At 38.2% G+C, this 144,179-nt stretch overlaps 1 protein-coding gene, 1 long non-coding RNA gene and 1 other non-coding gene across 5 annotated transcripts; 1 reads left to right on the forward strand and 2 right to left on the reverse strand.

Annotated features, from left to right (window-relative positions):
* The first annotated feature begins 785 nt into the window (after positions 1-785).
* Positions 786-70,018, forward strand: Gfpt1 (glutamine--fructose-6-phosphate transaminase 1). Of its 2 annotated transcripts, XM_058575064.1 has the most exons (20): positions 786-986; positions 10,894-11,001; positions 13,360-13,467; positions 17,033-17,158; positions 20,754-20,812; positions 22,092-22,226; positions 23,553-23,614; positions 24,633-24,712; positions 24,917-24,970; positions 28,647-28,752; positions 31,048-31,211; positions 32,151-32,246; positions 36,155-36,252; positions 49,796-49,916; positions 50,283-50,440; positions 58,693-58,807; positions 60,039-60,166; positions 60,751-60,918; positions 62,476-62,637; positions 63,452-70,018. In XM_058575064.1, the coding sequence occupies exons 1-20, from the start codon at positions 980-982 to the stop codon at positions 63,494-63,496; spliced, it is 2,100 nt and encodes a 699-aa protein (XP_058431047.1). In that variant the 5' UTR covers positions 786-979; the 3' UTR covers positions 63,497-70,018. The 2 variants fall into 2 exon arrangements, with proteins under 2 accessions (XP_058431047.1, XP_046288246.1); XM_046432290.2 differs by lacking the exon at positions 24,917-24,970.
* Positions 70,019-91,254: 21,236 nt separating this feature from the next.
* Positions 91,255-91,359, reverse strand: LOC124084952 (U6 spliceosomal RNA). The gene has a single exon (XR_006849299.1). It is a non-coding gene; the product is annotated as a U6 spliceosomal RNA (small nuclear RNA).
* Positions 91,360-92,653: 1,294 nt separating this feature from the next.
* On the reverse strand, positions 92,654-100,061 carry LOC124084913 (uncharacterized). 2 transcript variants are annotated; one of them, XR_006849291.2, is made up of 3 exons: positions 99,777-100,061; positions 98,412-98,672; positions 92,654-96,200 (listed from the first exon to the last, which is right to left on the reverse strand). It is a non-coding gene; the product is annotated as an uncharacterized LOC124084913 (long non-coding RNA). The 2 variants fall into 2 exon arrangements; XR_009225685.1 differs by having other exon boundaries at positions 92,655-96,200; positions 99,857-100,059.
* Positions 100,062-144,179: the final 44,118 nt, after the last annotated feature.

Consider the following 144,179-nt stretch of genomic DNA (forward strand, 5'->3'; position numbering starts at 1 on the left):
TCTCTAATCAAGTCTCTCTTGGCAGGAATGGTGGTATATTAATTTATAGGACTAAAAGTTCATGAGTCAAACGTGCTGACGGCCAGTTTTCAGTCCTCTCAGGTGGGCCAGCAGAGTAAGGCCAGCTCTCTTAAGTCCAGGCGCAGAGTGTTGGATAGTTGAGCCTGCCATTCCTCCTCTCTCCGAAATAAACTGAGGATTAGGGAGGCGATGGATGGGTACGGAGGGCTTTTAGAGGTCAAGCACATTACTCAGATCTTAAGTTGGGAACTGAAAGGTCTGTCACCAGAAAGACTGCCCGAACCTGAATGGCGATTTGCAGTCAAGAATTCTGGTACCTCTCTCTCCTCTCCTCACCTCTTCTAATCATTTGCAGTTTTTCCTCAGCTATTTGTCCTTTACCCACCCTGACTTGTCTGTCTCCCACGATCTCCTTTCCAAGTCTTTTGCTTTCTTTCTCCTCTTTCCTGCCTCGTGGGGTGCCAGTACTCGGAGCTTGGGCAGTTATTTGCTTTGCTAGCATTTCCATCCTCCTCCTTCTATCATTTCTCGCAGGAGCCCAGTCCTCCCCTACCGCCGGGTTGGTCGGGTAGTTAGCCCGGAGGCGGCTCCAGGAACCTGAGGCGGATGCAGCCACGAGTCTGCCACGTCTTCGCTGCCAGCTGTCCAGCGCCTGCGTGGGGTCTGGGGGCGGGGCTGCGCGAGGGGCGGTATCTGCGCGTGAGCGGCGCGTGAGCGGCCCAATGGGGAGTGCCGGCGGCGGCGCGCTGCGCGCCGAGGGGCGGGGCTCGGCGGCGGTTGCTGGCGGAGCCTGGGAGGGCGAGGAGGCTATAGTTACCTCCGCCGTCGCATCCTCGAGGGAGTCGTGTCGCCGCCATCCCCGCCCCCGAGCTTGTCCACCGCCTCTGGAGCTCTTGTGTGCTCCCGGGAATCTCGCTAGCTGTCTGCCCTTGGCCTTGCGGACCGCGCCTCCAGCAGCATGTGTGGTAAGGGGCCGCGGGCGGGGGGCGTGTTGCGGGGCGGTGCTGGGGTGCGGTGCGGGCGCCGCGGAGGCCAGAGACGCCGGGTGGGAGTGGGAGTGCCGAGGGTACGAAGTCTGGGTGATAAGGCAAGGGGATGCCTGAGGTGGCAGCTGCGGCTGTCGCGGGGGCGGGAGTCCCAGTGGTGGTCCGGAGGAGGACACCTGAGAGGCAGGCGGGCGGGCCCAAGAGGCGATCCCAGGAGCCGGAGGGGGAGCCTTTGCGCATAGAAGGAACCAAGAGGAGCGAGAAATACCTATAGGGAAAAAGGAGGAGAGTGCTGAAGGAAAGGCGGGGTGTGAAGGGGGTGTCTGTAAAAGGGTTCACCAGGTGAGGCAACCTGTAGAACATCGAGTGGCATGTGTTGAACTTATCTTGCATTCTTTAAAAACAAAAACAAACCTTAATTTTATTCTCTTTCTTTCAAGCAGGCCCAATAGAAAACAGATACTAAATCTAGCTAGAGCTACAACAATGACATTATATATGGTCTTACTTCCTGCCACTCCCTGTCTCAACATAAGCCATTGCTAATCAATAACTTGATGAAGTAGGCTTAGATCTGATCCCCTGGTGTAAGAGCCCCTGAAATGTCCCTGGTGATAGATCGCACATCATGTTATCACTTGCATGTGCACCCATTTAAAATACTCGCTATGAAAAATTTAACGAGTGTCTTTCCTAGAACAGTTAAAAAGTAAAGTTAGACCCTTTTATTCCATGTTTGGGAGTTGTTTTATTACCCCAAAGTGTTGACATTTCCAGAATGGAATATTTTAAAAAATATTTTTTAGTTGTTGATGTACCTTTATTATTTATTTATTTATTTATATGTGGTGCTGAGGATCGAACTCAGTGCCTCACACATGCCAGGCAAGTGCTCTGCCACTGAGCCAAAACCTCAGCCCCCAGAATGGAATCTTAAATTATGGATGTACTTAAACCATTGTCAATAAAAAGAATTGTATTTTTACTTTTCATTTTGAAATTTACAACAGACTTTAATCCTAGAAGACAGAACACTTTTTAAAGAGCAGTACAATTGTTATAGAATTGAAGCTACTTGGGAAACTTACTCTTTGCAGCCTTTGGCATGAAGGGACTGAGCAGGAGGTGGATTGTACTCACTAGTGTATATTTTTCCTATATTTAACTTTATGTTCATTTCAGCTTCTGAAAATGAGGAGCAGGTTTAAATTTAGAGTTGATTTTAAAAAAACACATAAAAACAAATGCCTATAAATAGCTTACTGAAATTAATAGAGTTGAGCTGATTTCGGAATCAGTTATACTTTTGCTATGTCTATGTGGTTTTTGTAAAACACATAATTAGTTTGGAGTTGTGAAATAGTGAATTTGCAAAGTGGTTAATCCCTGTTGTGCTCATGGCATTTAACTGCTTTTGAATGATGAGTTATATGCCTGGTATTCTGATTGCAGGTCATTTCCTCATCTTGTTCCAGGAAAAAAGGGTGTCAAAGTAATATAAGATTAAAAAAAAAAAGACAGAAAAGATCTGATTTAGGAAAGGTTTATATAAGGGTGAAACTTTCAGGGTGGAGACTAAATATTGACAGTTTTCGCAAAGCCAATATAGAATATCCATTCAGCAGAGTTTTACTGTTGAGAAAACCCATTATAAAGAATAAATAAGCTAGTACAACATTTTAGGCATTTCTGAGGTCCTGTTTATAACCCTGGCCATAGTTTTACATGATTCCAGGTGGGGTCCAGAATTTATTTCCTCTATAATGCAAATTCTGAAAGTTAACTGTTAAGAAGGTGAGAGTTTGCCTTTATTTTGCTTCCATAGCTTAATCACCGAAGTGAAATTTGGTCAGAAAAATTGAGTGGAAATGAGAATAGATGGAAGCATTAGAAGTTTCTAAATATTTGAGGCTGGGTGCAGTAATACACTCCTGTAATCAAGCAACTTAGAAGGCTGAGGCAGGAGGATCACAAGTTTGCCACCCTCTGTAATTAAGCAAGAGTTATGTCTTGTTAAGAATGAAATAAAGAATAGAAAGGACTGGGAATGTAGCTCAGTGATAGAGTGCTCTTGGGTTCAATCCCCAGTAGGGGGGAAAAAAAAGTAATTTACCTTGTGATTACTTGTTGCCTAGTTTAGTTTTTCTAAAAGATTATTTTGTTTCAACCTTATAAAATGTTGAAGCAGAAAAATAAGGATTGGAGTTTCTGTGATATTCTTTTTTCAATCAGATATACTGATAAAACTTAACATGTTTGTAACTTTTTATTGGATTGTTGGAAAAAAAAAAGAGATCCTGTGGTCAGTCAGATTTGAGTAGCAACAGTGTGGCACTTTTTTTGGGGGGGGGGGCTTAGAACCTTTAAGGGGTTAAAAGTAAGGATTGTGAATCTCTCAGAAAATAATAGGGTACCTGTTTTTCAAAATATTTTATCTTTCATTCTTGGTTCTTTGTAATACACTTGATTCTTTTTATTTGTATTACGTTTGGTTTTGCTGAGAGGGTATCAGGTCACTTAAACTGCTACTTAAACCTTTTCATAGGTTTTTGCTGTTTTTAAAAACATGGAATTTTACCCTTCTGATCTGATGCTATATGTAAATTTTGCAAATGAGGTTCTACTCAAAAGCAATGGGGGAATTTGTAATTTAAAAGTATCCTGAGATGTATCAATTTTCTTTTTTTTTTTTTTTGGTAATTGTATCATGTAATAGAGTTGGAAGTAATTGAAGGATTCCGAGACTGGCTGTTAGGATGAGTCATAAAACCAGTACTATTAACATCGTTAGAAATCATACTGGAATACTGGATATAAAGAAGTTCTGAGAGAAAATAATTAATTGCTTAATAAGCATTTCCTCAGTTTTGTTCCTTAGAAAGGGAGAAGTTAATAGGTGCTGATTATGAACAGTAAAAATGGGAAAGGGTCTTGTATGTTACACACCTATTTGGGAAAACTGCTCTTTGAGATTCATGATTAGTAAGATTAAGGATTCTAAAAAGTCCCCAAACCTGTTAGTTTAGTTTAACCCAGTATTCTTAATTACTTTTTTAATAAAACCTCCTCATCCTTTTTTAGTATCCTGCAAAATAGTATTCTGTTTCTGTGGTTTGGAAATTCTTGACTATATTTCAGGTACCTAGAAAGTGTTAGAAGATACTTGAAGATATTTGAAGTGGTATCTTTATACTTGACACTCTGTCCTTTGGAGAGTTGACTAAAGCAAGGGAGTTCAAGTAATTGCTTTCTAGACAGGGGAAGCAAAGTGAATACACATGGAATAGCTGTATGTGATAATCCACAGTCCTTGTTCATTATCATATTATAGACCACAAGAGGAAAGTAGAAATTCAGAGACTCAGAGAGACCTTTTAGGTATCTGTGTTAGACCAGGAGTATTCCTAATGATGGGGCATGATTCTTAGCTTGAGAAATAGTGTTGGCTGGTGGAGAGTGTTCTATGAGAGGTAATCATTGATGGCATCTATTACCGGTCTGTGAATGGAGTCAGAAATAGATTGAGAACCACCGTTGCCAGGGGTGTTGATGGAAGAGATGTAGGTTCCAGGAAAAGAGACCAAAGAAGAGTGGTTAAAGGCAAAAGAGTCCAGATAGTATCTTGCCTTGGGGAGTCTGCAAAAGGAGAAGAAGGTCATTTTGTGTGTGCATGCATGTGGGTTGCTGTGTGTGTGTGTGTGTGTGCGCGCTGCTGGGATAGAATCCAGTGCCTTGAATATACTAGGCAAGTTCTCTACCACTGGGATATCCCCCAGCCAGAAGTCATTCATGATTTTTTAAAAAATATCTTTATTTTACTTATTTATTTTTATGTGGTGCTGAGAATCGAACCCAGGGCCTTACACATGCTAAGCAAATGCTCTACCACTGAGCTACAACCCCAGCCTGTCATTCATGGTTTAATATTCAGACAGAAGTTAATTGGATTTGTTTATAGAGAATCACCAGAGAAGTTGCACATATGAAGGTGGAAGGACCCAAGTTTGTGTTCAATAAAAGGGTGGCCAATACCAATAACAAAGAGGGAATATTTTGGGAATGGGGTCCCTTAGGAATGTTGAAAAGTTGTTTTCTTGAGCTATGGTTCCTGACCTATAAACTGAGAAGTCATTACAGGGTATTCATTGCTTGATTCATACTGTACACAATGTCTGTAAGTTGAATAAAAATTGTTCTAGATCATTGAATAATAAAAATTAGCGCACAAAATGTTCTGTATTTGTAAAGCTGAGGAATCACTCATCAAGAGCTACAAATAGGAGAGGCTAGCTTCAGAGGTTGGTATGGGGGATAATGTCTCTCTCTTGAATGTTTAGGGAAGGATGAGTGGTACATAGCATATTATAGTATTAGAAATGAAGATGAAGGTTTCAATTCTATAGTGAGAATCTACCAAAAATGAGAAAGAAGCTGAGAAGAGAGAAATAGGGATTGGAGAGTAATGTGTATTCTAGACTCTAAAATAATATGTGGGGGAAGTTTGAAAGTTAGGCAAAGGATGAATTAACAGGATTGGTCAACAGTTTGGGAAGGCCCATATAAAAGTGGACTGAAATGAATGGATGAGTTCTGCATGTCTGTCGTAGGTGGATACAGGGTTGGGACTCAGTAATAAGAGCACAGTGGTCCCAAAGGTGCTGACTTGGCAGAATGATAAAAAGTTGTAGTATGATGTGAATAGTCAGAAAGAAATGGGAAGGATAGATGGACTCTTTGAAGACTTGTGAGAGAAAGTAAATGCTTTTATCTTGAGAAAGATGATCACTTAGGCAGACTATGAGGGAGTGTGTTACTAGAAACTTTAGGACTTAACAGTGCTTTGAGCTCCAGAATATTAAATGTGCAAGATAGGTGTCTTGGAGCCCCATCCAGTGCAACACACAGTTTCAACAAGGGAGTGGAGACTTGAACCAGCACCTCCCATCCCCACATTCTGGGGATTGAACCTAGAATCTCAGATGTACTAAGCCTGTGCTCTACTACTGAGCCATACTCCAAGCCAAACCAGAGTTTTGTAAATAGGGGGAAAAAAGATATAAAGCAATTTAAAAACCACAGAAGTAACTGAAATTCTTCACTGTGTTACTCTGTTGTAATTTTTTCTTTGTTTTTAGGATTATTGAAAATGTTAAGCAGGTTGCAGTAGTGCACTTGGGAAGCTGAAGCAGGAGGATCCCAAGTTCTAGGCCAGCCTTGTAAATTTAGCAAGACTTTCTCTCAAAACAAAATGAAAAAGAGCTGGGAATGTAACTCAGTGATAGAGTGTTTGCCTTGAATTAGTGAGGTCCTTAATTCACAGTACTGCAGAAAAGAAAAGAAAAAATATTATCTCAAATAGTACTTCTTTTTTAAAAAGGAATCTCACATGTAGAATGTGACTGCATAATTATAATGCTGAATAGTTTTATGATAAGCATCAGATTGATGTGTATTAGTTTATTTGCATCATTTTAATAGCAAAGACTCAGACAAATCTTAGTAGGGAAGTAGTTATATAAAAAATGATAAATGTACTATATACTAGAATGCAATATTAAGTAGAATGAAGTACATGTTGTACATACATAGAAAGATCACCAACATCTTAAGTTAAAAAAGTACAGAACAATATGTATGCTATCATCACATTCGTGTATTTTTTTTTTTTTTTTAAAAAGCCCTCTACACTGTGTACATCAAGGTTTGTAAATGTAGAAAAGTTCATAGCTAAAGGACAGGCATGATGTGTATGAGAAAGGGATTATTGGAACCTGTGCAGAAGTAGAAATGATTTTCATACTACATTCTATAGCATTTGTACTGTTTAAGTCTTTAATAATATGTAACCTGCATTATAAGAAAAAATAATTTAAAGCTAAGCGGCATTGTAGATGGCTTTTAAGATTCAGAAAGTATTAAATTTAGGGAATGAATTTGAAACTTATCACTAAGAGGTTACAATGTATGGGTCCCAGAATGTTGAAGCTGTCAATGAAAAAGTGACAAAGATCTTTTATTCATAAATACATAAATTGAGCCAGACTTAGCTAATACCTTGACTAGTCAATTAAGTTATATTCAGGTTTAACAGTCTTTATTTGGAACCAGATTGCTTACAACAAGAGTAGGTCTGAGAGTAGGTTGCCTATGAAATTTTTTATGCAGGGTGTTCATAGTGCTTTTATGTCACGTAGTTTTAGTTGCTATTTCTAAAAATGATACCTGTAGGTACAAGAATCTGCTTTAATAAACTATATACTGTTAATAAGAAAACTTACTCTCTGAAAAAGCATGCTGATTTGCAGGTAGAAAATCTCCTATGAGTACAACTACTTTGTGTAGTATTGGATTAATTACCAGAGATTGACCTTTTTAGACTTTGTAGTTTCCTTAATCACAAGTGTTTATTGGGAAGTTTTTGTTTCTTTTCTTGTAGTGGTAGGTATCGAATGCAGGACCTCATGCTTACTGGGGAAATGCTCTGCCACTGAGCTATATCTTCAGTCCTTATTCATTGGTAAATTTGATAAGACAAGTCAAAGGCCTAAAAATAAGGATAATTAGTGATTTTTGTTCTTATTGTTGTTGTTGTTGTTAAAATATATATTTTTTTAGTTGTAGATGGACAAAATGCCTTTATTTTATTTGTTTATTTTTATGTGTTGCTGAGGATCGAACCCACTGTCTCAGGCATACTAGGCAAGTGATCTACAACTGAGCTATAGCCCCAGCCCTAGTGATTTCTGTTCTTATAAGCACCATTTTGAGTATGAATGCCTTCCTGTGAACACATCCTACATGCTTAATTAGCTGGTTATTTGCTATTGTTATATTTTCCGGGCCATCCCAAAATTGCAGATAACTTAGCAAGTGGACTGTCTTGGGCCAGTAGTGCTGTTAAGGGGCAGGTCTGTAAAACTGACAGATTCAACTCCTTAGTTCCCATTTTCCTAACTAGATATGGCTTAGCTAATCCCCTTTCTTCATATACCTTTATTACTTTGATCTTAGAAAATTTCTCTACACATGTCATGGTATCCTTTCATCCTTTTCTTCCTTTCGGTTCCTTCCTAGATAATGTCAGGAAAAACATGTCTTGTTTTTTTTGCTTCCTTTAATCCTCTTCTTTTCTTTTACCAATAGCAAACCAAATAATAAAGATTGAAATGATTATTTGTAAAAGAGGAAACAGGTTTGAGTTGGAACTTGATATATGTGTTTCACTGAACCTAAGATGACACTGATTGGGAAATGCATCATTATCTGAACTGAAAAGAAAGAAAATATGCATATCTCTAAAGCTGGAGAAAGTGTTTTGAATATGCTTTCAAAATAACTAGTTCAGTTATCTGATTGTCTTTACCTTAAACCAGTCATGAATCTTAGTGTTGCTAATAGGGAACCAGCAAACAATATACATATATAGCCCTGGAAACCATTCTGCTCTTGATTGAGTTTTTTTTTAAAATATATTTTTTATGGAGATAGTATCCTTATTTATTTATTTTTATGTGGTACTAAGAAACAAACCCAGTGCCTCACACGTGGGAGGCAAGCACTCTGCCACTGAGCTACAGCCCCAGCCCCTTGATTGAGTTTTTCCTCTAATTCAATTAAGCCTATAGACTTTCCTCCAGGTTACAGGGAATACAAAGGATAGGAGAACTCCTTTATCCAAACTTTGCGGAAACAATTAGATCCATCCTGAACCGTGATACATTCAACAAGAAAATTGGCCCTGCCCTCTTTTGGGGAAAATGGAGCAGTTAGGGAGAGACTATTCCAGATTCAAATGTGAGTTATGATTCTTATTGAATCCTAGAATAAACAACTAGCTGTAAAAGACATATATATGTTTTTGATAATAGGGAAAATTTGGGAAATTGTATTTTTTTGGTACTGGAGACTGGATCCCAGACCTTGAGTTTAACACTACCCATACCTGCTACCACTGTGTCCTATCTCTGAGCTACATCCCAAACCCTTTTTAAATTTTATTTTGGACAGAGTCTTGTTAAGTTTACCAATTTAGGTGATGATGATCTCTTAGGAGTGATAACATTGTGGTTTTATAGAAAAATGTTAATATTTTGTTACTTTGCTATTATTAATCTTTAATAATGTACTGTGAAAATTAATTTGGTAGGTACGATGTATGCAAACAAAATCATGTAAATTATTTAACAAAAAAATGAGGCCCAGAAGAGAAGTATAGTCTGTAGAGATGTTAAAAAGTGTTCAAACTGAAAGCAGGGAATAGTAGGAGGGCGTGCCTGTATTCCAGCAACTCAGGAGACTCAGGAGGAGAAGCACAAGTTCAAGGCCAGCCTTGGCAATTTAACAAGACCCTGTCCAAAATAAAATTTAAAAAAAATTTGGGATGTGGCTCAGAGGTAGGATACAGTGGTAGCAGGTATGGGTAGTGTTAAATTCAAGGCCTGGGGTCCAGCCTCCCGTACCACCAAAAAAAGGGGGGTCTAATGGATCATGAATGTCTCCAAAGCAATCTCAGAAGAAATCTCAGAATATCAAGCTGGATGGGGATTGTAGTTATTATCCTCAAATATCAGAGGTAGGAAATATTAGACCTGATTTACACCCCACATAATAGATGTTGTTAAATCTGTCATGGTTTTCCTTCCTATTCAGGAAATAGGGCCACTGAATCCTTTTCATTGATAGTTTGCAGCCACAACCAGTTAATAATTTGTTGGCATCTGCTGTGAAACCTGTTGGTTACCATTTCAAAGCTGTTCATTTCACAGAAGGGGAAGCTTAGTCAGGGCAGTAGAGTGGAAAACTTTGGGAATACACATGAATTAAAGGAATTAATAGGATTTCTTCAACCCAAGAGTACTTTTTAATGAGGTAACAAATGTTTGGTATGAATTTAATTAGTTTATGAAGTAATTAAAATTTTATAAGTTGGGGGAGGTTGGGTATCAATTTAGAAGATCTTTTTGCTGTTTTTGAAAAATGTACTTAGGATTTTAAGATTCATACATCTAACCAAATTAAACCAATTAAATTGGAGTTAGAAGTAATATCAAAGTAAAAGGCTGCTGTTGAGTTCATGTTTTTAAAACAGTGGATTTAATGCTAGCTACATCACTTTGAATCTTCTTTTTGATAAAATATTGAGTCTGTAACTCACCTTAAAAAGTTTATTTTTAGGGGCTGGGGATGTGGCTCAAGTGGTAGCGCGCTCGCCTGTCCCGGGTTCAATCCTCAGCACCACATACAAACAAAGATGTTGTGTCCACTGAAAACTAAAAGAAAATAAATATTAAAAAATTCTCTCTCTCTCTCTCTTAAAAAAAAAAAAAGTTTATTTTTAGGTGGGAGCAGGGGCACATTCGTGTAGTTCCAGCTACTTGGGAAGCTGAGGCAGGAGGATCACTTGATCCCAGTAGTTTGAGGCCAGTCTGAGCAACATAGTAAGACACCATCTCTTAAAAACAAAAAATCCCAAATCCCCAGTTTGTTTTATATAATTAGCCTTTAAATTATTTTAACAAATTGGTGTTAAATCATTGTATTTCATTTTTAATCTTCAAATGTATTACTTTTTTTGAGGGGGGGACCAGGGATTGAACTCAGGGGCACTCAACCACTGAGCCATATACTCAGCCCTATTTTGTATTTTATTTAGAGTCAGGGTCTCACTGAGTTGCTTAGTGTCTCACAGTTGCTGAGGCTGGCTTTGAACTTGAGATCTTCCTGCTTCAGCCTCTCAAATAGCTAGTATTACAGGTTTCTGGCACTATGCCTGGATGATTTTTTTGAAAACAAAATCTAGCTTAACATTTTTGAACATCCCAGGCATAATTATGTCAATTTTAATTTATTAATCAGAATTTTCCATTAAATATTTGTTTGTTTGCAGGTATATTTGCATACTTAAACTACCATGTTCCTCGCACAAGACGAGAAATATTGGAGACCCTAATCAAAGGCCTTCAGAGATTAGAATACAGAGGATATGATTCTGCAGGTATTTCCTTCTTAAAAAATATGGGTTTTGCATGATTCTTGATCGAAATAGGGTGTTTTTATTATTATTTATTATTTTTATTTATTATTATTTTTTATTATTATTTATATTTATATTTAATGGCTATTTTTAAAAAATTTTATGAATCCAACTCTGAAGAATTTTTATATTTTATCATATTTAAAAGGGTTGTTTATATAATTATTAACAGTGTTTCTATAAAAACAAATCATATGGTACAGCTTCATGGGAACAGAATTGTTGATTTTAATAAAATATTGAGTCTGTAACTCACCTTAAAAAGTTTAAGATTTACTGTATAAATCTTTTCTTTCCTATAACTTTCTTTTTCTCCATGGATCCATGCTTTATCATATAAACTGATCTGAGATTTTTCTATTTTATATACATGGCAAACCAAATAAAGATAACTTTCTGGCAACTTATGTTTGACTTTAGTTCCCCCTTATGTTGAGGGTCCACAAGACCGCCCTCAGATTCCATGCTTCCTTAGGATGGCTCATGGTTGTGATTTATTATAGCAAAAGAATACAAAGCAAAGGGATAAGGTATGTGAGGTGAAGTCTAGAGGAAACCAGACACAACAAGCTTCCAAGAGTTTTATGGTGGAGTCACACAGGATGCCCTTGATTTTTCTAGCAACAATTTGTGACAACACATGTGAAAAGTCTATCAGGGAAGCTCATTAGTGTCCAAGGTTTTTTGTTGGGAGGTGGTCACATAAGCTTCAATTGTCTAATTCTCAACTCCCAGAAGAAAAGCAGATGTTCTGCATAAGCTACATTGTTTGCATGAGTAGTTTAGGCACTGCAAGCCACTCTTACTCCATCAGGTGGCAAGAATCCTGAAATGCACATTCTCAAATGCCAGCCACATGCCACCTTGAGAGCAGGCCTTCCTAAGGATAGCAGGGTTAGACCTCTTTTCTGTACACTTAACATTGCTACATGGGATGGGCATTTATCTTCCTTAACTTCCCTTAGTAATAGAAAGTCAACTCCTTGCTTACTTTATTCTTGAAATCCTCCTTTCTTAGCTTTTCTGACAATGTATCTTTTCATATAGATGCTGATCATTTATTTTCTGTCAGTTTTAGAGACTCCTTCTGTCTATTGCTTAAATATGAATATTCTGTAAGATTCTTCCCTTGGCTCACTGGTGGGTGAGCTCTGATTACATCAACTTCCTGTGTGTTGGTGATTTAGAATCTGCATGTATTTTTAATCCAGGTGTATTTCCCAAGTTGCCAGAAAACCTGTGTTTCCAGCTGCCTCCTAGAAATTTTTTCTGGACAGATGACAGTATTATGAACTTTGTATATTCAGAATTGAACTGAATACATAGCACTTCTCACCCACTCCATTCTGTTCTTTGTCCCTTTTATCAATAATCATTCAAAAAGTTCTTTGAGCCTAAGTGGTGTCCTAGAATTCTCCTTTCTCACCTCATATTCAGGGTATTCTGTTTCTCAGTATCCCTATCATCATTGCCACTATTTAATTCAGGCTCTCTTTATTTTTGCTTTGCTGCAACTGTATCTTCTGGTAGCTGCTTTATCCTTTTTCTCCCTCTCCATCTCATCCTCTACACCATTTCCAGAGAAAATTTATCAAATGTTTTTGCCATATTATTTCCCATTTTTGCCATTATTATTTCTCTGCTTGAAATGAGTGGTTTCCCAGTACCATTAGGGCATTTTTTTTTTCAAATTCCTTAGCAATTTAAGTAGAATCTCTAGAAATGCTTTTTAAAATAATATCTATTTTTTAGTTGTCGTTGGACACAATATCTTTATTTATTTATTTTATGTGGTGCTGAGGATCGAACCCAGGGCCTCGCCTGTGCTAGGCAAGCGCTCTACTGCTGAACCACGACCCCAGCCCCTCTAGAAATGCTTTCTTGACCTTCCCTCCTTATCTGCCTTCTAAGGCATGTGCCCCTCTTCTCCATTTCTCCATTGTGTTCCAATCACAACCTGTAGTACTTTTATTATAACTTAAATACACTGTTTTCCTTATCTATCTTTTTAACAATCTTTGAAGTTTGAGTACAGAAACCGAAGTCATTTTCTTTTGTTTTGATACTGGGAATTGAACCCAGGCCTTGTGTATGCTAGGCAAGCTCTCTACCCCTGAGCTACTACACCTCCAGCCTTGTTTTCATTTTTGTGTCAAGCAGCTATCATGTTATTTGACACCTAATATGTTTTTAGTAAATGTTAAATTGATAAATGAATTATTTGAAAATGTAATAATTTTAAATTAAGAATTTTGCTTCATATTGATAATCTTGGATATAGCCAATGTCTAAATCTTGTTCTGTTTCTTTGTGTCTTAGGTGTGGGTGTTGATGGAGGCAATGACAAAGATTGGGAAGCCAATGCCTGCAAAATTCAACTCATTAAGAAGAAAGGAAAAGTTAAGGCATTGGATGAAGAAGTTCACAGTAATGTACTTAGTTTGATTTTTGCCCCTCTCCCCACTAAATACCGCATATTTTGGAACCCATTTTGAGGATAATGATTCTTAAAGTTGAAGCAAGGGAAGAAAAGTTCTTTTGTTACTATTTGGATTGGCTTTAAGTTGTACATGAGCTTTAAAAATGATCATAACAACTAGGAAAGGAAAGTAGTTACATAGGGTTCAGAGCAAGCTCAGTGTCTTAAAATGAAGTAGCTTCAGAACTGCCATACCTGAGAAAGGAAGGGCTATTTGTAGGACAAAAGCTGTTTTTAGTGGTGCCCTTGTTCATGTGTCTTCACTTGGTGGTTTTCACTTTACTTAATAATGGCCCCAAAACATAAGAGTAATGATGCTGACAATTCAGACATACTAAAGAGAAGCCATGAAATACTTTTTTGATAAAAGATGTTAGTTTTCTCCTTAACAAAAAAAGGAAAGTCGTAAGCAGAGGTTGCTAACATCTATAGTAAGGATGAATCTGTGAAATTATGAAGAAGAAAAGAGAAATTTGTGCCAGTTTTTCTGTCACTCCTCAAACTGCAAAAATTATGGCCATAGTGTATGATAAGTGCTTAGTTAAGATAGAAAAGGTATTAAGTTTGTGTGTCATGTATATATAGGAAAACACATGGTATATATAGGGTTTGGTACTATCTGCAATATCAGCCATCCACAGGGTGGGTGAGATGGGAGGAACACTTGAAATCTATCCCTTATTGACAAAGTGGAACTACTGTATATTTTTCTGCAGAGGTGTAGAGGTGGTGTACCAGGGATTGAACTCAGGAACACTGGACCACTGAGCCACATCCCCAGCCCTATTTTGTATTTTATTTAGAGACAGGGTCTCACTGAGTTGCTTAGTGCCTCACTATGGCTGAGGCTGGCTTTAAACTCATGATCCTCCTGTCTCAGTTTCCTGAGTTGTTGGGATTACAGGCGTGTGCCACCTTGCCTGGCTGTATAATTTAATATAGCTTCTAGCATTTCTACAGCATTATTTTTTAAAATATGTAGTTTTTTTTTAATTAGAGCATTGTAATTATACATAGTATTTTGGTTCATTTTGACAAAATAACACATGTAGGGATTTAATTTCAATTCTTGTTACCCCTTTTCCCCCTCCCCTTTATCCCCCTATTCTCCCTTCTGTGTTGATCTTTCTTTTACTCCTTTATTCATTTATTTTTGATTGGTATATTCTACATATAAAGGTGAAATACCCTTTGAACATTTATATTTGTATATAATATGATTTTCTTAAATTCATTCCATATTTCTTCCTTTTTCCAATTCTTTCCTCCCTCCCTCTTGTTCTCCTTGTGTTCCACTGATCTTCCCCTTATCTTTATGATACCTTGCCCCCTCCCCTACAGCCCCCTCCCCCATTGTCTTCTTTCTCTTATTTTGTTCCAGCTTTCACATGAAAGAAAACACTGGACTCTGATTTTTCTGAGTCTGGCTTATTTCATTTAGCATGACTTTCTCCATTTCCATCCATTTACCGGCAAACACTGTTATTTTATCTTACTTATGGCTGAGTAAAACTCTGTTGTGTATATTATATCATATTTTTGATCGTTCATCTATTGACACACATTGGGGTTGATTCCATAATTAGTGATTGTGAATTATGCTGTTGTAAACATTGAAGTAGCTGTACCTGTATGTTGATTTTAGTTCATTTGGATTAATACCAGAGCGTGGAATAGCTGGATCATATGGTAGTTTCATTCCTAAATTTTTGAGGAATCTCTTTCCATAGTAATTGTACTAATTTGCAGTCCCACCAACAATGTATGAATGTGTTTTTCTCCACATGCTCACCAGAGTTTATTATTTTTTTGTGTTTTTGACAATTGCTACTTTAACTAGATTTTAGTTAAATTTTAGTACCTTTTTTTTTTTTGGTGATGCTGGGGATTGAACACCAGGCCTTATGCCTGTGAGACAGGCACTTTGCCAACTGAATTATGTCCCCAGCCCTTTAGTGTAGTTTTGATGTGCATTTCTCTGATTGCTAGATATGTTAAACATTTTTTTCATATATTTCTATTTGTGTTTCTTCTTTTGAGAAATGCCTGTTTAGTTTTTTTTTGACCATTTATCAATTGGGTTATTTGTGGTTTTTTTTTTTTTTTTTGGCATTGACTTCTTATATACTTTGGATATTAATTGCCTGTCAGAGGAGTAGCTGGCAAAGATTTTTTTCTTGTTCTATAGGTTCTCTATGTTCTTGATCACTTCCTTTGCTATGAAGATGCTATTTAATTTGATGGCCATTCCACTTGTTGCTTCTTGGTTTTATTTCTTGAGCTTTAGGGGTCAAACTTGGAATGGAACCACCATTTGACCCTGTTATCCTACACCTCAATTTATACCTGAAGGACTTAAAATTGACATACTATAGTGATACAGTCACTTCAGTGTTTATGGCAGCTAAGTTCACAATAGCCAAGCCCTCCTAATTGGAATAAGTTATACTTATTCTATGTATGTATAATATTTCAAAATATACTCTACTGTCATGTTTTAAAAAAAAAAGGCTGTCTTTTCTCCAGCATATTTTTTTTGCACCTTTGTCAGATATCAGATAGTTGTAAGTATGTGGGTTTGTCTCTCTGTCTTCTATTCTGTTCCATAGATCTTCACATCTATTTTGATGTCAATACCATGCTGTTTTTACTACTATAACTCTGTAGTATAATTTGAGATTCAGTCTTAGGATACTTCCTACATCACTTTGCTTGTTCAGAATAGCTTTGGCTATTCTGGGTCTCTTATTCTTTCAAATAAATTTAAAGACTATTTTTTATAGTTCTGTGAAGAATATCATTGGTATTTCGATGGGGAGTGTATTGAATCTGTATATTGCTTTTGATAATATGGCCATTTTGACAGTATTAATTCTGCCTATCCAAAAACATGGGAGGTCTTTCCATCTTTTGAGGTAAGGTTTTCTGTGATTTCTTCCTTCAGTGTTTTCATTGTAGAGTTCTTTCACTTCCTTGGTTAGATTAATGCCCAGATTTTTTTTTTCCAGGTTATTGTGAAAGGGATGGTTTTCCCTGATTTCTTTCTCAGCTGAATTACTATTGGAGTATAGAAATGTTACTGATTTATGAGTGTTGATCTTGTATTCTACTACTTTGCTGAATTAATTTATCAGCTCTAGAAGTCTTCTGGTGGATTTTTTGGGGGGTCTTCTAGATATAGGATCATGTTGTCAGCAAACAATTATGGTTTGACTTCTTTTTTCAATTTGAATCCCTTTAGTTTCCTTCTCTTGCCTGATTACTTTGGCTGGAGTTTCGAGAACTCTATTAAATAGGAGTGGTGGGAGTGGACACCATTATCTTATTCCTGATTTTAGAGGAAAACCTTTCAGTTTTCTCTATTCAGTATGATGTTGGCTTTGGGTTTGTCATATATAGCCTTTATAATCTTGAGATATGTTTCCCTTATACCTATTTTCTCCAGTGTTTTTAACATGAATGGTTGTCTGTAGCATTATTTAATACTGGGTTTTTTTATTTTATCTTCTTCAGAACAACAAGATATGGATTTGGATATAGAATTTGATGTACACCTTGGAATAGCTCATACCCGTTGGGCAACACATGGAGAACCCAATCCTGTCAATAGCCACCCCCAGCGCTCTGATAAAAATAATGGTATGAACATATTCTGTGTGCTTTGAATGATTATAGAGGGTCAGTAATGGGAGGAAGAATGAAGGCTCATATGTTTTTGTTATCTTAATTTGGAGAATTTCAGATATATTCAGAAATAGAGAGCATATAAAACCTGATACTTCTATTTCCCAGCTTTAACATTTATGCAGAACATGACCAATTAAGTTTATTTTTTGTTTTGAAAGTCAATAGATATCATATTGTAGTTTGATGACTCTTCAGTATTTATTTTTTGAGGTACTAGATGTTAAACCTAGTGCTTCACACATGCTAGGCAAGTGCTCTACCACTGAACTACATCCCAACTTTTTAAATTTTGTTTTAAGCTGGTCTCATTAAGTTGCCCAGGCTGGCCTTGGATTTGTGGTGCTTTTGCCTCAGCCTCCTTGGTACCTGGGATTACAGGTGTGTACCACTGTCCCTGTAGATAGACACACACACACACACATTTATATTTATATTTATAAATATATATACATTTGCTTTTGATACTGGGGATTGAACCCAGGGGCACAGGGGCACTTTACCACTGTCTTATATCCCTATTCCTTTTTTTTTTTTTAAATTATTTTTATTTGTTTATTTTTATATGGTACTAGGGACCGAACCCAGGGCCTCACGCATGTGAGGCAAGCGCTCTACCACTGAGCTACAACTCTAGCCCCATCCCCATGCCTTTTAATTTTTTATTTTGAGATAGAGTTTACTAAGTTGCTTAGGGCCTTGCTAAGTTGCTGAGGCTGCCCTCGGACTTGCATTTCTCTTCCCACATCATTGGGATTACAGTGACCATGTCTACAGTGCCTGTATATTTTGTATAAATTGGTATGATATTTGTTTTCCTCTGGAGGTACAAAATGTTTTTCTTTTTGTGCTGTTAGCAGCCATTGATGATCATTGCCATAATTAATTTGTGTAAAATTTAAAGATAAAACAGTGTGGTTTTAAATTTCCAATTCAGGTCCAGGGATATAAGGTTTTTTACTGAATCTCCTTGATCTGATATCTGTTTTTCCTTTCAAGCATGCTTAACCACTCTCAACATCTGCAATATCTTTATTTAATTTACCCCCTGGTATTCATAATAACAATAATAATACCAACATGACCATAACAGTATGTTTACTGAAAACTCTTTTTCTTTAAATAATTTTTTAGTTGTCAATGGACTTTATTTTATTTATTTATATGTGGTGATAAGAATTGAACCCAGTGCCTCACACATGCTAGACAAGCACTCTACCACTGAGCCACAACCCCAGTGCTGAAAACTCTTATTTAAAACTTTTAAAATTATTGTTATTATCCTTAGGGATGTATAATTAAATTAGTGTGTTTTAGGGTCACTTGGAACAGTGTCTTTATATGGTTGTGCTACCAGTTGGTTATAGCATTATGTTAATATATTTAATTTAGTTTTTAGGAATTTATTTTCTTAGCTGGGTGCAGTGGTGCATGCCTATAATCACAGCTACTCAGGAGCCTGAGGCAGGAGGACCAGAAGTTTGAGGTCTACATGGGCAGTTCAGCAAGACCCATTCTCAAAATAAAATACAAAGGGCTGTGGACATAGCTTACTAGTAGAGCACTTGCATAGAATGTGCAAGGCCCTGGGTTTGTTTTTATTTCCCCAGTGCTGGAAAAAAAATAATCTTATTAAAATTATTTAATATTTTGAAACCACATCGGTAGAACAAAGCATATTAAAAGAAGTCTAGGGGCTTCTGGAATAGAAAGAATGCATGTTTAATATGTGTGAGGCCTTGGGGTTCAATCCTCGGCACCAAAAAAGAAGTCTTAACTCTATATTGTAATTTTTTTTTTTTTTTTTTGTGATGGTGCTTAGAATAAAACCCAGGACCTTATGCATGCTTGACAAGTGTATATTAGTGAGCAATACACCAGTTCTTTAAACAGTTTTTTTAAGTCTGTTCTTCCCTTTAAAATGTAAGCAAATGCATATAGTTGAGTATGTGTGTGTGTATGTTCTTTTTGATTTTATAATTTAATTTAGAAGCTGCCTATTAAGTTTTCTGTGTCTCAATAATATGGAAATGAATTCTAGTGTTAGCAAACACTCAGATTTTTAACACTGAGAAGACCTTTATAAAAGAGTCCTAAAAAGTTGTATCTAAATTGTGTTTTGAGATTTTGGCTTTAAGTTAAGGCTTTTTGTCAACTACTTATGATTCTATGTTCTAACATTTAATTTTTTCTTACATTTATTTTTATAGTTGATATCATCTACTAAATGTCTAATGAAAGTATTTTTTAGTTTATAATGCATTTTAGTTCAGGTTCATTTACTATCAAACCCAGATGTCAAATCTTTAGGTATATTAAAAACATTATGATGATGTCATAAAAAATTAGATTTGGTCAGAAACCAGTGACCTGCTAGTAGTCACAGCTGATTTAGGGAGACTTGAGTCAGGAGAATCACTTGAGCTCAGGAGTTTGAGACAAACCTCAAAAACATAGTGAGACCCCATCTCAAAAAGGAGGAAAAAAAATTGGATTTAGTAATTTTTCTCCTGACATGTGAACTTTAATAAATCCACATGGGTAGTTTTACATACTCTGCCAGTGGCTACAAATAATGTTATTGACTCTTGATTATTTATTCTGACATTTTTATAAGTTATTTAGTAAGAATAGGTTAAAATGATTCCCAAATCATATTTACTTGCTCTTGGAATGATATTTTGTCAATTTTTATGTGACATTCCAGGAATGATCAGGATCTCAGGCAAGTAAATTTAACTATGAAACTGAATAACTGGGCTGGGGTTGTGGCTCAGTGGTAGAGTGCTTGCTTAGCACGCGGGAAGCCCTGGGTTGATCTTCAGCACCACATAAAAATAACTAAATAAAATAAAGGTATTGTGTCCAACTACAACTAAAATAAATAAATAAACAAATACTTTTAAAAAACCTGAATAACTGTCTGGTTATTCTTGGTGAGTTTCTTAACTTTAGATCTTTTAACTCAGAGTAAATCAGATGATTGTAGTAGTTTTGAAAGGCCTTTTCTTTAAATTTATACTGAGAAAAGAATGAACTGAGAAATGAGAATGAGTTAATTAGTTCAGGGGCTGGGGTTGTGGCTCAGAGGTAGAGCACTTGTGTACCATGAGTGAGACATTGGGTTCGATCCTCAGCACCACATAAAAATAAAATAAAGATATTATGTCCACCTATAACTAAAAAATAAATATTAAAAAAAAGAGTTAATTAGTTCAGCTTTCTCAGTTTACAAATGAGGAAACAGGCCCAGTAAGCTTTCTCCTTTCACCTGGCTGTATGGGATAGTAATTTAGCCACAACTGAAATTAATGTCTTTAGAATTCCAGTTTATTATTGTTTTCTTGCTATATGCACTATCCTAGCACAATATACTCCTGCTAAGCCACATAATACTGCTAATCTACCTGGTGATAATCTAATAATGAGAAATAGATAATACTTGATTCCACCAAGAAGTATAGACTTAAGAAAAATCTGTTCATAATAATAGTTAATTATAGCATTTATCAAACTTTTCATCATCACTGCTTTTATTTATACCTTTTAGAATTTATTGTTATTCATAATGGAATCATCACCAACTACAAGGACTTGAAAAAGTTTTTGGTAAGTAAAGTCACCTCAAAAGACACTGTCTTCTAGAATATCTCTAGATCAGTGAGATTATTTCTTAGGATGTGCAACACCATGTTAGTATGATCAGATAATTTCTAAGACAGTTTCAAGAGTTTGATGGTTTATTGACTGGAACGATTCTGTTTTCCTATATGAGAAGGCAATAATTATTTGACTTTATTATAAGTGACCAAACTTTAAATAAAATTGTAGTTTTGAGGGTTGGTAGCTTAGTGGTAAAGTGTTTGCTTAGCATTCACAAGGTGCTGGGTTTGATCCCTGGCAATGCAAAAATTTTAAAAAAAGTTTTTTTAAAGAGGTTTTTTTCTGGTACATCTTTGCTATGAAAGTCCCTATTTGATATATTTTAAAAAATTCTAGTACATATAACAAGAGCCAGTAAAGATTAAATGAAAGATCCTTGTCCTAACTAGCCATATGTTCTATTATAATGATTCATACTGGTGACCTTCTCAGACTTATCCAATTGAGCTTTCTGTAGTGATGGAAACATTTTTTGTTTTTTCTTTTGCAGTAACCACCACCCACATTAGACTGTTGACCTGGTGCGACTGAGAAATTGAATTTTAAATTTTATTTAAATTTAGATAGCCACATATAGCTCATGACTATTTTATTTTATTATACCATCATCTAAAAAAGAACTGGCATATTCATTATAAAACTGGTGTTTTGGGCTGGGGATGTGGCTCAAGCGGTAACACGCTTGCCTGGCATGCGCTGGGCGCTGGGTTTGATCCTCAGCACCACATAAAATAAAAAATAAAGATGTTGTATCCACCGAAAACTGAAAAATAAATATTAAAAAATTCTCCCTCTCTCTTCTCTCTCTGTCTCTCTCTTTAAAAAAGAAAAAGAAAAACTGGTGTTTTAAGTGTTACATATTTCATTATATTTTAATTATTTAAAATTTATTTTAATTCGTGTGGCATATATTTATATAAATTAAGTTATATGTTCAGTTAATCAGAATACCATTTTATTTTGGATTCATTGTAATCAGATGAGCAATGAAATATGGTGTTAAAAATTGGGTCTGGGATTGTGGCTCAGCGGTAGAGCATGGGTGGGACCCAGGTTCGATCTTTAGCACCACATAAAAATAAAGGCATTGTGTTGTGTTCATCTATACCTAAAAAAAATATTTTAAAAATATTAAAAATTAGATTTTTGAGGAAAAAATTCTGTAGAAAGGATTTGGATATCATATTTTCTTATTAAATGTATTTTTTTTCCCTCCTGCCCTTAGGAAAGCAAAGGCTATGACTTTGAATCTGAAACAGACACAGAAGCAATTGCCAAGCTTGTTAAGTACATGTATGACAACTGGGAAAGTCAAGATATCAGTTTTACTACCTTGGTGGAGAGAGTTATCCAACAATTGGTATTAAACCATACTTTTAAATCTAGTTATCCTAACATTGATCATGAGAAATTATTTAAATCTTATAAACAGGAACTATGCTAATTTATTATTTTTGGCTTTTATTTCCATATGCAAAACAATTCAACTTAAATAATTTTGAGATTGTTGTTTGACTTAGTGATTTGACTGCCTCCCTCAACTCTTAAAATTCTACTTATTTCACTGTAGTTTGGTGTAGTGAGATTGAAGAATAAGTTTGTCTGAAAACAGCATGCATGCACACTTGTACACATGACACATGCATATACACAGCACACATGGTAGAGAATTACCACTCTTTTGCTTCCAACCAATAATTTTAGCACAAGTACCTCCAGCAAAATGCAACCTTATTCTGGGATAACGTCTGCATGTCTCTCAGTCAGCATAATGGATTTTTTTTTTTTTTTTCCTTTTGGGCACTTTTCCTTGGCCCTGTACCTCCATATGAAAGTATTTTCCAGCCTAAGGAAAAAGCACTATTCTTTTGAATCCATCTCAGTTGCCCTAAGTAAAGACATCCAAGAGCCACAAAAGTCTAAGTCCATATTGATGCCTACATATATAACTCTAGCTTTCCCACTTAAAATCCCTTTCCTTCCCTGATATGATCCAACCCTTTCCTCCCACCCAAACTTTATGAAGTCTGTAGCAGAAGGAGTTAGGATGATGGTGAATTTCAAGGTTTGTTCCTTCCCTTTACCCATAGCAGAGTAGTGTGTCTTCTCACCCTTTTCTTCTTTTTACTGTATACTCTAGTTTGTGTTCTATAGTGGTTTTTTTGTTCTTCTACCTCAGGTTCTTCCTTTATCCATTCTTTAGACTCCGTACTTAGGAGGTTGGTTTGACAGGGTACAGTGGTGTGCAAGTTAATAATCATGATTGTATGTATTTACATTACTGATATCAAGGTCAAAAAGAATGAAAGTTAACAGTGGTTTACAATTACTAGGGTAAAGAATGGGTTTTGGATACTGAGCTTAGAATCTTTCCTTATTCTATCCTCCTGCTATTAATTTGTAGCATGGGAGATATGATGTATCTGTTGAGAAATGTTGGCAACGTATACAAAGGTGACTTTTTCGAATGGTCTGTTTTTGGAGCCATTATATATTAAGCATATTTTGAAAGTGGTCTTATTTTTAAAAGTTGGTCTTGTATATACCAAAGCTCAGGACTGTTTGCCTGAAATTCAGGCTTCTTTATAAACTAGTCCTTGTGTGAATGAAAGAAGTCAGAATGTTTCAAGCATTTTGCATTTGGTAATTGATTATAAGTATTACTAATGTATTTTTTTCCCCATAGGAAGGTGCTTTTGCACTTGTATTTAAAAGTGTTCATTTTCCTGGGCAAGCAGTGGGCACAAGGTACATATAAATCTAATAATGACTAATAATAATTGTATGTATTTTGAAATATTTGAGGGACAGGGTTATTTTGTGAAGCCTGTAAGTGACTTTCCTTAGAGGTATTCATGTAAGTGTTTATTTTTCATGTATTCCTCCTTGTTTGTTGTTACATCACTCTCTGATTTAGCAGAATCCCTTAATAAAGTAAATGCATTTTGGCATTTATAATTGGCCTTTTGTCTTTTGGGTAGGTTAACTGTGTTTACTTTGTGAATTTGGATATTTAATATTCTCTAATTTCAGACTCAAAACTTCAGCTTTCTTCATATTTTTTAGAAATATATGTTCCAGATAGATTCCTAGAAAATTGTACCATCACTGCTTTTGCCAGGATATTTAAAACCAATCATGAAGTCTTTTTAAAACAGTGAGGAACCTTAAGATTTGGTGAGAGAGAGAAAGATCGATCTTTAATCTGAAATGAAAGGCAGGATGGCTGAAGAGATCATTATATATTGGTGTTCTGTGTAGAAGCAAAAGAAAAATTTCATTTAACATTAAAAAGAAAAATTTCAAGTATGGTGTTATAGAATAGAAATTGGCAACCTTTTTCTGGATTGGGCCAGACAGTAAATGCTTTAAGCTTTCTGTGTCATGTAGTCTCTTTTGTAGCTTCAGTATCGCGGTACTAGTATGACAGCAGCCGTACATTGTATGTGAAAGAATGGGTATGACTGGGTTCCAGTAACCTCTTATTAATACAATTTTAGTTTGTCAATTAAAAATAACAGAAAGAAATCCTTATTTATAGAAATAGACGAGCATGTCCTGTGGGTCTTAATTTGCAAACCCATTTCATTTCTTATATCTGAAGGGAAAATTAAAACATTTCTTGAAGAATATTGATTCATTAACTTTGAAGATTGCATTATTAATATATTATTATATTACTTATATATATTATTTGTAAAAATATTATTTATATTAGTATATTATTTGTAAAAATGGTTTAATTCTGACTTAACTTGATTTACAGACGAGGTAGCCCCCTGTTGATTGGTGTGCGGAGCGAACATAAGCTTTCTACTGATCACATTCCAATACTTTATAGAACAGGTAAAACTGCTCTTACATCATGCCAATGGGGAAAATGTGTAAATTGAGTGCAGTAAATATAAAGAATTTTTTTCCTTAAATTGGAATAAATGCTTTTTTGCTCAAATTCATATGTACATATATATTTCTGTCTAGATGTAAAAAAGATTTGTTTTTGTGAGTTCTCTGACAAGTAGAATTATTTTTTCTGTTGTATATCCTTAGCTAGAACTCAGATTGGATCAAAATTCACACGGTGGGGATCACAGGGAGAAAGAGGTGGGAAATGCACTGTGCATGGATGGGGAGGAGTCATCCTCTTTTGTTCATTCTTTACTAATTCTTTGTTCTTGGAGTGAATGATTGTGCTGGGCCTCTAAAAATGTGCTTATTTTGTGGGGAACCATTTTGACATTTATTTTTCTAATTTGCAGAATATATTTTGTCTGTTTGCTTTTGGCATTTAGAAAACTGCTTTTAATAATTTGTTTTATTAAAATCTCTGAGATTTGAGAAAACAGCTGAAATCATAAAGTATTTTCTTCTGTTTTTTAAAATCATGTAGGATACCTCCTTATATTAGGGAAAAAAAAACACTGTGTTCTACATTATTATAAATTGAACCTAAGAGTAGTTGTTTGAATAATTTAGCCTAGCTTTTAACTGAAAATACATTTAAGTTGTCTTTATTTTATGCATCAGTTTATTATCTAAAAATAATGTCATTTGATATTTTGATTGGCTTTATTTGAATTTGAAATAATTTTGTGTTTGAGGTTTACTTGAAATTTTTTTTTTGTATTGGGGATTGAAACCAGGGGTACCCTGAGCTGCATCCCCAGCCCCTGAGCTGCATCCTCAGCCCCTTTGTTCCATTAAATTTGAGACAGGGTCTGATTTAGTTGCCCAGGCCTGGCTTAAACTTGTGATCCTCCTGTTATAGCTTCCTGAGTTTTTGAGATTACAGATGTGTGCCACCATACCCATTGAGGTTTTATTTTTTTAATAGGACTTCTACCTATATGAACTCTGAACCATTTTATTGGTACAATTATATATAAAAGTGACAACCACAGTGTGCTGTATTATTGCTAAAAGCTTTCTATGTAAAAGATAGGGAATGGTAGTTTCAGGAAATTGAAATTTATACATTCTTGGTTTCTTGGAAAACATTTAGCAAAGAACTTTAAGCCCTTTTGCCTTTGATGGTGTCTACATTTGTTCTTTTATCTAGAGCAGAAAGTTATTTTCTTAAATGACCTCCCCAGTCTTGAGATGCTAGAAGTTCTTTTCTTCCCCTGCCACTTCCCCATTCCCCCATCCCTGTTCCCACTCCCTAGTCTGTCTTTTTTTTTTTCTTTTTCGGTACTGGGGATTGAACTCAGGGGCACTTAACCACTGAGCCACATCCACAGTCCTTTTTTGTATTTTATTTAGAGACGGTTTCACTGAGTTGCTTAGGGCCTCACTAAGTTGCTGAGCTGGCCTTGAACTCATGTTTCTCCTGCCTCAGTCTTCTGAGATGCAGGGATTACAGGCGTACGCCATTGCACCCCACTCCACTCTCTGGTCTTTCCAGAAGAAAAATATCTGCCAATGAAAATATATAATTTGGACCCAGAGTTCCAGATTTCTGTGAATAATTTTGCTTGTGTATATATATATTCTTTATATATTGTAAGTTGTCTTGGGTTATTTTTAGAAATAATGAAAAACATTGGTTAGTCTTAAGAAATTAGAAGAAAATTTTATAGATTATATTTGAGTAACTATTTCACTAGGTATAGGTAGATAATATGTGGCTTAGTGAGGCCTCTTACTGAAGGGGTTGTGTAAAGAGAGAACTCTGGGCTGCCTTTTAGATTTTCACCATTTTTTCACAGTGTAATTACTGACCATATAAAATTAAAGCCTCCTTTCTCTCTGCAGGACAGGGATGATAATTGTATTCCACTTCTACCAGATGAGATAATCAATACACGGGAAACATTTTGGATATTATAAAAGCTGTATAGGTGTTACATAAATAAAAAATTCTTTTTTAATATTGTGATTAATTGTACTTTTGTACATTATCAATATTTGTAGTGAAGCTCAACCCTATTATGACATTTTATATACAAAGCTAGTTTTATACTTTTTTAAATATAAGTGCTGGAATATCCTATTTATTTTGATTTTTTTTTTCTTTTTGTACTGGGGATTGAACTCAGGAGCACTTTACCATGGAGCTACAGCCCTAGTCCTTTTGTTTTTTATCTTGCCAAGTTGCTGAGGTTCTTGCTAAGTTATTGAATTTGTGATCCTCCTGCCTCAGTCTCCCAAGTTGTTAGGATTAGAGGCATGCACCACTGTGCATGGCTTTTTCTACTTGTCTTTAAGTTCACTTTTCTTTTTCCTTCCCAGGACCTTGTGCATGCTAGGCACACACTCTGTTACTGAGTTTCACTTGCAGTGCTTTCACTTTTCTTTAGATAGAATAATATTCATTTTTTGATGGGCAGTTTCAAGAGTTTGTCAAAGCAAACAGTTGTTTAATCACTACCGTAATCAAGATGTACAACAGTACTCTTCTCTAGAGAGTTCCCTCAAGCTGTACCTTTGAAAACAATGGCAAGTACTGATATGTTACCTTTCCATAATGTTGTCTTTTTTAGGATGTTATATTATGCTTACTTTTTAAAGTTTGATATCTTCTCCTATTCTGAATTTAGGTGGGAGGAACTATTTCATTTTTTTTTAAACCTTTATTTTATTTTTATGTGGTGCTGAGGCTTGAACCCTTGTGCGCTTTGCACGTGCTAGAGGAGCACTCTACCACTGAGCCACAACCCCAACTCCGAACTATTTAATTTTCATGCCTAAAATACACTAAATAATTACAGGTGGTGGAGAACTTTGGATATATGTTTTTAATAACTGTTATTTCCAAGTCTTTATATGTGCATTTTAGAAGATGAGTTTTTATAATCTGGCTATTGTGTCGATAGGTTATGAGGTCTACTATGTCCTGGAGAATGGAGCCTTTTTTTTTTTTTTGGTCTTGAGTGTAATTATAGAGTCTTTAATACATTTTTTTTTCTACATGGGCTAATTTGTCAAACTTTAACCTACTTCCTCATGTTCACTTTAGGTGTAAATAAACAAGAAAAAAAAAAACAACCTTATCTATCACTGACTTGACAAATTAAGTAGAGATGCCAGAATTTTGAAGTGCTAGAATTAAAAAGGTGCTAACATTACAAAGGGGCCATACTCTACCCTGACTTAAAAGAAGTATAAGAAAATACAATTTTAAGACAGGAGAGATTCTTGGTCTGTATTATTTCTTGTGTCTGATAGTAGGTCCCTTGTAGGATGTACCATAGTTAGAGAGATATGTCTTTGTTTTGTTTTAAATCAGAATTAGTATAGACCACAACATGATTTGTTAGCTGATTTGCTATTGAAATCTAGAGAAGTTTGTTATGGGACAATGAAGATTAATTTGCCACTACTTATTATTATTCTATAGTTTTGATATTTTTAATGTAATTTTTGTGATAAATATAGGTCCACAAACTTACATGTATTAAGTCCATCACGTTTAGTGTGAGAAAAAGATTGAGATTAGTCTGTATTTATTTTTGATTTTTAAAAAAGTTGGTGGTATTAATGAATTATTGGATTTGAAAAGAAATATTACATTAAAAATTTTGTAATGTAGTACTATTATCTGCCATGCATTCTTTTATAGTTGCTATTTCACTCTACACTTTTGGTCTGTTCTTATTGCTTATTGCATGGAAATAAGGTATCTATCCGGCATTTAAAAGTTGCTGAAATAATTTTGTGTTGCTATGGTTTTTTTAAATTGTTGTTGTTATGTTGTTGATTTTGTAAAAAATTATGTATTTTTCTATATCAGGCATGATTTTCTACATATTTGCCAATTCACATTAACTGTGTGCTCTAGGCAAAGACAAGAAAGGAGGCTGCAATCTCTCTCGTGTGGACAGCACTACTTGCCTTTTCCCTGTTGAAGAAAAAGCAGTAGAATATTACTTTGCTTCTGATGCAAGGTGAGTTTCCTTAGTTGATTCACAGAGAATTTTTATTAAAACTTCTTATGTAAAGGAAATTCAGGAAGAAGTCATTTTGTAGAAGTCGAGTCACGCTGTATAAGAGAACTTTTTTATTTTTACAGTTCTAGAGGTGGAACCTCATGCATGCTAGGCAAGCACTTCATTGTTTTGCTTGCTTGCTTGCTTCCTTCCTTCCTTCCTTTTTTTTCATTACTGGGGAGTGAACTCTCAAGGCTTTGCTCATGCCAAGCAAGTGCTCTGTCACTGAACTATGTCTCTATGCCCAGGCAAGCACTTTACCAATGAGCTATACCCCATGCCTAAAATTTCCTTGATTAAAGTAGAGGTGACTTTTTTTTAAATCTCACTTCAAACCAGGTAGGTCAGTTTACCAAAAAAAAAAAAAAAAAAAAAAAAAAAAAATATATATATATATATATATATATATATTTGACAAATAATAAAATAATAAAAAAATATATATATATATATATATTTTTTCTTTGAGACTTGTTCCAGTGTATTTACTTTCGAGCACTTGTGTTTTTTTTTTTTTTTTTTTGGTCTTTCTTTCATGAGGCTTATTTAGGTTTTGTAGGGAGGAGAGATCTTAGATTAAAGAGTAGAATTAGCTTAGTTACTATCACAATTAATAGTATAGTTGCTGAACCATTGTATTTTAGTCTTTTTTCCTGCATTTTTTATTGGTGCATTATAGTTGTGCATAATGGTGGGATTTATTGTTACATATTTATACAGGTACACAGTGTAGCAATAGAATTTGGCCAGTATCATTGCCCAGTATTTCCCCATTTTGTAGTTTTCATCTTAATGTGGACACTCATTTTCTTATTTTTTTTTTCATTTGGAATGAACTTGGAGCATAATTATTTCTCTAAAGGATTAGTATTAAACTAAATTATTTTGAAAGAAAATGTGTTGCAATGTTTAGATTCATTTATAAATAAAATACTGTAGTAATGGGGGTAAAATGGAATTACTCAAATTGCCAGTAAGTATGTGATTTAGTCACTGAACCTGAAGATAAGAGGCAATAATAAAAATGAGAAAATGATTCCATGTAGGACGACTTCAGGGAATATGTTATCTTAGTAAGAAAGCAAGCTTCACTGTTTTCTAATTTTTACAAATATGTAAGATGTGTAGTCAGTTGGTTTACTACAGAGTTGACAGTTACTGCTTAAAAAAATTGGAAATTGCAAAAGTATACCATTTTTTTCATTCATTCTTGCATTCTGTTGAACACTCTGAGCAAAGCCATGTGCTAGCCTCAGGAAATATGATAAAAATTAAAGTATTATTTGCCCTTAATGAGTTCTTCCATAATGGAGGAGACAAATTTTAAACACCAATTACACAACCATCAAATTACCACTATGACAAAAGCTACAGAATACTTTTAACAGGGTGATACAGTCCTTTGTGGGTAGATTTTTGTCAAGGGGATGAAGCCTGAATGGAGAGTTAAGGGGAGAATAGGAATTAATTTGGTGAAGGGGTGAAGAAAAGAATGTTCATTCTCTATAGGTGGCTCATCCTATGAGAATTCAGGAGGGATGTGAGTATGGTTGGAATAGAGCATAAGAGGAATCTTGGTGGGAGAAAAGATTGGAGAAGAAGGTGTAGGGCTCATGGTAAGACATTTTGATGTTTTCCTAAGAGCCAGAGGGAAGTCATGAAGTGGTTTGTTGCGGGGGGAAGCATTTTGATCAGAGTTGCCTTTTGATATCAATTATGGCAGAAAAGGAGAACGTGTAGAGGAAGGTAAGAGAGAATGTGGGTGAACTAGTTAGGGTGCTGCAGTGGTAAGAGTAGATGGCAGCTAGTACTTGTTTATGACAATGGACTTGGAAGGAAATTTTGAGAAATGTTTAGAGTTAAAATTGCAGAATTTTCTGATGGGTAGAAAAACGAGGAAATAACCATGCCTTCTGATCTAATCTAATTTAGTTATGTTGCTAGGCAGAGTTTGTTTTATTTTTTGTCTGCAATGACCCTCCCCACCTCCACCAACATTGCCCTGAAAGGGATAGCACTGATAACTAGAAAATTAACAAAAGTATTGCAAGATGGTGGAGTATTTGTTTGTTTATTTTGAAGTACTGAGGATTGAATCCAGGACCTTGCATATGCTAGGCAAGTGTTATACCACTGAGTTGTTTCTCACCCTGGAGTTTGTGCTTAAATTTGATTTGTGTATCCTAATGATAGTTTTGTTTGTAATAATGATCCTTGATTATTGATATTTATATCTCCTTGAACATTTTCTAGTGCTGTCATTGAACACACCAATCGTGTCATCTTTCTAGAAGATGATGACGTTGCAGCAGTTGTGGATGGCCGTCTTTCTATCCATCGAATTAAACGTACTGCAGGAGATCATCCTGCTCGAGCTGTGCAAACCCTCCAAATGGAACTCCAGCAGATCATGAAGGGTGAAAGTTTTTGTCATGTTGTAGCTTGGTGTCCTTAAAAAAAGGAGCTATTCTATTTCTTGTCCTACCAATGAATCTAACGATATTGCTGAGTGATATCTTCCATATGATTAATGAAGGGACGGTCCCAGGAAAAGAGATGATTCTTTAAAGAAATTATCTGCATTTCTTCCAGTAGTTCTTCAAACTAATTCATGGTTGGTTCTAACATTATGAAAAATAGATTGATTAATAGTGCCTGATATTTTCAAGATATTTTATATCTCTTCTGTTTTATATGTGTTCTTTTTCTCATTCTTTTTGTATTCTCCCCATGCTTCAGTTTTTTCATATATAAAATGGTTTTCATAGAACCTACCTCATTAAGGTTGTTTTGAGTACTAAGGGAATTTAATACACTTCAGAATAGTGCCAGACACACTTAGTGAATCCTGAATAATGTTTGTTGTTGGTAGCTATTGTGATAATTATGGTTTTTATTTTTATTCTCCTTTCTGATTGAATTGTGGGAATAAAAGTCAACACTTATTGCATAACTGCTATATGTCATATTCTTTGCTATATTAATCTGTACCACATGTACACAATGCAGTAACTGCTGTTCTTATTTTACAGATTAAGGAATTTCCCCAGTTAAGATAGTAAAGGATAAAACCATGACTTGAACCTAGACCTAGACTGACTCTAAAAATTAGGCTTATATTATTTCCCTTTTTTTGCTCTAACTGTATATCTTGGGTATGAAGTAAACAAAGACTTTTCTTACTTGTTCATATTTTCTCACATAGTGTAAAATATATGCCTTCAGTCCATTAGGCAGTCATGTGTGAATACTGTTTTTATTTAGCAAGATTATGTTAAAGGAGACAGTTGGGTACAAATTTCTTTTTATTGGGCTTATTAATTTTTGTTTTACCTTATATAATTTCTATGACTTAGGCAACTTCAGTTCATTTATGCAAAAGGAAATTTTTGAGCAGCCAGAGTCTGTTGTGAACACGATGAGAGGAAGAGTCAACTTTGATGACTACACTGGTAATGACATAAGCCATTATTGTATTAAAGTCTCTTGTATGTGTTGGGGGGGTGCCATTAGTCATCTGAATATTTATTGTCCTTTGTAGCCTTGGGAAACAACTGTGGCCTCCAGCCATCATGGATGGTTAATCCTTTAGTGTATGAGACTACTTATATGAGGTATCTAGAATAGTAAGATTCATAAGGATAAAAGTAGATTAATGGTTGCCAGGTGCTGGGGAAAGGGTTATTGTTTAAAGTGGGTAGAGTTTCAGTTTGGTATGGTGAAAAGCTTCTGGAGATGGACAATAGTGATAATTATGCAACAATGACTGTAGTTGGTGCTACTTATTTTTTGCTTTAAAATAGTTAAAATGGCAAAGTTTATGTAATGGGAACCTGCTGTGACTGTCAAGGACAGTTCTGGACACTATCCTTGGCACTGAATTCTAAGAACAATATCTGGTCCACCTACTGGGAAGCTTACATGTATCTACCCAGGCTAGATTTTCTCTTTCCAGTTATAAATAAATAAAGATGTAAACTTCCCCAGGGATCTCAGGTAATTCTGATGCCATGTGGTCTAACCTGTACATGTTTAAGGTGGAGGTCAGAGTTCAACATTAGTTTTGTTTGTGGAAATTCTCTTTAGACCATGTATAACAGACACATATGTCTTTGGCCATAGACAATCAGTCTCAAACTCCTCTTATAGATTTGAGTGAATAGGAAAGTGATATCTGATACAGTCTTGACCTTGAGGTATACTAATAATCTAGGGGTGGGGATGAATATATAATTAACTATTTAAATTAAGGCAAAATATGATAGTTGACATTAGAAACTCATTTTAATGTTCAAATGCTTTAAGTTTAATGTTGAATTTAGGGAGGTAGAGAATGAGTCTGTGGAAAGGGGCTTTGGGATCAAGGAAGGCTTCACAAAGTAGAAAGGTGTGGGTTTTCAAGAATTTGGAAGGTTCTATAAGAGAAGATCTGTTGGGGATGTAGGTTGTGTAGAAGAGCATTAGCTAAGGGGAACTAGTGAAAAAAGAATGAGGAAGATATTTATGAAATAGTTTGTAGTCTAGTTTGTCTCCTGGACCTAGTACTTGAAGAGGAGTAAAAAGAAGTCTAGGAAGGAAGGGGAGGGGAACTTCTGTGAGGGCCTTGAATGCATTCTAATGTGGGGACTTGTTGGGGTACCTCTTTTTATAGAAGTTACAGAATTGTCATAGATGAGGAGCCAATGTTGGTGCTCACTATGCTTTCCTGAAGTGGCTGGGTATCACTCTCCACTGTCCCCTGGAGGAGTGAGATGCTGAAATGCAGTTGTCAGCATATTGTTCTGTCTGGGGTACAGGGAAAGGAGAGGGAGGTGGGGACCACAAGAGAAATAGGACCTACATTTAGCTGTGTGAAGGAAGGGGTTGTCAAAGATGGTTGAGTTGAAAGAACTGGGAGAGTAGTAGTAAATACCACTGTGGTATTTTTGAAATTAAGATCAGGAAAAAGATTTGTTTTATAAGGAAAGAAGATAAAATAAACTGTGAGAAGTGTATTGTCCTCTCTACCCCCTGATCCCAGGCCTTGAACATGCTAAGCACATGCTATAACGCTGAGCTCTAGCCTCAGCCCTTAGAAGTTCATGGCTTTTAAAAGCTCTATTATCTCTATTAATGTACATAAAAGTTCTATAATAAAAACAAGATACCTGCAATCTTAGTTGTTAAGATGAGGAAATCAAGGCCTTGTCAGTTTAAATATCTTCGCCCAAGGTTACATTTCTCAGCATTCATGGAGCATTCATGTGTTCAGTGTAGTTCCCTAGTGCTCTGCAGCCTCACCCCTGACCACTAGGCCTAGTTATGGCCTACGTTATCAGAATTAGACTTCTTCAAAAGCATCAGCAATTTGGACCTTGGGGAACTCCTTCCAGAACTATCCTAAGCCCTCTTAACTATGAGGGAATTTGCTAGGACTGATTTTAAGGAAACATGATGGCCAGTCAATTTCATCATTTTACCTCCTTGTCATTCTTGGTCGCCACCTACACTACAGTCTCTGCTTTTATACTAATTCTTCTGATTTGTCGTTGCATACCCTGATCCAATCTTGAACTATTGTTTCCTTTCTTCCCAAACCTTTGCAGTGCATGCTAGGGTCTGTGGAAAAAACTTTAGGTACAGTTAATTTGAACAGGCTTGGCCTAGTGCAGCCATAGTGAGTAGGCTAGTCTGCCTACCAGGGCCTGGATGAGGGGAAGTGCTAGAGATAAAGTCAGATCAAAGTAGGTTATATGCCAGGGGGCGGGGGGGGGGGCTTGAAAGCCACAAGGAGTATGGATTATATTCTAAGTTACTTGGGAAGCCAGTGATACTTTTTGTTGCTTTATTTTTTACTTCACTGACTTCTTTTCATAGAAGAGTACAATACCCTCTGTTATTATTGAAATTTAAAAAGGAGAATATAAAATCATTAAAAATAACACCAAAAGTAAAACATGTACCTTAGTTTGTTAGCATAAGTAAGGTGGAAAAAAGCGTGGGGAAATAAAGAGAGCAGGTTTAGGGCATGACAGCACAGGAGAATGATGCTCATGAGGATGTACATGTTTTCCTCTTCAGCCAGGATCTGAATTGTGTGAGTCTAGAGCTCTGCTAGCCACTCAAGGCCTTGACCAGGATATTCATGTGGTGGGTGCTTAGAGGTATGGGTTGAATAATCAAATGAATGTCAAATGAGAATTTCTCCCAGGTAGAATACTAGTCTGTGTAGAAGGATCTATAGAGAAGACAAATGAAGAACAACACACCAGTAACTATAGAGACAGAAAAAGAAACAGAGGATAGACTTCATTAGAAGGTTTCAAGATCAGATTTATGTTTTTAAAGGATCTTATTTTGGCTGTGTGTGGAGGGCAGATTCCAGGAAGTCAAGAATACAAGAGTGAGTCAGGGAAATGTTTTTTTCTAAGGGAGATGGTGGTACTGGGGGATTGCAGTACAGGGACTGTTGAAGGTGGACATAGGGGAGGGTAGGACCAATCAGGATAATGCTGACATGGAGCAGTTAAGTGGTTGTCAGTGGCATTTACTGAGATAGCAAAGGCTGAGACTCAGTAGGTTTATTTTATATACTGAGCACTATTCTGGGCAGAGGGCAGTGGAAATAAACATAATAAAGATAATTTTTTTCCAGATAGGTTTATAAAAGGATAATAAAATTCACATTCTTAGTATAAAATTCTTTTTTGTTGTTGTTGTTGTTTGTTTTTTGGTGCTGGGGATTGAACCCAGGGCCTTATGCATGCAAGGCAAGCACTCTATCAACTAAACTATATCCCCAGCCCTAAATTTCTGTTTTTAAATTTTGTTTTGAGATGGAATCTCAAATGCTGCCCAAGTTGGGCTTGAGCTACAGGGCTCTAGTGATCCTCCTGCCTCAGCTTCCTGATAATATTCTGAGTTTTGATAAACCTCTGCAGAACAGTCATAATCCTGACTTCTGTAAAGTCAAGATGTGGAACATTTCCATCACTCCATAAATTTCTGTGTCCTTTATTATCAGCTTCTGCCTACCTCCAGTCTTCAGCTTCTTCCTATCTGTTGTTTATGTCCCTTTGCCTCTAAGATAACTTTTACTTCAAAGGGAAAAATGTAAAAATGACTAAACAAATTAGAATGTAAGTACTGTGATTGCATGCCCTTGGACCAGGGTGGTAGGTATAGTTAGTTACGAGTTTGGGGGACAATTAAGTTATGACCTATTAATTTCCTTTTCGTAACTATGGAGAACTATGCTCCCTAAAAGGAATATGAATTCTTTGAAACAGCAGTGTTATTTCTCATATCGTAGTAGACACTTATGAAAGGTCACTTCATGTGGTTTTTCCTAAATAATTGTGTTCTCAAACTTTTATTTCAGTGAATTTGGGTGGTTTGAAGGATCACATTAAGGAGATACAGAGGTGTCGGCGTTTGATTCTTATTGCTTGTGGAACAAGTTACCATGCTGGTGTAGCAGTAAGTGACCTTTTAAAATTCTCATTATGTTATTTTAGATATAAGAGGATATCTGAAGACCAGCAGTGCCTCTACTAACACCTTGTAAAACTCTTGTTCAGATGTGTTACTTTTTCATGACAAATTTCAGGAAGATTTAGGGGATTTTAAAAGTTGGTCGAATTATTTATCAATGGAAGATTTGCTGTAGACAGGTCTTTAGATAACAGAGGGACTACCTGAAGCTGACTTCATGAAGGACCAAGAGGGATGAGTTTGTTCACCATTCCAGGCTTGTAGCCTTGGGAGTATGTCTACTTATATGAGAGCAGTCATTTGGTTTTACTTAGCATTGCTCAATTGCCCCAGACAGGTGACTAGTAATGTGTCAACATCAGCAGGAGTTTACTCCATAGGCCATTACTGTCAAGAAAGGAAGTCTGCTTTTGGTCAGACTTTGTTCTTTAAATTGATATTTTAGAAGCTAAAGTTCTGTATTAAAGATGTTTATTAGCTTTCAGTATAGGAATTATAGAATGTGATGGTCTTTTAGTCCAGTAAATCAGATCTACATGTAGATTCTTCATGAATGAGCCAGATTATGTACTGCTTATCTAAAGAGGATTTTTACATTCAATTTCTGCTTTTAGGATTGATTCCCCAAATTCATGACATAGTAATTTTTTTAAAAAACATTTTTTTCTTCGTTGTAGATGGACACAGTACATTTACTTTATTTATTTTTATGTGGTGCTGAGGATCAAACCCAGTGCCTCACACATGCCAGTCAAGCACTCTATGACTGAGCCACAACCCCAGCCCGACATAGTAATTTTTACTTGCTAGGGCATACATAATTTGTATCTTAAATTTGTGAAACCATCTGATCTCCAGCTGTTACATCCCCAAAACCCCCCCCCAAAATTTATTTGTTCCAAAAAGGAAAGGCTATGCAATATTGAAGGGAAGAGGTCTGGAGTGATTGAGTATGAGAAGAGGAATGAGTTAAAAATATTAGTGTAAATTAAAGAAGGGATGGGCTAACTTACTGGTGCTTTTGGTCATCTACTGCTCTCAATTGGGGACAGAAATGATACACTGTTAGAAATTCTTGTATCATCTCTAAGTATGATATATAATGCAAGGTTTTTTGTGGATGTCAAGATTACTATAGTTGATGGACATTAGAGATCCCCTCTATGGTTTGTCATACAAAATAGTGCCATTTTCCCCCATTAATTTGAATTGTACATGTTTGTTTTTTTGGTGGGTCAAATGTATATGACACATTTTGTATGAATGCTTTTTATGTCCTGTGTATCCTGAACAATAACAACTTACTACACTTAAATCATTCTAAGTATAGCATGCTTTTCAAAATTTTGGTTTTTTTAATATGTGTATTGTGTTTTTTAATATGTGTATTGCTCTGAAGAATTTAATTCCAATGTAATACTTATATTGTAAAGTGGGGGGAAAGTTGGATTTACATTTAAAGGGGAAATGTAGCATTAGCATTTTTTTTTTTTGTAGTTGTTGATACACAGCATGCTTTTATTTTGTTTATTTTTATGTGGTGCTGAGGATCAAACCCAATGCCTCACCAAGATTGAACCTAGTGCAAGGGAAGTGCTCTGCCACTGAGCTATAGCCCCAGTCCTCTTTTTTGCTTTATTTTTTAAAATTTAATAAAATTTGTTCTAAGTAGTTGTGCATGACAGTAAAATGCATTTTGACACATCATACATAAATGGAGTATAACTTCTTATTTTGGTTGTACATGATGTAGAGCTACACAGGTCATGTAATCATATTATGCATATAGGATAATAATGTCCAATTAATTCTATCATTCTTACCCCCATATCCCTTCCCCTCCTTTCACTCCCCTCTGTCTAATCAAAAGTACCTCTATTCTTATATAGACCCCCACCCTCCTCCCCAATTGTGAATTAGCATCTGCATGTCAGAGAGAACATTCAGCCTTTGGTTCTTTGGGATTGGTTTATTTTGCTTAGTGTAATATCCTCCCATTCCATCCATTTACTGGCAAATGCCAAAAATTTCATTCTTTTTTAAGGCTGAGTAATATTCCATTGTGTATATATGCTACAATTTCTTTATCCACTCATCTGTTGAAAGTTCCCTAGCTTAGCTATTGTGAATTGAGCTGCTATAAACATTGATGTGGCCACATCACTGTAGTATGCCGATTTTTAAGGCCTTTGGGTATGAACCTAGGAATGGAATAACTAACTGGGTCAAGTGGTGGATCCATTCTAAGTTTTCTAAGGGATCTCCATACTTCTTTCCAGAGTGTTTGCAACAATTTGCAGTCCTACCAGCAATGTATGAGTATATCTTTTCCCCCCATCTTCACCAACACGTATTATTGCTTGTATTCTTGATAATTCCCATTCTGACAGGAGTGAGATGAAATCTTAGTTTTGATATGCATTTCTCTAATTGCTAGAGATGTTGAACATTTTTTCATATATTTGTTGATCCATTGTGTATCTTCTGGGAAGTATCTGCTCATTTCTCTAGCCCATTTATTGATTGGGTTATTTGATTTTTTTTGGTGTTAAGTTTTTAAAAATTCTTTATATATCCTAGAGGTTAGTGCTCTATTTGAAGCGTATGTAGTAAAGATTTTCTCCCATTCTGTTGACTTGCTCTTCATGTTATTGTTTCCTTTGCTATGAAGAAGCTTTTTAGTTTGAATCCATCCCATTTATTGATTCCTGATTTTGTTTCTTATGCTTTAGGAGTCTTGTCAAGGAAGTCAGTTTTCCATATAGATTTCCAGTTTTCCCAGCACCATTTGTTGAAGAGGCTGTCTTTTCTCCAATGTATGTTTTTTGCGCCTTTGTCTAGTATGAGATAACTGTATTTATGTGTGCCGCAGTCTGGCTGGGCACAATTCAGGAGCCACTTATCAAACAGAAACGAACTTTATTTTTAGAACACACAGGCCACACCACAGGAGCTCTTCAGGAATTCCCTCAGAGCCCAACTGCCACCACCGGCTTCCCACAAGCCTCTCAACCCCCCTCTCCTCCTGCTCTTGCAGCCGATTGGCTGGGTCGCATGGGCGGAGCCAAAAAGTCCCCCAGTGAGCAGCTCCGTGGTCTGAAAGGGCGGGGAAACAGCCCAATGAGCATCACCGCAGAGGAGCCAATCAACTGGCAGCTAGAAGTTTGCTGGGGCTGCTGTGAGCCAATCATCAGGGGGCAGCTGGAAGTTTGCTGGGGCCCCTTCGGCTGTGGCTCTCAACATCTCCCCCTCTCTGTTTAAACAACAAGCATGTGGCTTAGGGACCGTGCCTGCCTTAGATTGTCCAATATTACATATGGTTCTTACCCGTCATCGGATGAGCTGACCTCAAGGCGTCAGCCTCCTGACTTAGGTTGGTACCATTGCAATTGGATCTTACCCATCATTGACTACCGGTCCAGCATACAGCCACACCTGTGGATAGGTCTTTGTACCAGCAGGGGGGTGAGGTTCTTTTCCTCACCTCTGTTGGCCCCCAAATTTTAGCTGAACGACCATCACAAGCAGAAGGGAAGAGGATACACCAAGCCAATTGACTGCTTCTTTTGGAAAAATTGTACCACCGATGACACCATCAGCAAAAATACCCCAACACTACCACAAGTCGCTGCACCAACAGATAGTTCACAATGCATACAAGTGAGTTCACAATGCATACAAGTGATACATAGTCCAGGCAAGTTCTGCAAGCAGTTCAGTGATAGCTATTGTAGAAGCTGTAGATTGGTTTTATCTTTGTCTTCACCGGCACTGGGATGAAGATAGGAATTCTGGCAATAATGGCTAAAGAAAAAATTACGTAACATTCCAGAAGGCACTAAAGAAAAGTTTGCTGGGGCCCCTTCAGCTGTGGCTCTCAACATATGTGGGTTTGTCTCTGTGTCCTTTATTCTGTACCATTGGTCTACATATCTATTTTGGTGCCAATACCATGCTGTTTTTGTTACTATAGCTTTATAATGTAGTATAAAGTCTGATATTGTAATGCCTCTTGCTTCACTCTTCTTGCTAAGGATTGCTTTGGCTATTCTGGGTCTCTTATTTTTCCAGATGAATTTCATGATTGCTTTTCCTATATCTATGAGGGATGTCATTGGTATTTTTATTGGAATTGCATTAAAATTGTATAGTGCTTTTGGTAGTACGGTCATTTTGACAATATTAATTCAGGAACAAGGTAGATCTTTCCATCTTCTAAGGTCTTCTTTAATTTTCTTCTTTAGTTTTCATTGTAGAGGTCTTTCATTTCTTTTGTTAGGTTGATTCCCAAGTATTTTTTTTTCCTGAGGCTACTGTAAATGGGGTAGTTTTCCTAATTTCTCTTTCAGAGGATTCATCAGTAATGTACAGAAATGCATTTGATTTATGGGTATTGATTTCATATCCTGTTACTATGCTGAATTTTTTGGTTCTAGATGTTTTCTCGTGGAATTTTTTGGATCCTCTAAGTGTAGAATCATGTCATTGGCAAACAGTGATAGTTTGAGTTCTTCTTTTCCTATTCATATCTCTAATTTTTTTCATCTGTCTAATCGCTCTGGCTAGAGTTTCAAGGATTATGTTGAATAGAAGTGGTGAAAGAGGGCATCCCTGTCTTGTTCCAGTTTTTAGAGGAGATGCTTTCAGTTTTTCTCCATTTAAGAATGATGTTGGCCTTGGGCTTAGCATAGATATAGCTTTTACAATGTTGAGATATGTTTCTAATATCCCTAGTTGTTCTAGGTTTTGAACATGAAGGGGTGCTGTATTTTGTCGAATGCTTTCTCTACATCTATTGGGATGATTGTATGATTCTTATCTTTAAGTCTATTGATGTGATGAATTACATTTATTGATTTTCATATGTTGAACCAACCTTGCATCCCTGGAATGAACCCCCACTTGATTGTGGTGCAATATCTTTTTTTTTTTTTTTGCTGGTGCTGGGAATTGAACCCAGGAACTTGTGCATGCTAGGCAAGTACTGTATCAACTGAGCTATTTCCCCAGCCTGTACTATCTTTTTAATATCTGTTTTTGTATTTGATTTGCTACAATTTTATTGAGAATTTTTGCATCTAATTTCATTAGAAATATTGGTCTGAAGTTTTCTTTCCTTGCTGTGTCTTTGTCTGGTTTTAGCATCAGAGTGATACTGGCCTCATAGAATGAGTTTAGAAGGATTCCCTCTTTTTCTATTTCATGGAATAATTTGAGTAGTATTGGTATTAGTTCTTCTTTGAAGGTCTTGTACATCTCGGCTGTGAATCTGTCTGGTTCTAAGCTTTTCTTAGTAGGCTTTTTATGGCATCTTCTATTTCATTACTTGAAATGGATCTGTTTTTATATCCTCCTGATTCAGTTTGGGGTAGATCGTATGCCCTAGAAATTTGTCAACGTCTTCAAGATTTTCTGTTTTATTGGAGTGTTAATTTTCAAAATAGTTTTTAATTATCTTCTGTATTTCAGTAAGTATCTGTGTGATATTTTCTTTTTCATCATGAATTTTAGTAATTTGAGTTTTCTCTATCCTTCTTAGCGTGCCTAAGGGTTTATCAGTTTTATTTATTTTTTCAAAGAACCAATGTTGTGTGCTGATCACTCAGAAAACAATCTTGGTCCGAATTTTGTCCAAATTTGAGTGTCTTTATTTAGTTGGCTGGTGACTGCCCCACAGCAAGATGTTGTTCAGGGTACAGTGCCCATCTTAACGTATTCAAGCTTTTTAAAAATAAAAACTACTTTTGCCTTGCGTAGGGGGGTCTACAATTGCACAGAGAAGGCAAGCTCTGTTACAAAGCAAACTCCTTATAGAAGCTAAAATTAATGATTAGCTTGCAAGTGTCTGTAGCAAGGGTTGGGGACTTTTCAGTTAGGGGTGGGGTTGATATTTGCGGTTGGGCAGGGGTTGCAACTATTTAAGTTTCTTATTTAGGTTAACTGCCCACTGTAATCAAGATGATTTCTTTTTAAAATGGAGTTACTTAGGCTAAGTTCTTTAAGTACTACTTATTACCAGAATAGCTTAATATTACTTAGCCTATAATTTTACATTATTTATTGATATCCTACAATCTATAGGGTGCTTACTGACTAAGCTAGGCCATCGCACCAACTTTTTATCAATTTTTTGAATTGTTTCTTTTGTTTTAATTTCATTGATTTCAGTTCTGATTTTAATTATTTCCTGTCCTCTGCTTTTGGTGTTGATTTGTTCTGTTTCTAGGGCTTTGAGATGTAACATTAGGTCATTTATTTGTTCACTTTTTATTCTTTTAAGGAATGGACTCCATGCAATGAACTTTCCTATTAGCACTGCCTTCATAGTGTCCCAGACATTTTGATATGTTGTTATCAGTGTTCTCGTTTACCTCTAAGAATTTTTTAATCTCCTCTCTGATGTCTTCTGCAATCCACTGTTCATTCAATAGCATATTATTTAGTCTCCAGGTGTTGGAGTAGCTTCTGTTTTTTATTTTATCATTGATTTCTAATTTCATGCCATTGTGGTCTGATAGAATGCAGGGTAGTATCTCTGCTTTTTGTTATTTGCTAAGGGTTGCTTTGTGTCATAATATTTGGTCTATTTTAGAGAAGGATCCATGTGCTGCTGAGAAGAAAGTATATTCACTCATTGATGGATGAAATACTCTGTGTATGTCTGTTAAGTCTAAATTTTTTATTGTATTATTTAGTTCTATAGTTTCTTTGTTTAGTTTTTATTTGGAAGATCTACCCAGCAGTGAAAGAGGTGTGTTAAAGTCATCCAGTATTATTGTGTTGCTATCAATTTGATTCTTGAAATTGAGAAGAGTTTGTTTGATGTATGTAGATGCTCCATTGTTTGGGACATATATATTTATGATTGTTATGTCTTGTTGATGTATGGGTCCCTTCAGCAGTATGAAATGTCCTTCTTTATCTCTTTTGACTAACTGTAGCTTGAAGTCTACTTTCTCTGATATACAGATGGAAACCCTTGATTGTTTATGCAGTCCATGTGAGTGGTATGTTTTTTTCCCCAACCATTCATTTTCAATCTGTGGATGTTTTTTCCTTCAAGATGAATTTCTTGAAGGCAGCAAATTGTTGGATTGTTTTTAAAAATCCAGTCTGCCAGTCTGTATCTTTTGAGTGATGAATTTAAGCCATTAATATTCAGGGTTATTATTGAGACATGGTTTGTATTCCCTGTCGTTTGGGTTTATTTTTGGTTTTTAACTTGATTTAGTTTTTCCTTTGATTGGCTTTTTCCCTTAGTGTAGTTCCTCCCTTTGCTGATTTTCATTGTTGTTTTTCATTTCCTCCTCACTAAATATTTTGCTAAGGATGTTCTGTAGTGCAGACTTTCTAGCTGCAGATTCTTTTAAATTTTATCATGGAAGGTATTTTTTCATCATCAAATCAAAAGCTTAAATTTTCTGGATATAAGATTCTTGGTTGGCATCCATTTTCTTTCACAGCTTGGTATATGTTATTTTAGGACCTCCTAGCTTTGAAGATCTTTGTTGAGAAATTTGTTGAGATCCAAATTGGTTTCCATTTATATGTAATCTGATTCCTTTCTCTTTTGGCTTTTAAAATTCTATCTTTATTCTGTATGCTAGTCATTTTCATATAATGTGCCTTGGTGTTGATATGTTATAATTTTGCACATTTGGTGTCCTATAAGCCTCTTGTATTCAATTTTCCAATTCATTCTTCAGGTTTGGAAATTTTCTGATAGTATTTCATTGAATAGATTGTGCATTCCTTTGGTTTGTATCTCTATGCCTTCCTCTATTTTGGTAATTCTTAAATTTGCTCTTCTCATGTTATTCCATAATGTTTGGATGTTCTGCTCATGGTTACTTACCATCTTCACTGTGTAGTCAACTTTATTGTCAAGATTATGTATTTTGTCTTCATTGTCTAAGGTTCTGTCTTCTAAGTGATCTAGTCTGTTGGTGATGTTTTCTATTGAGTTGTTAATTCGGTTTATTGTTTCCATCATTTCAAGGATTTCTGTTTGTTTTCAGAATCTCTCTTTATTGAAGTAATCTTTTGCTTCCTGTATTTGCTCACGTAGCTTTTTATCGAAGCAATCTTTTGTTGCATGTGTTTGCTCTCTTAAATCATCCTTAAGTTTGTGGAACATTTTAATTATGTACATCCTGAACTTCTTCTCTGACATTTCTTCTACTGTACTGTCAATGGATTCTAATAATGTAGTATCTTGGTTTGTCTGGGGCACTTTCTTCCCTTATTTTTTCATGTTGTTCGTGTGTCTTCCCCTCTAGCAGTGCAGATCCGAGATATTACAGTTTCTACACTTATAGACTTATAGTGTCCCTACAGGTTTCCAGTATCTCTCCTTTTAGGGGAGATCAATATTAACAGATCCTAGTGTAAACAATATGCAGCCTTAAATAAATAGCTCCTATTAAGATGTTTACAGTTTTGTTGCAATAAACAAAAATGTTGTATTCCATTATTATCTATAATATAAACAATAGATTTGCAAAAGGGTCCATAGTTTCTAATAATGGACACAGAGAGAATCTAGGGAGGGGGTATAGGATGAGATAGATGTTAAGAAGGTAGGAAATGAGGATATAGAAATATTAGATCTTAGGAAGTGTGAAAGAGGAATGAATAGAAGTTGGCTGGTAGCAGGAGAAAAGAGAGAAAGAGACTCTGGGGAGACAGATTGTAAAGGTTAGGCGAGTGTCGGAGGAAGAGACCACCAAGAGACTGTCTCATGCAACAGCAAAGGGTTTATTGGGGTCCAGCATGCTGGGGCTCAGAGCTCACTTGAATAGAGCAAAGAGCCCTGAGAACAGCTTAAGCAGAGCTTATATACTTTCCTTGGAGAGGGCAGGGAGGGAAGTTCATTGACGGGTCAGGGAGAGTGGGCGGTTTGCCTGCAACCGGCAGTTAGGGACAGCACATTCTGGGAACAAGATTAGCAAACAACATGGGGCTGGGGATATGGCTCAAGCGGTAGCGCGATCGCCTGGCATGCGTGCGACCCGGGTTCAATCCTCAGCACCACATACAAACAAAGATGTTGTGTCCACCAAAAACCAAAATGTAAATAAAATTATTTAAAAAAAAAAAAAGATTAGCAAACAGTTCTCAAGATTATTAACCTTTCAACATAAATGGGAAGAAAATAGAGGGAATACATAAAACAAAACAAAACAAAATTAATAAGAAAGTGAAAAACAAAAGATAAAAGAGTATACAACAAAGTTGTAATATACTATTCAGACAACCCAGTCCTCAGTAGCCTACTACATGAAAAATACTTGGTTTCACAAATGTTGGGGATGTGAGGGTGGGAAAAGAGGGGAAAAAAAACCTTGAAGGAAAATTATACAATTCTTTCTGTTTGAGTTCAGTATCTTTCCTGCTTGCCTTCTCAGTTGATAGTTGGAGTTGGTTGTCTGGTGTTTGCTAGTATCTCCATTCTCAGTATAGTAAAGGTTATTAGGGTGGGAGGATTGGTCTTGGAGGCGGAACTCCTGGAGGTAGGATATAGCATTTGCCGGTCCCTGTTCAAAGACTGTGCTCCAAGGATCTTCTTTGGGGCCCACTTGTGAGATGTGGGTGCCTGGTCTTAGCCCTTTATATCGCCTGTAGACCCCACAGTTCTTGGTCTCTTAATTTATACTCTAAACTGTATCTCTCTTGCCCTCTCCCTTTCTACTTCCCAATCAGGAATCTCTCTCTCTGGTGGTCCTGTGGGCAGAGCACTGGGGCCTGTACCCCTGTCGTGGAGAGCTGTTCTGTATCGGGCAGATCAGGACCAGGCTTTGAGAGCTACGGGCCAGCCATGTAGCTGCAAGCATTGTGGTGCCGGGTTGGTGGCTGGGGAGAGGGGGTTGTTGGGAGACTATAGGGACCTTGATATTGCTTTTAGGCCTCAGCTGGTGTCCCAAGATGGGAGTTGCCCCAACTAAAGATGGCGATGGTAGAGGCAGGGGTAACTCAAGATTGTGGCAAAGGTGTCCCAAGATGGAAGCGACTACTTTCTGAGATCCCCGGGGTAGTGAGGTAGAGTACTGTTGCATCTCTGCCTCTTTATCAAAGTGATTTTTCCCTTCCTGTATATTCTCTCTGATTTCATTCTTTGTGCTGTCCTTTACTTTGCAGATCAGTTTAACTATGTACATTCTAAACTCCTTGTCTGACATTTCTTTTACTGTGATGTCAGTGGATTCTGTTATTTGTTTGTGACAGTTTGTTCCCCTGCTTTTTCATGTTGTTTGTGTGTCTACCCATCTAACAGTATGGATCTAAGGCAGTAGAATTTCTACCCTGTGGACTTAGAGTGTCCCTGAAGTTTTCCAGTACCTTCACTGTTTAGGGGAGATAAATAATAACAACCATTGCAAGCAATATACAACAGTAAACCAGATAATTCCTACTACGACATCTACAGTGTTATTTATGATAATATACAGAAATGATATGATCAGTTATTGCCTACGGTAAAAATAGCAAATTTGCAAAAGGATTTACAGTTTCAAATGGTGGACAGGGAGAGAACAGAAGTGATATAGGATGTGATGATTATGAGAGAGGAGGAGATAAGACAGAAGTGAAAGATCAAAGGAAGAGTGAAAGGGAGAAAATAGAGATTTGCTGTTAGCAGAAGAAAAGAGAATGAAGGGAAACCATAGGAGAAAAACATACACACACATATATATATAAAGTAAAAATTTAAAACAAAAATAAAAATAAAGTACACAAAACGAAACTAAAAAATACTAATCCAACATTCTAATTCACAAAAAAATAATCCATAAAAAATAACTGGCTTCAAAAATGCTAGACATGAGAGAAGAAAACAAAAATGAAAATGTATAAATATCCATGTACCATCAAGGTCACAATTAAATGAGTAAAAGAATAAAAAATTTTTATAAAAGGAAAAAACATCTTGATGAAAAGTTAAAGAATTATTTCTATTATAGTTCAGTATATTCTCAGTTTCTTTTCTCAGCAGTTTTAGGTGGGTGTCATCTGGATCATGATGCTCCACCCTCTGGCTTGCTGCTGTGAGAAAGGTAATCCTGTAGGAGGAATTTCTGGAGACAGGGTTTAGGCTTAGGGGTGGGCTCCAGGCTTTTCACTGAATGCCAGTTGGTCTGGAGATTTAGATCAGTACACCACCAGTGTCCAGTAATTGCTGGTCCATGCTGGAAGAATGTACCCCAGGGCTCTCCCCTGGGTTCCACGCATGTGATGGGAGGCCCCATTCTTAGTCCCCTTTGTCACACTGTGGATACCACGTTTACTGATCTGGGCCTTCAGTCTAGGAACAAATCTCTCCTGGTCCTGCCCTTCTGAGTTCCCAGCCAAATTCACTCCTGCCCTTCCGAGTTCTGGGATTTGTCTCTCCCAGCCAGGCCTGCAAGCAGTCTAGTTGGAGGAAGAAGGGTAGAGCTGGGTGGGTTTCTGAGACCAGTAGTCTCCTATGTAAACCTCTCTGTACGTTTGATTTTCTCCTGGTCACTTAAGCACACTTTGTTGCTCAATGTATGTTTACTGGACCTGTATTTTGGGCCAAACTTGGGTTTGCCAGGAATTGGCTTCCTCAGATGCTGGGGTAGGGGGGCGGCTCACAGCTGGGAAATGGTGCCTTCCTTTGTTCTCTGCACATAGCCTGGAGAGATGGCGGCTTCTTTCCCCACACACAGATATGATGCGGCGCATCTTTTAGGTTTGTTGGGCAATGTCCTTGATCTCTAAAGGCTTCATACCCAGGTACACCTTGGACCTTCCCAAAATGCACCTTGGACCTCCCAAAAATGCGGGTTGCTTTCATTCCCTTATCCCTGTACTGTCCTCACAGAGGAACCACTTTGACTGGTGCTTCTGACCCAGTTATGGCAGCAGCTGTGTCCATGAGGATTTTTTCCTTATTATGTCTAACCTCCTGTGTCCCCATTCTGCTTTAAATGTCCAATTTTAAATTCCGGTAAAGCACCCCCCACCCCCTTTGGTTCACCCACCTTGTGGAGAAGCTCCCTGTCTACTTTCTTGGTTTCACACCACAAAGCAGCCAGGAACACGACCTCCTGTATTCTGCCATCTTGAAAAACTCTAGCATTTTAATGTCAATAACTTATATATAATTAATAAGGAAAATATGTCAGTGGAAAATAATGACAAAAGGAGCATTTCTTTTTTTGGAACCGTGGATTGAACCCAGGGTGCTTAACTATTGAGCTATGTCCCCAGCCCTTTTTTATTTTTTATTTTAAGGCAGAGTCTCATCACTAAGTCTCAGTAAGTTGCTTAGAGACTCACTGAGTTGCTGAGGCTGGCTTTGAAGTTGTGATCCTCCTGCTTCAGCCTCTGAATCACTGGGATTATAGGCTTTTATCACCATGCCTGCAAGAGCATTTTAGTTTTGAAGACTCTGTTCATGGTGTTAAAATATTTCCAAAAAATGCCAAACCCAAGTTATTGGAAATCTAAATAGAACAATCCAGTTCTGTTTCAATTTGTGGACAAGCAAAAGTTGAAGGGCTGTGGAATAAGGACATATTTACAGTCTTTATTACTATGGAGGAGGAATGTAGAGATGAGGTGAAAGATGGGCTTGCTTGGTGAGGGTGTTGGAGGGCTGTCAGGTCAGGGCGTCTCTAGAGTTTGTGTTAAAAGAATCACTATACCGGGCTGGGATGTGGCTCAAGTGGTAGCGCGCTTGCCTGGCATGCGTGCGGCCCGGGTTGGATCCTCAGCACCACATACAAAGACAACGTCTGCCGATAACTAAAAAAAACAAATATTAAAAATTCTTTGTCTCTCTCTCTCTCCCTCTCTTTAAAAAAAAAAGAATCACTATATCTATTCACATCCATAGAGCCTCAAGTTTTTCTGTCTGAACATTTATATTTTCTATTAATTTTATGTTTGGAGAAAATTAAAAAAAATTTAATTAGAATGGAAATTGAGTGAAAGGAAATAAGGTGTCCTTTGAACAGAGACATAAACCACACTCTTATCACCCCTCTTCAATACTCCAAAATTTGAAAATGTGAGCTTTCTTAAAACAGGATTTCTAAAATGTGCTGACTTTTTTGGAAAATGATACTATGTATACATACATTGCATGTTTAAAGTGTTCAGGTTTTCACTGAATACTTGTACATCTGTTGTCTCGTTTGAAATCCCTCAATGAGTATGGTATTATATGAATTTTCATTTTAAAGATTAGGAATTGGGAAGTTTAGAGATAATATACAAGCTGACTCACAACAGTGCTTTTTCTGTTTCTCAAAATGTTTTATGTGTGGGTGTATTTGCATTGGTAGTCGTCTAAAGAGACTTGTTCTGAAATGTTAACAGTGCTTATTTCTTGGGTAGTGGGATCTTATTTTTTATGCTTTAATCTGTATTGTATTTTCTAACTTTATGTATTTATCATTTTTATAATCAGAAAAAGTGAAAACTGTATGTTAAGTCCAAAGAAACCCAGTGGAAAAAAGTATCTGAAGGCAAGTTGTATGATTACATCACCTTTTCTCTGCAGACACGTCAGGTTCTTGAGGAGCTGACTGAATTGCCAGTGATGGTGGAACTAGCCAGTGATTTCCTAGATAGAAACACACCAGTCTTTCGAGATGATGTTTGCTTTTTCATTAGTCAATCAGGTAAGTTCATTTTAAAAACTTGAAGGAAAGTCATTTTTTTTCTAATAATTCTAGCATATCTTGGCAAACAATGGTATTTAAAAATAAATTGGTTTTGCATGACATACAGATTTACTTCCATATTTATGTTCTTTATGAATTAGTAAAAATGAATATCTTTTACTTGCAAAGAGTTGAATTTTCAGACAGGAGGCAAAGGGATCCTAAAAAACCTGTTATTAAAAACTTTTTAAGTTTATTAAAGGCATCTTTTCTGTTTCAAATGTGTGATATTATTAAAAATGTGATCCATTTGTTTTTACATCTAAGAAACAACATATGCTGAAACTATTCCATGTTGTACTTTTGCTGTACTCTTTTATACAGGTGAGACAGCAGATACCCTGATGGGTCTTCGGTACTGTAAGGAGAGAGGAGCTTTAACTGTGGGAATCACAAACACAGTTGGCAGTTCTATATCAAGAGAGACAGATTGTGGTGTTCATATTAATGCCGGTCCTGAGATTGGTGTGGCCAGTACAAAGGTAAATTCTTGAATTCTGTCTCTGATGATTATTAATCATAGTATTGGGTAAAACAGACTAGCATATAGTATAGTCTATATCTTCTTTTTCTTTTTCTTTCTTTTTTTTTTTTTTAGCAGTTATAGAACTCATATATTTTACTTGTCATTGTAATTATTGTAAGACTTAAAGGTCAGTATAGATAAGACTGTCATCTACTCTTCTTCTCTCCAATCTTAGTGTTTAAAAAGGACAAAGTATATATCATAAGTCTACTTTGAAAATGTCTCTGCTGGCTGTCCCTATTCATCACTTGTAATCCTCCTGTGAGGCATAGTGGAATACATAGTACTTATGCATATGGCACCCCTTTCTTTTATTAAATATAGTTAGGAATTAGAAAAGTAATAGATTGGAAATATCCAGTTTAATTAAGGTAGTTTTTTTGACATTTTTATTTATAGATTCCTGGATTCTTATAAATAGGTCAAAATTATGTACTACTTTTGAAGATTTGTAAGGAGTATACATTTGGTATAAATTTGGCAATTTAAAAACTAATATTTTTAAAAAATTAAAAAACAATAGCTAAATTATAGACCCAACCTAAGTGCCCTTCTACAGATAAATAGATAAAGAAAGTGTGGTACATATACAAAATGGAATATTACTCGGCCATAAAGAAGAATAAAATTATGGCATTTGCTGGTAAATGGATGGGACTGAAGAATATCATCCTAAGTAAAATAAGCCAGTCCCCCCAAAACAAAGGCTGAATGTTTTCTCTCATATGCGGATGCTGACTCATAATAATGGGGGTGGGTAGGGAAGAATAGAAGTTCTTTGGATTAGACAAAGGGTAATGAAGGGAAGGGAGGGTGAATGGGAATAGGAAAAATAGTAGAATGAATTGAACATTACTATCCTATGTGCATATATGATTAATTCTGTATCATGTACAACCAGAAGAATGAGAAGTTATACTCTAAATATGTATGTCAAGATAGATTCTATCATGTATAACTAATAAGAACAAATAAAAATACCAAATAAATGAGTATTTTATGAAAATATATATATTTCTAGTTAGATGTTACATTTGTGGAGGTATAAAGGAACTTTCATTTCTTTCTCTCCTTTTTTGGTATGGTGGATAGAACCCACAGGTGCTTTACCACAGAGTTACACCCTCAGTCTTTTTTATTTTTTGAAAGTATCTCACTAAGTTACTGAGGGTCTTACTAAGTTGCTGAGACTAGCCTTGTACTTGAAATCCTTCTGCCTTATCTTCCCAAGTTCCTGGGATTACAATCATGTACCACTACATCTGGCTTCTGCCTTTGCCTTTTAGTTCTTTTTTTTTTTTTTTTAATACTTTATTATTTTTCTTATTGGGTCTTTTTAGTTATACATGACAATAGAATTCATTTTGACATAATTATAAAAGCATAGAATATAATTTGTTCTGATTTAATTCCTAGTTCTCCTTCCCCCATTCCTTTCTCACAACTCTACTGATCTTTCTACTATTTATTTGTAGTTTTAAAAAAATTGTTATGAATGTACACGATGGTGAGATTCACTGTGGTTATATTCATATATGTACATAGGAAGGTTATGTTGTATTCATTTTACAATCTTTCCTTTTCCCATTTCCCCTCCCTTCCCTTCATTTCCCTTAGTCTACCCCACTGAACTTCTATTCTTCCCCGGACTGCTGCTTATTGTGGGTTAGTTTCCACATATCAGAGAAAACATTTGACCTTTGTTTTTTTGTGATTGGCTTATTTTACTTAGCATGATAGTCTCCAGATCCATCTATTTACCAGCAAATGTCATAAAGTCGTTCTTCTTTATGACCAAGTAATACTCCGTTGTGTATGTATGCCATATTTTCTTTATCCATTCATTTGTTGAAGGGCACCTAGATTGGCTCTTTAGTTTGGCTGTTGTGAATTGAGCTTCTATATAAACATTGCTATCGCTGTGTCTCTGTAATATACTGATTTTAAATCCTTTGGATATTTACTGAGAAGTGGGATGGCTGGGTCATATTGTGGTTCCATTCCTAGTTTTTTGAGGAATGTCCATGTTGCTTTCCAGAACAGTTGCACTAATTTGCAGTCCCACTAATAATTTATGAGTGTACCTTTTCCTCTATATCCTTGCCAACATTTATTCTTCTTGTATTCTTGATAATTGCCATTTTGACTGGAGCGAGATGAAAGCTCAGTGTAGTTTTAATTTGCATTTCTCTAATTGCTAGAGATGTTGAATATTTTTTTCATTTATTTGTTAACCATTTGTATTTCTTCTTTTGAGACGTGTTTAGTTCTTTTGCCCATTTATTGATTGGAAGATGATGATGATGATGATGATTTTAGGTGTTAAGTTTTTGAGTTCTTTATGTATCTTGGATATTAATACCCTATCTCAGGAGCAGGTGGCAGAGATTTTCTCCCATTCTGTTGGTTCTCTCTTCACACTCTTTATTGTTTCTTTTGCTGTAAAGAAGCTTTTAAATTTGATTTCGTTCCACTTATTGATGTTTGATTTTACTTCTTGAGCCTTAGGAATCTTTTAAGGAAGTCAGTTCCTGAGCTGACGTATTGGAGTATTGGGCCTACATTTTCTTATAGCAGGTGCAGGGTTTCTGGTCTAATTCCTAGGTCTTTGATCTACTTTGAATTTTGTGGAAGATGAGAGAAGGGGGTTAAATTTCATTCTACTGCATATGAATTTCCAGTTTACCCTGCACCATTTGTTAAAAAGGTTACTTTTTTCCAATGTATGTTTGGTCTAGTATGAGATACCTGTATTCATGTGGGTTTGTCTCTGTGTTTTCTATTCTGTTCCATTGGACTTCATATCTGTTTTGATGCCAATAGTTTGCTATTTTTGTTACTGTAGCTCTGTAGTATATAATTTAGTTCTGGTATTTTGATGCTTCATGCTTCTAAACAATGCCTCCTTTTCTAAACAATTGCTTTGGCTATTCTGAATCTTTTATTTATGCAAATGAATTCCATAACTGCTTTTCTAGTTCTGTGAAGAACATCATTGTAATTTTGATGGGAAATGCATTGAATCTGTATAGTGCTTTTGATAGTATGGCCATTTTGACAGTATTAATTCTGCCTATCCAAAAACATGGGAGATCTTTCCATCTTTTGAGATCTTCTTCAATTTCTTTCTTCAGTGTTCTATAACTTTCATTGTATAGATCCTTTACCTCTTTTGTTAGATTGATTTCCAATTATTTTATTTATTTTTGAAGCTATTTTCAATGGGACAGTTTTCCTAATTCTTTTTTAGTAGATTCATCATTTAGTACAGGAACATGATTTATTTGTGGATGTTGACCTTATATCCTGCTACTTTTCTGAATTTCAGTTCTTTTAAAGGCTTATTAAGACCATGTTGCTCTTTGAAAGTAGGACATGCATAAATTTAATAATAATTTAAAAAAATCAGGACTGGGGTTGTATCTTAGTGGTAGAGTGCTTGTCTAGTGTGTGTGAGGCATTGGGTTTGATTATCAGCACCACATAAAAATAAAATAAAGGTCCACGAACAACTAAAAAAAATATTTTTAAAAAATTAATCTTAGAAAGTTATATAAATGCAGATGACTTATCTCTCCATAGATATTACACTTTATGATTTCCAAATGTTCAATTTCTCATTATCTGTTTTTCTGTTTAAATCTAATATTTTTTGCTGATTATCTAATAAGACACTTTAGTGCTGATGGTTTTGAGTTTAATTAAGGGGTTATGGAAGATGATGGTAATGGATCAATAACCACACTTAACTTTTTTTTCCTCAAAAAGAATCTCATGGAAAATTTTTTTGTGTGTGCAAAATTTGTAATTCTTATGTAAAAACTTTGAGGTTTTAATTTCTTGGGTATTTTGATACTACTAACACTATAATTTATGGATAGCTGAAACTTGAATTTTCTCTGTATGGTAATTAAAATGTAAGTTGTTTGTGCTTGGTTTTCATCCTGTGGCTGAATAAATAACCAGCTGCCCTCAGCAACAGTTAATGGATTTTTAGAGCAGTGTCCAGACAGATGCTTTGATGAGGGTGGCGATTAGAATCCCAGGGCTTCTTTATTCACAACATATCGTGAAACAAGGGCTTTAATGTGGTGTATGTGGAATATAGCACAGTTCATCTTTTATAAGATCTTTCTGGAATTGTGAGCTGCCAAGGGAAATGCTATTTTTAAAATTTTCACTTTTTTTAACGAGTACTTTTTATTATGACAATATTCAAACATGTAGCAGAGTTAAAATAATTTTACATTAACACCCATCAATACTCATCAATTGGATTCTACCATTAACCTTTTTTTCTGCAGTTTTACAGAGAGATCGTTTTCATGATATAACATTCACCAGTTTTAAGTGTGTAGTGTCAGTAAATTTATTTGGCTATGCAACTGTCCCAACAACCCAGTTTTAGACTAAGACTTTAATCACATGCCAAAGTTTCTTTGTACTCCTTGATCGCCAGTTCCCACCCTTAACCTCCAGCCTCATACCCAGCAGCTACTGCTTTCCCTTGCTGTATTTTGTCATTTTTCAGAAATTTCTTATAAATGGGATGGTATAATACTTGTCTTTTATGTCTGGTTTCTTTCATTTAGTATGAAGTTTTTGAGGTTCATTGATACTGTTACTTGTATTAATAGTTCTTTCTGCAAGTCTTTAAAATATTTTTATTTTGAAATAAACATAGATTTAGAGGAAGTTACAAAGTTGTTATTAATCAAGTTCACATATAATGAAATATCTGAGGCAGGTTAACTTATAAAAGAGAAAAGATTTCTTTTGGCTCACATTTCTGGAGTTTCCATTTCCAAATTAGGCAGTCCCATTTTATGCCTCTGGCAGGGATGCTACATCACAGCAGGAGTGCATGGTAGAACAACAGCTGAGCCAGAAAGCTGAGAGAGACTAAGAATCAGGGGTCCCACAGTCTCCTTTGAGGACATATGCCCAGTGACCTGAGGACCTTCCAGTAGGTTCCAGCTCTTAAAGGTCCTACTACCTCCCAGTAGTGCCACCTGGGGAACCAAACCTTTGAGGGGAATACTCCTCTAGACTATAGCACTAGTACAGAGAAGTCCCATGTTTCCTTCACCCAGTTTTCCCCAATCCTTATATCTTCTGAAATAAGCATATATGTTTTTAATACCTTCATTTTATTTATTTGTTTGTTTATTTACTATGTGGTGCTGAGGATCGAACCCAGTGCCTCACACATGCTAGGTGAGTGCTCTACCACTAATCCAGAACCCCAACACTGAAATAAGCATCTTTTTATAGTACATACTTAAATTTCTTGGCTGGGTGCAGTGACGCACGTGTGTAATCCCAGTGCTTCAGGAGCTGAGACAGGAAGATTGCAAGTTCAAAGCCAGCCTCAGCAAAAGCGAGGTGCTAAGCAACTCAGTGAGACCCTATCTCTACATGAAATACAAAATAGGGCTAGGAATGTGGCTCAGTGGTCGAGTGCCCCTGAGTTTAATTCCAGGTACCCTCACTCTCCAAAACAAAAGGAAAAAAAAACTTGTCTTAAAAAATTTGACAATATGGCAATATGGCGATTTGGTGTTACTTTAATTTTTTTCTTGGATTTCAAAGTAATTTTTTCTTCAACTGTCTTAGATATTCTGGGCTGGAGTTATTTAAAATAAGTGTTGGAATATTTAGTCATAGACCATTTCTGAATGGTAAATGTGTATGTTAATGGGTAATCAAAAGAGTTGATCATTGACCCTGTTACTTAAGCTCAATGATCCAGCGTATGAATTCCCAGCTTTGCCTGAAAAAACTATTAGGATTACAGGGATATTATTTCCCATAATGTCAGACCATAGACAATTTGATATTTCTGTAGGAATTGATGGATATAAATGTGCAGGTTCAGCCATTTTTGTATGTTATTGCAGGTGTTTAAAATTTCACCACAGTGCTGACTTTAGAAATATACTCATCTGACTTTGTTTTTGGCTGAATAAAAAGAAAAACCAAGTTTAAAAGTTCAGAGTCAACATTTTCCTGGTTAATTCTTTCAAACCTCAGTAGATTCTAAATGTGTGGTGTTGCTTAATTTTCTTACAGTTGTTTTCCTTGTATATATTGATAAAATAAAAAATATGGGGACTGGGAGTATAGTTCAGTCGTAGAGTATTTGCCAAACATGCATGATGTTCTAAGTTCAATTCCCAGCACTGGTGGGGTAGGGTGTGGAGAAAAACATGGTTTTAAAATTGGAAATTATACTGTAACAGCAGAGTAATGGAAAAATGTATACATTAAAGTTACTCTGTTTAATATTTATATTTAAAAAATAATGTTGAAATGTTTGCATTCCAAAGAAACATTAGTTTGTAGAATGACATTTTTAGTAATTGGCTAGTGGAATTGGAATACTTATTGTCTCGTCAGTTTGGATTGGAAACAGTTTGGATATCCCACAAGTCAAGATATTGGGGCTGGGGCTGGGGTTGTGGCTCAGTGGTAGAGTGCTTGCCTAGCATGTGTGAGGCACTGGGTTCAATTCTCAGCACCACATATGAATACATGAATAAACAAAACAGAAGTTGACAAATAATAGAGAAAAATGAATGAGTGAACTGCAAAACAGAAAGTTTTAAAACCTTCTTGTTAGTGGTTCTTACCTGCTCTTTTGGAACCTTCCTGGAATTTCATCTATAGTATTGTAGTGCAAAAGCAAACAGGATGGCCATAGAATCTTTCTCAGTGTGATGTTTCACTAAGTCCTGATGTGTTAGCATTGGTTTTATATGAAATCTGTTTGCTGTCTCTGTACTGGAAGTTCTGTTCAGTTTAATAAGAAAGAGATAAGTAAAACAACAGAAAAGGATAAAACAAAATTCTCCATTGCAGTTATAATTGACTACTTATAAAGCACAAGAATATCAACTAAAGACTTAGAATGAGTAAGAATTCAGAAAGTGCTTTTTATAAAACATATTGGAAGAAGTCTTGTCTATAAATTGAAAATATCTACTTAGAAAAGTAGATGAAGAGGTATGTGTTGGAGAGGAACTCTTATTTTTAATAGCTGTAGAAAGTAAGTAAAAAAAAAAACTTTACTAAGAAACAAGATGCTCCATAAATATTTGTTTAATAAATGAAAACTAGTACATTATAGACTTAAAAATTCCCAGCACAAATTGATGAAAGTACGTTATTCTGAATAGAAAATTGATTTTTGTAGAGATGTTGGAACTGTGAGACAAAATCAGTAGTCTTGCAACATAGATCTAGGATAGCAAGGAACTCAGACTACAGGAAGTGTCAGAAATCAATAGAAAATGGAGGCAAAATTGGCTGCTTATAAAATAAAAACAGAAGGTACCATCTTATATCAAAATCAATTTCAGATATACTAAAAAGAAAAAGAAAAGTCAATAAAAAGGAACAGTTAAAGCAACAGAACTAAGAAAGTTTAATATTTAACTGGTGTTACAATATGGAAGCATTGGCTAAGCTGACAAATACTACATAAAAGTTAAAAACAAAACAAAACTGTGTGTCTACCAAACTTAAGAAAAATACTCAAAATATATTAAAAGCCTTCTTAAGAATAATTTAAAAAAAAGAAGAAGAAGACAAACAAAAGCCCCAGTTGAAAAATGGGTGAAGAACAACAAAATGAATTTTCAAATAAGGAAACAAATGGCCAACCAACATTTTTGGATTCAAGCTATGCATGGTAGTGGGTCCTGATGTTATATGCCTGTAGTCGAAGCTACATGGAAGGTGAAGAGAGAAGGATCATTGAACCATTGAGTTCAAGACCAGCCTGGACAACCCAGCAGGACCCTGACTCAAGGGAAAAAAAAAAGGGGTGGTGGTGTCAATTGTCTAGCAGCCAAAATGGACTATTTCCAGTTTAGTGCCACTTGTGTTGCTTTTAAAAGATAGACAATGTACATTGTAAAACTACTGGGAGCTGGGTGTGGTGATGCATGCCTGTAATCCCAGCAGCTTGGGAGGTTGAGACAGGAGGACTGCAGGTTCAAGGCCAGCCTTAGGAATTTAGCAAGGACCTGTCTCAAAATAGAAAAGGGCTAGGTATGTGGTTCAGTGGTTAAAAGCCCCTGAATTAAATTCCTAGTACCAAAACCAAATTAAAAAAATGAATGTGTATTTTCTTTTCATCCTTTTAAAAAAATATATTTTAAGATGCAACTGCCACTAATTTCTGCCTTTTTTGTGACATTTCAGGCTTACACCAGCCAGTTTGTATCTCTTGTGATGTTTGCCCTTATGATGTGTGATGACAGAATCTCCATGCAAGAGAGACGCAAAGAGATCATGCTTGGATTGAAACGGCTGCCTGGTACAAGGATATTCACATTTTAGTTTTCTTTTTAGAAAAAGTGTTGTAAAGGGTTTATTTAGTGAAAGGGAAATAATGCTTCAAGGTACATGGAGTGGGTGCCTTTAAGAGAGGAAATAGCCTCATGTCTTCTGAGTTGTTTATGACCTGTTTGGGAGCCTTCCTTCCACGAATTATTTATCTGGGGTCGTTAGTACAATTTCCTGCCATAGTTTAGTGCATCTGCACCAATATTACCTTGTTGGAAATTTTTGTTATCATAGACCTTATCCATTTCTCCAGATTGACAAGTAGCTGAGGTCCCTGGGCAGTATAACAGCCAGTTGGGTGCCACACAGGGGTAGAGCCTGAATTTCTTTTCCCCACCTCCCTTGCTCATGTCTGTCTGGCTACTTATTCCCCTCTCAGGGACTCAGAACTCTAAAACCCTTCTGGTTGTGAGTGTTGGATCACTTGTTTGATTTTGTAGAGTTCAAGATCTTGCTAGACAAGACAAACAAAAGCCCAAGTTGAAAAATGGGTGAAGAACAATAAAATGAATTCTCAAATAAGGAAACAAATGGCCAGCCAACATTTTTGGATTCAAGCTATGCATGGTAGTGTGGCCTGGTGTTATATGCCTGTAGTCAAGGGGTTGGGATAGTGAGTTTTAGGGTTCCTTGCTTTAGCTTAAGAGGAGGTGTTTGATGGCAGGTGAGCACTGTGGAATCTTTAATACAGATGATGATGGCAGCAGAGCCACAGGCATAGTCCCTAGGCATAGTCCCTCAGGGGCATCTGCAGGTTAGTTCTTATAGCAATCCATGTCACAGCACCAGTTATATTACTTGGTGATGGGGTTCCCTGGTTCTTGTCTTCCTGAAAGAAAGGGTTCAGAGACACCAGTAGAAAACGTGTATGGGGTTTATTTAGAGAAATGGAAGTAACACTCCAAGGTGTGTGGAATAGGCTGCCTCCAAGAGAGGAAACTTTACTTTTGTTTTCTAAGTGAGTTGGTAGTGAATGAAATTCTTTTATTACTGTTGAATCTGTGGTTTGTAGCTACTTAGTTAATATAAGATCATTGTATTTTTTGTTCCCGTGTATTTAAAAATCCTGTGCTGATAACAGAAGAATAGAAATATTGGTCTTTCGTTGGTTGCTACCAATATATTATTGTTTTATATCTGTTTGTTCAGTTAATGATCCATTTCTCATAGATTTTGCTAATAGTAAATTTACTTCTTAACAGATTTAATTAAAGAAGTACTGAGCATGGATGATGAAATTCAGAAATTGGCAACAGAACTTTATCATCAGAAGTCAGTCCTGATAATGGGACGAGGCTATCATTATGCTACTTGTCTTGAAGGGGCACTGGTATGTTTCCTCATTTACAGTTAATTTTAGTCTTCTGACTTATGGACCTGGCATGTAGTCATACTTACACTTTTTGCAGTGTCTTATGCATGCTAAGTGAGTGCTCTATCACTGAATTATCCCCTACCCTTCCATACTTTTAGAATGAATGAATGAAATATGTGGAACTTTTTAAAGAACCCCTATAAAAAACAAGAAGATCTCTTAGCTTGTTTACTTAGATTTTAGTAACTTGAGTGTATAAATTGTTCAAAAAGGAATAAAATATTAAGTTCTCTAGGTATGAAATTAAATTGTGATCAAACATACAGCAAGGGGGGAACAGTTACAGAGAAATATGTATATTCATAATAATCTGAAACCTTAAAGAAGACCTGTGCATTTAAAAAATTCTAAATACTTGTTGATAATATAGAAATAATGATCTGTTAAATTGTTAGCTATATTTCCATATATCTGTGGTGCTTTAATACTGTTGGATAAATAGGCAGTGACTTAACATTATAAGATGCTTTGTATAATATTTACTTAAAGATAGAATTTTAAAAAATGGACTGAAGGCTTATTTGGTTCTTTCTTATTAGAAAATCAAAGAAATTACTTATATGCACTCTGAAGGCATCCTTGCTGGTGAATTGAAGCATGGCCCTCTGGCCTTGGTGGATAAGTTGATGCCTGTCATCATGATCATCATGAGAGATCACACTTACGCAAAGTGTCAGAATGCTCTTCAGCAGGTAGTTGCTCGTCAGGTAAGTCAGAGGTGGCTGTGAGGATACCTTGGGACTGTAAGAGTCAGTTATTAAAGTTTGTTTGAATTTTATCATATTTAAAGTAATAAATCAGTGCCAGAATAGGTAAATTAAAAAACATTTACATTTAGCTTTGGAGTACAACCTTTGAGATTTATGTGTAAGGAATGAGATACTTAGACTTCTGATGGGATCGACCTCATAGATAAAATGTTAATGGAGACCAAGGCCTGATTCTGGGGGGCCCAACAGATCAGGTCTGGCCATTCATTCATTCCAGAAATCAAATGGAAAATGTAATGATGAAAAGCTGGAAGGGAACTTTTATCAAGGACATTATTTGAATGCACTCTAATAAAGCCATATGGGGAAGGCAAGTGAGATCAAGCGTCTCAGCCTTCAGGGGTACTGACTTGAGCTTCAGGATTAAATAGAGGAGGAATTGGGATAGGAGGTACAAAGTATGCACAATTCCTTATCTCAGTTTTGGTTCTGGGATGTGGCCCCAGAATATTCCTTATCATCTTAGGGCTTGAGAGGGCAATCTCTATTTGCTTTGAAGGGCTGTCTCTCAGATCTTTCTTTTATTGGGGGCATTTTGATTCTTATGAGGTGATTATTCCTGCTTAGGACAGCAGTCTCATCATGAGGTGGTCTGTCTGCAAAGCTCTGATGTTCATGAAAGATGTAGGGCAATGACTGAAGACTTCACAGCACTGCTTCAGTTGAATGGCCCTGTAAATTTTGAAATAGCTTAGTTATTCTTATCGTCTTCAGCCTTAAAGGGGGTGGATTACCAGCTTTAGATAAACATTGCTTGAATGATTAACATATGCAGAGTTGTGCAGAATCTGACCAGAGTTTGAGGTAATAAAGAAGACAAATATATTACAAAATAAGGCAGACATGTCAGTTTTTCTCCTGATCTTAGTTACCCACTGGGCATCTGTTGCTGCAAAAGCACATTCTAATTCTCTGTTATAATAATAAGCTTAAACAAGACTAAAACTGAGGCCTTGGTTTCTAAATTCTTTCGTCTTTCAGTTTTAACATATGCTTCTTCCTTTTAATTTAATATTCTTAAATATTTATCTCAGAAGAAACCTTAACTGTTCAATGTTAATATTATGAATGCTGTGCATAATTTTTTCAGATCATTTGGCTTTACATATAAATCCCATAAGGTATTACTCCATAAGCACAATGTAGTGGTAATAAACTTGGAAGGTAGGCATATCTGGATTCAAACACTAAGCCTTGGAATAAACCCCAAAACAAACAAACAAACAAACACTAAACCTGGAATTTCTTACTTGTGTAAGCTTAAAAAAAAAAAAAAGTACTGAATTCCGCAAAACTTCTGTTTCTTCAACTGCCTAATTGAGATCAACCAGATTTAATCTGTATGACTTTGTGTTTAAATAAATCTGTCAGTGAGACTTTGTGTAGACTATGCAGTGCAAAATTTGCATATTCTTGTGCCAATAGTCCTGTATTTTTTTTCTAGTGATTGAGTATGTATGTATGTGTGTGTGTGTGTGTAATTTTATTTCCTAGGGGCGCCCTGTGGTGATTTGCGATAAGGAGGATACTGAGACCATTAAAAACACAAAAAGAACAATCAAGGTGCCACACTCAGTGGACTGCTTACAGGGCATTCTCAGCGTGATCCCTTTGCAGTTGCTAGCTTTCCACCTGGCAGTGCTGAGAGGCTATGATGTAAGTGGCCCACCTCTGCAGAAATATTAGGGTTTTTTTTTTTTTTTTAACTTGGGTACATTCTGATAATTTCTCTCCTAAATTTTTAACAATAACATTTGAAAAATCCATCAGATATGTATTTGTCACCTATTATCTTTTTGTGACCCAATTTGTAAGTTATAATATCTTCTTACTCATAAAACTTGAAAGTACTTTGGAGGACCTTCAGGACTGGGACTGTCCTTGGGAAATCTCCACCTGTTTTCTTAGTATGTTTTTCTTCATAGAGTAGCATGTGGGATTTTGAAGAGGGGAATTTTTGGTTGTTTGGAACTCTCTCACACATTGTATGAATTCCAGTATTCCTGCTCTCTCAATTATTGTGGTAACCTAAACATTCTGCTTTTGTATTTCTAGTGTCCCTATGAGTGTGTTACCACCTCTATAGAGGACCAGAGTAATTAACTCTTTCTGTGTGTGCTGGCACTTTTAAATTTCAGTTTTTTTTTTTTTTCAAGACATATTACATGATTATATTTTCTAATATAATGTTTTAAATATTATATTAGTTTAAATGTAATTTCATATATATAAATGAAAAAAAAATATATATATATATATATATATGAAACTACATTGCTCAGGGAGGCCTTGAACTCCTGGACTTAATCTATCCTCCCACCTCAGCCCCTTGAGTAGTTGGGACTACAGGCATGTGTCACCACACCCAGCTCTAAACAAAAATAGTTTTCTTATAACAAACCCCTTTTTCTCAATCTGTATAATCTCTCAACTCTTGCTCTTTTTTATTTTTTTATTTTTCTTTTAATAGGTTGATTTTCCACGGAATCTTGCAAAATCTGTAACCGTCGAGTAAAAAGCATCTGAAACTTGGGAAGATTAAACAACACAAGACACCTTTTGTATTGAAAGCTTTGATTTAAGATATCACCCCCCTGGAAGCCTTTTTTAGTAAATTCTTATTTATATATCAGTTATAATTATTCCACTCAATTTGTGATTTTTGTGAAATTGCTTCTTATATTTTTCCAGTAAAATGTGGGGGAGTTTGAATAATGAAATCTAAATTGGAATCTGTATTGGAAAGATTTTAGCTGTCTTTTTCTTTAAAGAATGCTGGGTGTTGAATTTATGGGTCCCCCACTTCAATTTAAGAGGACTGTATATTTTAAAAATAATTGGCATTTGTTTTACTGTGCATTTATTCATTCAGACCAATCATAGAGTTGTGCATTTATTTGGGCTTTCTAAATCCAGTGGTAGTATATGTGAACACTTGGATGTTTATTGAAGGTTTTGCTAAGTTATATATAAACAGAAGATGCTGTGATTTATTTCAGAACTTGTTTCTATTTTGTTTTTAAATCAAACTGTAATACTTAAAGGCTTAAAACTTTTCTTGGTGGGATTTATATCTAAGGTCAGTTAACCTTAGTTCTCATACTTATCCGTTATCTGTAGGTGGAGGTGATTTAGGCAACAGAATATTATAGTAGTGCATTGATGTTCTCCAATGCACTTATAGAGAACACATGTACACAATTTTATAGCACAAACTTTAAATTTGAATTGCTTTGGACAATTGGACAATTGATAACGTGATTTTAAATTTGAAGATAGGATGTTGGGTAACCCACTCCTTGTTTTTTCATCTAAAATAAATTTTTATTTCCTGTGTTTATAATCTTTATTTTTAAAGTAACTGTTGAATGACATATTTGTATCTTGTTCTCGAAATCACAACAGAGCTGCTATCAAGTGTTTCAGATTGTCAATATATTCAATATTCTTTTCAACTTTGTCCCATGAAAGAATTTCCTACAGTTAATTTTGACTTTCTTTACTGCCTTGTTGCATAAAACTAATAAACCTTTAGTGTCAGTTTGGAAATTCTCTGAAATCGTTTAGAAGATTTGCAAGTCTTTGGCTCTTAAATGGGTATGGTAGGCTAGGCTAAGAAAAATTTATGTTTTACACTGATATTAGTAAATAAAGGGCATCATATTTAGTATTCCTAGATTTTTTCCTCTGTATTTTCTGTGTTCTACCCTGAAATTTATTTAGGAATGAAGATGATGTAAATAAAGTGGTGTAAGATGTCTTCAGCTGGTTGCGGTTACAAGTGGAAGTTGACACTTTGGGTTAAAATATTTAAAGTAGAATATTAGTTAGATACCCCAAAAATGTGAGTTAAAATTTTTTTCACAGAGTTTTTTGGTTTAGATCTTGAGGGCTATAGGAGAGTGTGCTTATGTTTTGGTTAAGCTCTTTCAAAAGTACTCACTTTTAAATTGTGAAGGTGAAATATTTAGCATAATTTCGAGTAAGTTCAGTCTTTTATTTCCTTTTTTTGTGTTTGAACTTCTTGATGAGGTTAGGATTTTGGATAGCTATTATTGCTACAAGAGAAGTATAAAACACTGCTTGTGCATGATGGGTAGAGAAAGAAGTGGCATATTTTGAGGTAATTTGGAAGGAATCATTGATGGAGACTAGGGATCTCATTGTTTTTAAAAATAAAATATGGTCACTATTTACATCATACACACACACACAAACACATACAGCTGCTATAGCTGTATTTACCTACTTTGTTTATAAGATTATTTTCTGTAAGCGTACTAGTTTTAGTATATGTATTATATCATTTCTTATATTTGGTACGGCAGCATTTGACACGTGTATGGGTTTGTAGCATTATTTTATTGACATACATGACATAAACATAATTATTGTGTATTGTTATGGGGTACAGTGTGATGTTTTGGTATATTGTAAAATGATTAACTCAGGATACTTAGATTATCCATCATCTCAAACATTTATCATTTTTTTTGTGTGATAAGAACAATCAGAGTGGTCTTTTGTATCTATTTTGAATTATACCGTTTGGTACTGTTGGCTGTCATCACTTTCTGTGTAATAGAATTCCAGAACTTACTTCTGTCTGGCTGTGATTTGTACCCCAAATCACACTCCATACACAAATACTCCAAGCTAGGGTAAGTTCTAAACTGAGTATCAAAAACCAAATTGAAGGATGAAGTGGTATTTTCCAAACATGATTTTGTTTCCCTTTTCTCTCTTCTTGCTCTCTACCCCATTTAATATTGTGATTTTTAAATGTTTTTATAAATTAATTTTTAACACATAAAAGGTCTTGCAGTGAGGCAAGGCTAAATAAGTGAGCATACCCAGTTAAAGCCAATGTAATATAGACTATTTAAAAAAATGTGTTTTTCAGAAAAAGGTATTCTACAAAAGGAGCTCTTTATATAAAAAGTTTTCTTATAGTACATTTAAAGTTTAAATTCAGTCATATGCCGTTACCCAGTGGGCCCTTTTTAGTCAGGGGACATCTAACACATGGCCCAGTAAATAATTATTACTTTGGAGTCAACTTTTCCACTTTAAAAATCACATATACCATAGGATAAATATAAGAGGAAAAAAAAAGTTGTCAGCTCTTTTTAGTTTGTTATAACTATGTCAACGGTTTTTTTTTTTTTTTTTATGACTATCTATTATAAGCTGTGCAGGTCATTTAAAATTACATCTTCCTTCTCAAAAAATGTCTGTCCCCAGGTAGACTTGTCACTGGAGAAGAGTAGCTAGGTTCATTGAAAGGCATGGGTGCTGTGAGTTGAGTGGATTTGTTTACTTAAATGATGGTCTAAGTTTGGGGGCATATCATATATAATGTTTATAAGAAATGAAATGCATGTGCAGAGTGAGCTGTAATCACAGGCTATAAACAATACAGAGTCATTAACATGCAGATGAAAAACAATCAAGTGTTCCTGCTCCTCAGAGGCAACTGACACAGGGTAGAGTGCAGATGGGCTATTTCTCTTTTGAAAGTTTTCTTAGGTTGTTTCTGAGGTGATACTGTCTTCTTTTAAATCCGGGTCTCTTGTCCTGAGTTAGTTCTGAGGATGGAGAAAAGGAGCCTATTTGAGGGTCATTGGTAATATTCCTCTGACATTTATTTCATTACTCTTCAAAGAAGGAAAACCAGCTGAAGTGTTTGTTTTTACAAACATATTTTAAGTCCTTTGGGTCAGCTCTTTCTCTTATCTTTTTTAAAAATATATATATGTAGATATATATGTAGGATATTCTATAGCAATAAAAGAGAAAGACTGGTGTTACCTAGTTATTATATGCTACAAATTAAGTGATTTTTCTGAAAAAAGCACAAAATCATTGAAAAGTATTTATTGAAAAAGAATTCATAGTTCACGTTGAATTTGTAAAGGCCAAAGAAATTGAGGAGAATGGTAAAGATATTTCATTTTGTGAGATCTACATATTTAGTAAATTTTGTGTACAAGAATGACAGGCAGTATTTTACCCACAGAAACACATTTCAGTTTTTACTGTTAATAGTCTCAAGTTTAGAAGTTTTAACATATAAATCTGTTTTTACCCACTATATTTAAAGATTGTTAATAAACATTTCAGTTATCTCCCTAGCTTGATGAATTTAAACATTGTCTTTAAATCTAGGACAATGACAACTAATAGGACTAATCATATTAGCTTCAAACCAGTAATATCCAGGGTTAAAATTATAGTTAGCTAGCAAGATTGTTAAGTTATGCCATATTAACTTGTAAGTATGTAATAGCTTCATGTGGAAATGTTACATAATATACGATAACTAATGGTTAATGAGAACATCTTAGAAATTCTCAAATTACCTTGCTTTCTATACTAGTTTTCAGAATGATTATAGAAATGATCCTGTTAGCTTTTTGGATGTTCTGTGGTTGAATGTGTTTTTGCCTAGATAAAACTTTTGGTATTTGTTTAAATTATACTTCTTGTGAGGGGAGGGGTTAGGGTTGTTGCTTGTTTCAGTTTTGTGTTGTTTGAAACGAATGTTCAGTTTTCTGAGCCAATTGGTCATTTCATCCTTATGACTTGTAATTTCAGTGACTCTAAGCCAGAACTGTGAATAGATTACCAAAAACTTTTGCTAAGAATTTCATTTTGAAGCAATCTGCCAATATTTAAAGCATATACATGTATGTAGTTGTTTTAAAAATTGTATTGTACTAAGAAATATAGACATTGTTTTACTTTAGTTCTTAGTAAACATTAGTGACACTGAACATTTACTAATTAACTTTAAAAAATAAGAAATGATTGCATAAATATTATCAAAAGCCACATTTCTGTATTCTGGCTTCCCAGTTGTTTTAAAAAGGATCATTAGATAAAACAAATGCTGGATACTCTTTCTGATATCATACTCCATAAATAATATACTTTCTCAAGTCACTTTAAATTTTTTGCAGTAAGCTGTTGCAGATTTTCAGGATTTGCAGTAATCAGAAATTTCAAGTGAATTCATAGTTGCAAAAGAAGGATATATATTATATATATAATATATAATATTATATATATATGGTAAATGAGTGACAAGACAATCTAAGTAGTATCTGGGAATCTGTAAATTGTAGAACAAAGATTCCCTTTACAGAATTATTTTATATACAGCAAGCTAGATGCTTTCCCCAGTGCTCACAGCACTTGCTCAGTTTTGCAGGAGACCAGGGTGGTTGGAATGGACAGATGTGCTATTGGGTCTACCCACTCAGTAGAGTCTGTGGACTCTCCCTCTCTCTCCTGTGCTCTGACTCTGTAGAAACTAAGACTGCCTCATCAGCGTGAATCATGTTTTCTAAGATCTATCCTTTTGAAGTAAAATTCAACCTTACTTCTAAGTGAACAGTTTTCTTTCAGTTCTTTGCAGTTGATTATCAGTATTTACTGAGACCTTACTGAAGGCCAAGAAGTAATATCCCTAAAAGTTAAGAGGGCACTTTTCATTAAATGGCACTTGGAAAAAAAATACTTCTTTAATTTTTTTGGATGAAGGAAAGAAGTAAAGGCTAAGTTTCTCTCAATCATCTGAAGGTAAACGTGCTTCTTTCATTTTTTAAGATAATATAGGAGCTTTATTTAACCTTATGACCATCCTGGAAACAGAAACTAATCTTGTGCTAATGTACAGAAGAGTTATCAGAATATGAGTCATTTAAAAGCTGACCCCTTCCCAGGTGCTATATATGTGATGAAATGAATTCATCATTCTCTTTGGTGAGCATGTATACAGGAAATTATTTCCAAGATTGAAACATACTTTGTGAACTTACATTAACATGCTTCATTAACTTGAATTCCAGGATCCACTTATGTATTTTCTTGTAGAGACTGCTGCTACTTTATCCATATTTTCCTTTTTATATTTCAGGATATCTTGAATATGAACTTTGGGTGTGTAATTGAAAATATGGAACTAAAAAATGGAGCTTTTTAAACAATTAGAGAAGTGCCCTCTGGATAGAGTTTTTTTCTTTTCACCTATCATTCTGCTTCTCTGTATAAAATTAAAAAGATTCTTTACATAATTTGAATGGAAACAAGTGGTGTTATTTCCACGTTTTTAATTAATGCAGTATACCAAGTGATTTAGAAGCACCCAAGTATTAAAAAAAACATAAACATGTAAAAAATTTAACGCTGTGCACACTTGGGATTTTTACCTCTGTCACTCAGCTTTGTGTGTTTTGAGATGGAGATAAGTATAGCAAGATCATGGGAGGAAAATTGCCAGAATTCCAAAGCACATAGTATGATATTCATGGAGAATTTCAGATCTGTTATACCTAAAAGACAAACCATAACTAACCAACCCCTTTGTTCTTAAATTACACATTTTTTTTTTTCATTCGTGAGACCCAAAAGTTGCTATTCATTAATTCTAGATAAACACCCAGGCTGCAGAGAACTAGATGTATCAGAATCACTGCAGTTTGTTTCTGGCAATAGCTCCCTTTCAGGTAACTTTGTTGTCCTTATTCCAGTGTGGCCTCAGTCATTGATGTTTTACTATGGCGAGGTCCGTGTGACATCAACCCATTAGAAAACTTGATCCACTGTCTTCACATAATGCCTCCAGTAAATGGAAAATATCTGAGACAATAAAGACTTAATTTCTAGGCAAGAGAAATAAAATTGTATTATATTTGAGTTTCTTTCTGTTAGACTTGTCTGTGTCTAGACAGTTTTGATTTAGGGGGCTTTTAAAAAAAAAATCACATTTTGTTTGTAGAATTGTTTTGAAGTACCAAGCTTATTTGCTTTGAATTTTATCTCCTGCTTTCTTAATTTTTTTAATTCTTTGAATAAAATGATTTTTTAAAAATTAATTTACTTTCACTGCTGCTATGTAGAAATCTAGGAACTGTGGGACATCTTTGTAGGATTTCCATCTTTGTTCTTAGTTGTTAACTTGGAGACCCATGTGTTATTAAAATTAAAGCATTTCTTTGAACAAATCCAACAAATTAAATCTGAAATTTCTTTACATATGTAGTCTTTGTTTTTTTTGGTGGTTATTGGGGGTTACTTTAATTGAAGTGGGAAAATAGACTCCAAATACAGAATTGATTTTAATGACAGAACATTAGGAACTTAAATGAAATATTAGGAACTTTTCTCAGCAGGAACAATAATGAATTGGTTTGCACATTCATAGTTCTTCATGGAAAAGGAGACAAGAGTAAAGGAAAGTGACAAGTTCCTAAAAATGGAGAAAAGCTAGTGGACTCTAGGCATGGTTCTCCAAAACTTGACCTTCCCATCAGTGTGATATTCCTTAGTAAATGGTTCTCAACTCCTTTGAACTGAGTATGCTGAAACTAAGTCAGAGCAGTTCTGAAAATGTTGACAGTCATCCTATTAGAAAATTAGAGCTGATTTTTAATTTTATTATTTTTAAAATTAAAGACCCTAATCTTGGGGCTGGGGTTGTGGCTCAGCAGTGGAGTGCTCGCCTAGCATGTCTGGGGCTCTGGGTTCAATCCTCGGCACCACATATAAATGAATGGATAAAGTAAAGATATTGATTGTGCCCACTACAACTAAAAAATATTAAAAAAAGATCCTAATCTTGACTTGGCTTGTGCTCAAATAGAGTGCCTTAAAGCTTAAATCATTATTTAAGTGGAAATCATTTCACAGAATTTAACAGCCAAATCCTGCTTTTCCATTCTTTTACCTTGTACTGTCAGTGTTCTAGGCACAGTGGGTACATTGGGTATCTGAGAAATGCAGGCAAAACAATGGACTCTGGTTAAGCAAACAACATATTTCTCAGTGTCTATGCACAAAGAATTTGCAATAGTATTTGCATAATAAAACACTTGCTGACCTTGCTATTTATTAATGAACAACATTTTATTATTATTTTTTCTCTCAGTAACAACCTGTTAAGAGTTTGATCAAGAAATCAGAATTCTCTGAGGGAATTTTCAGTAGGAAAGAATTTTTTAGGGAGATGTATTAGAGTTCTGTAGAGGAACAGAATCAACAGGAAGTATAATTATAAAAAGGGGATTTATTAGGTTGGCTGGATAGTCCACAATGGTGGGCTGCAGACTGGAGAGCTGGAAGAACCAGTAATTGCACAGTCCAAGAGGCTGAAGCCTTAGAATGAGAAGGATCAATGGTTCTACCCTAGTCTGAGACCAAAGGCTTCTGGAAACACCCTGGAGAATCACTGGCAGGGTCTGCTTTCGAAGAGTGAAGAAGTGAGAGTCTGATATCCTCAGATGATCGCAGCAGCAATCAAGAACCTGTTCAAGAAGAATAGAACTTCCATCTGCTGCTGCTTCCTTGTTCTTCCAAATTTATTTCATCCATGCTATTATCTTTGTTGGGTGATGCTGCTTAGGGAGGGTCTTCATTTCAGTTGGCTATCCAACATGACAGTAATTCCTTGACATACCCAGAAGCCTCTTAATCATTGGCATCTCTTAATCCAATCAACTTGACAATTCAAATTAACCATTACTTTGGTCTTCTATGACCATTAGAAAGCTTGAGGAAATGCAGATCAGGAAGACCAGTATGAAATCTGCCACTGTAGGGATTATAGGAAGCTGCCTGCCATGGGTGATATTGGCTCCTGCAGCACCAAGTGTGAGTGGTTTTCAGAAAAGTGCCTGGAAACGACTGACAAATCCCATTAGCCTGATTGCAAGTACCACTGGAGAATACTTTACCTTTCTTTACTTTCTGAATTGTGTACAAATGCCTCTTATTGGTGAAATCCAATTGGATTTATGTGGACAAGTATGGAGTACAAGAATGAGAACAGTACAGAATCTTCAGCAGATATTGTTGAGCATGGTTCATCCTTCACAATACTCAGTATCTACACTTACACTTGTATCCATGTTAAGTTTCCAAAGAAGAACAAAGACTGTCATGATTCTTCTTCACACACACCTACTTCCCTGTTGTAGACAACACCTATCTTCTTCCCAAGAGGGCATAAATTTTACAAGTTTCCTATTCATCTCTATGATATTACCCTTGCTTGATCACAATGTTCCTTGTTATAAAAGTCTTATAATGTTAGATGGAATAACTGGAAGATAGAAGAGGGGGAAAGTTGTGTGTGTGTACATATATCAACTTTAATATAGATATATACATATATAATAAGGAAAGACATACATTAGTAATAAGTCTCTAGTTATTCAAGTGTGCATAGTTTATATAAATATATATATGAACAGCTGGGTGTGGTGGTGCATGCCTGTAATGCCAGTGGCTTGGTAGGCTGAGGTAGGAGGATTGCAAGTTCAAAGCCAGCCTCGACAACTTAGCAAGGTCCTGAGCAACTTAGGGAGACCCTGTCTCAAAAATACAAAATGAAAAGGGCTAGGGATTGACTCAGTGGTAAAGTACCTCTGGACTCATCCCTAGTACTAAAAATAATAGTAAAAAAATACATGAACATACATACAAATAAATACATTGCATATGCATGTATACATTTTCTCTTTTCATTACCCATTTCATGTTGTTTACCATCACCCTGAAACTAGCTGACTTGTGATTTTTCTTGCCAGAACTTTTTACATCTTTTCAGTAAGGTTGACAAATCTCCTTTATCCATTTTTATGCATAAAAGCACATATATGTGGGAAAGTAGAACAGAAATGTCTGGCAGTATGCTAGACTAAATAACTTGAGAAACTTATTATCTCAGAAAACAATGATGGATAAACATGGGGGGGGATGGTCTTTAATTATATAGGGGATTTGTCAAAAAAGGAATTCTCAGGACTGGAGTTGTAGTTTAGTGGTAGAGCACTTCCCTAGCACATGTGAGGCCCTGGGTTTGATCTTAAGCATCACATATAAAGAAAGGTATCCATCTACAACTAAAAAAAATTTTTTTTAAAGGAATTCTCAGAAGCAAAAAAAGAAAACACGAGAAAGTAACAAGTACTGAAGCTGATGGCTGCACTTGGAGAGGAGCATCCATCCACGAGTCTCTCCTGGGTGAGATCTGCAGATAGGGTCAGGACTTGATCAAACTCTTAACAAGTATAGTTACTGAAAGAAAAAAGTTATAATAATGCTGTTTACAGTACACTTAGGTCTGCAAGTCAGCTGGACAAAAATGAGTAGCCTGAGCAGAGTAGGATTTAACATTTTTGGTAAACTAGAAAATAAAACACTTCAGAGATGGATATAAGGAAAAAGTGCAGGCCTCAATGTTGAGTGGGAGAAAAGTGTCCCATGAGAAATTCCTTACCACAGCTAGTTACCATGCAGATTTTGTGCAGAAGTCTTACTTGTGTGTCATTAAAAGTCTCAAACTGAGAATTTATTTTACAATGATCCTGAGTTGATAGTGTCCCCATGTTTCTAACAAAAACCAACCCAAAACCTTCCTGGAGGAGTATTCTTTAGACACAAGCATCAAGGCATTCCCACAGGTATTCTAAGAAACAAGTTAATATCCAAAGTTATAAGTGTGTCACATGTGAGAGAAGAAATGACAAATAATATAGTCAAATTTGCAAAGACTGCAAAATTGTGTCAGAAGCAATAAGAGGAATGTATGATAAAAAACAAATGAAAAGAATGATAAGGCAGATTTCAGGAAGAAGTAAACAATGAAATAATAATTGCAATTAGAATGGATAAACTGACCCAGTAGAAGAGAGAATTTGTAAACTGAAAGCTAGGCTTGAAGAAATAACCCAGAAAGCAGCATTTACAAATAGATACAGAACATAAAAGAGATCTTTAAAGCAGCCAAAGAAGTAATACCCAGAACCAACAATTAAAAAGCTTATTTCCCATTTGTAGTCAGAAAAGAGAACCATAGGATAGAAAATAACTTATAAAAACAAATTTCAAGAATAATGGTAAAATATGCTATCTGATGAACAATAACTGGGGCTCTCATTAAAGAATCTTCCAAAGGTAAATGTTGAGATGATGGAATATGATGACAGAAAAGCTTGAGATGCAACAAATGTGAATGGTAAGCAAGGAAACTTTTAAAAGTAAACACAAAGCATTAACTGTCTAAAACAGTAAAATTTTGAGGAGCTATAAAACAATTTGTGTCTAACTACAATGTTAGACAACAATATAACTTGGGAGTGTGTAAGCAGAGTTAATATATTTTAAAGCCCTTTTTATTATGTGGGAAGGAGATGATAACTTTGGACCTTGTAAAGTTAAATATATGTGTTAAAATTTTATAACAATTATAAAGTGATAAGAAAGAATGGAAAGTAGAAAGTAGACTCCAATATGTTGGTAATGATAACAATGAATATAGGAAACACATTGAAAATATACTGAAGAGTTGGATGCGAAGGGATGAGAAAATGTACACCCTGTCATTTTCTCATTCTAGTCAAAACCTAGCTCTTGGGAAGCTGGGAGCTACAGTAATATGATAAGGTTGACTTTAAGTAAAAATATCTTATTATTTAAAATGTGCAGCTCCTGAGAAGAAGACTTTGGCAGTTCCTCAAAAAGTTTAAGCACAGAATTATTATGTGGACCAACAATTCCAGTCCTAGATATATACCCACTAATATAAAAATCAGGGACTCAGATACTTGTATACTAATGTGAATAGCATTACTCACGATAGCTAAGAGGTGAAGCAACCCTAGGGCTAATCTCTTGGCTAAACAAAATATGACATACACATACAATATAACATTATTCAGTCATAAAAAGGAATAGGGCTGGGGATGTGGCTCAAGCGGTAGCGCACTCGCCTGGCATGCGTTTGGCCCTGGTTCGATCCTCAGTACCACATACAAACAAAGATGTTGTGTCCGCCGAAAACTAAAAAAAAAAATAAATAAATATTAAAAAATTCTCTCTCTCTCTTTAAAAAAAAATAAAAATGAATAAGTACATTCTTAGTATGGTTGAACCTTGAAAAAACTATGCTAATTGAAATTATTATATCATTCCACCAATGTGAAACTCATAGATTAGGCAAATACATAGAGACAGAAAGTAGATTAGAGGTTAGCAAGGGGCTGGAGAGCGGAGAGGTGGGTAGTATTGCTTAATGGGTACAGAGTTTCCATTTGGGATGATAAGAAAATAAATAGTGGTTTTGGCTGCATAACACTATAAATGTAATTAATGCCACTGTACACTTAAAATGGTTATATATTTTACCATGATAATATTTAAAAATATTATCAGATACAAGATTTAATACATCACCATGTAATGACAAAAATTTCAATTCAACAGATAAGACTTAAATTTTTGACATATAGTGGATTACAAGCCTTTTTTCATGTTTTTGACTTCTTTTGTGTGAGATGTCTGAGCAAGTGCTTTTTTGAAGTAAGTTTTAAAAATTAGATGATCTTTGTTTAATTTGTAGGAGTGCTTTACATATTCTGTATTCCATTTTTTATTATGTGTTTTGCAAATGTGTTCTTTTGAGATTTGTCTTTTCATTCTCTTTTTTGTAATGTATAGAAATTCTGAATTTTATTTTATTATTTTTAAATATTTTGCAAGTGTATAATCCAATTCCTTATTTACTTATTTACTTTTGGTACCAAGGATTGAACCCAGAGGTATTCAACCATTGAGCCACATCCCCACCCTTTTTATTTTTTATTTTGAGACAAGTCTCACGTAAGTTGCTTAGTGTTTTGCTAAGTTGCTGAGGCTAATTTTGAACTTGTGATCCTCCTGCCTCAGCCTCCTGAGCCATTAGGACTACAGGTGTGTGCCTCTGCACCTGGCCCAATTTCCTAGTTATAATATGTCAAATTTGTCAGCCTCTTCCTTTCATGACCAGTACTTTTTTTTTTTAATTTTTTATTGTGGGTTGTTCAAAACATTACAAATTTCTTGACATATCATATTCCACACTTTGATTCAAGTGGGATGACCAGTACTTTTATGTGAATTGTGATGGTTAATCTTGGTTGTCAATTTGACTGGGTCAAGAAAACCTTGAAAATTGGTAAAACACATAGTTCTGGGTGTGTCTGTGAGTGTGTTTCCAAACATAATTGGTGTGTGGGTTAGTGAACTGAGTGAGAAGACCCACCCTGAATGCGGCAGCACCATCTGCAGCCTGGGGGTCTGGATGGAAGGAAAAATCCAAAGGGGCCAACTTGCAAGCATGAGTTGACCCTTCTTCTGTGGGTATAATTTTAATACTTGTTAACATCAAACTCCAGAGTCCTCAGCCTTTGAAGGCAGGCTCATCTTGTTATATTTATTCCCATGTGTTTGATCCCCCACCTCCCGCGCCCCGCCAACTACTGGGGATGGAACCCAGGGCCTCAAGTGACTCTCCAGGAAGCTTCCAGGCCTTCAGTTTCAGACTGGGGCTGCATTATCAGTCCCTTTTGTTCCAAGGCTTCCAGACTGAGCAGCTACTGGTTTCTCGAGTTCTCTGGCCTGTAGGTAGCCATTGTAGTACTATTTGCTTGATCTTGAAAGTCAATATAGTAAATCCACTTTTATAAATTATAATATATTCTGTTGGTTCTGTTTCCCTTGAGAACCTAATATACTTGTTTAATAAATCTTGCTGGGCACAGTGGTGAAAGCCTACAAACTCAAAGCCAGCCTCAAAAACTTGGCTAGGCCCTAAGTAACTCAGTGGGACCCTGTCTCTAAATAAAATATAAAAAAGGGCTGGGGGTGTGGTTCAGTGGTTAAGTGCCCCTGGGGTCAATACCTAGTACCCAAAATAAATAAATAAATGAAAAGAAAAAAAGAAAAAAGAAAAAAAAAAGAAAGAAATCATTCTTCATAAATCAAACATATTCTCTTATAGTACCTTCTAAAACTCCTTGGATTTTCAATTTGCCTAGAATTGATTTTAGGTTTGGGGTGAGGTAGGGATTCACTTTATCTGTTTGAAATGTGGATACCCTATTTCCCAGCACTATTTATTTAAAAACCCAGCCTTTCCCGATTTCTCTGCAGTGTCACCTCTCATACCAAATGTTTACAAGAGCAGATCGATTTCGTTTGCCTATTAATCTCTGCACCAATTCAGCACTGTCAGCAATTGTTGTGGTTTAGCTGTGAGGTGTCCCCCAAAAGCTCATGTCTGAGACAATGGGAGAAATTTTAGAGAAAAAATGATTGGGCTGTGAAAGCCTTAACCCAATCATTAAATTAATCACCTGATGGGATATATTGAGTGGTAACTGGAGGCAGGTGGTATGTGGTGGGAGGAGGTAGGACATGGGTGTGTGGCTTTGAGGTATATATTTGTATCTGGAAAGTGGAGATCTCTCTCTCTCTGCTTCTTGATCATCACATGAGCTGCTTTCCTCTGCCACATTCTTCTGCCATGGTGTCCTGCCTCACCTCGAGCCCAGAGGAATGGAGCCAACCTTCTATGGACCAAGACCACTGAAACCATGAGCCCTCAAATAAACTTGTCTTCCTTAAAATTGCTCTGTTCAGATCTTTTAGTCACAGAAGAGGAAAAGTTGACTAACAGAAATTATGTAACTTTATGGAAAACCCTGATATCTGGCAGGGCAGCTCATTGTTCTTCAAGAATATCTTGATTTTTGAATTTATATAGGAATTTTAGAAACAACTTGTCAAGTTGCACAATTACTGAGATTTTTATTGGGATTGTATTAATTTTGTAGATGAATATAGGAATTGACAGTGCTAAACATTGAGTCTTCCAGGCTATGTACGTGGTTTGAGTACACCTCTGCTTATTTAATTCTCATTAATGACCATATTTCTTTTTCTTTTTTTTTGGTACCAGGGATTGAACTCAGGGGTACTTGACCACTGAGCCACATCCCCAGGACTTTTTGAATTTTATTTAGAGATAGAATCTCATTGAGTTGCTTAGTGCCTCACCATTGCTGAGATTGGTTTTGAACTCGTGATTCTCCTATCTCAGTCTCCCAAGCCTCTGGGATTATAGGCGTGTGCCATTGTGCCCGGCCATTAATAACTATATTTCTATAATTTTAATCCACAAAGGCTATAGTAGACTAAATAATGACGTCCAAAGATATTATGTGTGAATCCCTGTCCCTATAAATGTTACTTTATTTGGAAAAGAGTCTTTGTACATGTGGTAGAATTAAAGATTTTAAGATGAGTATCCTGTTTTATTATTTTATTGTTTAGGGCTTGTATGTGTCATTATAGAGGAGACATAAAGAGATTGATACAGAAGAAGAAAAGGCTATTTGACTATGAAGGCAGAGATTGGAGACCACAAACCAAAGAATTCCAGCAGCCACCAGAAGTTGAAAAGACAATAAATGGATTTCTTATTGAGCTGATAGAGGGATTGGGGACCTGCCATTACCTTGGTTTCTACTCAGTGATACTGATTTCAGATTTCTAGCCTTCAGAACTTTGAAAGAATAAATCTCTTGTTATAAACCACGAAATTTGTGGGAATTTGTTATAAGAGCCACAGGAAACAATTCAGAAGCTTTGTTCATCTCGTTATATTTATTCCCATGTGTTTGATTTCCCCCGCCAACTACTGGGGATGGAACCCAGGGCCTCAAGCATACTAGGAAAGCATGCTTCCATCAAACTACACCCCAACACAATTTGATATCTTTTGTTATTCTTATAAATGCTGTCCCTTAAAAAAATACATTTTCCAGCTCTTTGTCACTGGTATAAAAAATACAATGAAAAATTTTAACTTGATTTTTTTATTTGCTCCAACTTTACTAATCTCACTAATTCTAAAGAGTCTTTCTATGTGCAGAATCATATTCCCTGTGAATACTAGCAGATTTGTTTCTTCCCTTCTAATCCTCAGACATTAAAAAAAATAGTTTTTTGTTAGATATTTTTTTTAGTTGTAGACAGACACAATACCTTTATTTTATTTTTATGTGGTGTTGAGAATCAAACCCAGTGCCTCACACATGCTAGGCAAGTAAGTGCTCTACCACTGAGCCAAAACTCCAGTCCCTCCAGAAGTTTTTTGGTTTGCTGTGTTTTTAATCTTTTTCTTTTCATGCTTTCTAAGAGTTTAATTTTTTTTCATTTCTAAATTCTCAATGACTGCATAAGTTCATCAAAAGCTTTTTCTGCATTTATTAAAGTGATCGTATTATTTTTCTCCTTTAATCTGTTAATGAATTGAATCACATTGCCTTCCTGAGATAAACTAAATTTGGTCATTTTTAGGCTGTAAATTTCCTTTTATGAGTTGCTTTATGTTTGATATATAATATTTGAGCCATTCAATTCAAAATATTTTCTTATTTCCATTATGACTTTTTCTTTGACTCATGGATTACTTAGAAGTGTTTCTTAATTTTTAGGCATATGGTTTTAGTTATTTCTTTGTTACTGAAATTTAGTATGGTCAGAGAATGTGCTCTGGATTATTTTAATCTTTTTTTTAAAATTTTTTATTGTTGGTTGTTCAAAACATTACATAGTTCTTGATATATCATATTTCACACTTTGATTCAAGTGGGTTATGAGCTCCCATTTTTACCCCATATACAGATTGCAGAATCACATCAGTTACACATCCATTGATTTACATATTGCCATACTAGTGTCTGTTGTGTTCTGCTGCCTTTCCTATCTTCTACTATCCCCCCTCCCCTCCCCTCCCCTCCCCTCTTCTCTATCTGCCCCCTCTACTGACATTCATTTGTCCCCCTTGTATTATTTTTCCCTTTCCCCTCACTTCCTCTTGTATGTACTTTTGTATAACTCTGAGGGTCTCCTTCCATTTCCATGCAATTTCCCTTCTCTCTCCCTTTCCCTCCCACCTCTCATCCCTGTTTAATGTTAATCTTCTTCTCATGCTCTTCGACCCTACTCTGTTCTTAGTTACTCTCCTTATATCAAAGAAGACATTTGGCATTTGTTTTTTAGGGATTGGCTAGCTTCACTTAGCATAATCTGCTCTAATGCCATCCATTTCCCTGTAAATTCTATGATTTTTGTGGTGAGCCGCTTCTGCCGTTTCTGCAGACTATGGTCGCCATTACAAGATGGCGCTGGCTCCGCTGTGGTCTGTGACAAACAACTCCTTATTTGGGAGAGTTGGCGCATGGTTTTTCACCACCCTATGAGAAAGCTCCACATGGCAGCTTTGCATTGGGGCTTGAGATGCTTTATTAAGGCTGGGAGGGGCATCTGAGAGAGAGAAGAAGAAATATCAAGGGCCTGAATAAACTGCTGAAAGAAGATTCCTGAGTTGCGTCTTCCTTGCGGGCAAGGGGTCGCGACAAGTGGTGCCGAAACCCGGGAACCAGAACTTTCAGCAGTCAGGGGTGGTGCACCGGTTAGTCCCAGGTAAGTGGGATCCGCAACCAAAGCGGGGTTAATCCCAATAAGTGGGATCCGCAATCAAAGCGGGGTTAATCCCAGGTAAGTGGGATCCACGACCAAAGCGGGGCAGCTCCTCTGTAAAGAAAGAGAGAGCATTACATTTTATTGCAGCTGCACTGTGTACTTTCGCTTTTGTTTTCTGTGTTTCTTTTGTTGTGTCATTTCGCTTTTGTTTTTTGTGCTTCTTTTGTTGTTGTGTCATGGGTGCCGCATCTTCAAGTCCGCTTCCCCTGGCCCTAGATGGCCTATTACGTTCCAAGGGCCTGGAAGTGAAACATAGTACTTTACAGAGATTTTTACAGAAGATAGATATCGCTGCACCGTGGTTTGCATTTTCGGGCAGCCTTACTGTTCCTTCCTGGGACAAATTAGGGAAAAATCTAGATTTCGCTCATAAGCAAGGCACCTTAGAGGGTGACATTATACCACTTTGGAAGTTAGTTAGAGGATGTATAACAGATGGTAAATGCCAGGAAGCTGTGAGTGAGGGTCAAGCTATTCTTGAGCAACTGCATGAGGAAAAATCTGAAGGATCATGTAGTGAAGTGGCAAAGAATATTAAAAGTAACAGTAATGAGAAAGCAAAAGAGCCTGAAGATAAAAATAGGAGAAGGCTCTACCCAGACTTGACCGAATTAAAAACGCCTGAGAACACAAGCAACTCAGAGAGTTCTGAGGACCTTGATATATTGTTACGACAACTACATAAGATAAAAATGAAAAAGAAGAAAAAGGAGACACAAGGCACACAGGCCTACTGTAAGAAGGGGAAGGGAGTTAACATCGGTCAACAAAACTCTGAGGAGGAGGAGATAAAATATCTAGAAGAAGATATGGTGCCGATTGCCCCACCTCCGTATGTGGGGGGGGAGCCAAGGTTCCAGGAGATCTTTTCATGCACAAGTTTGGAGGACAGTTAATACAGATATGGGACTTGCATACCCTGTATTTCAGGACAATAACAGGGGAAAATATCATGAGCCTTTAGCCTTTAAGATAATTAAAACCTTGGCAAAATCTGTCCGAACTTATGGCATAGATGCCACTTTCACTCTCACTCAGGTGGAGGGACTTACTAGATTTTGCATGACTCCCTCAGATTGGGCTAGTCTAGTCCGCGCTTGTGTTTCCCCAGGGAAATATTAGGAGTCCAAAGTTGGCTGTTTAATGTTTCTGGCAGTACCCAAGACTCGGAGAGAGGTAGGAGACTTAAAATTACTTCACACAATTCACAATTATTTAATGCTACATTACCCTCCACTGCAGTCTGTCTCCAATCTCCGTTCCTGTTTCTTTTGGCTAATGATACATCACAGGGGATGCTTAATTGCTCTAATATTACCTGTTATTTGTCTGAGTGTTGGAATGGATCCTAGACTAGGGCAATGGTTATGAAATTTCCAACCTTTGTCCTGATCCCGGTTACTGCAGATCCAGAGTCTTTTCCTATTGTTGAACTGATTAGAGCCCATAGAGATTTTGGAATTACAGCAGCTATAGTGACAGCTGTGGCAGTGTCTGCTGCTGCAGCAGTTACAGCTGGAATAGCCATGGCCAGCCAGGTACAAACTGCTGCCACTATTAATCAGGTTATTCAACAAACATCCACCATACTTGAATCTCAAAGTAGAATTAATCAACACATTCTATCTGGGATTTTGGCTGCTAATCAAAGGATAGATCTGCTTCAAGCTCAAGTTGAGGAATTGTCTGACCTAGTACATTTGGGTTGTATTGATCAACGTGCACATTTATGCATAACCTCTGTCAGATTTAATGATTCCAGGAATGCCTCCTGCATCATTGGTGAATATTTGGCTGGAAATTGGTCCATGGCAGCGGAAGACATGATCCAGTCTCAACTAACCCAGATAGCTGTCTTGAACAGTACCCGTGTCGATCCTGTGACTTTGGGTCAATTCACCGATTGGATATCTTCTGCTTTTTCCTTCTTCAAAGAGTGGGTAAAGGTAAGCATTTTGCAATGTGTTGCTTCGGTATGTTCCTCTGTTTGTGGTTTCTCTGTCGCCTTAAGGCCCGCAGTGCTCACGATAAGGCTATGATCATACAAGCTCTTGCAGCTTTAGAAAATGGCAACTCACCTCAAGTCTGGCTTGCGCATCTTAAACAGTAAACCTTTGACATGGTCGTTACACCCCAAGTTATTATAACATTGCACTGGGATCGACATGACTTTCCTTGTTATTCTCTTAGTGTTGGAAAGCCCTTGCACTCTGCCGGTCTTACTGCCATTGCACGCAGATGGGTTTCCACACTAGTGCTTTTCTATCGCCTTAAAGTCCGTGCCTTTCTTTCAGGGTGCTGTCAACTTGTTTGTCGTTATAAACAGCCACAGTTCAACCTCAGCTATCCCCCTTCGTCCACCATCGTCACGATACAGGATGCGAGGCAAAGCACTGCACTTGAGTGATCCTTGACGTGGACCTCAAGGAGAGCATGTCCTATTGCATGCGGGTTAGACGCGTCCACGCCCCGCCCCGCCCCACGAAAAAAGGCGTAGGCTGATATGGCCTCAGATCTGGGGAAGGGCCCTCCTTAGGACTGAGCCATACTATGCAGCCACTTCTGCACAGTGGGATAGGACCTCTACTCTCGCCTGTATTGTTTTAAGAAAACAGAAAGGGGGAACTGTGGTGAGCCGCTTCTGCCGTTTCTGCAGACTATGGTCGCCATTACAAGATGGCGCTGGCTCCGCTGTGGTCTGTGACAAACAACTCATTATTTGGGAGAGTTGGCGCATGGTTTTTCACCACCCTATGAGAAAGCTCCACATGGCAGCTTTGCATTGGGGCTTGAGATGCTTTATTAAGGCTGGGAGGGGCATCTGAGAGAGAGAAGAAGAAATATCAAGGGCCTGAATAAACTGCTGAAAGAAGATTCCTGAGTTGCGTCTTCCTTGCGGGCAAGGGGTCGCGACAGATTTTGTCATTTTTTAATGCAGAGTAATACTCCATTGTGTATAAATGCCACATTTTTTTTTATCCATTCATCTATTGAAGGGCATCTAGGTTGGTTCCACAGTCTTGCTATTGTGAATTGTGCTGCTATGAACATCGATGTAGCAGTGTCCCTGTAGCATGCTCTTTTTAGGTCTTTAGGGAATAGACCGAGAAGGAGAAGAGCTGGGTCAAATGGTGGCTCCATTCCCAGCTTTCCAAGAAATCTCCATACTGCTTTCCAAATTGGCTGCACCAATTTGCAGTCCCACCAGCAATGTACAAGTGTACCCTTTTCCCCACATCCTCACCAGCACTTGTTGTTGTTTGACTTCATAATGGCTGCCAATCTAACTGGAGTGAGATGGTATCTTAGGGTGGTTTTGATTTGCATTTCTCTGACTGCTAGAGATGGTGAGCATTTTTTCATGTACTTGTTGATTGATTGTATGTCCTCCTCTGAGAAGTGTCTGTTCAGGTCCTTGGCCCATTTGTTGATTGGGTTGTTTGTTCTCTTATTGTCTAATTTTTTGAGTTCTTTGTATACTCTGGATATTAGGGCTCTATCTGAAGTGTGAGGAGTAAAGATTTGTTCCCAGGATGTAGGCTCTCTATTTACCTCTCTTATTGTTTCTTTTGCTGAGAAAAAACTTTTTAGTTTGAGTAAGTCCCATTTGTTGATTCTAGTTATTAACTTTTGTGCTATGGGTGTCCTATTGAGGAATTTGGAGCCCGACCCCACAGTATGTAGATCGTAGCCAACTTTTTCTTCTATCAGATGGCATGTCTCTGATTTGATATCAAGTTCCTTGATCCATTTTGAATTAACTTTTGTTCATGGCGAGAGAAAGGGATTCAGATTCATTTTGTTGCATATGGATTTCCAGTTTTCCCAGCACCATTTGTTGAAGATGCTATCCTTCCTCCATTGCATGCTTTTAGCCCCTTTATCAAATATAAGATAGTTGTAGTTTTGTGGATTGGTTTCTGTGTCCTCTCTTCTGTACCATTGGTCCACCCGCCTGTTTTGGTACCAGTACCATGCTGTTTTTGTTACTATTGCTCTGTAGTATAGTTTGAAGTCTGGTATCGCTATACCGCCTGATTCACACTTCCTGCTTAGCATTGCTTTTGCTATTGTGGGTCTTTTATTTTTCCATATGAATTTCATGATTGCTTTCTCTATTTCTACAAGAAATGCCATTGGGATTTTGATTGGCATTGCATTAAACCTATAGAGAATTTTTGGTAATATCGCCATTTCGATGATGTTAGTTCTGCCTATCCATGAACAGGGTATATTTTTCCATCTTCTGCCGCAGTCTGGCTGGGCACAAATGCCGCAGTCTGGCTGGGCACACAATCACGAGCCACCACACAGCTTGTAGATTCAAACAGCAACTCTTTATTCCCGAACTCACACCAGCCGTCTACAATCACGTTCTGGGGAAATCCACGTTCTCTTCCCAAATCCACGTTCTCTGCCCAAATCCACCTCCACTGGGCTTCTATCTCCAAAATATATTGTCTAAATCCCGTGAGAACTCAAGGGGAACTCAGGCAGCAGGATACGCCCTATTCCCAGCAGGAATAATCTTAAACCTTAAACCTGGAACCTAAACCAGGAACGCCCTAAACACGATTATCTTAAAACCGGGAACACCCTAATCTGCCTTGGTCCTTGAGCAAGGTCACTTACATTCAATGTCACTGCAACATGTCAGCAACATGGGGTACGCTGGCAAGGAAATTGTCATACCTACTTGGCTAATGGCTCCCAGCAATCTTCTAAGATCTTCTTCTATTTCTCTCTTTAGGGTTCTGTAGTTTTCATTGTATAAGTCTTTCACCTCTTTTGTTAGGTTGATTCCCAAGTATTTTATTTTTTTTGAAGATATTGTGAATGGAGTGGTTGTCCTCATTTCCATTTCAGAGGATTTGTCGCTGATATACAGGAATGCCTTTGATTTATACGTGTTGATTTTATATCCTGCCACTTTGCTGAATTCATTTATTATCTCTAATAGTTTCTTTGTAGAGCCTTTTGGGTCTGCTAGGTATAGAATCATGTCATCTGCAAATAGTGATAATTTAAGTTCTTCTTTTCCTATTTTGATGCCTTTAATTTCTTTCGTCTGTCTAATTGCTCTGGCCAGTGTTTCGAGAACTATGTTGAACAGAAGTGGTGAGAGAGGGCATCCCTGTCTTGTTCCAGATTTTAGAGGGAATGCCTTCAATTTTTCTCCATTCAGAATGATGCTAGCCTGAGGCTTAGCATAGATTGCTTTTACAATATTGAGGTATGTTCCTGTTATCCCTAGTTTTTCTAGAGTTTTGAACATAAAGGGATGCTGTACTTTGTCGAATGCTTTTTCCGCATCTATCGAGATGATCATATGGTTCTTATTTTTAAGTCTATTGATGTGGTGAATAACATTTATTGATTTCCATATATTGAACCAGCCTTGCATCCCAGGGATGAATCCTACTTGATCATGGTGCACAATTTTTTTGATATGTTTTTGTATCCGATTCGCTAGAATTTTATTGAGGATTTTTGCATCTAGGTTCATTAGAGATATTGGTCTGTAGTTTTCTTTCTTTGAAGTGTCTTTGTCTGGTTTAGGTATCAGGGTGATGTTGGCCTCGTAGAATGAATTTGGAAGTTCTCCCTCTTTTTCTATTTCCTGAAGTAGCTTGAAAAGTATTGGTATTAGTTCCTCTTTAAAGGTTTTGTAAAACTCTGCTGTATACCCATCCGGTCCTGGGCTTTTCTTAGTTGGTAGTCTTTTGATGGTTTCTTCTATTTCCTCAATTGATATTGGTCTGTTTAGGTTGTCTATATCCTCCTGACTCAATCTGGGCAGATCATATGACTTAAGAAATTTATCTATGCCTTCACTATCTTCTAATGTATTGGAGTATAAGGATTCAAAATAATTTTTGATTATCTTCTGTATTTCTGAAGTGTCTGTTGTGATATTGCCTTTTTCATCCAGTATGCTAGTAATTTGAGTTCTCTCTCTTCTTCTCTTTGCTAGCATGGCTAAGGGTCTGTCGATTTTGTTTATTTTTTCAAAGAACCAACTTTTAGTTTTGTCAATTTTTTCAATTGTTTCTTTTGTTTCGATTTCATTAATTTCAGCTCTGATTTTAATTATTTCTTGCCTTCTACTTCTTTTGCTGTTGTTTTGCTCTTTTTTTTCAAGGATTTTGAGATGAAGTATGAGATCATTTATTTGTTGGTTTTTTCTTTTTTTAAGGAATGAACTCCAAGCAATGAATTTTCCTCTTAGAACTGCTTTCAATGTGTCCCATAGGTTCTGATATGTTGTGTCTGTGTTTTCATTTATCTCTAAGAATTTTTTAATTTCCTCCTTGATGTCTTCTATAACCCATTGATCATCATTCAGTAACCTATTGTTCATTCTCCAAGTGATGTATGCTTTTTCCTTCCTTCTTTTATCGTTGATTTTCAGTTTCATTCCATTATGATCAGATAAGATGTATGGTATTATCTCTACTCCTTTATATTGTCTAAGAGTTGCCCTGTGACATAATATGTGATCTATTTTTGAGAAGGATCCATGTGCTGCTGAGAAAAAAGTGTAACTGCTTGATGTTGGGTAGTATATTCTATATATGTCAATTAAGTCTAGGTTATTAATTGTGTTATTGAGTTCTATAGTTTCCTTATTCAACTTTTGTTTGGAAGATCTGTCCAGTGGTGATAGAGGTGTGTTGAAGTCTCCCATGATTATTGTATGGTGGTCTATTAGACTCTTGAACTTGAGAAGAGTTTGTTTGATGAACGTAGCTGCACCATTGTTAGGGGCATATATATTTATGATTGTTATGTCTTGTTGGTGTATGGTTCCCTTGAGCAGTATGTAGTGTCCCTCTTTATCCCTTTTGATTAACTTGGGCTTGAAATCTATTTTATTTGATATGAGTATGGACACACCTGCTTGTTTCCGAAGTCCATATGAGTGATATGATTTTTCCCAACCTTTCACCTTCAGCCTATGTATGTCTTTTCCTATCAAATGCATCTCCTGTAGGCAGCATATTGTTGGGTCTTGTTTTGTGATCCATTCTACTAGCCTGTGTCTCTTAATTGGTGAGTTTAAGCCATTAACATTTAGGGTTATTATTGAGATATGGGTTGTTCTTCCAGCCATATTTGTTTATTTATGTTACTAAACATGGTTTGTTTTCCTCTTTGATTATTTTTCCCCCCTTTACTGTCCTACCTCCCACTGTTGGTTTTCATTGTTATTTTCCATTTCCTCTTCCTGTAATGTTTTGCCGAGGATGTTTTGAAGAGATGGTTTTCTAGCTGCAAATTCTTTTAACTTTTGTTTATCGTGGAAGGTTTTAATTTCATCTTCCATCCTGAAGCTTAATTTCGCTGGAAACACAATTCTTGGTTGGAACCCATTTTCTTTCAGTGTTTGAAATATATTATTCCAGGATCTTCTAGCTTTCAGAGTCTGTGTTGAAAGATCAGCTGTTATCCTGATTGGCTTACCCCTAAATGTAATCTGCTTCCTTTCTCTTGTAGCTTTTAAAATTCTCTCCTTATTCTGTATGTTGGGCATCTTCATTATAATGTGTCTAGGTGTGGGTCTCTTATGATTTTGCACATTCGGCGTCCTGTAGGCTTCTAGGATTTGGGATTCTGTCTCATTCTTCAAGTCTGGGAAGTTTTCTCGTATTATTTCATTGAATAGATTGCTCATTCCTTTGGTTTGAAACTCTGTCCCTTCCTGTATCCCAATGACTCTTAAATTTGGTCTCTTGATGTTATCCCATATTTCTTGGATGTTCTGCTCATGGTTTCTTAACAGTCTTGCTGAGCTGTCTATGTTCTTTTCAAGTTGAAATACTTTATCTTCATTGTCTGATGTTCTATCTTCTAAGTGTTCTACTCTGCTGGTAGTATTCTCAATTGAGTTTTTAAGTTGGCTTATTGCTTCCTGCATTTCTAGGATTTCTGTTTGTTTGTTTTTTATAACCTCTATCTCCCTGTATAGTTGATCTTTTGCTTCTTGGATTTGTTTATGTAATTCATTGTTGAAGTGATCTTTCATTGTCTGATTTTGCTGTCTGATGTCTTCCTTGAGACTCCAGATCATCTGAAGCATGTATATCCTGAATTCTTTATCTGACATTCCATCTGCTGCAGCTATTACCTCTTCTAACATTGAGTTGACCTGCATTGCTTGTGGTCCTTTCTTTCCTTGTCTCTTCATACTGTTCGCGTTCCTTTCTACTTGGTAAAACTGTTGTGCTATTGAATTTTCCCCCTATATATTTATATTGGTCTTGTATAGTTGCAAAGTCTCCCTCGCAGGCGCGGGCAGCGGCTCTGCCCCTCCTCCAATTGGGGCAATGTGCCTACCACGCCGGCAGGCCGCTGGGCCTGCTCTGCCGGTCGGTAGCAGGTCCGCCTACCTTGCAGGCGCGGGCGGCGGCTCTGTCCCTCTGCGGGCCGCTAGCTTGTTCTGTCGGTGGTCGCAGTTCTGCCTACTTTGCAGGCGCAGGCAGCGGCACTGCCCCTCTGCAGGCCTCTGGGGCTGTTCTGCCGGTGGGTCGCAGGTCCGCCTACCTTGCAGGCGCGGGGGGGGGGCGGCTGTACTCTTCCTCAGGCCACTGGGCCTGTTCTGTCTGTCGGTTGCAGGTCTGGCCTGTTCTGTTGGTGGTCACAGTTCCGTCTACCTTGCAGGTGCGGGGGGACGGGGCGGCTCTGCCTCTCAGCAGGCCGCTGCGCCTGTTCTGCCAGTGGGTCGCAGGCCCGCCTACCTTGCAGGAGTGGTTGGCAGCTCTGCCCCTCCGCGGGCCACTGGGCCTTTTCTGTCGGTGGTCACAGTTCCGCCTACCTGGCAGGCGCGGGGGGTGGGGGGCGGCTCTGCCCCTCAGCAGGCCGCTGGGCCTGTTCTGTGGGTGGTCACAGTTCCATCTACCTTGCCAGCGCAGGGGGAGGGGGCGGCCCTGCCTCTCAGCAGGCCGCTGCTCCTGTTCTGCCGGTGGGTCGCAGGCCCCCCCTTTCTTTCTTAACCCGACTATATTTTCCTGTTAGAGACCCCCTGACTTGCACACACTTCCCTATTTTAATCTTTTAAATCTCTTGGATACTTGCTTTCAGTGTGATATGTGGTCAGTTTTTTCAAGTTTTCTCCGTGTGTTTGAATTTAATATGGGTATTTTGCTGATGCTGGGAATAGTGTTCTATATATGCCCATGAGGTCATTTTACAATTGTGTTCTTCAAATCATATATATCGACATTAATGTTTTTTCTTGTTCTATCAGTTACTGAGAGAGGTGTTTTAATATATTCTATTATGATTGTGGAACTGTTTTTTCTTCTCATATTACTATTTTATATATTTTCTCTGCTTCATACACTTTAATATTATATTTATATCCATACACATTTAAAGTTGTTATTGATGCTTTGGAAATGTTTTTCTTATAAAGGACCCTTTTAATTCATTACTTATAATTTTTAATTTAAAATATAGTTTCTTGGATAAGAATATAGTCACATCAACTTCCTTCTGTTTAATTGCTTGATACTTATTTTTTTGAAGTAGATATTTTATCATTTTTCATTATTATCATTAGTATATCATGTTAAATGAAAGTTACAGAAATTGATAAAATGATACCCAGAAGCTGTTGATTATGAGTAGAACAGTGCATAAAGAAAAATCTGGAAAGAAAATGCTCTAAAAATTTATAGAAAATACACATTGCTAAAGTTGCAAACACTGAAATTATTTTCCACATTTGTAAAATTTGCCTTAGAGCAAATAAAGCCCATGTTTATAGGGACCTAGTACAAGGCAAATGATTGAAAATGAAAATTCCCAAAGAATCTATAATGAGTTTTGAATATTTTTTGAACTATATATATTTGTTTATTCTAATTTGTTATATATGACAGCAGAATACCAATTCAATTTATATTACACATACAGAGCACAATTTTTCATGTCTTTGTACACAAAGTAGAGTCCCACCATCTGTGTCTTCATACATGTACATAGGGTAATGATGTCCATCTCATTCCACCCTCTTTCCTTCACTTATAACCCTCCCTTCCCCTCCCTCCCATTTGCCCTATCTAAATTTCATCTATTCTTCCCATGATCCCCCCTCCACTATCCCCACTATGAATCAGCCTCCTTATATCATAGAAAACATTCAGCATTTGCTTTTTTTGGGATTGGCTTACTTCACTTAGCATTATATTCTCCAAATCCATCCATTTACCTGCAAATGCTATGATTTTTTTCTCTTTCAATGCTGAGTAATATTCCATTGTATATATATACACCACATTTTCTTTATCCATTCATCTACTGAAAGGCATCTAGATTGGTTCCACAATTTAGCTTTTGTGAATTGTGATGCTATAAACATTGATGTGACTATGTCCCTGTAGTATGCTTTTTTAAAGCCCTTTGGGTACAAACTGAAGAGTGGGATAGCTGGGTCAAATGGTGGTTCCATTCTAAGTTTTCCAAGGAATATCTATACTGTTTTCCATATTGGTTGCACCAACTTACGGTCCCCTAAGCAATGTATGAGTGTGCCTTTCTCCCCACATTCTCACCAACACTTATTGCTTGTATTTTTAATAGCTACTATTTTGACTGGAGTGAGATGAAATCTTAGAGTAGTTTTGATTTGCATTTCTTTAATTGCTAGTGATGTTGAACATATTTTCATGTATTTGTTGATTGATTGTACTTCACTTTCTGAGAAGTGTCTGTTCAGTTCCTTGGCCCATTTATTGATTGGGTAATTTTTTTTTTTGGTGTTAAGATTTTTGAGTTCTTTATATATCCTAGAGATTAGTGCTCTATCTGATGTGTGAGGGGTAAAAATTTGCTCCCATTCTGTAGGCTGTCTATTAACCTCACTGATTGTCTCTTTGGCTGAAAAGAAGCTTTTTAAAAAATATGAAATGTTTCACAAATTTGTGTCATCCTTGCACAGGGGCCATGCTAATCTTCTCTGTATCATTCCAATTTTAGTATATGTGCTGCTGAAGCGAGCACTATTTTTCATTTTTTAATTTTCCAACTTGTCTCCTTATTGTAGATATAAATTCTTGTGAACAGTATCTTATTGGATTTTTAAAAATGCAATTTAAAAGTGTTTGCCTTTAAATGGAACACAGTCCATTTATATTAAAAATGATTTAGGTTAGGTTTGTACCTATTATGTTATTGTGTGCTTTCTGTTTGATCTGCTAATCCTGTTTCTTTTTCCTCTTCTTTTTTTTTTTACCTCTTTTGTATTAAATGCTTTTCATCAATCCATTTCCCTCCTATTTGTTTGAATGCTGTGCATTGTTTGTGCTCTTTTCTAGGTCACTGTAGAAATTATAATATTCAGACATGAGGTATCAAAGTCTGAAGTTAATCTATGTGGTTATCCTCCTTCTAGACTATGAAAGGACCTTATAGAATTTAAGCCTCATTTCTCTCTTCCATACTAATGTTAATAAGATATAAATTATATTTATTATTTAACATCACAGAAGTATTGTTTTGTACAATGTTTATTTAGATTTTTTCCACATTTGTCTTTATTTCTTCTGCTTCTTATACATTTGTCTGGGATTACTTTCTTAGATGTTCCTTAATGACAGATTGCTAGAGGCAAACTAGTTTTGCTTGTTCAAGTATGTCTTTATTTTAATGGACTTTAAACTCTAGGTGGCAGTTATTTTCTTTTAGCATATTGTCTCTTGGTTCCCACAGCAGCTATTTAGATATCAGACTTTATTTTTTTCAGTACTGGGGATTGAACCCAGGGGTGCTCTACCACTGAATTACATTCCCAACCCTTTTTATTTTGAGACAGGATCTTGCTAAGGTAGGCCTTAAACTTGTGATCCTCCTGCTTCAGCCTCCAGAGTTGTTAGGATTACAGGTGTGAACAATGGTGCTTGACTATGCAGAGTTATTTTAAAGTCTCTATTTGATATTTCCAATATCCAGGTTGTCTGTTGTTTCTGTTAATATTTGTTCCTGGTGCCTTGTTTCTTTGTGTGCTTTTTAAATTTTGATGGTGGGTTTTGTGGAAAATTACCTAGGGGAATTTTTTGAGGCTCATGCTCCTTTCTTTAGAGAGAGTTTGTGTTTGTTTCTGTGAGGAGCCTAAGACTCTTACCAGTCCAGAATTGCTTTCTGCATTCATGGCTTGATGAATGGCTTGATACCACTTAGTAATCTGAATTTGGGATTAAATCAGCACAACCATAACTCTTAAAGGACCTTATTGGTATCCTGATCTCTGTTGTTTCCCAGAAGAGTATAACCTTGCAAAAAAAAAAAAAAAAAAAGGCTACTTTGTCTTCTTTAGTTTCCTTTTAGAATTTGGTGAAGTAACTCTCAAATAGTAATGTGCCAGAGGAATCTGCTAAAAAAGTAAAGATTCCTCTGAATGTGATGATGCATGCCTGTAATCCCAGCTACTTTGGAGGTTAAGATGGGAGGATAGAGAGTTTGAAGCCAGCCTGGGCAACACAGTGAGACCCCATCTAAAAACAAACAAACAAACAAACAAAACTGAAGATTCCCAGTCAAGCTGGGCAAAGTGGCTCATGCCTCTAATTCCAGTGGCTCCAGAGGTTGAGGCAGGAGGATCACGAGTTCAAAGCCAGCCTCAGCAAAAGTGAGGTGCTAAGCAATTCAGTGAGACCCCGTCTCTAAATAAAATACAAAATAGGGCTGGGGATGTAGCTCAGTGGTCAAGTGCCCCTGAGTTCAATCCCTGGTATTAAAAAAAAAAATCACCAGTCAAGCTCACTGGATTAGACTAAAGGGAAGGAAGGGAAAGTAGAGGGAATGGGAATAAGGAAGACAGTAGAATGAATAAGGACATAACTTTCCTATGTTCACATTTGAATACACTACCAGTGAAACTCCACATCATGTACAACTGCAATAATGGGATCCTAATTAGAATAACTTATATTTCATGTATGTATAATATGTCAGAATATACTCTACCGTCATGTATATCTAAAAAGAACAAAAATAAGTTATATGCATGTATGAATATGTCATAATAAAAGTCACTATTCTGAATAATTAGCATGCACTAACAATTTTTTTAAAGCAGAAAAAAAATACTCTACTGTCATGCATGTCTAAAAAGAACAAAGAAACAAACAAAAAGATTCCCCAGTCAACAAAAGAGATTATGATTCAGATGATGGGGGTGCAGGAATATGCATTTTTAGCAATTACCAAAGAGAAGCTAGCTGTAGGTGACAGAAACATCATCTTCAGATCCCACAGCTTCTTTGGGCCCATTGTACAACCTTAGGCAAGAATATGTAGGAGCCACAATTCTTTGTCTTCCTGGGGTGGGGATGGGGATGTATTCTTTAAAATGCTCAGGAAACATTTATCTCTTTACATGCATGGACCGAAACTGCTCAAGTGTAGTGTTTGAAGCTTCACATGGGAGGAGGGAGTGCTGTGTGCCCCTGCAGATCTGGGTTTCAGTGCCAAAAAGTGCAAATGTACCTTGCTTATGTATGCACAGCACTTTCAATAAAGTAATGATATAGAAGTCCTGATCTATGTTAAAAAATGTTCAGCGTCTTTCTCCCTACTCCTCAACTGGTGCTAGAACTAAAGAGAGGTATCAGTTTTTACTGGGATGCTGGCTTGAAACACCAGGACAAGTCAACTTTCTTTTCTCCAAAAGTAATTTTTTTTTGCTTCCCCTCTACCCTCAGTTAAATTGGAAATGTGTGAATCGAAGCCTGAGCTGATATCAAAAAGAGATAATGAATTGGGGCCTTGAAGCTCTTAAACAGTCATTACCTGAATTAATATTTATAAATGGGCTTTTAGTGTTCTGAGTAACATATGGAAGTTAAAACTCAGCAGATCCGAATGGGAAGTAGGTAATTGAGAGAGAAGGCCTTATTCTCTATTAAATTAAGAAATTTAGAAACCTTTAAAAGAAAGCAAAAACGACAGCAAGCAAGAAAAACTGAGAAATCCGAAATCTGACCCAACTTAATAAATAACTTTAATTTGATTTATTGAAGTGTCACAGTATCCCTGCAGGTCTGGTTCTAAGCCAGGTGGTTCCCCTGGTATCTCGAAGAGAACATTTCAGGTCAAAGCTATACTTGATGCTCAGCCATAAATCTCATGCTTTTTTTACACTTGAAAATAATAAAGTTCTTGATTCCGGTTAATTTCACTTCTTTCTTTTATATTATTAATGCTCCTGTCCTTTTGAAAATTGGAATGTGGAATGCAATGTGGCAAATATTAAGAAGTGGGAAAAGCTGTAGGAAAATAATCTGATGTCAATTTGCTTTTCCCTTGGAGTGGAGCAATCCTTTCCCCCCAGTGCTCAGACCCAGGTCTTCTCAGCTGCCTCAGACGGCCACACAGAGAGGGTGGCTGTCGCTGTGGCTTTCTCTAGTGGTCTCTCTCCTCTCATGGACAAAGGATCTCCGACTGGGGATAAGTGGGTACAGACTTAACTGAATGAGGCAGCTAGGCTAACTAGAAGGTTCCTTGGGTGAGGGCATGAATGGCTTCCTAAGGGGCAGACGTGACACATTGACCCTTAGTTGCTGACGGGAAGTGCAATCCGGAGTCGAGCCAGCACCTGGACTAGCCCTTGAATTCATGGCTGGTTTCTTTATAGGGCAGGGGCATGTGAGTAAACTGAGATCTCCTAGTGAAAAAGCCAATAAGATAGGAGGCACCACAGCTTAGTTTGGGATATGTTGATTGAATGTGACACAAAGGGTAGAGAGGTGTTCTTCACATACCAAAGGCCTCACACATACCAAATGCCCTGACTGGTAGGGAGAGCTTGGAGGTGATGGGGGAAGCCAGTGGACATCTCTTCTGAGCTAGGCCTGGCTGTCACTGGCAGTGGATATAGTAGGCTGCATCTAAGCACACCCCTAAACTACTCAGGAGCACTTCTAGGAGGCTCACAGCTTTTGTGAGCAGGTGGGAGAAAAACCTAGAACGAATGGAATATGAGTTACCCTTGCTCATATGTTAATGTTATTTTATTGGCCCTGCAACCTTATGAGGCCTAAGGAAACTTGGGTCACATAAAAAAAGAAAAGCATACTGTAGTTTGGCAAAAACTTGTGTGTGTGTGTGTGTGTGTGTGTGTGTGTGTGTGTGTGTGAGAAATGAGCTTTCATTTAGAAGCTTTGGCAGAAGTTTCTTTTGGTTCCCTGGTACTTTTAAGTGATATTTTCTGAGCTTGGAAACCAAGCAGGCAGATCATGGAATTTTGGCTAGAGATGTTTTTTAAAAAATGTAGGCAGGCAGTAATTTGGCTGTGAGGCCATACTGGGCTGCCGAGTAAACCAAGCAGAGTTACCATGGCGGCGCTTCTAATGTTTATATAAACAAAGTTTTTTCCTGACAAACATACTTCATATTTAATAATCCTCAATCCACGGGGGCCTCTTCTCTCTTTGTGTGTAGCTAGTTCATGCCATTTGGACTTGGGTAGATTTTTTTTTTAATTGTGTGTGACTCTTTTCTGGCACCCACAATACTTCAAAATTGAGTGTTACGTCCCAATATCTTGAAGGGTAGAGTGAGAGGTACTTTAGCGTTGGGGAGGTGATCAACCTACTGTGTGAAAATGCAAAACAGACTTTTCACTGATCCATAGTCTCCTGGACTGGACCGCACTCAGCATTTAGAAGGACAGACTTCAGGAGCTGGGTATGGTGTAATCACAGTTGAGGTAGGAGGATCACAAGTTCAAGGCCAGCCTCAGCAATTTAGTGATACCCTGTTTCAAAATCAACATGGTTGGAGATGTAGTTCAGTGGTAGAGCTCTTGCCTAGCATGTGGTAGGCCTTGGGTTCAATCCCCAGGACTGCAAAATAAACAACAAAAAACAAATAAAGAACGAGAGGTATAGAAAGACTTCTACTTTAATTCAGTTTGCATGCCAGATAAAACCTGGATTCTACCCACCTGCCTGCTCTGCCTCTCTTCATAGCTCTGTGATCTTTATATTGCCACTCACTGAGAGGTCACCCTCTTGCTAGCCCATATCCAATTATTGGAAGTTTTAACAAGCTCCCATATTGTAAAATGACTCATTTGGTTATGAGTAACAAAACCCCCACTCTTTAGAACTGAAACACAAAAGGAGATCTATTATTAGGTCATGCAACTGGAACAAGGTTTATTTTTGGATCAAGTAACTAGAAAGGCTCGGGAAGTTCTGGTTCAGGAATAACTGGATCCAGCTGAAGTACCCATGTCTCTAGAGAGTTCTTGATTCTAACATACCTGACACTGTCCCTTTGTTCTCCCCAACCAACAGAGTCTCTATAAGACTCCCCCCCCCAAACAATAAGAGAGGTAAATAGGGAGCCTACATCATGGGAACAAATCTTTACTCCTCACACTTCAGATAGAGCCCTAATATCCAGAGTATACAAAGAACTCAAAAAATTAGACAATAAGATAACAAATAACCCAATCAATAAATGGGCCAAGGACCTGAACAGACACTTCTCAGAGGAGGACATACAATCAATCAATAAGTACATGAAAAAATGCTCACCATCTCTAGCAGTCAGAGAAATGCAAATCAAAACCACCCTAAGATACCATCTCACTCCAGTAAGATTGGCAGCCATTATGAAGTCAAACAACAACAAGTGCTGGCGAGGATGTGGGGAAAAGGGTACACTTGTACATTGCTGGTGGGACTGCAAATTGGTGCAGCCAATTTGGAAAGCAGTATGGAGATTCCTGGGAAAGCTGGGAATGGAACCACCATTTGACCCAGCTATTGCCCTTCTTGGACTATTCCCTGAAGACCTTAAAAGAGCATACTACAGGGATACTGCTACATTGATGTTTACAGCAGCACAATTCACAATAGCTAGGCTGTGGAACCAACCCAGATACCCTTCAATAGATGATTGGATAAAAAAATGTGGCATTTATACACCATGGAGTATTTTGCAGCACTAAAAAATGACAAAATCATGGAATTTGCAGGGAAATGGATGGCATTAGAGCAGATTATGCTAAGTGAAGCTAGCCAATCCCTAAAAAACAAATACCAAATGTCTTCTTTGATATAATGAGAGCAACTAAGAACAGAGCAGGGAGGAAGAGCAGGAAGAGAAGATTAACATTAAACAAAGACATGAGGTGGGAGGGAAAGGGAGAAAAAAGGGAAATTGCATGGAAGTGGAGGGAGACCCTCATTGTTATACAAAATTACATATAAGAGGTTGTGAGGGGAATGGGAAAATAAACAAGGAGAGAAATGAATTACAGTAGAGGGGGCAGAGAGAGAAGATGGGAGGGGAGGGGAGGGGGGATAGTAGAGGATAGGAAAGGTAGCAGAATACAACAGTTACTAATAGGGCATTATGTAAAAATGTGGATGTGTAACATTATGTAAAAATGTGGATGTGTAACCAATGTGATTCTGCAATCTGTATTTGGGGTAAAAATGGGAGTTCATAACCCACTTGAATCTAATGTATGAAATATGATATATCAAGAACTATGTAATGTTTTGAACAACCAATAAAAAAAAACTCCCCCCCTACACTCCTTAGGAGCTGAGGACCAAACCTAGGGTCTTGTGCATGCTAGGCAAGTGCTCCACTACCAAGTCACACACCCTAGCTTAGAAATTTTGTCAGAGGAAGGGAACTTACAATGCTACAGGAATTCTTTTCTTAGGAACATGAAGTGATCAGATATCTCAGCAAGCTTGGATAAAGTTATTTTTATTTTTCTCCCTCTTGAACCCTTGGCCACTTATCTACACCTGCCCAGTAGCTCAGGGAAGCCCAGGAGTATCTCCTCAGTTGTTGCTTCATCACTGCCCTCTGGGTCAGCTCAGCACACTTAAGATCCACCTCCATCTGCAAGCACCAGAATTCTCCACTGATGCCACTTCAGGGTTTCAGAGGTGGTTGGTAAGCACCAGGCCTGGGATCTAAATGTCCTCATTCTCTGCCTTTATCTTTTATACCCAATACTTTCTCAATCAATCCAATAGCTGAAAGGAACAGGCTTAAAAATGTAAAAACAAAACAAAAAACCTTACCTTGAAAATAAAGCAGGAATTTTAGTCTGAGAGCCTAACTTGAGACCTTGGAATGGCGGTGGGGGTAATACTGACATGGACTGTGAGAAGCGACCTGAAGAAAGACGTCATCTGTGGTGGCACCAACTTGAACTTAGAGAGTCACTTGCTGTGAGATGGAAAGGGCAGCTCTGAGTAGGTGGAGAGGAAGAAGAGCAGGCCAGCAGGACTATGTAGGAGGGCCTTTGACAGGGGCCATGGTGGAGCTCAGAACTGAGAGGACTAGGGAGAGAAGGAGAGCAAGGGGCAGAGAAAGGGTTATCTCAGCAAGAGAAAATGGTGACTGTCAGAGTGGCCCAGACTCCCTGGAAGTTTTTAAATTAATTGGTTGGAAACTATGGAGGTCCTTAGAACCCACAATTCCACAAGTGAACTTAATCAGAAAATGCTATTTTATGATATTCTTTTGACCCTCTTGTGCCCATCCCCAGGTGGTTGTGACAGGGGTGGAGTAGAGGGTTGCACAAACTGACAGAGCGGAGAATTTACAGCCAGTGGCCCAAGTTAACAACAGTTGCTGTGGCGGGAAGAGGCCACCAGGGGGCAGTGCCTTATTACCCTGTCAGCGCAACGCTGCAAAGCCCCGCAGGAGCTGAGAGGAAGATCAGTGAAACGTAGCCCCCAAGGCCCGGACCTTTATCCTTTATTTTTCTTTCTCTGCGAGGAGCAAAATGTTTGCAAAAATGGGGCGTGCATGGACCTGGAAGTGTGTGTGTGTGTGTGTGTGTGTGTCTGTCTGTCTGTCCAGAATCCACCCAGTGTGGTCTAGACATGTCTGAATGGTTATCGCGGGAAGCATCTCATGCTACAGACCCCGGAGGCCGGGGGCTGGTCGCCTCTCAGCCCTCCGACTGCTTCCTGAGCTCATCCAGTTCGCCATCCCTTCTTTGTGAGCAGCCACTGGGCTCCAGGCACTTCTCTGGGCCCTGGGCATCCAGTTGTTCGGAAGCGTCCCTCCTCCTTGGTCACCACTTCTGCCCGTGTCTGGAGCCCAGACCCAGCCGCCCGAGCCCACTGCGGAAGGTGCTGCAGTCTCCCAGACCTGCTTTTGGAAGGAGGGGTCCTAGAGGGCCTCCCACCCTGCAACATCTTTTGTCTGCCTCACCCCGGGTGTGGCTGCTATAACCCCTCAAGGGAACCGTGGAGCTGCAAGGTGCGCTGCGACCACTGGGGGGCGTCTGGAGACGCGAAAGGGGCGATGATCTCCAGGACCAAATTGTTTCTCAGGGTCCACAATAAGGTCACCTTGGCAAGGCATCACGGTTTGTCTTTGAACCGGTCCTTCTCCTCCCACCTCCGACTCAGAACGTTCTCAGGAGAACTCACCTGCGACCTCTGGCCACTCTGCCTCCCAGCCAGGGTCAGGGGACAGGAGCGCGCGAGTGGTGCCTGTGGAGCATACGCACCTAGACTGGAGGCGTCCTCTCCTGTCCTTTAGGTTTCTGTGGTTTCTCTTTCTGGCTCCTTAACTGGAGCCAGGAAGTGGCTGTTGCCTGGGAGAGATGGGTTCCCAGTCCCAGCTTACTGTGGGAAAACCAGCCTCGGAAAGCGCGGTTCTTGGCTGATGTACCACCGTAAGTGGGCGTGTGGAATTAGGTGCTGGATTTACACACAAAAAGTCCTCCTACAGTAATGCAAGGCTCACATCCCCCTCTTTCCTGGTTTTTGATGGCTAAGCCTATCTCTTGCACAGTTATTTTAAATCTCCATGGAGTTGATTATAAGAAGAAAATTCAGGAAGCTGGAAGGACTCTATCCCCCAGCCAGAAAATTCTGTGTCTGACAATCTGATTACAAATTTGCACCTGTCCAAAGCTTTAAAGTTCAGAAGTTTAAAGCAAGAAAGACAGTAAGCCTATCTGTAAATATCATTCTCTTCAAAATTTTTTCTCTCACACCTTTTTTTTTTCATTTGGTTCCTGTTCCTTCTGGGCATAAGGAATATAGCTCAGGTCAGTGAGCCTGGGGATTTATTTCCAGGTCCACAGCATATTAGGGACCAGCAAAGAATGTTGGTGTCTCTAAGGTAAGTATGCAGTCTGTTTCAGGGTCCTGTTCTGGGGCTAACAGTGGCTGTTGTTAAAACAAAGGTTCAAGGTCAGTGGGTTTTTTGACCTTGATTTAAAAGTAGAATTTGGTGAAAATGATTCTGAATTCTTTGGCAGTCTAGGTCCCATTTAATTCCCGCTTATTCTCCATGAGTGATTGGTGACAAGGATTTGTCTTGCCTAGGACACTTGAAAGTAGGTTGTTGATCTAATTCCTGAGAGGGACAGCAGCCCACTTGTGCTCTGGTTGCAGCTGGTTGGCTCAGGGATGCAACATTATATGTGCATATAGGATGCCCAGAGCCCCATCCAGCTCCCTTTCTCCCCACAAGATACACAAGGTTCCTTGTGGCTTCCTAGTGCCCTGCAGAGATAACAAGTTGGTCATTTACTTCATGCAAGATGGTTTTCCCAGGAAAAGTCTAGTCTGACTCTGGGGTGGATTTTTATAAGTATCAACTCCTTGTTATGGATACAAACTGCTTGGAGTCTTGAAGTTCAGCTTGTGCAGAGTTAAAAAAAAATCTTCTCCAGGCTCAGGTCCCAGCTAGGACATAACTTTATGTGAGTTTCTCTGCTCACATCTGTCTCTTGTTCTCCACACCAGCTATTTTAAAGCTCTTTGTTTTCAAGTCTCCTACATCACCATCTGCCCCTCTCCCCCAGTTCTTGGTAGCTTCTCTATAGTTTTTTTGGTGAAGATGGAAGCCAGGGGTCTGCCATCCCTCAGCTTCTTTTCAACATACCTGTGCAGGTAGGGGTGGTGGCTCCCAGCCCTTTCTCCTTTCCTCTTGCAACACTAAACGAGGCTTGCTGTCCCTCCAAATCTGGCTTTCCCATATTCTGGATTATGGTTGCAGAGGCATCCTCTGTAAGACTCTGGCTTCCATCTTGCTTGCCCTCTCTTGCTTTTTGGCTGACTTGTTCTTCTCGAAGCCAGCCTTTTGGAGACATAAGGGAAAGAATTGAGTTCCTTAATTCAAAAGACTGCAAAACTGGGGGTGGGGGAACGTAGCTCAGTTGATAGAGTACTTGCCTCCCATGCACAAAGCCCTAGGTTCAATTCCCAGCAACACACACACACACACACACACACACACATATATACACACACACAGAGACAAATAAATAAATTAAACCCTGGTTTATGAGAGGTACCTTTTAAGAAGGAAAAAAAGAGAGAGAGAGTGTGAAACTTGGCTGAAATGTAGCTCAGTGGCAGAGCACTTGCCTAGCATGCATGAGGCCCTGGGTTTTATCCCCACAGTTCAAGGAAAAAAAGTGTTTCAAAAGCCTGCAAGGAGTCAAATCTTGTCAGCACTATGAATGAGCTTGGCAATGAGCCTTTCTTCTTCAGCTGAGTCTTCAGATGAGACCATATCCAGTTCACACACTAATCATACCTCATGAAAGACCCGGATCTAGTGGGAATCGGCTCTTTCCACTTACAGAAACTTTGGAAAAAAACCAAATGTTTATTATTTCCAACTGCCACATTTGAGAATAATTTATTATACATCAATAGATAACTAACACAAATGTTGTCAGACTTATTATTTTCTCAGTCCTGAAAGTTTTGGAAAAAATTGGAGATTTACATAAGATTCCTACCTTTTTATTTTATCAGTGGATCTTGAAAAATGACAAACACTTAAAAAAATTTTTTTTAATTGTAGATGGACACATTGTCTTCTGATCTGCTTTTATTGTTCTTTGAAGTGCTGGGGATCAAACCTGGGGCCTTGCTAGGCAAGTGTTCTACTATTGAGATACAACCCAGCTCCTGACCTGCTTAAAAGGCAGAATATTTTAATATAAAAGCTTAAGAAAGACATAAGATCAAGATGAAAAGCAATTTTTAGATCAAATATCTTTAAATTTATAAATAAAACTTTATTTAAACATAGCGTTATTTATTCACAGGCTGAATATAATTTAGCTGAACCAATAAAGACCTGAATGCCACTGGGGTGTTCCTAAGAAAGGAGGGGCAGATAAATGAAGAAGGAAGTAGCAGGACGCCATGCATGACTTTAATTAGCTGCTGACAGTTCAAAAATCCTTGTCTTTTAAACAAATGACCAGTAAGTACATGAAACAAAACTAAACATTACTCATTGTTAGGAAAATATAAATGAAAACCATGGTGAGAACCTGGCACGGCAGTGCATACCTGTGATCCCAGCTACTTGGGAGGCTAAGAGGCAGGAAGATGGCATGTTCAAGGCCAGCCTGGGCAACTTAGCGAGACCCTGTCTGAATATAAAAAATAAAAAAGTCTGGGAATGTAGCTCTGTGGTAGAGCACTTGAGTAGTAAGCACGAGACCCTGAGTTTCATCTCCAGTACCAGAAAAAGAAACAAACAAGCAAGCAAACAAACCATGATAAGGTACCATGTTCCACCAATCAGGAGGGTATAATTTGGAAAAAATGATGAAGGGAAATTGGAACTCTTGTGCATGGCTTATGGGGAGGTAGAATGGTGCAGTCACTGTGGAAAAAGAGTAACATTTCCTACAAATATCGAACATGGGATTATCATAGTACCTAGAAATTATACTCTTAAATTTAGATCCCAGAGAATTGAAAGCATGGACTTGAATAGGTATTTGTGCACCCACACTTTAGTGGTATTATTCTCAATAATCAAAAGGTAGAAACGGAAAAAATACCCATTGATAGATGAATGGTTAGGTGATATGTAGTCTATACACACAATGGAATATTGTTCAGCTTTACAAGGGAATGAAGTTGTCATATATGCTACAACACAGATAAACTTTGATGACATTAAGAGAAATAAGCCAGATTCATATTCTATGATCTCACTTACGTGAGGTACCTAGAATAGGCAAATGCATAGAGACCGAAAATAGAAGAGAGGTTACCAGGGACTGGGAGGCAGAAGTGGGGAGGGGAAGTGGTACTAGTGAGAAGAAAGCCTTGTTAAGCATCCCAGAATCTTGCACAGCCTTTCCTGGGGACCAGGGCTTTCCTGGATAGGACCCATTAGCCAGTGTCCATGCTGACCAGCTGTTGCTGAGTATGCTATACCACCCCCACCCCATCTCCTGGTTTGGGTGCTTAATCTCTGCATGTTTGCAAGCTGGCACCTACTGACTCTTATGAGAAGAAAGGTCTATGCCAAAGGGACTCTGCCTATGCACAAGAGTCTGGTGTTAAAATTTCTGCTTCAGAGAGAGAAGAGGGGAGGGGAGGGGAGGGGAGGGGGATAGTAGAGGATAGGAAAGGCAGCAGAACACAACAGACACTAGTATGGCAATATGTAAATCAATGGATGTGTAACTGATGTGATTCTGCAATCTGTATATGGGGTAAAAATGGGAGCTCATAACCCACTTGAATCAAAGTGTGAAATATGATATATCAAGAACTATGTAATGTTTTGAACAGCCAACAATAAAAAATTAAAAAAAAATTTCTGCTTCACCCAGCACTTCTACCCACAAAATTAAGGCAGTTCTCAAGTTGAACTATCAGAAAACCTTGTTCTAAACTCATCAGGAGACATTCTCATTAACAGGGAGGGTGGGGGAAGAGTTGAGATTCAGACTCAGGGACATTTCTGGTTGTATTGGGCTTGGGCATGCACTCAGGCACACACATGATCTCGTTTTTTCTACCTGAAAGCCTGATTGGAAAGTGTACTTGTTATCTATTACTGCAAAACAAATCACCCCAAAACTCAGGGGCTCAGAACAACATGAGTTTTGTGTCAATTTCTGTGGGCCAGGACCTGGAATAGCTTGCAAGATCCCACAGGATGTGGTTGGGATCTCAGTGGGGGCTACAGTCATCTCTAGACTCACCTGGGCAACATCCTCTTCCAGGTGTTCACACTAGTTATTGGCTGCAGCAGCTCATGGCTGGCTGTTGGCTAGCAATCTCTTCGGTTGTTGCTGGCAGCCTCTCTGGAGGGCAAGTAGCTGGCTTCATTAGAGGTAGAAAGCTGAGGAGCACAGCAGCAGGGGCAGAAGACGCAGACTTCTATAACCTAATCTCAGAAATGACGTCCCACGGTTCTTATTGTATTCTCTTAATTAGAAGCTAATAACCAGGTCCTGCTATAGGCAAGGGGAGGACACTATGCCAGGGTGCAAAGATGAGAATGGAGACATCACTGGGGACCCTTTTAGGAGATGCCCACCACAGCCACTAAAATAACCACTGAGTTTTCTTTTGGCTTAGAATACTTCATCTTGCAGGGAGCTCTGATCAGCCAATCAAATCAATCAAAGGTTAGGAGGTGGTATTTGATCAGTAGTCCCTCTCTTCCCCTGTAGTTACCTTTCTTACTAGTGTCACTGTCAAGTGTATTAAAATACAGGTGGTGAAGTTGCTCTTGGCTTCCAAAGGCCAGGTTTCTTCCTCAAACATTTTTTAATGGGCCTTTGTTTTCTTTTTATAGTTACACACGACCGTAGAATCCATTTTGACATAATTGTAAAAGCATGGAATATATCTTGGCCTAATTCAGTCCTCAGTACCTCTTCCTCTTCACACTTGGAAGGAAGAAAGAAAGATGGTTCGAAGTTGCCTTTCCTCTCCTTGGTCTGATGAGCCACTCACTGGTGGTTTGGCCTTGCTCTGTGGTTTGTTTACCTGACTGGATAAGGAAGATGACTTAGTCCATCCAGGCTCCTAAGCCGCATGGGGGCCAACAGAGCTGATTTCAAAGTGAATCATTCATCAAAATAAACCATAACCAGTGTCATGAGCAGAAATCCATGTTGCAGGGAGAGTCTGTCTTCCCTGAAGATCTGCTGTGACCTTCACCCATGCTGTTCCCCATCTGAATGCCCTTCCAGCTGCCTAAGCATCCCTCCAGTCCCCCCTTGGTGAACCTTCATGACCTGTTCTATGTACACAGCTCTTCCCCATCACCCTCTGAGGTTTTAGAGTAGGATGTGTGTGTATCCAGCAGTTTAGGTCCTGGATACATCCAGTCCTGGGGGGTTCTTCATTTTCCTTGTGAGGGGCTATGTCCTGCCCCTAAAACATAAGCCTCTTGGGGCAAGAACTTTCGTTTAATTTCTTCAGACCTACTGTGCTGCCCAGCCCTGAGTGAAGCTCAGAGACATTTCAGGATAGAGGCCAGGCAGGGCTTCTGTTTGGAGCCCCCTCCATCCCTCGCCAAGCCTCTAGCTCTATGCCTGGCCATGGCAGGCTTTCCCCACGTAAAACTGAGGTTGGTGTCTACAGTGTTTGCATCAATGGAACCTGTTACAGAGGAGGCTGATGGGGAGACCGCAGCCCTCTTCCTCCAGGCAGCCGTGGTGGGGACAGAGCTGCGCTTTCTCCCTCATGTCTGCTTCTGCTCATTTTGTCACCCTTGCCCTTTGCATGCAGGGGTGCTGGAATGGCAGCACCTGCAGGCCTCTCACCCTCTGTGGGATGCCTGGGGGTTTTGCCAGTGGGGTGGCGCCTAGCTCAGGGAAAGGAAATCTGGATCTATTTCCAAACAAGAAACCCCATTTCACCCTCCCTATATTCCTGCCTTTAGGAAAGGGTGGCTGTTTTTCTGCTTTGAGAGAAGAAGGAAAATGCATGTGAGAACAGCAGGGATGAGCCTGGGCATCACGGGCATGGCTGGACGCTGGACAAGGGCACTTGGTAGGGGAAGAGGGTTCCAAGGGGCTGCTGCACATAGAGAAGTCCGTTCTGGCGAGGATCACACTGTGGATTCTGTTCTGCACTATGCAGCCTAACAGTCTGATGTCTCCACATGGCACTGAGAACAGGAGGTGATTTGATCTTTCTCTAGTCCCATGAGCTCTGCAGATTCTGTGGCTGCCACTGATTTGGGGTAGGGGAAATGGGGGAGCAACATCCTTCATGTTCTCCTGCCCAGCATGCACTGTGCCCGGAGGGTTTGGGGGTAGTAGATGCTGAAAGGACATCAGATGTGGCAGGTGCTTGCCCTGGAGTCTAGGGAGAGTCGGGGTGATGCAGCTCAGAGCAGGGAGCAGCAGGCAGGAGGCCTGTGGGAAAGCAGGAGCAGATGTGAGCCAGGACAAATTGGAATTAGTTACTTTGGAGAAGAGACTTCTCAATAGAGGAGAGAATGTGTACCAAGGTGAGGAAGAATAAAACCACATCAGAACTGCAGTGTGACCTTCGTGTGACTGTCTGTGAGGATTTCAAGCAGGAATGAGACGATGAATTTTGGAATGATCATGTGACTGTGTAGAAAGCAGGTAGGAAGGCGCAGCGGGGTGGGGGTGTGTGGGGGGAGAGGCTCTGCAGTCATCCAGGTGAAGGATTTCTAGGATGAGGCTGGGCAGGAGACAGGGAGCAGCTCGAGCCCCTAACATGGTGTGTGTGCATAGGTATTGCTGCATGCATGTGTGTACGTAAGTGTGTGCACATAGATATGAATCCACTTGCCTGCGTGTGTGCGCATGTGGTTGACTATGTATGTGTTCGTCCATGTGCATGTGTGACAGTGTATGGGAGCTGCGGAAGAGAAATTCTGGGGGGACTAATACCTACTGAACTTGATAGCGTGTTCTTCATTTTACCTGTTTCTGAACTGAAGCTCAGACCTGTTAAATACCTTCCTTAAATCATCCAATGAATATCCAAGTACTGACCAACTGGAGTGCATATTTTGCATAGTTTGCCACACCTAATCCTTATAGAAACATTATGAGAGTTTCCATTCCACCTCATTTTATGAGGAAAACTGAGGCTCAGGAAGATACAAATCCTGAGTAGATTTAATTAGGCATCATATTTCTTTGTGGCAAATATCACCAGGGACGTTTTCAGATGATGGGGCTTCTCATTTTGAATACTCAAAATTGTCTTTTTTTTTTAACCACAAAAGAGTGATCTGGGTGCCTTTCATGATCCCTCAAGGATATTGGCACAAAGGATTGAGGAGGCAGGTCAGGATTTCTTAAAACCATTAGAAGGCACAAAGTCAAAAGACTACAATGGCATCACCCTGCTCAAGGCAAGGTCCTCTAAGACAAGTCCCAAAGCAGTGAATGAGGGTAGGGGAGGATTCCACAGGGTTTCTCTTTGCGGCAGCATTTACTTCTTTGTCTTAATATCAAGTCCTCAGGTAGAATACATGTTAACACAATGTTAAATGGAAACAAATGGTTGTAACATGTTTTGTAAATTAGCCTATCTACAGGTATCCAGGCTACCTGGAGATCTTACTGAAATGCAACTTCTGATTCAGAAAGTCTGGACAGGCAGAGGTTCTGCATTACTAACAAGCTCCCAGGAGACATCCCTCCGGCAGGTTTTGGACCACCCTTTAAGGAACAAGATTGTAAAGGAAATGGAGAAGTCAAAGGTGCCTGCTATTAATGATGAGGGAAAGAGAATGGGTTTTGTGTGCGATGCATTGCATTTTGAGACCCTCAAAATTCTTCCTGTGGGAAATTGTGTGGTCGTGACCTCTGGGTTTAGTGTATAGTGAGAGGTCAGCAAGGGTCAGAGTTCAAGATGCAGAACTGGGTCATCACCACTTTGGAGGTTATGGATACCTTAAGGGAAATGAAATAGGAGAGAGAGAGAGAGAGAGAGAGAGAGAGAGAGAGAGAGAGAGAGAGAGAGAGAGAGAGAGAGAGAGAAAGAGGGGAAGAAGAAGGAGAAGGAGTTGTTTATTTGTGAAAGCAAAAAGTGAATAAGGTCCAGGAAAAGATAGATGCTGTTGGAAGACGCAAGAGCGGAGGGGAGACTGCCAAGGTGAGGTTAGAATATCAGGAGAACAACCAGATGAGCCGGGATGACAGGATTATTGGGATGAAGCTGGGCAGGAGACAGGGTTAAGCAGTTCAAGCTCCTAACATGGTGTGAGAAGAGTCAGGAGGAGGGGTGGGAGTGCTGGGTCCTTCCCTTTGGCCCTGGATGTCCCCCCCCCATCTCTTTTCACTGTGCTCTGTGCTGGGGAGAAGTGCCTATCAGGACTGCCAGCAATGAGCTCTCTTGCCTTCTGGACTCTGGTTGGGGTCCAGCCGTGGAGGAGCACTACAGGAGGTTGGAGGAAAGGAAAAGATCAACTTGGGGTATTTCTTTGACTCTTGCCCTCTATCACAGGCTGCAGCTCATGTTGGGCACTATCCTGCACAGAGCTTGCTCTCTGTGGTTCTGGTTGTCCTCCTGTCTGTTGCTGGCCCCAGTGTGCTGTCCCATCCCTTGTAAATAAAAAGACTATTTATAGAGATCTGTGCTGGTGTGGGCAAAGCAGCCAGCTTGTGCCATCTGTGTTCTCTTTGGGCTGTGACCAGTGGAGAGTAGATGGTTTGCAGCGCTACATGATGCAAGAGCAAGACTGGAACCAGGAAGTCAGATTTTGCAATTGAGAGCTCTCCTTGTTCCCCCAGGCAATTTCCCAATGGGATGGACATAGACTGAGACTTGAGAAGGTGTCAGAGGATCCCTGCTTGGCTGGAAAGAAAATAAGGGAAGCAGGGCAGCAGCCAGAGGGAATGTTGGGCTTGGGGAAGGGGGTTAGAATTGGAGACCCTGCAGCCTAGTCACAGGCAGAGGAGAGGGAGGGAGGGAGTGTGTGTGTGTGTGTGTGTGTGTGAGAGAGAGAGAGAGAGAGAGAGAGAGAGAGAGAGAGAGAGAGAGAGAGAGAGAGAGAGAGAGAAGATACAAAAGGGAGAGAGTGGAAGATGGAGGAGGAATCTGGAGTTTCATCCTGAAGACTCAGCTTTTTAAAAGACAGACATGTTTCCTCTGTAACAGGAAAGAAGTTCGGGATGGTGGGGAGATGCAACTAAGACTTTGCAGACTGCTCTCCTATTGGCGATTTCATCTTTTCAGTGATAAAGGAGCAGATCTCCACCTGAAAGGGAAGGGGAAAGTGTGGGGTGAGAGACTTAGGAAAACATTGCTGAAAGGAAAGAAATCAGAAATAGCTGGAGAAAAACGAAAGTCAAAGTAACAGCCAGGGACTGGGGTTGTGGCTCAGTGGAAGAGCACTTGCCTAGCACGCGTGAGGCACTGGGTTTGATCCCCAGCACCACATAAAAAAACTAAATAAACAAAATAAATGTATTGTGTCCATCTACAACTAAAAATATGTTTAAAAAGTGACAGCCAGATGGACTTTTCCAGGTGCTATGGTCTGAATAGCAGTGCCCTGCCCCGTGAAGATTCATATGTTGGCACCTAATATTCAATGGGATAGTATTGACAGGTGGGGGCTTTGGAGAATTGACGAACATGATCTCTGCCCTCATGAGCAGGATCGATCAGTGCCCTTATAAAAGAGGTTGAAGAGAGCTGCCTGACTTCTTCCATTATGTGGTGATGCAGCAAAAAGTTACCATCTTTGAAACAGAGAGTGAACCCTTACTGGACAATTGCTCTGCTAATGCCTCCATCTTGGACTTTCTAGCTTCTAAAACTGCGAGCAATACATTTTTATCATTTATAAATTACCCAGTCTAAAGTATTTTGCTATAGTAGCTTCAATGGACTAAGACGTGTTACACGGTTCCTAAGTCCTCTCACCATGTGGCTACCCTTCATGCATTCACTGATTCTCTCTCCTCTCACAATGATTTCTGTGGCAATATTCAAAACTAAATGTACTGTAATCGTGTGGGCTTTTGCTTCTGTGTGGTAACTGCTTGTCCTTCGGGATTTCTTCTCCATACCTCCTCTCTCCCAACCTGGTATTTGAATGCAAGGTAAAGCGTATAAGTCCTCATACGGTTGGCATGCCACCTCTGCCTGACCTTAGGTTAAGGGTGTAGTTTACCTTCCCCGGTCTATGGGCATCTGTCTGCATCTAGCATTTGGCTCAGTTCACCATGGCACAACTCTGGCCTGGTCTGGAATTACAGGTCTAACTCTATCTATCATAACCTCTGGGCCTCTCTTTAGAGAGGGAGTTTGTATCTGGTTCTACCCAAGCTGTAGACTGATTTCTCTTGGGCCAAGACTCCACTCAAGTTTTGGTAATCTCTGCCAAGGTATACATGTATTACAAACAATGGCCCATAGACTCACTTGTCAAAAGAAATTATGAATTGCAGGAGATTAATACCCTCAAAAGAGTGTAGAACAATGGGCTTTGGACTGATATGAATGAAAACTTTAAGAAAAATTTCTTTGGCTATTTCTCTGGGATGTTGAAAGATTCCGGAGGGATATCAGGAATTAGCTAATGGCTCCCCAAAGACACTTCACTATGAGGTTGAACTCCCTGACAGAAAAGAGGTGAATTTCTTCATAATTCCTAATTTCTTCATGACTCCACCAGGCAGGTGTGACTGGTGGGAGATATGAATTCAGAGGCACAAGTGGCAGAAATAGAAGATGGCATGCTCATCATCACTGCCTACCCAGCGCTGCCATACCCATAAGCAGAGAACGTACAAGCTCACACATCTAGCTGAGCCTCCCAGCCCAGAGAAGAGGCTCCATCCCATTTTTCCTAAGGAAAGAATTTTGGATCTGGAATTGGAAAATCTTGTTTTACAAATCTTCACCCACTGAGATTATAATCTTCAAGAGATTACAATCTCCAGATGGATAGTATATTGAGTCACAAAAAGTTTGAGTGACAGACTCCCCAAACTTTTCCTTTCAAAAACTTCTTACTCTAAGGAGGGTGTTCAAGACCCTTCAAAGAATAAGTGTATGAAAATATTATGGAGGGAAGATGTCAATAAATTCAAAGGCTAGGAATACTATCAAGGACATTTCTACACATTTAATGTGCTGATTATTATAAGTTTAAGTGCAAAGTCATAGTGCTTTAACTGTTTGTAAAGGGTATGTCTTGCTCATGAATTTTAAAATCTGAACACTGTGTTTCATGAGACTCCTTTCCTAGATACTTACTGACTTTCTTTTTGACTTTGCATAACAAACTTATTTGAAAGAGACAATTTTGCACCTGTCAGCATGTTCAGCTATGATCCTTCACCCTGCTGACCCATGAAGGTATGTGTTTGCTCCATAAAGGGCCAACATTCCTGAATCATGGCTATTTTTCTTAAAACAAAACAAAACAAAACACCAGCAAAATGAAAATCTGAGGTGCTTCCTTCCCAAAGCATCATCATTATCAGCAGCAAAAACAACATCAACAACAGCAACATCATCCCATTGGGATTGTTTCAGAGGAGAGGATCCATTACTGAGTCTCTTCAAGTCTCAGATGCCACATGCATTTCCTTTGTAAAATATTTCTGACTTAATACCTCCCCAAGGATCTTGTAAGGATGATCTCATTCCCTGAAATTGGCAGGGAAGAAGCATTCCGATTCTGTTCCAGCACAAGAACAGAAAGGTGGTTGTTAAGCAGAAATTATCCAGTCAATAATCAGACAGACCCAGTCCTTTCTTTCCAGAAAGATTCTGGCCAAATTCTGGAGATGCTTTCTGCAGGCAGAATTTACCCTAGACCCCGTAGTCATCAGAACCTTGTTTCTATCAGAGTTTTTAAGGTTTGGTGGGTTCTGAGAGCCTCTGGGGAGGAGGCCTCAGGAGAAGCAGAATAAAGTAGAGCTTCCCTACTACAAACACACAGAACTGTAAGATGAAAGGAAATCAAATTAGCCCTGTTGCTGAAACTGAAGAAGAAATGGAAAAACATAGTGGGAAGGGTGAGCAAGCACCACAGCAAGCCTGGGGTGTGGTGTGTCTGTCTGTGCTGCTGTTAGGCTAGTGTAGGGTGCATGCAGAGATGAGAGTTAAGACACTGGGCTAGAGCCATATAGGAAACTAAACAAGAAAGCAAAAAGTTGGGGCAATTGTAGGGCTGGACCTCAGTGAAAGGATGAGGAAAAATAATCCACCCATTGATTTGACTAGATGGCAAGGAAGTTTGCCTCTGCCTGGGTTTTTGATGAAAAAACAGTCTTTTGTGAGAAAGTAAAAGTCCCAAACTTACACTTAGAGAATTTCAAAGACTGAGTTGGTATTGTCCACGAGTTGTACACATGGACACATTTCTTCCTAAATTAAGAAATCCATATTAAGAATGATTCTGATTATGTTACTGCTAGGATACATGCAGACAGATTGAAAAATCACTCTGGTCATACAAGATTCCCACTGAAAAATAAAAGCTCAGTTGAAGATGAGCTTTTAGTAAAAAATTTACAACATACATGGTAGAAGAATCCACTATGGAAAAGAGTTTGCAAACACGCCAAATAGAAAGGTCCACAACTCCAAATATGAAATCATGGAAAATAATCTGAAAGAGACCTTAAAATATAGGAATGTTTAAATGATGAAATAGATAAAATGACAACAAAAAAATAGAAGCTTCAATGAAAGACTAACGTTATGAAAAGTAATGGGAATAACACTAACAATAAAACATTTTTGTGTTCATGTTCAGATTTTAGAAATAAGTATACTAAAACTAAAGGAAGCAGGTTGCTACTCCCAACAACAACAACAACAACAGCAACAACAAAACTCTCTACCCCCACCCCCCACCCTCTAAAGTACGAAAACCTCCCAAAGTCAGGGCTCTGAAAAAAACCAGGAGGCTCACATCTTGTTCTTGCATACTTCAATCAACTGAAGTTTAGTGTGATTTATATACTCTTGTAAAATATGCCAGCCAGCATTAGGTTGATAATGAAGGAAAGAAAATGCAAATACCAAATTTTGTTGCCTAGGACACCAAAATAATCTTTGTTATAATGACATGATAATGGAAGAAACTAGGAATAATAAGTCAGTAGCATTCCTGATGAGGTAATTAGGATCCGTGGTAGGAGGTAATTAATGAAAATCTAATTGCAATATGACATGAAAAAAGGATGTGTAGAAACATTAAAAATTTGTGCAAGTGTGTACATTCAAGCAGATATGTTGAAAACCTTCAATCACCAATGTGTCATGAATTGATACTAGCTTTATTTCCTCCATTCTAGCATTGTTGTAGAGACAGTAGATTCACTTCTTCTTTAGTTCCTGTAAGCAGCATTTCCCAATTGTTGTGGATGTAGGAAAAAAAAAGGTTTGGAAAGGACAAAAGAAAATTTTCATCATTTGAGATTATATGAAGAACAACATGGAAGATCTCTGAGAAATATAGGCAAAATTATAGAAATAACAAGAGAGGGTCTGGGGCTATAGTTCAGTGGTACAGCACTTGCCTGGCACATGTGAGGAACTAGGTTTGATACTCAGCACCACATAAAATAAATAAATAAATAAATAAAAATAATGGTATTGTGTCTATCTATAACTAAAAACATTATTAAAAAAAAGAAATAACGAGAGTTTAGCAAAGTTGCTGGAAACAAGTTTGATATACAAAATCACTAGCAAAAAATTTAAAAGATTTGGTTAATGTATTTACAATAACAACAACAATCCATGAACTTCTAGAAATAAATATATGAGTTTTCTTGTGGAAAAACTCAAAAAACAATTTATTAAGAGACATCGACCCAGATCTAAACAGTTGGAGACAAAATACAATATTCATGGATAGAAATATTTACTGTAAAATGTATCCATTTTATTAAAACTCATTCAATTCTAATAAAATTCCCAAGAAAATTATTTTGGGGCATTACTGGGGATTGAACTCAGGGGCACTTGACCACTGAGCCACGTCCCCAGCCCCATTTTGTATTTTATTTAGAGATAGGATCTCACTCAGTTGCTTAGCACCTTGCTGTTACTGAGGCTGCTTTGAACTTGCAATCATCCTGCCTCAGCTTCATGAGCCACTGGGATTATAGGTGTGACAAAATAGATCTAAAAATTCGCATGAAGAAATAATAAAAATATAAAAACTTAATCATAATAGGGATAATGATGAGATATTGCCCTATCAGATTTCAAGATTTTTTTACAAAGTTATGGTATTTAAAATGATACAAAGATATAGTGTGGTGGTGGCATAGAGATAGAGGAATCTATCAGTGAACATTATGGAGAATGTGGGGATAGACTTAGCAATTATTGGGAATTTATGACAGAGGTAGCACTGGAAAGAAGTAAAGACCATAAATAAATTGGTCTTGGACAATAAACTACGGAAAAAGATAAACAAGATTCCTAATTCCCTCTACACACACCCCCTAGCTGGATTATAATCTAAGGGTAGAATGTAAAACTTAAAAAATATAGAAATATAGGCTGGGGTTATGGCTCAGAGGTAAAGCTTGCCCAGCATCTTTGAGGCACTGGGTTTGATCCTCATCACCACATAAAGTAAAATAAAGACATTGTGTCTGGGGCTGGGGTTGTGACTCAGTGATAGGGTGCTCGCCTAGCAGGTGTGAGGCTCTGAGTTCGATCCTCAGCACCACAATAAAAATAAATAAATAAAATAAAGATATTATGCCCAACTACAACTAAAAAATAAATAAATATTTTTTAAAAAGACATTGTGTCCACTTATAACTAAAAAATATTTTTTAAAACTAGATATATATATATGTGTGTGTATATAATCTCCCACCCCACCCACATCCTCCTGTTTAATTTTTGCTGTTTTGTAAATTTTATTTTATTATTATTATTTTTTATTTGTTCTTTTTAGTTACTCATGACAGAGTGTATTTTGACATATTATACATACATGGAGTATAACTTCCCATCCTTGTGGTTGTACATGATGTGGAGTTACACTGGTCGTGTATTCATATGTGAACATAGGAAAGTTACGTCTGATATGATTCATTCTACTGCCTTTCCTGTTCCTATTTCCCCTCCGTTCCCTTCGTTACCCTTTGAACTTCCAATTCCCTCCCCCTCCCGTTGTGTGTTAGCATCCACATATCAGAGAGAACATTCCATCTTTGTATCCTCTTGTATTCTTAAAATCATCTCTACAGATTACTTAGAAAATCTAATACAATGTAAATGCTATGCAAATAGTTCCTAAACTGTATTGTTTAGGAAATTGTGATAAGAAAGAGTTTGTACATGTTCAGTACAGGAACAATTTTTTGAATGTTATCTATCTGTTTTTGGTTGAATCTGTAGATGTGGGACCTGTGGATACAGAGGGGGCCAACTGTATGCACACACACGTGTGTGTGCGCGCACGTGTGTGTATGTGTGTGTGTGTGTGGTTATGAGGCCAAAGTATAAACGCATTTGGTAGATTGAATGTAGTAAAAAAAAATTGAAAGTCAATGTTTTATATGCATTAAAAATGCAAAACAATATTCTATGTTTATAGATCCAAAAGAGTGAATAAATACCAATATTGGTATAGTGGTTCCCTCTGGAGTGTGGTGGAAGAGGAAGAGATGTGGTCAGTGTGGTGAGGATTTTTCTATATTGACAAATTGTTGAGGGCCACAACCAAGTTAAGATGGCACCTGGCAGTATGCCAGGAGGAGTGGTTTGTGAGCCAACGCCAGCGAGCCATTAAGATGATGAGGATTCCTTAATGACTGACTGCTGTGTCTAGATGATATCAATTAAGTTAAGCTGTGTGTAATTAGTTGGGTATATGTACCTCTGTGGTCCGGCAGAGAGGCGGCTCCTGCTACCTTGGGTGCCCGCTACTTTGAGTTCTCAGTTCCTGCTGAGTTCATTCGCAATAAAGTAGTTCCTGCTTCAACCTTCAAGTTGCTTGTCACCTCTTGGTTATTTTGCCCAGCCGGACTTAGGCAGCCCAGCTGGACTATGGCAAAATACATATGAAACAACATTCAAATGATGTGAATAAGTCTAGCGTGTTCATGGGTGTCTGTTATAGTATTACTTGTAGTTTCCCCAATACTAATAATATTCTGCAGTAAAAAAATTTTTAAAATCTTCATTTTGTTTCTTTACTTTTATGTGGTGCTGCAATAAAAAAAAATTTAAAAATCTTCATTTTGTTTCTTTACTTTTATGTGGTGTTGAGGATTGAACCCAGAGCCTCACACGTGTGAGGCAAACACTCTGCCACTGAGCCACAACCTCAGCCCCTCAGACAAAACTTAACTAGTGAAAAAAGATATAGGAATATGGGTGAGAGTGGACAGGAATCCAGCTAGCTCTCAAGGCTTGCAGCTCAGGACAAGTTGTGTTCAATTCTCTGTGGGCGAATGAGCTTGCAGGCTCGGGGCCCGTGGGCAAGTAGTTGGGGAGCTGACTGTCACCTATCAACGTGGCCTTACTGCTGTTGCTCCTCTTGTCCAGTATCACCACTGATTTTATTCTTTTCCAATTAAGTCACAAACCACTTGAGAGCATCAATAGATCTTAAAGGTCTCATTATGTTTTTCAACTCCCAACACCTGTCAGTGCTCACAGCCCTAAATACAAGCCGAAGCAGATGCTTGCTCTCAACTTTCTTTCCTCGGGACCCTACTGTGTTTCTGGCCCTATAATTCTCATTAGAAAAGTTCTCACTTTTTTATTATGAAAAAATTCGGACTTATTAAAAGTTTAGAGAATAATTTAATAGTACCTTCTAGCTTAAATTTTAAATTTAAAACAATGCATCTGAAACTTTAAATTAAAAAAACACATCTGAAACTGCCTCCCTCTAGTTCTGAGGCTGGTGTTTATCACAGGCCTGCATATATTCATAGATTTACTACATACACTCTTAGCTCTAGACAATGCATGGAATTGCTTTACATCTTTATAAATTTTATGTAAATAGTAAAATGAATGGCACACACATCTTTCTATAACTTATTATTTATTAGTGGTACCAGAAATTGAACTCAGGGGTGCTCAACTACTAGCCACATCATCTCCTTTTTTATTTTTTTGAGAGAGGGTCTTGCTAAGTTACCTAGGACCTTGCTAAATTGCTGAGGCTGGATTTGAACTTGTGATCTTCCAGCCTCAGCCAGATCACATACATGAGCCACCATGTCCAGTTTACCTGGCTTTTAAAACTCAATATATGTTTATGAGATTTATCCACATTGATTACACTGTTTCTAGTTAATTTTAATGAATATACTACCCAATATTTGTTTACTTATCTAGGTGGTTTTCATTTTGTACTATTATAAATCATACTGCAGAGCACCTTTTGGCTCATGTCCACTGGAGCCTACTTACGTGCTTTTCAGGATATGTCCAATGGGGTGGATTGCTTGGTGGAAGGGCAGGTCACATTTCTTGGTAACATCATTGTGAGATGCAAACGTTTTGTTTTGTGATCTTACAGTTCTGGTGGAGGCCCATGTCTGGGCCCAGTCTTTCCTGATAGGCTATTTTTCTTGCTTTTACTGAGTTATAGGAGTTTTAATTTTTTTTTTTTTTTGGATACCAGTTCTTTGTTAATTATACTCACTGCCAACACATTTCTGTGCTGGATTTGACTTTTCTCTTTGTTATAGTTTCTTCTGCTTCAAATAATTTTAAAAACAATCATTGAGTCAAATTTGTAAGTATTTCCTTTACATTTGTGCTTTTCTGGACCTTGTGTAAGAACTTTCATTAGAATTTCAACAAACCCTGTTTAATGGAGAGATTTTTCTATGACTCCATTCTATTAGTTAAATTTTGGTGGCATAACGGGTTGCAGGTCCACAATCCATTTGTTTTAGGGTAATGGAGTTGTTGCAGAAAGGCTTTGCAAAGAAAGTGTTCAGAGAGCATGAGAGACACATGATATGGTGGGGGAAAGCCTACAAGAGAGCAGTGACTGCTCAAGAAGAGTTCAATGACAATAGCCTGCACAGATGGGAACAGATGGCATCTCTGTCCCTCCAGGTGCTTTGCCAAGCAGTGCCTTCTCTCTAATGGAATTTCATCCAGTGGTGACCAGTGGATGAGTGACACGTGTCCTTTCTACAGTGCCCTCAGTTCCATGCCAGTTCCCATGGAGAGAGGGGTTTTCTATATTAGGCTGCAGAAGCAGTGACATCATCAGCATCAGCTCCCATAGTTAGCTTGTCTGACCAGCATCCCAAGGAGCATCTGTCCTGGTGTACATGCAAGAAAGCAGCTTGCTGCAGATAAAGCTAACTTGCGCTAGTTCCCAGTGTGCATGAGAGAGAGAGAGAGAGAGAGAGAGAGAGAGAGAGAGAGAGAGAGAGAGCGCCAGTGTCCTTCAAGATAATGTTTTTGGACTTTGCAGCCCAGGCTTGCTCTCATTGTTTCCTTAACTTGGCTAGGATTTTGGGAACAGAAAAGGGGCATTCAGGGACATGGTGTTTTATTGTCCCCCTTTTCTTTAAGGATGATACAAAGGATTTTAGTTTGTATGCTCTAATAGAATCCTCTGGCCAGGCTAGGCTCTATTATGTCCCATGTAAAACTGTACTTTAGGCCTGCAGTGACCCAAGCAGCATTGGCGCCCATCTGACCCATTTCCATCTCAGGAATGGAGCCATCTTCATCTGTCTCACATCATAATCCTCCAAAAGAATGGCCATGGTCCAGCTAGTGAGCTTGGATGGAATTTTTTCAACAAAGGCTTATTAACATTCTTTTTGGAATGGAATTCAATGAAGAGGAACAATAGAAATTGGAGGTAGTTTGGTATGGATTTGGGAGCAAGACAGAACTGGTTTTGGAATCCTAGTCAAACTAACTCTGAGCCTTAGTTTCATTTTTTGTAGTATGGGGGTCATGATAACTAAGTTGAAGAATTTGTGATGAATATTAGGCTTATAACTCAGGATACAGAGCTATCATTAAACAAGAATAGTTATTTTGTTTAACATTTAATACATGCTTGTAATAAAGCTAAACTTTTTTTGGGGGGGGGTGCTAGGGATTGAACTCAAGGGCACTTGACCACTGAACCACATCACAGCCCTATTTTGTATTTTATTTAGAAGCAGGGTCTCACTGAGTTGCTTAGTGCCTTACTGTTATTGAGGCTGGCTTTGAACTCTCTATCCTCCTGCCTCAGCCTCCCAAAATGCTGGGATTACAGGCTTGCGCCACTGTGCCCAGCAATTAAAGCTAAACTATGAAGAAGATGGAAATTTACAACCCTTCATTGGGGCAGGGGAGGGGAGGCTGGCGGTGGTGGGGGAAGGAAACTGAGGACTTTTCCAAATTTCCCTTATCTGCCAAAGTCCCCCTGCCTGCTCAAAGTAAAGCTACCAAAGTATCTGACAAACTCCTCCCTGATGTAGCCCTGATAATCCCTAGAAAATTTAGACTCTTGCTATAGTCAGTCACCATTTTCCTCTTGAAAATGTCCCCCTCCACTGTTTAATAAAGCATCACTGATCCATTGAGGTCCGTCTCCTTCTCTTTTTCTCTTTGTATTTTCTTTCATTAAGTACCACTACCATAGTAAAGTAGGGATTAAGGCAAAGTTTCTACTGGGTTTCATCTTTAGCTCAGCCATTTCCTGCATGTTTTGGTTCCATAGGCTGAAAACCCAAGATCAAGGTGTCACAGTGCCAGGCTTCCTCTGAAGGTGCATGGGAAGGGTCTGTTCTTAACTTCCGGAATTCTTTCACATGGCATTTTTTCCTACAATGAGTGTTTCTGTGTCCAACTTTCTCCTGTTTATAAGGATTAACAGTTCTTAACATGTTGGATTAGGAATCTATCACGATCTAATATAATGTTATCTTAACTCATTATACCTGCAATGATCCTGTTCCCACACAAGTTAACATTCTGAAGACCTGGAGTTAGGACTATAATGTATGAATTTTGGGGAAATAAAATTCAACAATATATATGAAAAATTTGTCACAAGGATGAAAAGAGTTAATGTACGCAGAGGGCTTAGAACATTAGTATACAGAAAATGATCAATTAAGTGTTAGTTCTTATTACTAGTTTCATGAGCTAGATGGAGAAGCTCCAAAGAGGTGGAGTGATTTTAGGGTTGGGGTCACATGGCCAATGAATGGCAGATTCAGGACTTTAACCCAAATATGGCTGATTCCAAAATGTTTGCACTATACATCTTCATTGCCTAAAAAGGAAAGAAGAGAGAAGTTGATATTTCAAGATTCCATTTGGAGGAAAAGACTCACCTGAGCATAATTATGTATAAAAATACTCTAAAAATTATGCCCCATACTTCAGGTGCATATTTTCATTGTATATGATTTTTCTTGTTCTCAAGTAGAATGGCTATAGATGAATGTAATGAGATAGATTAAAGGAAAAAATGAGCATCACTGCCCCATTTTTCTTATATTTTCTTTTTCCTTTCACTTGTATCATGAATATTCCATTCCCCTTCTTGTCTTCCACCTTCAGCCTCAACTCCAAGTCTGCACATTCCTGCTGGGTGGCTAGTCCCACTTTTCCACGAGGATCCCGCCACAGGGTTTCTGCCCTTGAGATTCACTCATCCAGTCCCATTTGAAAAGCCCCCTCCCACACGACAACATGTTTGGGGTCCGCAGAGTAAGGTCTAGCCTTAAATGTAGAGGCTGCCAGGCACTGAGGAGTTCTGGTCTCATTATTCTTTGTCCTTTTTTCCAGTGTGGCTCAGTGTGGAGTGAATTCTCATCGGTTATGCTGAGGATTCGCTGGGATTTGGGGAGGAAATTTCTTCACATTTTCCATTCCTTTCTTCCCAGAGACAGGGTGCTGGCAGAGGGACAGCCACTTCTCTCTGCAGCCAGATGAGAAGCAGAGGTTAAGGCGAAAACAGTGCTTATGTGGCCAGCGCTGTTTCGTGGCATTAAAAAAAAAAAAGCCAATCCAACTTAGAGTCTTTTTTTTTTTTTTCTTTTTTCAGCAAAAGCGAAGGAAAATGCAAAACAAAAAAGACCTAATCCCAAAAGGATTAAAAACTGCTGTGTGGGGAGAGGTGCCTTTGGCTGGGATGGTAGGCGGCTGCCACGTTTCTGTTTCAGCCTGGTCGTGAGCCTTCCTGCGCTCTAAGCCCTGGCTGGGGACTCTGGCGGAGGACGCCTGTGTGCTCTTGTGGCCTGAGGGGTTGGTGGGTCTTCTGTCTAATCTTCACAGAAGACTGAGTCACTGGTGCCTGCACCCAGGGGTGTCCAAAAAGTGCTTCTGCTGTAGGTCAGCCTCAACTTGCAGGTGGCAGCCACACCTCCAGCAGGTATGGCCACACTGTGGTCGCTGACTCTGTGCTGTCCTTTCTCACCCAGTGCTGCTGTGAGAGAGAGGACAGAACAGAGTCCTCTCTCTGGTGTACATGCAAGAAAGCAGCTTGCTTTCCTTGAATCTGCAGGCGCTCTAGACTTCCAAAGGGCTTTGCAAGCGCTGCCACAAATACGCACCCCCACCCTCTGCACCAAGTTTGTGTTCAAGGAATTGTCAAAATTTTTAAAGAAAATTATACAATCCAAACAATACATCTATGTATAAACAAACAAAATGTTACAGAAAGGCTGACAACAAAATGTTCCCATCTCTCATGAACTGGCCACCCACCCAGTTCTTTTTGAGGTGTTCTTTAGGTTATTTATTATTTGTCCATCTGCTGTCTAATTTCTGAAAGCGTGCTGCTCTTTTCCCATCTCACATTTTTTTTCTTTTCTAGAAACAGATTTGTTGAGATATGATTCACATATCATATCAAATCTACCCTTTAAATGCACACAATTTACTGGCTTTTAGTGTATTCTCAGAGTTGTGCACTCATCAACTCATCACCACAATCAATTTTAGAACATTCTCCCTCCCTCCCTCCCTCCCTCCCTTCCTTTCCTTCCTTCCTTCCTTCCTCCCTTCCTCCCTTCCTCCCTTCCTCCCTTCCTTCCTTCCACAGGGATTGAATCTGGGATCCACATCCCCAAACTTTTCATTTTTTATTTTGAGTCTTGCAAAGTTGCTGAAGCTGACCTTGAACTTGCGATCCTCCTGTCTCAGCCTTCCGAGTCACTTGAGATTACAGGTGTGGGCCACCCCACCCATACTATGTTCACCTTTTTATTTCTTATTCCATAACTTATAGATAGCATCTCTTAATACCATAATTTATTTTATAGGAATATCTACTTTTATTCACTTTCACATATGAAAGCTACCACCTGGCCTTGTCATCTGTCATTTTTCATTTGCATACACATGCAAAATATATCCATCACTATAATCATGAGTTTTGTGCTTTGCGCATATGTTGGTATAAAAGTTAAAAATAATAAAATTTATATTATAAATGGGTAAATATTTTCATTGCATTATTCAAGTAGAGAATTCTGATTATATTTCATTTCTTGTCCAGTTATAAATTTTTCCTGCAATTTAAAACTGCCTTTCTGTTTTTCTTGCATTATTTGCCTGAGTTACAAACTTAGTTTTTTTAAACTAACAAGGAAAATATCAAATCTGTAGCGTCTACCCTTTTCTCAACTTTGTTTCCCTGCAGGCTTCTGTTGTCATGCACCAATCTGGTCGATTCCTCTCTTACCAAACTGACAGCTTTTATCCTGGAGCTTCTGTGGACTGGGTTGGATCTGTTATTTCTTGGATTCTGTGTCTTGCTCTTTTTTCCTTTTTTTTAACCCTTTTATTTCACTGGAGTATATTTGTGAGTATATTTGTTAAAAAGTATTACATTTTTTTCATTTCTTCAAAATCCAAAAATGTCTTTGTCCTAATTTTGCATTTGATTGAGAGTTTGGCAGGGTATAGAATTGTATGTGGAAACTATTTATTTATTTATTGTCAGAAATGTGAAGTTTTGTCCCACTGTTTTCTAAGAACCTACTATTTTCTGGTGAGTGATCTGATACCAGCCTGGTTCTTCCTCCCCTACAGACAACTACATTTTTTTCCCCCTTTCTGGAAACTTTTAGCATTTTCTCTTTGTACTTGAGGGTCCTGAAATTCACCATCTGTTGGTCTCTATCTATTTATTATCTCTATCACCTAGCTATCTATTCTTTTGTGTGATGTTCTTGGTTGATCCTTTACCGACATGTGTCTTTTAATTCTGGGATTTGGGGATATTTTAAAAATAATTAAGATTATTTTTAATTATTGTGTTTTCTGTATTTCCCAGTGTTTTCTATACTCTCCTACCCCCTAAAACTTCTACAAGTCAGGTGATGAATTTTTCTGGACTGATTCTCTATGTATTTTATATTTTTTCTCTAATAAATATTTTCCTTTCTAAGAAGCTTTCCTAATTTTATTTCCCAATCACTCTAATTTTTTTTTATTTCTTCTTGGACTGTTCCTGTTATTCATAGTGTTTTATTATTATTTTGTGTGACACTGTGTCACATCTCTCTGAGGGGTTAGTTTCCTCTGCCTCTGAATTGATCATTTCTTGCTGTTTGCCTGGGTCTTTTTCTTTCACAGTGTAGGCTTTTCTAAAATGTCCAGTGAGTTTTATGTAGTTTGATTATGTTTAACCCATGAAATCCCAAGTTTTCCATTCTGCAAACATTATACATATTCAAATATTATTCCAAAGTTACCAGAAGTGGCACATTTTTTGCTCAATTTAAATTTTTTGGGGGTGTTCCACATCAGGGATAATGGGACAAAGTGATGGTGAGGTCTGCGTATGGGACAGAGCTTATCAGTCTGCTTTAAGGAGGGTGGGCAGGACATTGAACCTCACCAGGGAGACTCCACATGCCCTATGCTGGCTGCTCTTCCTTTCTTTCTTATTTTGGTACTAGTGATTGAACTGAGAAGCATTCAACCACTGAGCCACATCCCCAGCCCTATTTTGTGTTTTATTTAGAGACAAAGTCTCACTGAGTTGCTTAGCATCTTGCTTTTGCTGAGTCTGGCTTTGAACTTGTGATCCTTCTGCCTCAGCCTCCAGAGCCGCTGGGATTATAGGCATGTGCCCCTGCACCCAGATAGTTATTTCATCCTTTTTTAAAAAATTTTTTTTTTAGTTGTAGATGGATACAATATCTTATAATTTATTTATTTTTATGTGGTGCTGAGGATTGAACCCAGTGTCTCACACATACTAGGCAAACCCTCTACCACGGAGCTACAACCCCAGCCTAGTTATTTCTTTTTTTTTTTTTAAAGATAGAGTGAGAGAGGGAGGGAGGGAGAGAGAGAGAGAGAGAGAATTTTTAATATTTATTTTTTAGTTTTCGGCGGACACAACATCTTTGTTTGTATGTGGTGCTGAGGATCGAACCCGGGCCGCACGCATGCCAGGCGAGCGCGCTACCGCTTGAGCCACATCCCCAGCCCTAGTTATTTCATTCTTAAAAGAGAAGAACCTCTGCTCTGCATGGGGTAGCGCAGGGGTTATTAGAGAATTCCAGACTGCCAGGAACTCTGCACGGCAAGAGGTCAAGGGGGGACAGCAGCTCTCTAAACAGACTCTCCCGTAGTTTTGTTTATGGCCCTTCATCTTACCCCCACTCTCCAGCACTTGGCATTTCTGAGTTAGGAGCCTCTCCAGGCGTATGTAGCTCTCTCTCTTTAGCCTGCCCCTCTGTGAGTCCTGGAGGCTGCAGCATCCTCTACCCAGTTTTATCCCATGCCAGCTCCTTATGTATTCTGTTTTTCAGAAATATATTGAGTATAATGTCCATTGGTGAAGACTCAATTAGTGATTATAATGTACTTTTAAGCATTTTTACTGTTGATTTTAGTGGGGTCTTGTAGGGCAGCATGCTCTCTTGATTTAGGAATGCTCTGATGGTTTCAGTGGGTAGAGTGGAAAGGTCGTGGGTTCATTGACGGTTCATCATTCCTTTCAGCTGTGGCGTTGGTAGTATGTTGAAGATGGAGACTCACTGGGAAGAGCTAGTAGAACATCTCATCTTTCTGAGGCCCAGATCCCCACTTCTAAGTCCTTTGCATAGTTACCTACCATGAATCTTCCATGCTCATGGTTTTGTGCTAAATGCTGGAGAAACAGATAAACAAATCATGGTCTCTTCCTGTCAGGTAGTTAGTTGCAGTAGGAGTTTAGGAAGAGACAAAATAATAAGTGTTAGGTGCAGGACAGGCTGAGTAAGCTGTCTGCAGGACATGCCAAACAAAGTTAGCTGCAGGATGACCTGGCCACTCAAACCCTCTGTCTGGTCCTTTATCACCTGTTTGCTTCAAGCCCAAACGCCCAAGCCGCCGCTCAAGGCTGAGCGCTTTGCCCCCCCCCCCACCTGCTCAAGGCTGAACACTCAACCTCCTTGTGTGCCAACAAGGCAGCTTGCAGACCCAGAGACCCCATTAGATTTGGGCTATAAAAACCTCCCTCCTGCCGGGCTCCTCTCTCTCTTCTCTCTTGCTCTCTCTGTCTCCTTTGCGCGCGTGCTCTCTCCTCCCTCCCTCTCTCTCTCTCTCTCTATCTCTATCTCCCCTTCTCTTTCTCTCTCTTCTCCTCTGTTGCACTGCTGCAATAAAGATCTCTTGATTGCTCTGAGTGTTGTGGTCACTTTCCTTTCAATAAGATCTCCTGATCTATGGTGAGTGCTGTGGTACAGACATACAGCAGATGATGTGCTCAGATAGAAGAGAGTCTGTCAGGGCTTTTTTGGGGGGTGATGGGGGTTGAGGAACTGCCCATGTCCCGCTCAGGCTGTTGAGTGGGAGTTCCTCTGAGTGGAGTGAAGTGGCTGCAAAATTAAGCTAAGAAAAGAAGGCAGCGAAAAGACCACACGACAGGGATGTAATTTTGAAAAGCCGGGCAGGATGGCTCTGTGACCTTAGATGTTGAGTGAACTTGTGATCCTTCTGCCTCAGCCTCCAGAGCCACTGGGAAGAGAGAGAGCAAGCGCTTGCATTTGGTTTATTCATATGGGGGTGACATCAAAGGTGTTCTACAGAATGTTCTTTGCCAAATAAGGCAGGAGGTGGGCTGTCCAAGCCCAATGGGTTCGCCCAACTCCAGAACTACAGAGCAGTTTTCCTAGCGGATTGAAGACTGAGGTCACAGGCGTTGCACAAACCATTAAGTGGGAGGGGGCCACAAAATAGTGTGCAAAGCCAGACCAAAATCTCCTGGGCTCAAGGCCGAGTGAAGACCTCTCAAAGAGCTCAGGGGTGGCTCTCCCCTTTGAGGTTTGTTCCTGCAGACAGATTTAGAAGAGAAAGGAAAGGCAAAAGGATTAGCAAGTACTTAAGCATAGAGTCATGGCTGAATTTGGTGATTTCAGGAAACATCTAACAACTGGATGGAACAGAGGGCACTTGTGGAGAATGGTGAGACTTCAGACTGCAAAGTTAATAATGGCTGCTAACGTGTCTCACCTGTACTGTCTCTACTCACATCGACAGATGAGAAAATTGGGGCCCAGATTTACATGACCTTGGCTAATAGGTGGGTGAGCTGGGATTTGAAGTCTGGTTCCAGAACTCATTCTTTTTGTTTAGGTGTCAGATGAACAGGGGTTTTAAGAAATGTTGGGTTTATTCCTGCAAATGGGTTTCAGGACAGGCAAGTGACATGATTAGTGTTGTGTTTTAGAGACATAATTCCGGAGTCACCATTTGGAAGAATGTTAGAGTCAAAAATCTCAGAGAAACTTAGGAAATGATTGTACCATGCATCAGGCAATAGATAATGGCTTCTGAATTTAGAAGTGGAAATGAGGCTGCGCTAGAAGAGGACATTATGAGAGGTTTTTTTTTTTTTTTTTTTTTTTTTTTTTCAGAGGTAGAATCAACTGAATGTGGTCACTGATTAGCCATAGTTTGGATATTTGGATATAACATATTGGATATAACACATGTCCATGTGTTAAATATTTCGTCCTCAAGATGGGGCTGCTGGGAGGAGGTGGAGGAGACTTTAGGAGGTGATACATTACGGGAGGTGCTTAGGTCGTTGGAGATGTGCCTCTTAAGGGAATCAAGGGACCTTGGTCCCTTTTTCTTCTTCATTTTTGGCTTCCTGGCCCTAAGGTGAGTGGTTTTGCTTAACCACAAACTTCTGACATGATGTGCTATCTTGCCACAGGCCCAAAGCAATAGAGATAATAAATGATGGTCTGCAATCTCCAAAACTTTGAACCAAAATATACCATTTTTTAAAATAAGTTACTTATCTCAGGTGTTGTGTTATAGAGATGGAAAACTGACTCATTATGCAAGTTAGGAGAAGATGGGGTCAGGATTATGTGGTGGTGTCACTGGTGGCTTGTTTACTGTATTTGAGAGTATGTAATGAGCATGCTGGGAGAGAGGAGAGAAAGAGGAAGAAGCAGTATGGGATGGTGAGATTGTGGTAGAACTGAACACGGTAGAGCTGAGGAGACTACATCCTATCCCGGTAGTTAGTTCCAGAGCTAATAGAGAAGATGGGTCTGGAATGCTGGGAAGCTATTTGTGTTGGAGGTACAGATTTGGGAGTCACTGGCTCATAAGGAAAATTGGAATTGTGGAAATAGATGGTGAAGAGAATATATGGTCTGAAAAGAAAGCCAATGTGTGACCACAAAAATGGGAAGTTATACTCCATGTATGTATGAGATGTCTAAATATATTCTACTGTCATGCATAACTAAAAAGAACCAATAAAAAATAATAACAGTGGTCTCATTGGCACAGTGGGCTATGTTTTTTAAAAAATGTTTTTAGTAGTGCATTATAGTTATACATAAAATTGGGGTTCGTTTTGACATGATTCTATGAAATATAAGGGATATTTTTAAAAAAAGAAAGAAAAGAGAGCCAAGCCCATCACTCTGGGAAGCATTGGAATTCATGGGAATTGTGCCTGGAAATCTGGTTCATGGCATTCCTGAGGCCAGGTGGAGGGCATGGATGGTGGGAGGGGTTTGGAGGATTTCAGTGTCGCCTCTGGGCCTTGAGGTATGAGGTTCAAGGTTCTTGGGACGATGGGATTTAAGGGAGGTCGCTCCAGGCAAGAAGCAGGTCTCAGAAGGGAATGAGGAACATTCTCAGAAATTAGGACTCCAGGAGGGACAGAGGACAGGAGTGTCAGGGAAGGTAGCATGCAGGAGGGTTGGGGTGCAGAGAGGACACCTGGCTGGTTGGAAGGCCGGTGAGGGATAGGCAGGAGCCATTCCCAGCTGGCCTGCCTTCTCTCAGCTATTTCCAGTCACTAATCAGCAACAGGGCTGCCTGCCCCTGCAGGTGGTGGGCGGGCCTGATAGATCCACAGGGTCGAATCCGGGTTCCTGAAGTGCTGAGGTGCAAAAACTGCTGCTGATGTTTACACCCACATAGTTTTGCTTCCCCTGACCTGTGGACAGATGTGGAAACAGCAGGCCTGGCTAGCCAAAGAAAGCAGAAAGGCTTACAATCCAAACCTTCCTTCTGTTTTCACTGGAGCCTCAGGATCCAGCTTCACTCCTCCAGTCGGTTCCAGTCCAGAGGAAAATGGCTCATCTCCAGTCAGTCCTTAAGAGCAAGGTGTGAGGGCTGTGTGCCCGTGTCTGTACCTGGTGCCCTTGGTGCACCGGAGGCGTCTGTTCCATGGGCTGATTCTGTGAGAGTGTCTTTGGTTGCTGAGGTTGTCACTTCTCTCCTGACCTCTCAACAGCCCATCCAGGAGGTATTATATTAGTCTTATTTGCAACTAGAAGAAAAGGAAGCTCAGGATCACACAAATACCAAGTAAGAAAAGTAGAATTTGTTTTATTAAACTTTTCTTTTGTTATGAAATATTTTAACCAAATAGAAGCACGAAAGGGCTCCAGTAACTGACAACTCTGTCCCCACCAACAGTTCTACCAGACTCTCACATGAGGCTGCCCCTGCATTAGATTTCTAGAAGAAGATGAGATGTTTACACACACGATTGAAGCTCCGTGTCTTTCTTCCTGATGTCTTTCTTTCTCCTCCTTCTCTTCAGAGGTCACTGCAATTCTTTTTTGTGATTCTGGGAATCTAACTCAGGACCTTGCACATGCTAGGCAAGTGCTCTACCTCTGAGCCACCCCACAACTCCAGAGGTTACTGCTGTTTGACGTTTATTATTACCATGAAAATGTTTGTTATTTTCATTAAATATGCTACAGATTATTTTAAAAATCTATGGTGTTATTCTCATGCTGTTTTTTTTTTTGTGTGTGGTGGGGGGTACCAGGGATTGATGTCAGGGGCACTCGACCACTGAGCCACATCCCCAGCCCCATTTTTTGTATTTTATTTAGAGGAGGGTCTTACTGAGTTACTTAGCACTTGCTTTTTTGCTGAGGCTGGCTTTGAACTTGTGATCCTCCTGCCTCAGCCTCCTGAGCTGCTGGGATTACAGGTGTGCGTTATATACTGTTAAATGTTGCATAAATGGTAACAAACTCTTCATCCCCCCACCCTGGGTTCTACTTGAGTATATTTAGGAAATCCACTGGTGATTGCAGATGGTGTTAACTTCAGCTTGCAGTGGGGCAATCACTTGTCAATTAGGGCATGAAGCCATCTGAAGTTCAGTGTCTTCCAGTCCTGATGACTCAAGATTCTAAGTCTTTAGTTCCTAATGTGGAAGTTTAGGCCCATTTCCTTACTTCCTTGGATAATATTACAGACGTTATTACTGGAACTTTGTCTTGGTCAAGAATTATTCCTGCCAAACCATTCCGTGTAATGAATGGAACATGACCAATATTTTCCACAGTGCGGAGGCGGGGTGGAGGGTGATGGAAAATGTAAATCAACCATAAAGTCAATGTGACTTTAGAGGGCATAGGAATATCCAGGTCCTCTCCACAATGTTTGCCACAATCTCAAGGTTCTTTTTCCTCTTATTTCTTCCCGATGAGTCGCTTCTATTTGACACAAAGAACTTTCCCAATATTGAATCCAACAGGAAGTGGAATGTTTGGGTTTTATTGAAGTCTATGTCCCATGTTTTTCTTGACATTTCCATGAGTCAAAGACTATGAAACAAGAAGTTACAGCTATCTTTCTGAATGATGAGCTGTTTGGCTTCTAGAGTTGTGATGTCCAGTATTTTCTGTAGAATTCTAGAATGTTCAGAATTTTCTGCAAAAGATACAGATGTTCTTTATCTATGCTATGCAGGACAGTATTCAGTAGCCACTAACCACTCGTGGCTATTGATCATTTGAAATGTAGCTGCTGTGACAGAGGGACTGATTTTAAATTTTAAATAATTTAAATTAGGACAGCTACACAGGGGTAATGACTACTGTATTGGACAGCACAGATTTGCAGGATTTATACCAATATGTGTTGGTGGAGTTTCAACAAGTCTTAATCAATCAAATGAATTTACATTTAATTGCAACTGAGCTGTTTGCCTTTTCTTTTCCCAGATCCAAAGTTGACCTAACAAACTGGACAGCACATACTACTTTGCTTGCTCAGGACACCATTGTATAGCGTATTGCTTCTCCAGGGGTCTCTGCTAACCTGTTGTTTGTAACTAGCATGTTCTTGTGATTTTGTAGGTGTTGGTGGTGGTTCATCTGCCTGTACCCCACTGTTGCCCATTTCCTCTCCTCTCATAGCTCACTGTCCACAACCTCATTCTCCAGCTCTGTTGATTCTGGTTCCTTTCAATTCAGGCTGTCCTTGGCCTCCCTCTGCTTGGGACCAGCGTCACTTCTGGGAGATGAACAGGCGTAGCAATCAGGACTGATCTGATTCCAATTCTGATTCTGGACTTTGTCTTCTGCAATTTTAATTTCTTCATAATTTTGTTATTTTTGGAATAATTTTGCACTTACAGAAATGTTCCAAATGATAGAACAATACAAAGAATCCTCGAGATTTTCTCCCAGATTCCCACATATGAAGGTGGTTAACATTCCACATAGTTGTTACTCATCTTTACATCTACATCTGCGTGTCTCCATCTCTCTACCTACTTCTACGTCTTTATACACCTATGATTCTCTGTATCTACATCCATATCTAGATCTTTCTCTCTGGAGGTTTATGTGTGTGTGTGTGTGTGTGCATTTTCTTATATAACTGTACTACCATGATAAACAGGTATACTCTCTTATAAAACTACAGTACAAAGATAACATTCAGAAAATGAACATGAAGGCACTCCTCTCATTTAATCTACAGATCTCATTCAAGTTTTTTCCAGTTGCTCCAATAATGCCTTTTTTAAAAAAACAAAAGAAGAAATAGTATATTTTATACTTTGAAATCAAATTAAAAATGAACTGGTACACCAGTATTTAAAATAAACTGTGTGTAGCAGCAATAATGACTACTTTTTTAGAATCTAAATTAAAAAAAAGACTAACCAAGATAATAAACACTGCAAAATGTTGCTAACATTGTGCCATTTATCACTGACCCCATACAAGATAATGAAACAGAAATTTTCATTATTAGTTTAAATATTTTATTAATACTTTCACTTGTACTAACTTACATAAAAATAAATTTTTAGCAAATAAAAAAAAATAATGCCTTTTTTAAGAGTGACAACAGAATTTTTCTTACCTTCTTTTTCTTTATGCTCCTCCTCCTCTTCTTCCTCCCACTCCTTCTCCTTCATCTTCTTATTACAGCATTTACCATCTTTACTGCAACCTTCAAGTCTTAGGGTTACCTTTCTCAACATATTATCTTTTAAGAAAATGGCAGTGTTCCTAAATAGAAAACTTGTTTTATAAAGGAAATGATATTCTACATAGTCAAGAAAATGGGAGAAACTTCATGAAGACAGGTTAAAATGCACACTGTTTTGATAATTAAGATTGAAGTCAGAAAAATGTAGAAAATAGAAGTTCTGATTGCTTAATATTATTTTATTTTGAGAAAGCCAGAGAGAATTCTTTTCCAAGAAATAAGCAATAATGATAAAAGAAGTGATTAACATACTATATCTGTTTTAAGCCAATGCTCTCTTTTCATGTCAGAGAGAATAGTTCTGGCGTTTATACTCTAAATTCCCTTTGTCCAGAGAGGAGTGCGTTTAAAACGATTATTTAAATATTTTTCACAATCTCGTCATGTTTTTCTCCATAGGATGTTTTAATTCAGTACATAAGCTGCAGAATGGGATTCACTCACTTCCAAAGATTTTGTAGCATCATAAATGCTAATTTATAATAGCTCTCAACAGACCACCAACAAACTTCTATACCCAAGCCAAAAAGTTACTACAGTATTGAGGTCAGGTCAGAACATGACTCATCCATATAGCCAGATTTTATTTACCAAAAAAAGAAAAAAGAAATAAAAAAGAAAAATACTGTCATGAAATCCAAAAGAGAAATCTTAGTGGGTCTTTATAGAGCTGCAGAATTTTCCAAATGATTTTCTTCTGGTTGCGAAGCCTGTTCAATCTTTCAATGCTATTTTAGTTATTTAGCTTTTGCAATATTTTCTTAAAGTTTTTCTGTCTTCTTTTGCTTCTTTTTCCTGGGATCCATCACCTAAGCTAATTTCCAGGACTTTAAGGGTCTGACTATTCCATAACACGCTCATCCCAAGCTCATCCCAAGCCTTCATAGCAAACCTTTTGGGGTGGGCTTAGGGAACCTTGCTCTTGTGTGTTGATCTCTAACTTGTGCTGGGATTATTAGTAAGCCAATTAGAATTTCAGGTAATGCTGGGTGTTGGTCCTCTTCTTTACTCGTATAGTGCTCCTCTGAGAGGATGTTCATGTTCCCACTTGGGTCACTGGCCCATGGAGGCCATTTTCACTTTGCCCCTTGCCCTTGGCAACTGCTAGCCCTTGTCTGCCATGGGCTTGGTGAGGCTTGCAAGGTGAATGGTCCCCTGGGGTGCTGGGTATGTTCTGCTACAATTTATGCCTCTGGTGCAGGGGCTGCCTTCTCCAGGCACCCAGGTAAACCCTTAGCAGCAGCTGCCACCATCCTCCCCTGTAATGTGCCCTGGAACCCCACTTCCCACAACAGAACTTTCTGATCCTCTATCTGTTCCAGGATCACATGCTATATTTGTTTTATTGTCTCTTCAATCTCCTTTAATCTGGAAGATTTCTATAATCTTTCTTTCCATAGTCAGCTCCTTTATAGACTTTCCCTCAGTTTACACTAGATGTTTCCTCTTGATTGGATTAAGCTTGCATGGTTTTGAGCAAGGACATTACAGAAGCAACATTGGGTCCTCTCACTGGATCATCTCCAGAGCACAGGATTTCACTTTTTCATTTGCAATTACTTGCTGTATTAGTCCATTTTTTGTTTCAATTACAAAGTGCCCGAGGCTGGGGTACTTTATAAAGAAAAGAGGTTTATTCAGTTCACAGTTCCTGGGTTCACAGACATGGTGAGAGCATTGGTTTAGCTCTGGTGAAAGCCTCATGACTGATGGCATCATAGCAGGAGTGTGTGCAAGAGAGATAGATCACATGGTGAGACAGGAAGCTCAATAATGCACTCATGTGGAACTAGCTGAGGTCTCACAAGAACTTAATTCCTTCTGAGGGCAGGTCATTTAAGGACCCAATTGCTGCCCACTCGGCATCACCTCTTAAAGACTCCATACCACTCCTCAACATCATCCCACTGAGGACCGGGTTTCTAGCACATGAACCCTTAGAAGACTCAACCAAACCACAGGTGAACCAAGGCACTTGCTTAAGGTGGATCTGTCATGTTTCTTCACAATAAAGTAACCACTTTTCCTTTTTTTTGGGGGGGGGCAGGTACTGGGGAGTGAATCCAGGGGTGCTTAACCACTGAGCCACATCCCCAGCTCTTTTGGTATTTTATTTAGAGACAGGATCTCACTGAGTTACTTAGGGCCTTGCTAACTTGCGGAGGCTGGCTTTGAACTCATGATCCTCCTGCCTCAGCATCCCAAGATGCTGGGATTACAGGCATGCACCTCCACTCCTGGCCCACTTTTCCTTTTTAATTTATAAATATCTCTCATGAGATGCTTTGTTTTTATGGCTGTAACCAAAATACCTGATATTATGGTTTAGATGTAAGGTGTCCCTCAAAGCTTGTATGTTAGATAATGCAAGAAAGTTTAGAGGTTAAATGATTGGGTTATGAGAGTCTTAACCTAATTAGTGCATTAATCCTCTAATAGGGATTTACTGGTGGTAACTGTAGGCAGGCAGGATGTGGCTGGAGGAAGTGGGTTATTGGGGGTTGTGCCTTTGGCGTATACATTTTGTTCTTGGTGAGCAGAGCGCTCTCTCTCTCTCTCTCTCTCTCTCTCTCTCTCTCTCCTTCCTGGTATCATGTTCTAAGCTGCTTTCCTCTACCACACTCTTCTGTCATGATGTCCTGCTTCACTTCAGGCCCTGAGGAATGGCGTGGACCATCTATGGACTGAGACCTCTGAAACTGAGTACCACATAACACTTCCTCTTTTAAAAAATTGTTCTTGTCAGATCTTTTGGTCACAGTGATGAAATGGATAACTAAAACCCCCTGACAAGAACAACTCAATGGAAGAAAAGTTCATTTTGGCTCATTGTTTCAGAAGTTCAGTCCATAGCCGGCTGACTCCACAGCTCTGGGTCCAAGGTAAGGCAGAGCATCATGGTGGATGGTCATGGCAGAGAAAAGCAGCTAGGGACATGACAGCCAGGAAGCAGAGAGGGTAGATCTCTGCTCACCAGGACAAAATATAAACCCCAAAGACCCCCAGTTACCTACTTCTTCCAGCCCTACCCTACCTGTCTACTGTTACCAAACAGTTAATCCATATCAATGGATTAATTGGTTACAGCTCTCATTATCTAATTCCCATCTGAACATTCTTGCATTGTCTCACACATGATATTTTGGGGTATACCACATATCTAAATCATAACACTTTACGACTATGTAAATATTCTGTTTCTTATCAGACATTTGCCCAGTGGTTTTAATGTCTATTTGTTATTCTTGCTTGAGGCGGTCATTACTATACAGTGGTTATCCAAGTGTGATTTTAATTATTTCATTCTTCTAAATTTGTTTATGGACATTCTACTATAAGGAAGACTATCTATCTATCTATCTATCTATCTATCTATCTATCTACCTACCTATCTACCTATCAATCACCAATCAGTATGGACTCATGAATTCTTATTTCTTTCTGTAGAAGTATATTCTATCACTACCATTATTTATTATGTTGTTAGAAATTTCCCAAATGTGAGAAACAAGAGCCCCTTTTTATTCTGGTCACTTGGTACTTTTGTCATCACCCTAACTTTGGACATTTTCTTACTTTCAGATAAGACAAAATATTCCAGGCTCATCTTGTATTTTGTGTGTCTCAACCCTGGAACAGTTATTTCTTCAAGGAGTGGCTTTTATTTTGATGGTCACATATCAATAGAGTGAACAGGATGCAAAAGCTGGAACAAAAAAATTCCACAGAATCACGCCAGTAGAGTTTTTGGATTTGGAAATTCTCAAATACAAAATGTAAGTTAGACATGCTTAACATATTCAAAAGGGAGAAAAATGGTGATTGGAAATTTCAGGTCCAAGTGATTATGAAAGACATACCATCATATTCTAAAACAACCAACTAAATTTTTTATGAAGACAAATATAAATATTGAAATTAAAAGCTCAACAGATAGCTTAAAGATAAAATCATATGAAGTAATAAACCCATAAATAGGAAGATAGATCTGAAGAAATTGTCCAGAGTGTGCAATAGAGATAATGAGGTAGAAATAAGAAAGGTTAAGAGATATGGAAGACAGATTGAGAAGGTCTAACTTACATCCAATTAGGGTTCTAGAAGAAAAGGAGGATTGTGGAGAGGCAATTTAAAAATTTTAAAAGTCTTATTTTTAATGGATACATAATAAGATACATAATAATCATAATACATATTATGTATCATGTATTATAATACATAATAAATATAATACATATCTCCTTAAACATTTATCATTTCTTTGTGTTGGGAACTGTCAAAGTCCTCTCAGTTATTTTGAAATATGCAATATTATTGTTAATTATAATCACCCTGCTATGCCACACAACACTAGAATTTATTCTTTTTATATAACTGGTTTTGTACTGTTAACTTACCACTATCCCCACATTCCCCTTTTAACCTCTCTAGCCTCTAGTAACTACTATTCTACTCCCATACCCACATGAACAACTTTTTTAGATGGGGAGAGGCAGTTATTGAAGAGATAATGACTGAGTTTTTTTTAGAATTGGTGAAATTGTACTTGCATACTTCAGGTTCAGGAAGCCCAGTGAAATTAAATTACAGCACTACAAAGAAATTCTCCTTAGTAGTGAGACTGAAGAATATTGAAGATTTGGGAAAGGTCTTAAAAATAACTAGAGAGTAGAGATGAATTAATGTGAAGTCATCATTTACAGTTGACTTTTTCACAGCAAGATGGTATCCATAGGACAATAGAACAAAATCTTCAACTTTCTGAGAGAAAAATAACTGTTAATCTAAAATTATAGGAGGTTTTTCAGATAAAAATACAGAATAATTCTATCTTAGGATAGGAAATGTTTTTTAAAAAAGAAACAAAAAGCACAATTCATATGGGGAGAGATTAATACATTTGATTAAATTAAAAATCAAGGACTTTTCTGTTTATCAGAAGAAAATTTCCCCAAACATATTCACTTTTAATTAACTAATTAACTTCTTTTCTGCAGTGTTGGGGATTGAACCCAGAGCCTCACACATGTTAGGCAAGAGCTTTGCCAGTGAGTTATACCCAGCCCCATTTTTATTTTTATAGACATAGTAATTGTATACATTTATAGGGTACAATGTGACATTTCAATATATATATATATATATATATATATATATATATATATATACAGTAGATAACTATCAGATAAGTGTAATTGGCATATCTATTCCTCAGATATTTGTCATTTATTTATGTTGGAACTATTCAAAAATCCTCTTTTCCAGCTATTTTGAAATATTCAATTAATTGTTGTCAACCGTAGTTGTGCTTCTATGCAATGGTACCACTGTAGCTGTTAACCATCCTCTCCATTTTCTCTCTCTACACCCTTCCCAGGCTCTGGTAACTACTATTTTATTCTCCATTTATCAAAAGAATCTTTTTTAAAATTAAATCTTTACCGGTGCATTATAATTATACATAATAGTGGGATTCATTGTGACATATTGTTCAAAACATAATTTGGTCAATTTTATTCTCCAGTACTCCTCCTTTTCTTTCTTATCTCCTTCTCTCTGGTTTCCTTCATATACTGTAATGGTCTTTCTTCTAATTTTACAGGATCCTGCCTTAGTTTCCATTTTCCTCTCTAGTGTCCACATGTGAGAGAAACTATAAGCCCCTTGAATTCCAGAGTCTGGCTTATTTCACTTAACATAGACTTTCAAGTTCTATCCACTTTCAGAGTCTGGCTTATTTCACTTAACATAGACTTTCAAGTTCTATCCACATTATAGTACTTAAGGATTTATATATTTATATACATAAATCTCACGTTCTTTATCCATTCATCTGTTGCACCTAGTCTCGTTCTTTATCTTTGCTATTGTGCATTGTGTTGCTATAAACATACATCACTATAAAACATATCACTATAAAGCTGACTTTTATTCTTTTGGATAAATACAAAGGAGTGGTATAGCTGGATCCTATGGTGGTTTTATTCTTTTTTTAACATATATTTTTTAGTTTTAGATGGACACATTATCTTTATTTTACATTTATGTAGTGCTGAGGATCGAACCCATTGCCTCATGTATGCTAGGTGAGGGCTCTACCACTGAGCCACAATCCCAGTCCCTGGTTTTATTCTTAATTTATTGAGGAACCTCCCTACTGATTTCCATAGTGGTTATACTACTTTACAATTCCACCAACAGTGTATAAGTGTTCCTTTTCCCCCCATCCTTACTAGAATTTATTATTGTTTGTATTCTTGATGATGATTCTAACTGGAATGAGATAAATAAAATCTAAGTGTAATTTTGATTTACATTTCCCTGACTGCTAAAAATGGTAAGCACTTAAAAAATATTTTCTGGCCATTTGTATTTCTTCTTCAAAAGAATCTTAAGGTGAAAAGAGTGAAAAGACAATTCACAGAATAGGAAAAAATACTTGCAGCACCTATAACTGTGAAAAATTAGTTCTGGAACATATAATCTCCCTTAAAAACAGATACTAGAAATAAACAGCACTATAGAAAAATGAGCAAAAGATCTGGCAGGCATGGTGATGTAGAAGAGGAACATAAATAACCAATGCACATTCAAAAAGATAGTAGATCTCATGAGAAACCAGAGAAATGCAAGTTTAAACTACAATGAATTGTCAGTATGTATCTACAGGATTGGCAAAAATCAAAGGTTTTGGAAAAAGCCTTGTTTTGACGAGGGTATGGAATAACAGGAATTCTTAAAAAGGCTTCTGGTCAAAGTGTAAATTGGTACAATAACTGGAAAAATATACTCATTATTGACGGATGTTGAAAATGTGCATATCTTATGACCCAGCAATCCTACCTTTTGGCATATACTCAACTGTTGTGTTGTGTAATGCTGTAGCCACTAGCCACAGTGGTTACTGAGTCCATGAAATGTGTCTAGACTGCACTGAAATGTGCTGTAAGTTTAAAATACCCAGTGGCTTTTAAAGATTTAGGATGGAAAAACTTCAAATATCTCACTTAAATCTATTTAAATATATTTATTACATGATGAAGCAATAACATTTTGGATATGTTGGTTTAAATAAAACATAGTATCAGAATTAATTTTATCTCTTTAGTCTTACTTTTAAAAATGTAACTAATATGCAATTTAAAATTACACTTGTGGTCCTCATATGTGATTCAGCTTGTTTTTCTTCTGGTTAAGGCTGCTCTAGAGACATTCTTGCATGTACACACAAGGAGACCAATGTAAGATTGCAAACAGCAGCAATGTTTGCACAAATGTTCATTGAGCAAAGGATAGAGAATGATATTGTCATTAATATAGTGATAATGAATATTTTATTCATTCAGTGACAATAAATGAAACGTGGCTGTTTCTTATGAATATCATGTTAAGGGGATGCAATAATACTTATGGTGTAATTCCATTGATTTAAATTTCAAATTAAATGCAATACTGCAAATTTATTGTTTAGAGATATGTCTCACGTGGTAAAACTGAAAAGAAAGCACAGGAGGAAGGTAGATGGGAAGGGGAGGGGAAGGAGTGGCTACTTCCAAGGTACTGAACATTCTGTCTTCGGCAAGGTGAGGGTGCAAATTCTACCTTGTTTTCACTGTTCTCTGAGTTAACCTATTCATAGTATTTTAAAAGCATGACAGCTGGAGGTGGGCATAGCAAAACTGCCGATGTCAAGCCTGTCATTGCCACAGCTTTGCTTGTTAGTGAAAACAGCCAATGTGGTTCAACATACGGAATCAATAACTGTTATTCACCACATCAATAGACTTAAAGATAAGAACCATATGATCATCTCGATAGATGCAGGAAAAGCATTCGACAAAGTACAACATCCCTTTATGTTCAAAACACTAGAAAAACTAGGGATAACAGGAACTTACCTCTACATTGTAATAGCTATCTATACTAAGCCTCAGGCTAGCATCATTCTAAATGGAGAAAAACTGAAGGCATTCCCTCTAAGATCTGGAACAAGACAGGGATGCCCTCTCTCACCACTTCTATTCAATATAGTTCTCGAAATACTGGCCAGAGCAATTAGACAGACAAAAGAAATTAAAGGCATAAAAATAGGAAAAGAAGAACTTAAATTATCACTATTTGCAGATGACATGATTCTATACCTAGCAGACCCAAAAGGATCTACAAAGAAACTACTAGAGCTAATAAATGAATTCAGCAAAGTGGCAGGATATAAAATCAACATGCATAAATCAAAGGCATTCCTGTATATCAGTGACAAATCTTCTGAAATGGAAATGAGGACAACCACCCCATTCACAATATCCTCAAAAAAAAAAAAATAAAATACTTGGGAATCAACCTAACAAAAGAGGTGAAAGATTTATACAATGAAACTACAGAACCCTAAAGAGAGAAATAGAAGATCTTAGAAGATGGAAAAATATACCCTGTTCATGGACAGGCAGAACTAACATCATCAAAAAGGCGATATTACCTAAAGTTTTCTATAGGTTTAATGCAATGCCAATCAAAATCCCAAAGGCATTTCTTATAGAAATAGATAAAGCAATCATAAAATTCATATGGAAAAATAAGAGACCCACAATAGCAAAAACAATTCTAAGCAGGAAGAGTGAATCAGGCGGTATAGCGATACCAGACTTCAAACTATACTACAGAGCAATAGTAACAAAAACAGCATGGTACTGGTACCAAAACAGGCGGGTGGACCAATAGTACAGAATAGAGGACACAGAGACCAATCCACAAAATTACAACTATCTTATATTTGATAAAGGTGCTAAAAGTATGCAATGGAGAAAAGATAGCTTCTTCAACAAATGGTGCTGGGAAAACTGGAAATCCATATGCAACAAAATGAATCTGAATCCCTTTCTCTTGCCATGCACAAAAGTTAACTCAATGGATCAAGGAGCTTGATATCAAAACAGAGACTCTGCGCCTGATAGAAGAAAAAGTTGGCTCCGATCTACCTACTGTGGGGTCGGGCTCCAAATTCCTCAATAGGACACCCATAGCACAAGAGTTAATAACTAGAATCAACAAATGGGACTTACTCAAACTAAATAGTTTTTTCTCAGCAAAAGAAACAATAAGAGAGGTAAATAGGGAGCCTACATCCTGGGAACAAATCTTTACTCCTCACACTTCAGATAGAGCCCTAATATCCAGAGTATACAAAGAACTCAAAAAATTAAACAATAAGAAAACAAATAACCCAATCAATAAATGGGCCAAGGACCTGAACAGACACTTCTCAGAGGAGGACATACAATCAATCAACAAGTACATGAAAAAATGCTCACCATCTCTAGCAGTCAGAGAAATGCAAATCAAAACCACCTTAAGATACCATCTCACTCCAGTAAGATTGGCAGCCATTATGAAGTCAAACAACAACAAGTGCTGGCGAGGATGTGGGGAAAAGGGTACACTTGTTCATTGCTGGTGGGACTGCAAATTGGTGCAGCCAATTTGGAAAGCAGTATGGAGATTTCTTGGAAAGCTGGGAATGGAACTACCATTTGATCCAGCTATCCCCCTTCTCGGACTATTCCCTAAAGACCTTAAAAGAGCATACTATAGGGATACTGCTACATCGATGTTCATAGCAGCACAATTGACAATAGCAAGACTGTGGAACCAACCTAGATGCCCTTCAATAGATGAATGGATAAAAAAATGTGGCATTTATACACAATAGAGTATTACTCAGCATTAAAAAATGACAAAATCATGGCATTTGCAGGGAAATGGATGGCACTAGAGCAGATTATGCTAAGTGAAGCTAGCCAATCCCTAAAAAACAAATACCAAATGTCTTCTTTGATATAATGAGAGCAACTAAGAACAGAGCAGGGAGGAAGAGCATGAGAAGAAGATTAACATTAAACAGGGACGAGAGGTGGGAGGGAAAGGGAGAGAGAAGGGAAATTGCATGGAAATGGAAGGAGACCCTCATCGTTATACAAAATTACATATAAGAGGAAGTGAGGGGAAAGTGGAAAATAATACAAGGGGGAGAAATGAATTATAGTAGATGGGGTAGAGAGAGAAGAGGGGAGGGGAGGGGAGGGGAGTGGGGATAGCGGAGGATAGGAAAGGCAGCAGAACACAACAGACACTAGTATGGCACTATGTAAAAACGTGGATGTGTAACCGATGTGATTCTGCAATCTGTATACGGGGTAAAAATGGGAGTTCATAACCCACTTGAATCAAATGTATGAAATATGATATGTCAAGAGCTTTGTAATGTTTTGAACAACTAACAATAATAAAAAAAAGAAAGAAAACAGCCAATGAGTTTGTGGGAACATGGCCTCTGTCCCACTTCTATCTTCTAACTTCCAGTTGTCATAACCAGCTGTGTGATTAATTTACAGAGACCCTTCACCCCAGAGACTTGGGGAAATTCTGTTTTCAGTATTCTAGCATCTCTGATCTGTACTTCTTAACTTCCTCACTTCCTGCCTTCTGTTAGACTCATAAAACTATCTATATTCCCTTTGTTTTTTCTTTGCTAATTTGGAAGGTATAGATTATATTTATGTTCCTTTGTCAGGATCTTAATTTTTTTTTTTTTTTTTCATCATTAACTTTTAAAAAAAATTGTTCTTTTTAGTTGTATGTGACAGTAGAGTGTATTTTGACATATCATATATGCATGGAATATAACTTCCCATTCTGTGGTTGTACATGATGTGGAGTTACACTGGTCGTGTATTCATATACGAATATAAGAATGTTATGTCCAATTCACTCTACTGTCTTTCCTGTTCCCATTCCCTCTTCCTTCCTTCCATTCCCCCCTGTCCAATCCAGGGAACCTCCACTCCTCCCCTGACCTCTATTGTGACTCAGCATCTGCATATCAGAGAGAATATTTGGCCTTTAGTTTTTTTTTGGGGGGGTTGGCTTATTTCACTTAGCATGATAGTCTCCAATTCCATCCATTTACTGGCAAATGCTATAATTTTATTCTTCTTTATGGATGAGTGATATTCTATCATGTATATGTATCACATTTTCTTTATCTATTCATGTGTTGAAGAACTCTTAGGTTGGTTCCATAGCTTAGTTATTGGGAATTGAGCTGCTATGAACAGTGATGTCCCCATGTCAGTATAATATGCTGATTTAAAATCCTTTGGTGAGCCCGCGGGGGCTGCTTCTTGGAGCCTACACTTATAGGAGCTTACACCGAGCACGGAGCGGCCGAGTTCCGGCTCCCGGAACTTCCCTGGACCGGGGCTAGGAGCCCGCGGAAACTGTGTCTCGGTCCGGGTCCTGCTGAGGGCAGGTCAGGACTCACCCATTGCTTGGGTTGCCTGGCAAGGGGAACGAAATGCTGCCATTCGCATAGGATACCAACATGGCAGAGATCTGATGTCAGCAGAAAGCGGTGGAGGAGAGATCTTCATCAATACCAGCGGTGACATAAGCAGTTGGTCTTCTGGTAAGGGGGGTGAGGCTCAGTCACCCGAGTCTCCTCAATTTGTCCTCGAGCCGGAGGGAAGGAGCCGGGCCGCCGCCAGCCCCCGGAGCAGGCCCAGCGGCTCGCCAGCGTGGTGACCGCGTGACCCCAATTGGAGAGGGGGCGGAGCGGAGCCGCCACCCACACCCGCCAGGTGGGCAGACCCACGACCCAGTAGTACATGGGCGTGGTAGGAGGGGCAGGGCAGAGCCGCCCTTCGCGCTTGCAAGGTAAACAGACCTGTGACAGCCTGGCGGGTCAGGCCCAGTGGCCTGCCAGTGTGGTACACACGTCACCCCAACTCGAGTAGGGGCAGAGCAGATCCTTATCCCACGCCCGGATCAGGCCCTGCCGGTGTGGTGGTCACGTGACCCCAATTGGAGTGGGGGTGGAGCGGAACCGCCACCCGTGCCCGCAGGGTGAGCAGACCAGTGACCAACCTGCAGATCAGGCCCAGGGGTCCGCAGGCGTGGTAGGAGGGGCAGGGCAGATCCGCCGCCCGCGCCTTCAAGGTAGGCAGACCTACAACAGACCGGCGGATCAGGCCCAGGAGCCTGCCGGCGGGGTACAAACACCACCCTAATTGGAGTAGTGACAGAGCAGAGTCGCCTCCCTTGCCAGGAACAGACCCAGCATCCTGCAGGCGGGGTAGTCACGACACCCCAATTGGAGTAGGGGCAAAGCAGAGCCTCCACTCGTGCCCGAAAGGTGGGCAGATCTGCGACCGACCAGCAGGACAGGCCCAGTGGCCTGCTGGTACGACAGACACGTCACCCCAATTGGAGTAGGGGCAGAACAGAGCCGCCACCAGCTCCCAGAACAGGCCCAGTGACCTGCCGGCGTGGTAGCCACGACACCCCAATTGGAATAAGGAGAGAGCAGAGCCGCCGCCCGCACCTGCAGGAAAGATACGCAAG

Source organism: Marmota monax, unplaced genomic scaffold (assembly GCF_021218885.2).
Source record: "Marmota monax isolate L192 unplaced genomic scaffold, Marmota_monax_Labrador192_F-V1.1 WCK01_AAM20220418_F8-fsc00106, whole genome shotgun sequence".
In the NCBI taxonomy this organism is placed as follows: Eukaryota; Metazoa; Chordata; class Mammalia; order Rodentia; family Sciuridae; genus Marmota; species Marmota monax.

Bases quoted from the DNA above. Each gene is read 5' to 3' on its own strand.
- Gfpt1 (XM_058575064.1), top strand. The intron at 20,813-22,091 runs GTAAGTAAAGTC...TCCTGCCCTTAG, and splicing joins AGGACTTGAAAAAGTTTTTG to GAAAGCAAAGGCTATGACTT. The intron at 58,808-60,038 runs GTACAAGGATAT...ACTTCTTAACAG, and splicing joins TGGATTGAAACGGCTGCCTG to ATTTAATTAAAGAAGTACTG.